The sequence below is a fragment of the Engystomops pustulosus genome, unplaced genomic scaffold (assembly GCF_040894005.1).
Source record: "Engystomops pustulosus unplaced genomic scaffold, aEngPut4.maternal MAT_SCAFFOLD_185, whole genome shotgun sequence".
Taxonomy (NCBI): domain Eukaryota; kingdom Metazoa; phylum Chordata; class Amphibia; order Anura; family Leptodactylidae; genus Engystomops; species Engystomops pustulosus.
The window spans coordinates 93,298-219,842 of NW_027285065.1; the positions used below are offsets into that span (position 1 = coordinate 93,298).

Below are 126,545 nucleotides of genomic sequence, written 5' to 3' on the forward strand. Positions count from 1 at the left end.
TATCCCACCACTGAGGTGTCCAAGACTGTATCCCAACACTGAGGTGTCCTAGACTGTATCCCACCACTGAGGTGTCCTAGACTGTATCCCACCACTGAGGTGTCCTAGACTGTATCCCAACACTGAGGTATCATAGACTGTATCCCACCACTGAGGTGTCCTAGACTGTATCCCACCACTGAGGTGTCGTAGACTGTATCCCACCACTGAGGTCTCCTGGACTTTATCCCACCACTGAGGTGTCCTAGACTGTATCCCACCACTGAGGTGTCCAAGACTGTATCCACCACTGAGGTGTCCTAGACTGTATCCCACCACTGAGTAGTCCTAGACTGTATCCCACCACTGAGGTGTCCTAGACTGTATCCCACCACTGCGGTGTCCTAGACTGTATCCCACCACTGAGGTGTCCTAGACTGTATCCACCACTGAGGAGTCCTAGACTGTATCCACCACTGAGGTGTCCTAGACTGTATCCCACCACTGAGGTGTCCTAGACTGTATCCCACCACTGAGGTGTCCTAGACTGCATCCCACCACTGAAGTGTCCTAGACTGTATCCCACCACTGAGATGTCCTAGACTGTATCCCGCCACTGAGGTGTCCTAGACTGTATCCCACCACTGGGGTGTCCTAGACTGGATCCCACCACTGAGGTGTCCTAGACTGTATCCCACCACTCATGTGGCCTAGACTGTATTCTACCACTGAGGTCTCCTAGACAGTATCCCTCCAATGAGGTGTCCTAGACTGTATCCCACTACTGAGATGTCCTAGACTGTATCCACCACTGAGGTGTCCTATACTGTATCCCCCCACTGAGGTATCCAAGACTATATCCAATCTATAAGTAGTTCTAGACTGTATCCCACCACTGAGATGGCCTTGACTGTATCCCCCACTGAGGTGTCCTAGACTGTAACCCCCACTGAGGTGTCCTAGACTGTATCCCACCACTGAGGTGTCCTAGACTGTATCCCACCACTGAGATGTCCTAGACTGTATCCACCCCTGAGGTGTCCTAGACTGAATCCCACCACTGAGGTGTCCTAGACTGTATCCCACCACTGAGGTTTCCTAGACTGTATCCCACCACTGAGGTGTCCTAGACTGCATCCCAAGACTGAGGTGTCCTAGACTGCATCCCAAGACTGAGGTGTCCTAGACTGTATCCCACTACTGAGGTGTCCTAGACTGTATCCCACCACTGAGGTGTCCTAGACTGTATCCCACCACTGAAGTGTCCTAGATTGTATCCCACCACTGAGGTGTCCTAGACTGTATCCACCCCTGAGGTGTCCTAGACTGTATCCCACCACTGAGGAGTCCTAGACTGTATCCAACCACTGAGATGTCCTAGACTGTATCCGACACTGAGGTGTCCTAGACTGTATCCACCACTGAGGTGTCCTAGTCTGTTTCTCACCACTGAGGTGTTCTAGACTGTATCGCAACATTGAGGTGTCCTAGACTGTATCCCACCACTCAGGTGTCCTAGACTGTATCCCACCACTGAGGTGTCCTAGACTGTATCCTACCACTGAGGTGTCCTAAACTGTTTCCCACCACTGAGGTGTCCTAGACCGCATCCCACCACTGAGGTGTCCTATACTGTATCTTACCACTGAGATGTCCTAGACTGTATCCCAACATTGAGGTGTCCTATACTGGATCCCACCACTGAGGTGTCCTAGACTGTATCCCACCACTGAGGTGTCCTAAACTGTTTCAAACCACTGAGGTGTCCTAGACTGTATCCACCACTGAGGGGTCATGACTGTATCCCACCATTGAGGTGTCCTAGACTGTATCACACCACTGAGGTGTCCTAGACTGTATCCCACCACTGAAGTGTCCTAGACTGTATCCCACCACTGAGATGTCCTAGACTATATCTACCCCTTAGGTGTCCTAGACTGCATCCCACCACAGAGGTGTCCTAGAATATATCCCACCACTGAGATGTCCTAGACTGTATCCACCACTGAGTTGTCCTAGACTATATCCCAACACTGAGATGTCCTAGACCAGTGATGGCGAACCTTTTAGAGACCGAGTGCCCAAACTACAACCAAAATCCACTTATTTACCATGAAGTGCCAACATGACATTTCAAGCAGTAACTTATTGCTGTTCTTCAACATCATTCAATTGTATTGGCTGCCTGAGGCCAAATTCAGACCATCATTGTCCAGGAAGAATGGTGGGTCCAGCAGGAAGACCTCCAAAGACAATGCAGTTCTGTCAACACCTTCTCACTTTACCCGCAGTTTCAAACAACCAATGATGTGTCGCTTTAAAATAGCACTGTTGTTAAGTTGCTTGGGACTGCAGGAAGATTTGGTGGATTTGGTCCTGTTTGGTGAAATTGGGGTGATGGCCTGAGTGCCCACAGAAAGGGCTCCGAGTGCCACCTCTGGCACCAGTGCCATAGGTTCGCCACCACTGTCCTAGACTGTATCCACGACTGAGGTGTCCTAGACTGTATCCACCACTGAGGTGTCCTAAACTATATCCCACCACTGAGATGTCCTAGACTGTATCGACTACTGAGGTGTCCTAGACTGCATCTACCCCTGAGGTGTCCTAGACTGAATCCTACCACTTAGGTTCCCTAGACTGTATCCCACCACTGAGGTGTCCCAGACTGTATCCCACCACTGAAGTGTCCAAGACTGTTTCCCACCACTGTGGTGTCCTAGACTGCATCCCATCACTGAGGTGTCCTATACTGTATCCCACCACTGAGATTTCCTAGACTGTATCCCAACATTGAGGTGTCCTATACTGTATCCCACCACTGAGGTGTCCTTGACTGGATCCCACCACTGAGGTGTCCTAGACTGTTTCTTACCACTGAGGTGTTCTAGACTGTATCGCAACATTGAGGTGTCCTATACTATATCCCACCACTGAGGTGTCCTAGACTGTATCCACCACTGAGGTGTCATGACTGTATCCCAACATTGAGGTGTCCTTGACTGCATCCCACCACTGAGGTGTCCTAGACTGCATCCCACCACTGAGGTGGCCTAGACTGTATTCTACCACTGAGGTGTCCTAGACAGTATCCCACCAAAGAGGTGTCCTAGACTGTATCCCACCACTTAGATGTCCTAGACTGTATCCACCACTGAGGTGTCCTAGACTGTATCCCCACACTGAGGTATCCAAGACTGTATCCAATCAATAAATAGTTATAGACTGTATCCACCACTGAGATGTCCTAGACTGTATCCCCCACTTTGGTGTCCTAGACTGTATCCACCACTGAGGTGTCCAAGTCTGTATCCCCCACTTTGGTGTCCTACACTGTTTCCACCACTGAGGTGTCCTAGACTGTATCCACCACTAAAGTGTCCTAGACTGCATCCCCCACTGAGGTGTCCTTGACTGTATCCCCCACTGAGGTGTCCTAGACTGCATCCCCCACTGAGGTGTCCTAGACTGTATCCCCCCATAGGTGTCCTAGACTGTTTCCCCCCTTTAGGTGTCCTAGACTGTATCCTCCACTGAGGTGTCCTACACTGTATCCACCACTGAGGTGTCCTAGACTGTACCCCCCACTGAGGTATCCTAGACTGCATCCACCACTGAGGTGTCCTAGACTGTATCCACCACTGAGACGTCCTAAACTGTATCCCACCACTGAGGCATGCTAGACTGTATCCACCACTGAGGTTTCCTAGACTGTATCCACCACTGAGGTGTCCTAGACTGTATCCCCAACTGAGGTGTCCTAGAATGTATCCCCCACTGAGGTGTCCTACACTGCATCCGCCACTTAGGTGTCATAGACTGTATCCCCCACTGAGGTGTCCTAGACTGTATCCACCACTGAGGTGTCCTAGACTGTATCCACCACTGAGGCGTCCTAGACTGTATCCCACCACTGAGGTGTCCTAGACTATATCCCTCACTGAGGTGTCCTAGACTGTATCCACCACTGAGGTGTCCTAGACTGTAACCCACCACTGAGGCGTCCTAGACTGTATCCACCACAGAGGTGTCCTAGACTGTATCCACCACTGAGGTGTCCTAGACTGTATCCACCACTGAGGTGTCCTAGACTGTATCCACCACTGAGGTGTCCTAGACTGTACCAATGAGTTGTCCTAGTCTGTATCCCCCACTTGAGGTGTCCTATACTGCATCCACCACTGAGGTGTCCTAGGCTGTATACCCCACTGAGGTGTCCTAGACTGTATCCACCACTGAGGTGTCCTAGACTGTATCCACCACAGAGGCGTCCTAGACTGTAACCCACCACTGAGGTGTCCTAGACTGTAACCCAGCACTGAGATGTCCTAGACTGTATCCACCAATGAGGTGTCCTAGACTGTAACAATGAGTTGTCCTAGTCTGTATCCCCCACTTGAGGTGTCCTATACTGCATCCACCACTGAGGTGTCCTAGGCTGTATACCCCACTGAGGTGTCCTAGACTGTATCCACCACTGAGGTGTCCTAGACTGTAACCCACCACTGAGGCGTCCTAGACTGTATCCACCACAGAGGTGTCCTAGACTGTATCCACCACTGAGGTGTCCTAGACTGTATCCACCACTGAGGTGTCCTAGACTGTATCCACCACTGAGGTGTCCTAGACTGTACCAATGAGTTGTCCTAGTCTGTATCCCCCACTTGAGGTGTCCTATACTGCATCCACCACTGAGGTGTCCTATACTGCATCCACCACTGAGGTGTCCTAGGCTGTATACCCCACTGAGGTGTCCTAGACTGTATCCACCACTGAGGTGTCCTAGACTGTATCCACCACAGAGGCGTCCTAGACTGTAACCCACCACTGAGGTGTCCTAGACTGTAACCCACCACTGAGATGTCCTAGGCTGTATCCACCACAGAGGCGTCCTAGACTGTAACCCACCACTGAGGTGTCCTAGACTGTACCAAGTCTGTATCCCACACTTGAGGTGTCCTAGACTGTATCCACCACAGAGGCGTCCTAGACTGTAACCCACCACTGAGGTGTCCTAGACTGTAACCCACCACTGAGATGTCCTAGACTGTATCCACCACAGAGGCGTCCTAGACTGTAACCCACCACTGAGGTGTCCTAGACTGTAACCCACCACTGAGATGTCCTAGACTGTATCCACCAATGAGGTGTCCTAGACTGTACCAATGAGTTGTCCTAGTCTGTATCCCCCACTTGAGGTGTCCTATACTGTTTCACACCACTGAGGTGTCCTAGACTATATCCCTCACTGAGGTGTCCTAGACTGTATCCACCACTGAGGTGTCCTAGACTGTAACCCACCACTGAGGCGTCCTAGACTGTATCCACCACAGAGGTGTCCTAGACTGTATCCACCACTGAGGTGTCCTAGACTGTATCCACCACTGGGGTGTCCTAGACTGGATCCCACCACTGAGGTGTCCTAGACTGTTTCTCCCCACTGAGGTGTTCTAGACAGTATCGCAACATTGAGGTGTCCTAGACTGAATCCAACCACTGAGGCGTCCTAGACTGTATCCCACCACTCATGTGGCCTAGACTGTATTCTACCACTGAGGTCTCCTAGACAGTATCCCTCCAATGAGGTGTCCTAGACTGTATCCCACTACTGAGATGTCCTAGACTGTATCCACCACTGAGGTGTCCTATACTGTATCCCCCCACTGAGGTATCCAAGACTATATCCAATCTATAAGTAGTTCTAGACTGTATCCCACCACTGAGATGGCCTTGACTATATCCCCCACTGAGGTGTCCTAGACTGTAACCCCCACTGAGGTGTCCTAGACTGTATCCCACCACTGAGGTGTCCTAGACTGTATCCCACCACTGAGATGTCCTAGACTGTATCCACCCCTGAGGTGTCCTAGACTGAATCCCACCACTGAGGTGTCCTAGACTGTATCCCACCACTGAGGTTTCCTAGACTGTATCCCACCACTGAGGTGTCCTAGACTGCATCCCAAGACTGAGGTGTCCTAGACTGCATCCCAAGACTGAGGTGTCCTAGACTGTATCCCACTACTGAGGTGTCCTAGACTGTATCCCACCACTGAGGTGTCCTAGACTGTATCCCACCACTGAAGTGTCCTAGACTGTATCCCACCACTGAGGTGTCCTAGACTGTATCCACCCCTGAGGTGTCCTAGACTGTATCCCACCACTGAGGAGTCCTAGACTGTATCCAACCACTGAGATGTCCTAGACTGTATCCGACACTGAGGTGTCCTAGACTGTATCCACCACTGAGGTGTCCTAGTCTGTTTCTCACCACTGAGGTGTTCTAGACTGTATCGCAACATTAAGGTGTCCTAGACTGTATCCCACCACTCAGGTGTCCTAGACTGTATCCCACCACTGAGGTGTCCTAGACTGTATCCTACCACTGAGGTGTCCTAAACTGTTTCCCACCACTGAGGTGTCCTAGACCGCATCCCACCACTGAGGTGTCCTATACTGTATCTTACCACTGAGATGTCCTAGACTGTATCCCAACATTGAGGTGTCCTATACTGGATCCCACCACTGAGGTGTCCTAGACTGTATCCCACCACTGAGGTGTCCTAAACTGTTTCAAACCACTGAGGTGTCCTAGACTGTATCCACCACTGAGGGGTCATGACTGTATCCCACCATTGAGGTGTCCTAGACTGTATCCCACCACTGAGGTGTCCTAGACTGTATCCCACCACTGAAGTGTCCTAGACTGTATCCACCACTGAGGTGTCCTAGACTGTATCCCACCACTGAGATGTCCTAGACTATATCTACCCCTTAGGTGTCCTAGACTGCATCCCACCACAGAGGTGTCCTAGAATATATCCCACCACTGAGATGTCCTAGACTGTATCCACCACTGAGGTGTCCTAGACTATATCCCAACACTGAGATGTCCTAGACTGTATCCACGACTGAGGTGTCCTAGACTGTATCCACCACTGAGGTGTCCTAAACTATATCCCACCACTGAGATGTCCTAGACTGTATCGACTACTGAGGTGTCCTAGACTGCATCTACCCCTGAGGTGTCCTAGACTGAATCCTACCACTTAGGTTCCCTAGACTGTATCCCACCACTGAGGTGTCCCAGACTGTATCCCACCACTGAAGTGTCCAAGACTGTTTCCCACCACTGAGGTGTCCTTGACTGGATCCCACCACTGAGGTGTCCTAGACTGTTTCTTACCACTGAGGTGTTCTAGACTGTATCGCAACATTGAGGTGTCCTATACTATATCCCACCACTGAGGTGTCCTAGACTGTATCCACCACTGAGGTGTCATGACTGTATCCCAACATTGAGGTGTCCTTGACTGCATCCCACCACTGAGGTGTCCTAGACTGCATCCCACCACTGAGGTGGCCTAGACTGTATTCTACCACTGAGGTGTCCTAGACAGTATCCCACCAAAGAGGTGTCCTAGACTGTATCCCACCACTTAGATGTCCTAGACTGTATCCACCACTGAGGTGTCCTAGACTGTATCCCCACACTGAGGTATCCAAGACTGTATCCAATCAATAAATAGTTATAGACTGTATCCACCACTGAGATGTCCTAGACTGTATCCCCCACTTTGGTGTCCTAGACTGTATCCACCACTGAGGTGTCCAAGTCTGTATCCCCCACTTTGGTGTCCTACACTGTTTCCACCACTGAGGTGTCCTAAACTGTATCCACCACTAAAGTGTCCTAGACTGCATCCCCCACTGAGGTGTCCTTGACTGTATCCCCCACTGAGGTGTCCTAGACTGCATCCCCCACTGAGGTGTCCTAGACTGTATCCCCCCATAGGTGTCCTAGACTGTTTCCCCCCTTTAGGTGTCCTAGACTGTATCCTCCACTGAGGTGTCCTACACTGTATCCACCACTGAGGTGTCCTAGACTGTACCCCCCACTGAGGTATCCTAGACTGCATCCACCACTGAGGTGTCCTAGACTGTATCCACCACTGAGACGTCCTAAACTGTATCCCACCACTGAGGCATGTTAGACTGTATCCACCACTGAGGTTTCCTAGACTGTATCCACCACTGAGGTGTCCTAGACTGTATCCCCAACTGAGGTGTCCTAGAATGTATCCCCCACTGAGGTGTGCTACACTGCATCCGCCACTTAGGTGTCATAGACTGTATCCCCCACTGAGGTGTCCTAGACTGTATCCACCACTGAGGTGTCCTAGACTGTATCCACCACTGAGGCGTCCTAGACTGTATCCCACCACTGAGGTGTCCTAGACTATATCCCTCACTGAGGTGTCCTAGACTGTATCCACCACTGAGGTGTCCTAGACTGTAACCCACCACTGAGGCGTCCTAGACTGTATCCACCACAGAGGTGTCCTAGACTGTATCCACCACTGAGGTGTCCTAGACTGTATCCACCACTGAGGTGTCCTAGACTGTATCCACCACTGAGGTGTCCTAGACTGTATCCCCCAATGAGTTGTCCTAGTCTGTATCCCCCACTTGAGGTGTCCTATACTGCATCCACCACTGAGGTGTCCTAGGCTGTATACCCCACTGAGGTGTCCTAGACTGTATCCACTACTGAGGTGTCCTAGACTGTATCCACCACAGAGGCGTCCTAGACTGTAACCCACCACTGAGGTGTCCTAGACTGTAACCCACCACTGAGATGTCCTAGACTGTATCCACCAATGAGGTGTCCTAGATTGAATCCCACCACTGAGGTGTCCTAGATTGTATCCCACCACTGAGGTGTCCTAGACTGTATCCCACCACTGAGGTGTCCTAGACTGTATCCCACCACTGAGGTGTCCTAGACTGTATCCCACCACTGAGATGTCCTAGATTCTATGCACACCTGAGGTGTCCTAGACTGTATCCCACCAGTTAGATGTCCTAGACTGTATCCACCACTGAGGTGTCCTAGACTGTATCCCACCACTGAGGTGTCCCAGACCGTATCCCACCACTTAGATGTCCTAGACTGTATCCACCACTGAGGTTTCCTAAACTGTATCCCCCACTGAAGTGTCCTACACCCTATCTACGACTGAGGTGTCCTCAACTGTATCCCATGACTGAGGTGTCCAAGACTGTATCTTTCACTGACGTGTCCTAGACGGTATCCCCCACTGAGGTGTCCTAGACTGTATCCGCCACTGAGGTGTCCTAGACCACATGCCACCACTGAGTTGACCTAGACTGTATCCAGCACTGAGGTGTCCTAGACTGTAACCCACCACTGAGATTTCCTAGACTTTATCCCACCACTGAGGTGTCCTAGACTGTATCCCACCACTGAGGTGTCCTAGACTGTATCCCACCACTGAGATGTCCTAGATTCTATGCACACCTGAGGTGTACTAGACTGTATCCCACCAGTTAGATGTCCTAGACTGTATCCACCACTGAGTTGTCCTAGACTGTATCCCCCACTGAGGTGTCCTACACCCTATCTACGACCGAGGTGTCCTAAACTGTATCCCATGACTGAGGTGTCCAAGACTGTATCTTTCACTGACGTGTCCTAGACGGTATCCCCCACTGAGGTGTCCTAGACTGTATCCGCCACTGAGGTGTCCTAGACCACATCCCACCACTGAGTTGTCCTAGACTGTTTCCGCCACTGAGGTGTCCTATACTGTATCCCACCACTGAGTTGTCCTAGACTGTATCCCCCACTGAGGTGTCCTAGACTGTATCTCACCACTGAGGTGTCCTAGACTGTATCCCACCACTGAGGTGTCCTAGACTGTATCCACCACAGAGGTCTCCTAGACTGTATCCAGCACTGAGGTGTCCTAGACTGTTACCCACCACTGAGGTGTCCTAGACTGTAACCCACCACTGAGATTTCCTAGACTGTATCCCACCACTGAGGTGTCCTAGACTGTATCCCACCACTGAGGTGTCCTAGACTGTATCCCACCACTGAGATGTCCTAGATTCTATGCACACCTGAGGTGTCCTAGACTGTATCCCACCAGTTAGATGTCCTAGACTGTATCCACCACTGAGGTGTCCTAGACTGTATCCCACCACTGAGGTGTCCCAGACTGTATCCCACCACTTAGATGTCCTAGACTGTATCCACCACTGAGGTTTCCTAGACTGTATCCACCACTGAGTTGTCCTAGACTGTGTCCACCACTGAGGTGTCCTACACTGTATCCACCACTACGGTGTCCTAGACTGTATCCGCCACTGTGGTGTCCTACACCCTATCTACGACTGAGGTGTCCTCAACTGTATCCCATGACTGAGGTGTCCAAGACTGTATCTTTCACTGACGTGTCGTAGACGGCATCCCCCACTGAGGTGTCCTAGACTGTATCCGCCACTGAGGTGTCCTAGACCACATGCCACCACTAAGTTGTCTTAGACTGTTTCCGGCACTGAGGTGTCCTATACTATATCCCACCACTGAGTTGTCCTAGACTGTATCCCCCACTGAGGTGTCCTAGACTGTATCCCACCACTGAGGTGTCCTAGACTGTATCCCACCACTGAGGTGTAATAAACCGTATCCACCACTGAGGTGTCCTAGACTGTATCCACCACAGAGGTCTGCTAGACTGTATCCAGCACTGAGGCGTCCTAGACTGTAACCCACCACTGAGGTGTCCTAGACTGTAACCCACCACTGAGATGTCCTAGACTGTATCCACCACTGAGGCGTCCTAGACTTTAACCCACCACTGAGGTGTGCTAGACTGTAACCCACCACTGCGATGTCCTAGACTGTATCCACCACTGAGGTGTCCTAAACTGTATCCACAACTGAGGTTTCCTAGACTGTATCCCACCACTGAGGAGTCCTAGACTTTATCCACCACTGAGGAGTCCTAGGCTGTATTCTACCACTGAGATGACCTAGACAGTATCCCACCACTGAGGCGTCCTAGACTGTATCGCCCCAATGAGATGTCCTAGACTTTATCAACCACTGAGGAGTCCTAGGCTGTATTCTACCACTGAGATGACCTAGACAGTATCCCACCACTGAGATGTCCTAGACTGTATCCACCACTGAGGTGTCCCAGACTGGATCCCACCACAGAGGTGTCCTAGACTGTATCCACAACTGACGTGTCCTAGACTGTATCCCACCACTGAGGAGTCCTAGACTGTATCCACCACTGAGGAGTCCTAGGCTGTATCCCACCACTGATGTGTCCTATACTGCATCCACCACGGAGGTGTCCTAGGCTGTATCCCACCACTGGGGTCTCCTAGACTGTATCCCACCACTGAGGTGTCCTAGACTGTATCCACCACTGAGGTGTCCCAGACTGTATAAACCACTGAGTTGTCCTAGACTGTATCCACCACTCAGGTGTCCTAGACTGTATCCCACCACTGTGGAGTCCTAGACTGTATTCACCACTGAGGAGTCCTAGGCTGTTCTCCACCACTGAGGTGTCCCAGACTGTATCCCTTTACTGAGGTATCCAAGAGAGTATCCAACCAATTAGTAGTTCTAGACTGTATCCACCACTGAGATGTCCTAGACTGTATCCCCCACTGAGGTGTCCTACACTGTATCCACCACTGCGGTGTCCTTGACGGTATGCCCCACTGAGGTGTCCTACACTGAATCCAACACTGAGGTGTCCTAGACTGTGTCCCACGACTGAGGTGTCCTAGACTGTATCCCATGACTGAGGTGTCCTATACTGTATCTACCACTGAGATGTCCTAGACTGTATCCCACCACTGAGATGTCCTAGACCAGTGGTGGCGAACCTGTGGCACGGGTGCCAGAGGCGGCACTCAGAGCCCTTTCTTTGGGCACCTGGGCCATCGCCCCAGAACACCAGACAGGACTCAAAGAATCTTCCTGCAGTTCCAAGCAACTTAGAAAATGCTGCTTTCAGTCATATTTTGATACTAACTTCGCTACTTGGGACTGTAGGAAGAGGGAGAATGAATAGACAGGGCCGAATTATCTTTGAAGGACCTTCTGCTGGCCCCTACAGGTCTACAGAGGGGCACTGGAAAGAATCTAAAATTATGCAAATTTTCCATATTTCTACTGTGTTGCTGTCATCAGGAGGCCAATATGATTGTTGAAGAACAGAGAGCAGTTAGTTACTGCTTTAATTTTTTGTTGGCACCTCGCGATAAATAAGAGGGGTTTTAGGTGTCTTTTTGGGCACTCAGCCGCTAAAAGGTTCGCCATCACTGTCCTAGACTGTATCCACCACTGAGGTGTTCTATCCTGTATCCCACCACTGAGGTGTCCTAGACTGTATCCCACCACTGAGGTCTCCTAGACTGTATCCCACCACTGAGGTGTAAAAAACTATATCCCCCACTGAGGTGTCCGAGACTGTATCCACCACAGAAGTGTCCTTTACTGTAACAACCACTGAGGTGTCCTAGACTGTAACCACCACTGAGATGTCCTAGACTGTATCCCACCACTGAGGTGTCCTAGACTGTATCCACAACTGAGGTGTCCTAGACTGTATCCTACCACTGAGGTGCCGTAGACTGTTTCTCACCCCTGAGGTGTCCCAGACTGTATCCACCACTGAGGTGTCCTAGACTGTATCTCACCACTGAGATGTCCTAGACTGTTTTCCATTACTTAGGTGTCCTAGACGGTTTACCACCACTTAGGAGTCCTAGACTGTATCCCACCACTGAGGTGTCCTAGACTGTATCCCACCACTGAGGTGTCCTAGACTGTATCCCACCACTGAGATGTCCTAGACTGTATTCCATTACTTAGGTGTCCTAGACTGTATCCCACCACTGTGGAGTCCTAGGCTGTATTCTACCACTGAGATGACCTAGACAGTATCCCACCACTGAGGTGTCCTAGACTGTATCGCCCCAATGAGATGTCCTAGACTTTATCAACCACTGAGGAGTCCTAGGCTGTATTCTACCACTGAGATGACCTAGACAGTATCCCACCACTGAGATGTCCTAGACTGTATCCACCACTGAGGTGTCCCAGACTGGATCCCACCACAGAGGTGTCCTAGACTGTATCCACAACTGACGTGTCCTAGACTGTATCCCACCACTGAGGAGTCCTAGACTGTATCCACCACTGAGGAGTCCTAGGCTGTATCCCACCACTGATGTGTCCTATACTGCATCCACCACGGAGGTGTCCTAGGCTGTATCCCACCACTGGGGTCTCCTAGACTGTATCCCACCACTGAGGTGACCTAGACTGTATCCACCACTGAGGTGTCCCAGACTGTATAAACCACTGAGTTGTCCTAGACTGTATCCACCACTCAGGTGTCCTAGACTGTATCCCACCACTGTGGATTCCTAGACTGTATTCACCACTGAGGAGTCCTAGGCTGTTCTCCACCACTGAGGTGTCCCAGACTGTATCCCTTTACTGAGGTATCCAAGAGAGTATCCAACCAATTAGTAGTTCTAGACTGTATCCACCACTGAGATGTCCTAGACTGTATCCCCCACTGAGGTGTCCTACACTGTATCCACCACTGCGGTGTCCTTGACGGTATGCCCCACTGAGGTGTCCTACACTGAATCCACCACTGAGGTGTCCTAGACTGTGTCCCACGACTGAGGTGTCCTAGACTGTATCCCATGACTGAGGTGTCCTATACTGTATCTACCACTGAGATGTCCTAGACTGTATCCCACCACTGAGATGTCCTAGACTGTATCCACCACTGAGGTGTTCTATCCTGTATCCCACCACTGAGGTGTCCTAGACTGTATCCCACCACTGAGGTCTCCTAGACTGTATCCCACCACTGAGGTGTAAAAAACTATATCCCCCACTGAGGTGTCCGAGACTGTATCCACCACAGAAGTGTCCTTTACTGTAACCACCACTGAGGTGTCCTAGACTGTAACCCACCACTGAGATGTCCTAGACTGTATCCCACCACTGAGGTGTCCTAGACTGTATCCACAACTGAGGTGTCCTAGACTGTATCCTACCACTGAGGTGCCGTAGACTGTTTCTCACCCCTGAGGTGTCCCAGACTGTATCCACCACTGAGGTGTCCTAGACTGTATCTCACCACTGAGATGTCCTAGACTGTTTTCCATTACTTAGGTGTCCTAGACGGTTTACCACCACTTAGGAGTCCTAGACTGTATCCCACCACTGAGGTGTCCTAGACTGTATCCCACCACTGAGGTGTCCTAGACTGTATCCCACCACTGAGATGTCCTAGACTGTATTCCATTACTTAGGTGTCCTAGACTGTATCCCACCACTGTGGAGTCCTAGACTGTATTCACCACTGAGGAGTCCTAGGCTGTTCTCCACCACTGAGGTGTCCCAGACTGTATCCCTTTACTGAGGTATCAAAGAGAGTATCCAACCAATTAGTAGTTCTAGACTGTATCCACCACTGAGATGTCCTAGACTGTATCCCCCACTGAGGTGTCCTACACTGTATCCACCACTGCGGTGTCCTTGACGGTATGCCCCACTGAGGTGTCCTACACTGAATCCACCACTGAGGTGTCCTAGACTGTGTCCCACGACTGAGGTGTCCTAGACTGTATCCCATGACTGAGGTGTCCTATACTGTATCTACCACTGAGATGTCCTAGACTGTATCCCACCACTGAGATGTCCTAGACTGTATCCACCACTGAGGTGTTCTATCCTGTATCCCACCACTGAGGTGTCCTAGACTGTATCCCACCACTGAGGTCTCCTAGACTGTATCCCACCACTGAGGTGTAAAAAACTATATCCCCCACTGAGGTGTCCGAGACTGTTTCCACCACAGAAGTGTCCTTTACTGTAACCACCACTGAGGTGTCCTAGACTGTAACCCACCACTGAGATGTCCTAGACTGTATCCCACCACTGAGGTGTCCTAGACTGTATCCACAACTGAGGTGTCCTAGACTGTATCCTACCACTGAGGTGTCCTAGACTGTATCCCACCACTGAGGTGCCGTAGACTGTTTCTCACCCCTGAGGTGTCCCAGACTGTATCCACCACTGAGGTGTCCTAGACTGTATCTCACCACTGAGATGTCCTAGACTGTTTTCCATTACTTAGGTGTCCTAGACGGTTTACCACCACTTAGGAGTCCTAGACTGTATCCCACCACTGAGGTGTCCTAGACTGTATCCCACCACTGAGGTGTCCTAGACTGTATCCCACCACTGAGATGTCCTAGACTGTATTCCATTACTTAGGTGTCCTAGACTGTATCCCACCACTGAGATGTCCTAGACTGTATCCCACCACTGAGGTATCCTAGACTGTATCCACCACTGAGGCGTCCTAGACTGTATCGCACCACGGAGGTGTCCTAGACTGTAATCCACGACTGAGATGTCCTAGACTGTATCCACCACTGAGGTGTCCTAGACTTTATCCCACCACTGAGTAGTCCTAGACTGTATCCTACCACTGGGGTGCCCTAGACTATATCCCACCACTGAGTAGTCCAAGACTGTATTCCACCATTGAGATGTCCTAGACTGTATTCCACCACTTAGGTGTCCTAGACTGTTTACCACCACGGAGGAGTCCTATACTGTATCCCACCACTGAGGTGTCCTAGACTGTATCCCACCACTGAGGTCTCCTAGACTGTATCCAACACTGAGGTGTCCTAGACTGTATCCCACCACTGAGGTCTCCTCAGACTGTATCCCACCACTGAGGTGTGCTATACTATATCCCACCACTGGGATGTCCCAGACTGTATCCACCACTGAGTTGTCCTAGACTGTATCCCAACATTGAGGTGTCCTAGACTGTATCCCACCACTGAGGTGTCCTAGACTGTATCTACCACTGAGGTGTCCTAGACTGTATCCCACCACTGAGGTGTCCTAGACTGTATCCACCACAGAGGCGTCCTAGACTGTAACCCACCACTGAGGTGTCCTAGACTGTAACCCACCACTGAGATGTCCTAGACTGTATCCACCAATGAGGTGTCCTAGATTGTATCCCACCACTGAGGTGTCCTAGATTGCATCCCACCACTGAGGTGTCCTAGACTGTATCCCACCACTGAGGTGTCCTAGACTGTATCCCACCACTGAGGTGTCCTAGACTGTATCCCACCACTGAGATGTCCTAGATTCTATGCACACCTGAGGTGTCCTAGACTGTATCCCACCAGTTAGATGTCCTAGACTGTATCCACCACTGAGGTGTCCTAGACTGTATCCCACCACTGAGGTGTCCCAGACTGTATCCCACCACTTAGATGTCCTAGACTGTATCCACCACTGAGGTTTCCTAGACTGTATCCCCCACTGAAGTGTCCTACACCCTATCTACGACTGAGGTGTCCTCAACTGTATCCCATGACTGAGGTGTCCAAGACAGTATCTTTCACTGACGTGTCGTAGACGGCATCCCCCACTGAGGTGTCCTAGACTGTATCCGCCACTGAGGTGTCCTAGACCACATGCCACCACTGAGTTGACCTAGACTGTATCCAGCACTGAGGTGTCCTAGACTGTAACCCACCACTGAGATTTCCTAGACTTTATCTCACCACTGAGGTGTCCTAGACTGTATCCCACCACTGAGGTGTCCTAGACTGTATCCCACCACTGAGATGTCCTAGATTCTATGCACACCTGAGGTGTCCTAGACTGTATCCCACCAGTTAGATGTCCTAGACTGTATCCACCACTGAGTTGTCCTAGACTTTATCCCCCACTGAGGTGTCCTACACCCTATCTACGACTGAGGTGTCCTAAACTGTATCCCATGACTGAGGTGTCCAAGACTGTATCTTTCACTGACGTGTCCTAGACGGTATCCCCCACTGAGGTGTCCTAGACTGTATCCGCCACTGAGGTGTCCTAGACCACATCCCACCACTGAGTTGTCCTAGACTGTTTCCGCCACTGAGGTGTCCTATACTGTATCCCACCACTGAGTTGTCCTAGACTGTATCCCCCACTGAGGTGTCCTAGACTGTATCTTACCACTGAGGTGTCCTAGACTATATCCCAACACTGAGATGTCCTAGACTGTATCCACGACTGAGGTGTCCTAGACTGTATCCACCACTGAGGTGTCCTAAACTATATCCCACCACTGAGATGTCCTAGACTGTATCGACTACTGAGGTGTCCTAGACTGCATCTACCCCTGAGGTGTCCTAGACTAAATCCTACCACTTAGGTTCCCTAGACTGTATCCCACCACTGAGGTGTCCCAGACTGTATCCCACCACTGAAGTGTCCAAGACTGTTTCCCACCACTGTGGTGTCCTAGACTGCATCCCATCACTGAGGTGTCCTATACTGTATCCCACCACTGAGATTTCCTAGACTGTATCCCACCACTGAGGTGTCCTAGACTGTATCCACCACTGAGGTGTCCTAGACTGTATCCCACCACTGAGGTGTCCTTGACTGGATCCCACCACTGAGGTGTCCTAGACTGTTTCTTACCACTGAGGTGTTCTAGACTGTATCGCAACATTGAGGTGTCCTATACTATATCCCACCACTGAGGTGTCCTAGACTGTATCCACCACTGAGGTGTCATGACTGTATCCCAACATTGAGGTGTCCTTGACTGCATCCCACCACTGAGGTGTCCTAGACTGCATCCCACCACTGAGGTGGCCTAGACTGTATTCTACCACTGAGGTGTCCTAGACTGTATCCCACCACTTAGATGTCCTAGACTGTATCCACCACTGAGGTGTCCTAGACAGTATCCCCACACTGAGGTATCCAAGACTGTATCCAATCAATAAATAGTTATAGACTGTATCCACCACTGAGATGTCCTAGACTGTATCCCCCACTTTGGTGTCCTAGACTGTATCCACCACTGAGGTGTCCAAGTCTGTATCCCCCACTTTGGTGTCCTACACTGTTTCCACCACTGAGGTGTCCTAGACTGTATCCACCACTAAAGTGTCCTAGACTGCATCCCCCACTGAGGTGTCCTTGACTGTATCCCCCACTGAGGTGTCCTAGACTGCATCCCCCACTGAGGTGTCCTAGACTGTATCCCCCCATAGGTGTCCTAGACTGTTTCCCCCCTTTAGGTGTCCTAGACTGTATCCTCCACTGAGGTGTCCTACACTGTATCCACCACTGAGGTGTCCTAGACTGTACCCCCCACTGAGGTATCCTAGACTGCATCCACCACTGAGGTGTCCTAGACTGTATCCACCACTGAGACGTCCTAAACTGTATCCCACCACTGAGGCATGCTAGACTGTATCCACCACTGAGGTTTCCTAGACTGTATCCACCACTGAGGTGTCCTAGACTGTATCCCCAACTGAGGTGTCCTAGAATGTATCTCCCACTGAGGTGTCCTACACTGCATCCGCCACTTAGGTGTCATAGACTGTATCCCCCACTGAGGTGTCCTAGACTGTATCCACCACTGAGGTGTCCTAGACTGTATCCACCACTGAGGCGTCCTAGACTGTATCCCACCACTGAGGTGTCCTAGACTATATCCCTCACTGAGGTGTCCTAGACTGTATCCACCACTGAGGTGTCCTAGACTGTAACCCACCACTGAGGCGTCCTAGACTGTATCCACCACAGAGGTGTCCTAGACTGTATCCACCACTGAGGTGTCCTAGACTGTATCCACCACTGAGGTGTCCTAGACTGTATCCACCACTGAGGTGTCCTAGACTGTATCCCCCAATGAGTTGTCCTAGTCTGTATCCCCCACTTGAGGTGTCCTATACTGCATCCACCACTGAGGTGTCCTAGGCTGTATACCCCACTGAGGTGTCCTAGACTGTATCCACCACTGAGGTGTCCTAGACTGTATCCACCACAGAGGCGTCCTAGACTGTAACCCACCACTGAGGTGTCCTAGACTGTAACCCACCACTGAGATGTCCTAGACTGTATCCACCAATGAGGTGTCCTAGATTGTATCCCACCACTGAGGTGTCCTAGATTGTATCCCACCACTGAGGTGTCCTAGACTGTATCCCACCACTGAGGTGTCCTAGACTGTATCCCACCACTGAGGTGTCCTAGACTGTATCCCACCACTAAGATGTCCTAGATTCTATGCACACCTGAGGTGTCCTAGACTGTATCCCACCAGTTAGATGTCCTAGACTGTATCCACCACTGAGGTGTCCTAGACTGTATCCCACCACTGAGGTGTCCCAGACCGTATCCCACCACTTAGATGTCCTAGACTGTATCCACCACTGAGGTTTCCTAAACTGTATCCCCCACTGAAGTGTCCTACACCCTATCTACGACTGAGGTGTCCTCAACTGTATCCCATGACTGAGGTGTCCAAGACTGTATCTTTCACTGACGTGTCCTAGACGGTATCCCCCACTGAGGTGTCCTAGACTGTATCCGCCACTGAGGTGTCCTAGACCACATGACACCACTGAGTTGACCTAGACTGTATCCAGCACTGAGGTGTCCTAGACTGTAACCCTCCACTGAGATTTCCTAGACTTTATCCCACCACTGAGGTGTCCTAGACTGTATCCCACCACTGAGGTGTCCTAGACTGTATCCCACCACTGAGATGTCCTAGATTCTATGCACACCTGAGGTGTCCTAGACTGTATCCCACCAGTTAGATGTCCTAGTCTGTATCCACCACTGAGTTGTCGTAGACTGTATCCCCCACTGAGGTGTCCTACACCCTATCTACGACTGAGGTGTCCTAAACTGTATCCCATGACTGAGGTGTCCAAGACTGTATCTTTCACTGACGTGTCCTAGACGGTATCCCCCACTGAGGTGTCCTAGACTGTATCCGCCACTGAGGTGTCCAAGACCACATCCCACCACTGAGTTGTCCTAGACTGTTTCCGCCACTGAGGTGTCCTATACTGTATCCCACCACTGAGTTGTCCTAGACTGTATCCCCCACTGAGGTGTCCTAGACTGTATCTCACCACTGAGGTGTCCTAGACTGTATCCCACCACTGAGGTGTCCTAGACTGTATCCACCACAGAGGTCTCCTAGACTGTATCCAGCACTGAGGTGTCCTAGACTGTTACCCACCACTGAGGTGTCCTAGACTGTAACCCACCACTGAGATTTCCTAGACTGTATCCCACCACTGAGGTGTCCTAGACTGTATCCCACCACTGAGGTGTCCTAGACTGTATCCCACCACTGAGATTTCCTAGATTCTATGCACACCTGAGGTGTCCTAGACTGTATCCCACCAGTTAGATGTCCTAGACTGTATCCACCACTGAGGTGTCCTAGACTGTATCCCACCACTGAGGTGTCCCAGACTGTATCCCACCACTTAGATGTCCTAGACTGTATCCACCACTGAGGTTTCCTAGACTGTATCCACCACTGAGTTGTCCTAGACTGTGTCCACCACAGAGGTGTCCTACACTGTATCCACCACTACGGTGTCCTAGACTGTATCCCCCACTGAGGTGTCCTACACCCTATCTACGACTGAGGTGTCCTCAACTGTATCCCATGACTGAGGTGTCCAAGACTGTATCTTTCACTGACGTGTCGTAGACGGCATCCCCCACTGAGGTGTCCTAGACTGTATCCGCCACTGAGGTGTCCTAGACCACATGCCACCACTGAGTTGTCTTAGACTGTTTCCGGCACTGAGGTGTCCTATACTATATCCCACCACTGAGTTGTCCTAGACTGTATCCCCCACTGAGGTGTCCTAGACTGTATCCCACCACTGAGGTGTCCTAGACTGTATCCCACCACTGAGGTGTAATAAACCGTATCCACCACTGAGGTGTCCTAGACTGTATCCACCACAGAGGTCTGCTAGACTGTATCCAGCACTGAGGCGTCCTAGACTGTAACCCACCACTGAGGTGTCCTAGACTGTAACCCACCACTGAGATGTCCTAGACTGTATCCACCACTGAGGCGTCCTAGACTTTAACCCACCACTGAGGTGTGCTAGACTGTAACCCACCACTGAGATGTCCTAGACTGTATCCACCACTGAGGTGTCCTAAACTGTATCCACAACTGAGGTTTCCTAGACTGTATCCCACCACTGAGGAGTCCTAGACTTTATCCACCACTGAGGAGTCCTAGGCTGTATTCTACCACTGAGATGACCTAGACAGTATCCCACCACTGAGGTGTCCTAGACTGTATCGCCCCAATGAGATGTCCTAGACTTTATCAACCACTGAGGAGTCCTAGGCTGTATTCTACCACTGAGATGACCTAGACAGTATCCCACCACTGAGATGTCCTAGACTGTATCCACCACTGAGGTGTCCCAGACTGGATCCCACCACAGAGGTGTCCTAGACTGTATCCACAACTGACGTGTCCTAGACTGTATCCCACCACTGAGGAGTCCTAGACTGTATCCACCACTGAGGAGTCCTAGGCTGTATCCCACCACTGATGTGTCCTATTCTGCATCCACCACGGAGGTGTCCTAGGCTGTATCCCACCACTGGGGTCTCCTAGACTGTATCCCACCACTGAGGTGTCCTAGACTGTATCCACCACTGAGGTGTCCCAGACTGTATAAACCACTGAGATGTCCTAGACTGTATCCACCACTCAGGTGTCCTAGACTGTATCCCACCACTGTGGAGTCCTAGACTGTATTCACCACTGAGGAGTCCTAGGCTGTTCTCCACCACTGAGGTGTCCCAGACTGTATCCCTTTACTGAGGTATCCAAGAGAGTATCCAACCAATTAGTAGTTCTAGACTGTATCCACCACTGAGATGTCCTAGACTGTATCCCCCACTGAGGTGTCCTACACTGTATCCACCACTGCGGTGTCCTTGACGGTATGCCCCACTGAGGTGTCCTACACTGAATCCACCACTGAGGTGTCCTAGACTGTGTCCCACGACTGAGGTGTCCTAGACTGTATCCCATGACTGAGGTGTCCTATACTGTATCTACCACTGAGATGTCCTAGACTGTATCCCACCACTGAGATGTCCTAGACTGTATCCACCACTGAGGTGTCCTAGACTGTGTCCCACCACTGAGGTGTAAAAAACTATATCCCCCACTGAGGTGTCCGAGACTGTATCCACCACAGAAGTGTCCTTTACTGTAACCACCACTGAGGTGTCCTAGACTGTAACCCACCACTGAGATGTCCTAGACTGTATCCCATCACTGAGGTGTCCTAGACTGTATCCACAACTGAGGTGTCCTAGACTGTATCCTACCACTGAGGTGCCGTAGACTGTTTCTCACCCCTGAGGTGTCCCAGACTGTATCCACCACTGAGGTGTCCTAGACTGTATCTCACCACTGAGATGTCCTAGACTGTTTTCCATTACTTAGGTGTCCTAGACGGTTTACCACCACTTAGGATTCCTAGACTGTATCCCACCACTGAGGTGTCCTAGACTGTATCCCACCGCTGAGGTGTCCTAGACTGTATCCCACCACTGAGATGTCCTAGACTGTATTCCATTACTTAGGTGTCCTAGACTGTATCCCACCACTGAGATGTCCTAGACTGTATCCCACCACTGAGGTATCCTAGACTGTATCCACCACTGAGGCGTCCTAGACTGTATCGCACCACGGAGGTGTCCTAGACTGTAATCCACGACTGAGATGTCCTAGACTGTATCCACCACTGAGGTGTCCTAGACTTTATCCCACCACTGAGTAGTCCTAGACTGTATCCTACCACTGGGGTGCCCTAGACTATATCCCACCACTGAGTAGTCCAAGACTGTATTCCACCATTGAGATGTCCTAGACTGTATTCCACCACTTAGGTGTCCTAGACTGTTTACCACCACGGAGGAGTCCTAGACTGTATTCCACCATTGAGATGTCCTAGACTGTATCCCACCACTGAGGTCTCCTAGACTGTATCCAACACTGAGGTGTCCTAGACTGTATCCCACCACTGAGGTGTGCTATACTATATCCCATCACTGGGATGTCCCAGACTGTATCCACCACTGAGTTGTCCTAGATTGTATCCCAACATTGAGGTGTCCAAGACTGTATCCCACCACTGAGGTGTCCTAGACTGTATCTACCACTGAGGTGTCCTAGACTGTATCCCACCACTGAGGTGTCCTAGACTGTATCCACCACTGAGGTGTCCTAGACTGTAAAAATCACTGAGGTGTCCTAGACGGTATCCCACCACTGAGGTGTCCTAGACTGTATCCACCACTGAGTTGTCCTAGACTGTATCCCACCACTGAGGTGTCCTAGACTGTATCCACCACTGAGGTGTCCTAGACTGTATAAACCACTGAGTTGTCCTAGACTGTATCCACCACTCATGTTTCCTAGACTGTATCCTTCCACTGTGGAGTCCTTGACTGTATTCACCACTGAGAAGTCCTAGGCTGTATTCCACCACTGAGGTGTCCTAGACGGTATCCCACCACTGAGGTATCCAAGAGAGTATCCAATCAATTAGTAGTTCTATACTGTATCCACCACTGAGATGTCCTAGACTGTATGCCCCACTGAGGTGTCCTACACTGTATCCACCACTGAGGTGTCCTAGACTGTTTCCCACGAATGAGGTGTCCTAGACTGTATCCCATGACTGAGGTGTCCTAGACTGTATCTACCACTGAGGTGTCCTATCCTGTAGACCACCACTGAGGTGTCCTAGACTGTATCCCACCACTGAGGTCTCCTAGATTGTATCCACCACTGAGGTGTCCTAGACTGTATCCCGCCACTGAGGTGTAATAAACTATATCCCCCACTGAGGTGTCCTAGACTGTATCCACCACTGAGGTGTCCTAGACTGTATTCCATTACTTTGGTGTCCTAGACTGTTTACCACCACTGAGGAGTCCTAGACTGTATCCCACCACTGAGGTGTCCTAGACTGTATCCCACCACTGAGGTGTCCTAGACTGTATCCCACCACTGAGATGTCCTAGACTCTATCCACACCTGAGGTGTCCTGGACTGTATCCCACCAGTTAGATGTCCTAGACTGCATCCAGCACTGAGGTGTCCAATAGAGTATCCAATCAATTAGTAGTTTTAGACTGTATCCACCACTGAGATGTCCTAGACAGTATGCCCCACAGAGGTGTCCTACACTGTATCCACCACTGAGGTGTCCTAGACTATTTCGCACGAATGAGGTGTCCTAGACTGTATCCCATGACTGAGGTGTCCTAGACTGTATCTACCACTGAGGTGTCCTATCCTGTAGACCACCACTGAGGTGTCCTAGACTGTATCCCACCACTGAGCTCTCCTAGATTGTATCCACCACTGAGGTGTCCTAGACTGTATCCCACCACTAAGGTGCAATAAACTATATCCCCCACTGAGGTGTCCTAGACTGTATCCACCACTGAGGTGTCCTACACTGTAACCACCACTGAGGTATCCTAGACTGTAACCCACCACTGAGATGTCCTAGACTGTATCCACCACTGAGGTGTCCTAGACTATATCCACAACTGAGGTGTCCTAGACTGTATCCTACCACGGAGGTGCCGTAGACTGTATCCCACCCCTGAGGTGTTCTAGACTGTATCTCACCACTGAGATGTCCTAGACTGTATTCCATTACTTTGGTGTCCTAGACTGTTTACCACCACTGAGGAGTCCTAGACTGTATCCCACCACTGAGGTGTCCTAGACTGTATCCCACCACTGAGGTGTCCTAGACTGTATCCCACCACTGAGATGTCCTAGACTCTATCCACACCTGAGGTGTCCTGGACTGTATCCCACCAGTTAGATGTCCTGGACTGTATCCCACCACTGAGGTGTCCCAGACAGTATCCCACCACTTAGCTGTCCTAGACTGTATCCACCACTGAGGTTTCCTAGACTGTATCCACCACTGAGATGTCCTAGACTGTATCCACCACTGAGGTGTCCTACACTGTATCCACCACTAAGGTGTCCTAGACTGTATCCCCCACTGAGGTGTCCTATACCATATCCACCACTGAGGTGTCCTAAACTGTATCCCATGACTGAGGTGTCCTAGACTGTATCCCCCACTGAGGTGTCCTACACTGTATCCACCACTAAGGTGTCCTAGACTGTATCCCCCACTGAGGTGTCCTATACCCTATCCACCACTGAGGTGTCCTAAACTGTATCCCATGACTGAGGTGTCCTAGACTGTATCCCCCACTGAGGTGTCCTAGACTGTATCCCCCACTGAGGTGTCCTATACTGTATCCCACCACTGAGGTGTCCTAGAGTGTATCCCACCACTGAGGTGTCCTAGACTGTATCGCACCACTGAGGTGTCCTAGACTGTAACCCACCACTGATATGTCCTAGACTGTATCCACCACTGAGGTGTCCTAGACTGTATCCCACCACTGAGTAGTCCTAGACTGTATCGCACCACTGAGGTGTCCTAGACTGTAACCCACCACTGAGATGTCCTAGACTGTATCCACCACTGAGGTGTCCTAGACTGTATCCCACCACTGAGTAGTCCTAGACTCTATCCACACCTGAGGTGTCCTGGACTGTATCCCACATGTTAGATGTCCTAGACTGTATCCACCACTGAGGTGTCCTGGACTGTATCCCACCACTGAGGTGTCCCAGACTGTATCCCACCATTTAGCTGTCCTAGACTGTATCCACCACTGAGGTTTCCTAGACTGTATCCACCTCGGAGTTGTCCTAGACTGTATCCACCACTGAGGTGTCCTACACTGTATCCACCACTAAGGTGTCCTAGACTGTATCCCCCACTGAGGTGTCCTATACCCTATCCACCACTGAGGTGTCCTAAACTGTATCCCATGACTGAGGTGTCCTAGACTGTATCCCCCACTGAGGTGTCCTACACTGTATCCACCACTAAGGTGTCCTAGACTGTATCCCCCACTGAGGTGTCCTATACCCTATCCACCACTGAGATGTCCTAAACTGTATCCCATGACTGAGGTGTCCTAGACTGTATCCCCCACTGAGGTGTCCTAGACTGTATCCCCCACTGAGGTGTCCTAGACTGTATCCACCACTGAGGTGTCCTAGACTGTATCCCACCACTGAGTAGTCCTAGACTTTATCCTACCTCTGAGGTGCCCTAGACTGTATCCCACCACTGAGTAGTCCTAGACTGTATCCCACTACTGAGATGTCTTAGACTGTATCCACCACTGAGTTGTCCTAGACTGTATCCCACCACTGAGTAGTCCCAGACTGTATCATACCACTGAGGTGTCCTAGACTGTTTACCACCACTGAGGTGTCCTAGACTGTATCCCACCACTGAGGTGTCCTATACTGTATCCCACCACTGAGGTGTCCTAGACTGTATCCCACCACTGAGGTGTCCTAGACTGTATCCCACCACTGAGGTGTCCTAAACTGTATCCCACCACTGAGGTGTCCTATACTGTATCCCATCACTGAGGAGTCCTAGACTGTATACAACCACTGAGTTGTCCTAGACCCTTGATGGCAAACCTTTTAGACACAGAGTGCCCAAACTACAACCAAAACCCACATATTTTTTGCAAAGTGCCAAAGCATCAATTTAAGCAGTAACGTTATACTCCCTGCTCACAGGTTTAAAGTATATAGGCACCTGAGGATACCAGTACAGTAGAAAGAAGAAGACGTTTGGATTATCATTGTAGCTACCTTCTAGGGTCCTGGACTCTCTGGGACAGCAAGAGGCCTTGAGTCCTGTCTGACGAACTCTGTGCTTGGGTGATGACTTCGGTGCCCATAGAGAGGGCTCTGAGTGCCACCTCTGGCACCCGTGCCATAGGATCGCCATCATTGTATTCCACCAATGAGGTGTCCTAGATTGTATCCCGCCACTGAGGTGTCCTAGACTGTATCCCACCACTGAGGTGTCCTAGACTGTATCCCCACTGAGGTGTCCCAGACTGTATCCCACCACTGAGGTGTCCCAGACTGTATCCCACCACTGAGGTGTCCTAGACTGTATCCCACCACTGAGGTGTCCTAGACTGTATCCCACCACTGAGGTGTACTATACTGTATCCCACCACTGAGGTGTCCTAGACTGTATCCCACCACTGAGGTGCCCTAGACTGTATCCCACCACTGAGTTGTCCTAGACTGTATCCACCACTGAGGTGTCCTAGACAGTATCCACCACTGAGGTGTCCTAGACTGTATCCCACCACTGAGGTGTCCTAGACTGTATCCCACCACTGAGGTGTACTATACTGTATCCCACCACTGAGGTGTCCTAGACTGTATCCCACCACTGAGGTGCCCTAGACTGTATCCCACCACTGAGTTGTCCTAGACTGTATCCACCACTGAGGTGTCCTAGACTGTATCCACCACTGAGGTTTCCTAGACTGTATCCACCACTGAGGTGTCCTAGACTGTATCCCACCACTGAGGTGTACTATACTGTATCCCACCACTGAGGTGTCCTAGACTGTATCCCACCACTGAGGTGCCCTAGACTGTATCCCACCACTGAGTTGTCCTAGACTGTATCCACCACTGAGGTGTCCTAGACTGTATCCACCACTGAGGTGTCCTAGACTGTATCCACCACTGAGGTGTCCTAGACTGTATCCACCAATGAGGTGTCCTAGATTGTATCCCGCCACTGAGGTGTCCTAGACTGTATCCCACCACTGAGGTGTCCTAGACTGTATCCCCAATGAGGTGTCCCAGACTGTATCCCACCACTGAGGTGTCCCAGACTGTATCCCACCACTGAGGTGTCCTAGACTGTATCCCACCACTGAGGTGTCCTAGACTGTATCCCACCACTGAGGTGTACTATACTGTATCCCACCACTGAGGTGTCCTAGACTGTATCCCACCAATGAGGTGCCCTAGACTGTATCCCACCACTGAGGTGTCCTATACTGTATCCCACCACTGAGGTGTCCTAGACTGTATCCCACCACTGAGGTGTCCTAGACTGTATCCCACCACTGAGGTGTCCTAAACTGTATCCCACCACTGAGGTGTCCTATACTGTATCCCATCACTGAGGAGTCCTAGACTGTATACAACCACTGAGTTGTCCTAGACCCTTGATGGCAAACCTTTTAGACACAGAGTGCCCAAACTACAACCAAAACCCACATATTTTTTGCAAAGTGCCAAAGCATCAATTTAAGCAGTAACGTATTACTCCCTGCTCACAGGTTTAAAGTATATAGCACCTGAGGATACCAGTACAGTAGAAAGAAGAAGACGTTTGGATTATCATTGTAGCTACCTTCTAGGGTCCTGGACTCTCTGGGACAGCAAGAGGCCTTGAGTCCTGTCTGACGAACTCTGTGCTGGGGTGATGACTTCGGTGCCCATAGAGAGGGCTCTGAGTGCCACCTCTGGCACCCGTGCCATAGGATCGCCATCATTGTATTCCACCAATGAGGTGTCCTAGATTGTATCCCGCCACTGAGGTGTCCTAGACTGTATCCCACCACTGAGGTGTCCTAGACTGTATCCCCACTGAGGTGTCCCAGACTGTATCCCACCACTGAGGTGTCCCAGACTGTATCCCACCACTGAGGTGTCCTAGACTGTATCCCACCACTGAGGTGTCCTAGACTGTATCCCACCACTGAGGTGTACTATACTGTATCCCACCACTGAGGTGTCCTAGACTGTATCCCACCACTGAGGTGCCCTAGACTGTATCCCACCACTGAGTTGTCCTAGACTGTATCCACCACTGAGGTGTCCTAGACTGTATCCACCACTGAGGTGTCCTAGACTGTATCCCACCACTGAGGTGTCCTAGACTGTATCCCACCACTGAGGTGTACTATACTGTATCCCACCACTGAGGTGTCCTAGACTGTATCCCACCACTGAGGTGCCCTAGACTGTATCCCACCACTGAGTTGTCCTAGACTGTATCCACCACTGAGGTGTCCTAGACTGTATCCACCACTGAGGTGTCCTAGACTGTATCCACCACTGAGGTGTCCTAGACTGTATCCCACCACTGAGGTGTACTATACTGTATCCCACCACTGAGGTGTCCTAGACTGTATCCCACCACTGAGGTGCCCTAGACTGTATCCCACCACTGAGTTGTCCTAGACTGTATCCACCACTGAGGTGTCCTAGACTGTATCCACCACTGAGGTGTCCTAGACTGTATCCACCACTGAGGTGTCCTAGACTGTATCCACCAATGAGGTGTCCTAGATTGTATCCCGCCACTGAGGTGTCCTAGACTGTATCCCACCACTGAGGTGTCCTAGACTGTATCCCCAATGAGGTGTCCCAGACTGTATCCCACCACTGAGGTGTCCCAGACTGTATCCCACCACTGAGGTGTCCTAGACTGTATCCCACCACTGAGGTGTCCTAGACTGTATCCCACCACTGAGGTGTACTATACTGTATCCCACCACTGAGGTGTCCTAGACTGTATCCCACCACTGAGGTGCCCTAGACTGTATCCCACCACTGAGTTGTCCTAGACTGTATCCACCACTGAGGTGTCCTAGACTGTATCCACCACTGAGGTGTCCTAGACTGTATCCACCACTGAGGTGTCCTAGACTGTATCCACCAATGAGGTGTCCTAGACTGTATCCACCACTGAGGTGTTCTAGACTGTATCCCACCACTGAGGTGTCCTAGACTGTATCCCACCACTGAGGAGTCCTAGACTGTATCCCACCACTGAGGTGTCCTATACTGTATCCCACCACTGATGTGTCCTAGACTGTATCCCACCACTGAGGTGTCCTAGATTGTATCCCACCACTGATGTGTCCTAGACTGTATCCCACCACTGAGGTGTCCTAAACTGTATCCACCACTGAGGTGTCCTTGACTGTATTCACCAATGAGGTGTCCTAGACTGTATCCCACCACTGAGGTGTCCTAGACTGTATCCCACCACTGAGGTGTCCTAGACTGTATCCATCACTGAGGAGTCCTAGATTGTATCCCGCCACTGAGGTGTCCTAGACTGTATCCCACCACTGAGGTGTCCTAGACTGTATGCCCCACTGAGGTGTCCTAGACTGTATCCACTACTGAGGTGTCCTAGACTGTATCCCCCACTGAGTTGTCCTAGACTGTATCCACTACTGAGGTGTCCTAGACTGTATCCCATAACTGAGGTGTCCTAGAACGTATCCCACCATTGAGGTGTCCAAGACTATATCCACCACTGAGGAGTCCTAGACTGTATCCCACCACTGAGTTGTCCTAGACTGTATCCCACCACTGAGGTGTCCTAAACTGTATCCACCACTGAGGTGTCCTAGACTGTATTCACCAATGAGGTGTCCTAGACTGTATCCCACCACTGAGGTGTCCTAGACTGTATCCATCACTGAGGAGTCCTAGATTGTATCCCGCCACTGAGGTGTCCTAGACTGTATCCACTACTGAGGTGTCCTAGACTGTATCCCCCACTGAGGTATCCTAAACTGTATCCCACCATTGAGGTGTCCAAGACTGTATCCATCACTGAGGAGTCCTAGACTGTATCCCAACATTGAGGTGTCCAAGACTATATCCACCACTGAGGAGTCCTAGACTGTATCCCACCACTGAGTTGTCCTAGACTGTATCCCACCACTGAGTTGTCCCAGACTGTATCCAGCACTAAGGTGTCCCAGACTGTATCCCACCACTGAGGTGTCCCAGACTATATCCCACCACTGAGGTGTCCAAGACTGTATCCCACCACTGAGGTGTCCCAGACTGTATCCCACCACGAAGGTGTCCCAGACTGTATCCCACCACTGAGGAGTCCTAGATTTTATCCCACCACTGAGGTGTCCTAAACTGTATCCCACCACTAAGGTGTCCTAGACTGTATCCCACTACTGAGGTGTGCTAGACTGTATCCCACCACTGAGGTGTCATAGACTGTATCCCACCACTGAGGTGTCCTAGACTTTATCCCACCACTGAGGTGTCCCAGACTGTATCCCATCACTGAGGTGTCCTAGACTGTATCCCTTCACTGAGGTGTCCTAAACTGTACCCCACCACTGAGGTGTCCTATACTGTATCCCACCACTGAGGTGTTCTAGACTGTATCCCACCACTGAGGTGTCCTAGACAGTATCCCACCATTGAGGTGTCCAAGACTATCCCACCACTAAGGAGTCCTAGACTGTATCCCACCACTGAGGATTCCTAGACTGTATCCCACCACTGAGGTGTCCTAGATTGTATCCCACCACTGATGTGTCCTAGACTGTATCCCACCACTGAGGTGTCCTAAACTGTATCCACCACTGAGGTGTCCTAGACTGTATCCCACCACTGAGGTGTCCTAGACTGTATCCCACCACTGAGGTGTCCTAGACTGTATCCATCACTGAGGAGTCCTAGATTGTATCCCGCCACTGAGGAGTCCTAGACTGTATCCAACCACTGAGGAGTCCTAGACTGTATCCCACCACTGAGGTGTCCTAGATTGTATCCCACCACTGATGTGTCCTAGACTGTATCCCACCACTGAGATGTCCTAAACTGTATCCACCACTGAGGTGTCCTAGACTGTATCCATCACTGAGGAGTCCTAGATTGTATCCCGCCACTGAGGTGTCCTAGACTGTATCCCACCACTGAGGTGTCCTAGACTGTATCCCCCACTGAGGTGTCCTAGACTGTATCCACTACTGAGGTGTCCTAGACTGTATCCCCCACTGAGGCGTCCTAGACTGTATCCACTACTGAGGTGTCCTAGACTGTATCCCATAACTGAGCTGTCCTAGAATGTATCCCACCATTGAGGTGTCCAAGACTATATCCACCACTGAGGAGTCCTAGACTGTATCCCACCACTGAGTTGTCCTAGACTGTATCCCACCAATGAGGTGTCCTAAACTGTATCCACCACTGAGGTGTCCTAGACTGTATTCACCACTGAGGTGTCCTAGACTGTATCCCACCACTGAGGTGTCCTAGACTGTATCCATCACTGAGGAGTCCTAGATTGTATCCCGCCACTGAGGTGTCCTAGACTGTATCAAACCACTGAGGTGTCCTAGACTGTATCCCCCACTGAGGTGTCCTAGACTGTATCCACTACTGAGGTGTCCTAGACTGTATCCCCCACTGAGGTATCCTAAACTGTATCCCACCATTGAGGTGTCCAAGACTGTATCCATCACTGAGGAGTCCTAGACTGTATCCCACCATTGAGGTGTCCAAGACTGTATTCAACCACTGAGTTGTCCTAGACTGTATCCCATAACTGAGGTGTCCTAGAATGTATCCCACCATTGAGGTGTCCAAGACTATATCCACCACTGAGGAGTCCTAGACTTTATCCCACCACTGAGTTGTCCTAGACTGTATCCCATCACTGAGGTGTCCTAGACTATATCCACCACTGAGGTATCCTAGACTGTATCCACCACTGAGGTATCCTAGACTGTATCCCACCACTGAGGTATCCTAGACTGTATCCCACCACTGAGGTGTCCTAGACTGTATCCACCACTGAGGTGTCCTAGACTGTATCCCACCACTGAGGTGTCCTAGACTGTATCCCACCACTGAGGTGTCCTAGACTGTATCCCACCACTGAGGTGTCCTAGACTGTATCCTCCACTGAGGTGTCCTAGACTGTATCCACCAGTGAGGAGTCCTAGACTGTATCCACCACTGAGGTATCCTAGACTGTATCCCACCACTGAGGTGTCCTAGACTGTATCCCACCACTGAGGTGTCCTAGACTGTATCCCACCACTGAGTTGTCCTAGACTGTATCCCACCACTGAGTTGTCCCAGACTGTATCCCACCACTGAGGTGTCCCAGACTATATCCCACCACTGAGGTGTCCAAAACTGTATCCCACCACTGAGGTGTCCCAGACTGTATCCCACCACTGAGGTGTCCTAGACTTTATCCCACCACTGAGGTGTCCTAAACTGTATCCCACCACTGAGGTGTCCTATACTGTATCCAACTACTGAGGTGTGCTAGACTGTATCCCACCACTGAGGTGTCATAGACTGTATCCCACCACTGAGGTGTCCTTGACTGTATCCCACCACTGAGGTGTCCCAGACTGTATCCCATCACTGAGGTGCCCTAGACTGTATTCCATCACTGAGGTGTCCTAAACTGTATCCCACCACTGAGGTGTCCTATACTGTATCCCACCACTGACGTGTTCTAGACTGTATCCCACCACTGAGGTGTCCTAGACAGTATCCCACCATTGAGGTGTCCAAGACTATCCCACCACTGAGGAGTCCTAGACTGTATCCCACCACTGAGGAGTCCTAGACTGTATCCCACCACTGAGGTGTCCTATACTGTATCCCACCACTGATGTGTCCTAGACTGTATCCCACCACTGAGGTGTCCTAGATTTTATCCCACCACTGATGTGTCCTAGACTGTATGCCACCACTGAGGTGTCCTAAACTGTATCCACCACTGAGGTGTCCTAGACTGTATTCCACCACTGAGGTGTCCTAGACTGTATCCCACCACTGAGGTGTCCTAGACTGTATCCCACCACTGAGGTGTCCTAGGCTGTATCCATCACTGAGGAGTCCTAGATTGTATCCCGCCACTGAGGTGTCCTAGACTGTATCCCACCACTGAGGTGTCCTAGACTGTATCCCCCACTGAGGTGTCCTAGACTGTATCCCCCACTGAGGTGTCCTAGACTGTATCCACTACTGAGGTGTCCTAGACTGTATCCCATAACTGAGATGTCCTAGAATGTATCCACCACTGAGGTGTCCTAGACTGTATCCCACCATTGAGGTGTCCAAGACTATATCCACCACTGAGGAATCCTAGACTGTATCCCACCACTGAGTTGTCCTAGACTGTATCCCACCACTGAGGTGTCCTAAACTGTATCCACCACTGAGGTGTCCCAGACTATATCCCACCACTGAGGTGTCCAAGACTGTCTCCCACCACTGAGGTGTCCCAGACTGTATCCCACCACTGAGGTGTCCCAGACTTTATCCCACCACTGAGGTGTCCTAGACTTTATCCCACCACTGAGGTGTCCTAAACTGTATCCCACCACTGAGGTGTCCTAGACTGTATCCCACCACTGAGGTGTCCTATACTGTATCCCACTACTGAGGTGTCCTAGACTGTATCCCACTACTGAGGTGTCCTAGACTGTATCCCACCACAGAGGTGTCATAGACTGTATCCCACCACTGAGGTATCCTAGATTGTATCCCATCACTGAGGTGTCCCAGACTGTATCCCATCACTGAGGTGTCCCAGACTGTATCCCATCACTGAGGAGTCCTAGACTGTATCCCACCATTGAGGTGTCCTAGACTCTATCCACACCTGAGGTGTCCTGGACTGTATCCCACCAGTTAGATGTCCTAGACTGTATCCACCACTGAGGTGTCCTAGACTGTATCCCACCACTGAGGTGTCCTGGACTGTATCCCACCACTGAGGTGTCCTGGACTGTATCCCACCACTTAGCTGTCCTAGACTGTATCCACCACTGAGGTGTCCTAGACTGTATCCCACCACTGAGGTGTCCTAGACTGTATCCCACCACTGAGGTGTCCTAGACTGTATCCCGCCACTGAGGTGTCCTAGACTGTATCCCACCACTATGCAGTGACTGTGTACAGGAGAGCCGAGCACTATGCAGCGACCGTGTACAAGAGAGCCGGGCACTATGCAGTGACTCTGTACAGGCGACTCTATCCCGGGAGAGCCGGGCACTATGCAGCGACTCTGTATAGGAGAGCCGGGCACTATGCAGCGTCTCTGTACAGGAGAGCCAGGCACTATGCAGAGACTCTGTATAGGAGAGCCGGGCACTATGCAGCGTCTCTGTACAGGAGAGCCAGGCACTATGCAGAGACTCTGTACAGGAGAGCCGGGCACTATGCAGCGACTCTGTACAGGAGAGCAGGGACTCTGTATTATGTGTTAAGTAAAAGTACAGGAGAGAGGTCCTTGTATTAACAACAATACACCAACACCCAGGGGTGTACCTACCCTCTATGCTGCCTGAAGCGATTTATAAAAAGATGCCCCCCATCACCCCACTCCCCAGACAGTCAAAGAGTAATATACTAGGCTTAGTGGTAATAATCAATTGGGGTACCCATGGATCACAGAATTGGTCACACATGCTCCCTGCCATATAATGTGCCATGTCCAGCAGCTCTCAGTCTAAAACGCCCCTTTCCACCAGCTGCCCCCTCTGTAGCCCCCTCCTAGTGTTTCTTTTTCTGTCTGTCTATAAAAGAAGGGGCTACAGAAAAGGGGAAATTATAATACCCATTGTTTATGGCCTTTTCACTTTGAGGAAAAAATATATATATACGGTACATAAGCGAGTATAAGCCAAAAACACTTATTGACTGGAGTGTAAGCCTAGTGGGAAAATACAGCCCCTACTCATTGATGTCCACAGCGGAGCCCCCTGTAATGAAATGTAAACTGCACAACCTCCTTTTACTGAAATGTCGACAGCAATGTCCCCCCCTTTAATGTAATGTCCACTGCAGAGCCCCACTTTAATGTTATGTCCACTGCAGAGCCCCCCTTTAATGTAATGTCCCCTGCAGAGCCCCCCCTTTAATGTAATGTCCACTGCAGAGCCCCACTTTAATGTTATGTCCCCTGCAGAGCCCCACTTTAATGTAATGTCCACTGCAGAGCCCCCCCTTTAATGTAATGTCCCCTGCAGAGCCCCCCCTTTAATGTAATGTCCACTGCAGAGCCCCCCCTTTAATGTAATGTCCCCTGCAGAGCCCCACTTTAATGTAATGTCCACTGACACAATATTAGAACAGGGAAGATGGGATCATTGCAATATTATTTAACACTAGTGTGGATCCATAGATGTTGCACCTAAGAGTGTGGCTAAATGTCTATACATAAAACCAATTGTCCTAAAAGGGAAAATCCCTTTCAGGAAAAGAAAGCCAAACTAGAAAATTATACCAATGTAGAAAACTTTATTCCTCCTCTGCTGTCACCCTGATGTTTTTAATAATTTCTAATGTAATGTCCACTGCAGAGCCTCCCTTTAATGTAATGTCCCCTGCAGAGCCCCACTTTAATGTAATGTCCACTGCAGAGCCCCACTTTAATGTAATGTCCCCTGCAGAGCACCCCTTTAATGTATTGTCCACTGCAGAGCCCCCCTTTAATGCAATGTCTACTGCAGAGCACCCCTTTAATGTAATGTCCACTGCAGAGCCCCCCTTTAATGTATTGTCCACTGCAGAGCCCCCCTTTAATGTATTGTCCACTGCAGAGCCCCACTTTAATGTTATGTCCACTGCAGAGCCCCACTTTATTGTTATGTCCACTGCAGAGTCCCACTTTAATGTTATGTCCACTGCAGAGCCCCACTTTAATGTAATGTCCACTGCAGAGTCCCCCTTTAATGTATTGTCCACTGCAGAGCACCCCTTTAATGTATTGTCCACTGCAGAGCCCCCCTTTAATGTAATGTCTACTGCAGAGCACCCCTTTAATGTAATGTCCACTGCAGAGCCCCCCTTTAATGTAATGTCCACTGCAGAGCACCCCTTTAATGTAATGTCCACTGCAGAGCACCCCTTTAATGTAATGTCCACACCGGAGTCCCCCTTTAATGTATTGTCCACTGCAGAGCACCCCTTTAATGTATTGTCCACTGCAGAGCCCCCCTTTAATGTAATGTCTACTGCAGAGCACCCCTTTAATGTAATGTCCACTGCAGAGCCCCCCTTTAATGTAATGTCCACTGCAGAGCACCCCTTTAATGTAATGTCCACTGCAGAGCACCCCTTTAATGTAATGTCCACACCGGAGCCCCCCTTTAATGTATTGTCCACTACAGAGCCCCACTTTAATGTAATGTCCACTGCAGAGCCTCCCTTTAATGTAATGTCCCCTGCAGAGCCCCACTTTAATGTAATGTCCCCTGCAGAGCACCCCTTTAATGTATTGTCCACTGCAGAGCCCCACTTTAATGTAATGTCCACTGCAGAGTCCCCCCTTTAATGTAATGTCCACTGCAGAGTCCCCCTTTAATGTAATGTCCACTGCAGAGCCCCCCCTTTAATGTAATGCCCACTGCAGAGCACCCCTTTAATGTAATGTCCACTGCAGAGCCCCCCTTTAATTTAATGTCCACTACAGAGCACCCCTATAATGTAATGTCCCCTGCAATGTAATATCCCCTGCAGTATCCCTCCTATAATGTAATCTCCCCTGCGGTATCCCCCCTGTAATGTAATGTCCCCTGCAGAGCACCCCCTATAATGTAATCTCCCCTGCAGTGTCCCCCCTGTAATGTAATGTTCCCTGCAGTATCCCCCTGAAATGTAATGTCCCCTGCAGTATCCCCCTGCAATGTAATGTCCCCTGCAGAGCCCCCCCTATAATGTAATGTCCACTGCCGAGTCCCCCCTATAATGTAATGTCCCTTGCAGTATCCCGCCTGTAATGTAATGTCCCCTGCAGTGTCCCCCTATAATGTAATCTCCCGTGCAGAGTCCCCCCTTTAATGTAATGTCCCCTACAGTGTCCCCCCCTATAATGTAATGTCCCCTGCAGTATCCGCCCCCTGTAATGTAATGTCCCCTGCAGTGTCCCCCCTGTAATGTAATGTCCCCTGCAGTATCCCCCCTGTAATGTAATGTCCCCTGCAAAGTCCCCCCTGTAATGTAATGTCCCCTGCAGTAACCCCCCTGTAATGTAATGTCCCCTGGAGTATCCCCCTGTAATGTAATGTTCCCTGCAGTATCCCCTTTATAATGTAATGTCCCCTGCAGAGTCCCCCCTGTAATGTAATGTCCCCTGCAGTATCTTCCCTATAATGTAATGTCACCTGCAATGTCCCCTTGTAATGTAATGTCCCCTGCAGTATCCGCCCTGTAATGTAATGTCCCCTGCAGTGTCCCCCCTGTAATGTAATGTCCCCTGCAGTGTCCCCCCTGTAATGTAATGTCCCCTGCAGTATCCACCCCTGTAATGTAATGTCCCCTGCCACATCCCCCTGTAAAGTAACCTCCCCTGCGGTATCCCCCCTGTAATGTAATGTCCCCTGCAGTATCCCCCTGTAATGTAATGTCCCCTGCAGTATCCCCTTGTAATGTAGAGTCCCCTGCAATGTCCCCTGCAGTATCCCCCCTGTAATGTGATGTCCCCTGCAGTGTCACCCTGTAATGTAATGTCCCCTGCAGAGTCCCCCCTGTAATGTAATGTCCCCTGCAGTGCCCCCCTGTAATGTAATGTCCCCTGGAGTGTCCCCCCTGTAATGTAATGTCCCCTGGAAAATCCCCCCTGTAATGTAATGTCCCCTACATTGTCCCCCCCTGTAATGTAATGTCTCTTGCAGTATCCCCCCTGTAATGTAATGTCCCCTACAGTGTCCCCCCTGTAATGTAATGTCCTCTACAGTGTCCCCCCTGTAATGTAATGTCCTCTGCAGTATCCCCCTGTAATGTAATGTCCCCTGCAGTGTCCCCCTGTAATGTAATGTCCCCTGCAGTGCCCCCCTGTAATGTAATGTCCCCTGGAGTGTCCCCCCTGTAATGTAATGTCCCCTGGAGTATCCCCCCTGTAATGTAATGTCCCCTACATTGTCCCCCCCTGTAATGTAATGTCTCTTGCAGTATCCCCCCTGTAATGTAATGTCCCCTACAGTGTCCCCCCTGTAATGTAATGTCCTCTACAGTGTCCCCCCTGTAATGTAATGTCCTCTGCAGTATCCCCCTGTAATGTAATGTCCCCTGCAGTGTCCCCCTGTAATGTAATGTCCCCTGCAGTATCCCCCCCTGTAATGTAATGTCCCCTGCAGTATCCCCCCTGTAATGTAATGTCCCCTGCAGTATCCCCCCTGTAATGTAATGTCCCCTGCAGTATCCCCCTGTAATGTAATGTCCCCTGCAGTATCCCCCCTATAATGTAATGTCCCCTGCGGTATCCCCCCTGTAATGTAATGTCCCCTGCGGTGTCCCCCCTGTAATGTAATGTCCCCTGCAGTATCCCCCTATAATGTAATGTCCCCTGCAGTATCCCCCTTTAATGTAATGTCCCCTGCGGTATCCCCCCTGTAATGTAATGTCCCCTACAGTGTCCCCCTTGTAATGTAATGTCCCCTGCAGTGTCCCCCCTGTAATGTAATGTCCCCTGGAGTATCCCCCCTGTAATGTAATGTCCCCTACAGTGTCCCCCCCTGTAATGTAATGTCTCTTGCAGTATCCCCCATGTAATGTAATGTCCCCTACAGTGTCCCCCCTGTAATGTAATGTCCTCTGCAGTATCCCCCTGTAATGTAATGTCCCCTGCAGTGTCCCCCTGTAATGTAATGTCCCCTGCAGTATCTCCCCAGTAATGTAATGTCCCCTGCAGTATCCCCCTGTAAGGTAATGTCCCCTGCAGTATCCCCCATGTATTGTAATGTCCCCTGCACTGTCCCCCCTGTAAGGTAATGTCCCCTGCAGAGTCCCCCCTGTAATGTAATGTCCCCTGCAGTGTCCCCCCTGTAATGTAATGTCCCCTGCGGTATCCCCCCTGTAATGTAATATCCCCTGCGCTGTCCCCCCTGTAATGTAATGTCCCCTGCAGTATCCCCCTGTAATGTAATGTCCCCTTCAGTATCCCCCCTATAATGTAATGTCCCCTGCAGAGTACCCCTTGTAATGTAATGTCCTCTGCAGAGTCCCCCCTGTAATGTAATGTCCCCTGCAGTGCCCCCCCTGTAATGTAATGTCCCCTACAGTGTCCCCCTGTAATGTAATGTCCCCTACAGTGTCCCCCCTGTAATGTAATGTCCCCTACAGTGTCCCCCCTGTAATGTAATCTCGCCTACAGTTTTCCCCCTGTAATGTAATGTCCCCTGCAGTGTCCCCCCTGTAATGTAATGTCCCCTGCAGTGCCCCCCCTGTAATATAATGTCCCCGGCAGTATCCCCCTTTAATGTAATGTCCCCTGCAGTATCCCCCCTGTAATGTAATGTCCCCTGCAGTGCCCCCCCCTGTAATGTAATGTCCCCTGGAGTATCCCCCCTGTAATGTAATGTCCCCTACAGTGTCCCCCTTGTAATGTAATGTACCCTGGAGTATCCCCCATGTAATGTAATGTCCCATACAGTGTCCCCCCCTGTAATGTAATGTCTCTTGCAGTATTCCCCCCTGTAATGTAATGTCCCCTACAGTGTCCCCCCTGTAATGTAATGTCCCCTAGTGTCCCCCCTGTAATGTAATGTCCCCTGCAGTATCCCCCCTGTAATGTAATGTCCCCTGCTGTATCCCCCCTGTAAGGTAATGTCCCCTGCAGTATCCCCCTTTAATGTAATGTCCCCTGCAGTATACCCCCTGTAATGTAAGGTCCCCTGCTGTGCCTCCCCCGTAATGTAATGTCCCCTGGAGTATCCCCCCTGTAATGTAATGTCCCCTACAGTGTCCCCCTGTAATGTAATGTCCCCTGCAGTATCTCCCCAGTAATGTAATGTCATGTCCCCTGCAGTGTCCCCCCTGTAATGTAATGTCCCCTGCAGTATCCCCCTGTAAAGTAATGTCCCCTGCAGTATCCCCCATGTAATGTAATGTCCCCTGCACTGTCCCCCCTGTAAGGTAATGTCCCCTGCAGAGTCCCCCCTGTAATGTAATGTCCCCTGCGGTATCCCCCCTGTAATGTAATGTCCCCTGCGGTGTCCCACCTGTAATGTAATGTCCCCTGCAGTATCCCCCTGTAATGTAATGTCCCCTTCAGTATCCCCCCTATAATATAATGTCCCCTGCAGAGTACCCCCTGTAATGAAATGTCCTCTGCAGAGTCCCCCCTGTAATGTAATGTCCCCTGCAGTGCCCCCCCTGTAATGTAATGTCTCTTGCAGTATCCCCCCTGTAATGTTATGTCCCCTACAGTGTCCCCCCTGTAATGTAATGTCCCATACAGTGTCCCCCCTGTAATGTAATGTCCCCTACAGTGTCCCCCCTGTAATGTAATGTCCCCTACAGTGTCCCCCTGTAATGTAATGTCCCCTGCAGTGCCCCCCCCTGTAATGTAATGTCCCCTGCAGTATCCCCCCTGTAATGTAATGTGCCCTGCATTATCCCCCCTGTAATGTAATGTAATGTCCCCTGCAGTGTCCCCCTGTAATGTAATGTCCCCTGCAGTGTCCCCCCTGTAATGTAATGTCCCCTACAGTGTCCCCCCGTAATGTAATGTCCCCTACAGTGTGCCCCCTGTAATGTAATGTCCACTGGAGTGTCCCCACTGTAATGTAATGTCCCCTGCAGTATCCCCCCTGTAATGTAATCCCCCCTGTAATGTAATGTCCCCTGCAGTATCTCACCAGTAATGTAATGTCATGTCATGTCCCCTGCAGTGTCCCCCCTGTAATGTAATGTCCCCTGCAGTATCCCCCCTGTAAGGTAATGTCCCCTGCAGTATCCCCCCTGTAATGTAATGTCCCCTACAGTGTCCCCCCCTGTAATGTAATGTCTCTTGCAGTATCCCCCCTGTAATGTAATGTCCCCTACAGTGTCCCCCCTGTAATGTAATGTCCCCTACAGTGTCCCCCTGTAATGTAATGTCCCCTGCGGTGTCCCCCCTGTAATGTAATGTCCCCTGCGGTGTCCCCCCTGTAATGTAATGTCCCCTGCGGTATCCCCCCTGTAATGTAATGTCCCCTGCGGTGTCCCCCCTGTAATGTAATGTCCCCTGCAGTATCCCCCTATAATGTAATGTCCCCTGCAGTATCCCCCTTTAATGTCATGTCCCCTGCGGTATCCCCCCTGTAATGTAATGTCCCCTGCGGTGTCCCCCCTGTAATGTAATGTCCCCTGCAGTATCCCCCCTGTAATGTAATGTCCCCTGCAGTGCCCCCCCCTGTAATGTAATGTCCCCTGCAGTGTCCCCCTGTAATGTAATGTCCCCTGCAGTATCCCCCCTGTAATGTAATGTCCCCTACAGTGTCCCCCCTGTAATGTAATGTCCCCTACAGTGTGCCCCCTGTAATGTAATGTCCACTGGAGTGTCCCCCCTGTAATGTAATGTCCCCTGGAGTATCCCCCCTGTAATGTAATCCCCCCTGTAATGTAATGTCCCCTGCAGTATCTCACCAGTAATGTAATGTCATGTCCCCTGCGGTATCCCCCCTGTAATGTAATGTCCCCTGCGGTATCCCCCCTGTAAGGAAACGTCCCCTGCGGTGTCCCCCCTGTAATGTAATGTCCCCTGCAGTATCCCCCCTATAATGTAATGTCCCCTGCAGTGTCCCCCCTGTAATGTAATGTCCCCTGCAGAGTCCCCCCTGTAATGTAATGTCCACTGCAGTGCCCCCCCTGTAATGTAATGTCCTCTGGAGTGTCTGCCCTGTAATGTAATGTCCCCTGGAGTATCCCCCCTGTAATGTAACGTCCCCTACAGTGTCCCCTCTGTAATGTAATGTCTCTTGCAGTATCCCCCATGTAATGTAATGTCCCCTACAGTGTCCCCCCTGTAATGTAATGTCCTCTGCAGTATCCCCCTGTAATGTAATGTCCCCTGCAGTGTCCCCCTGTAATGTAATGTCCCCTGCAGTATCCCCCTGTAATGTAATGTCCCCTGCAGTATCTCCCCAGTAATGTAATGTCATGTCCCCTGCAGTGTCCCCCCTGTAATGTAATGTCCCCTGCAGTATCCCCCTGTAAGGTAATGTCCCCTGCAGTATCCCCCATGTAATTTAATGTCCCCTGCACTGTCCCCCCTGTAAGGTAATGTCCCCTGCAGAGTCCCCCCTGTAATGTAATGTCCCCTGCAGTGTCCCCCCTGTAATGTAATGTCCCCTGCGGTATCCCCCCTGTAATGTAATGTCCCCTGCGGTGTCCCACCTGTAATGTAATGTCCCCTGCAGTATCCCCCTGTAATGTAATGTCCCCTTCAGTATCCCCCCTATAATGTAATGTCCCCTGCAGAGTAACCCCTGTAGTGAAATGTCCTCTGCAGAGTCCCCCCTGTAATGTAATGTCCCCTGCAGTGCCCCCCCTGTAATGTAATGTCTCTTGCAGTATTCCCCCTGTAATGTAATGTCCCCTACAGTGTCCCCCCTGTAATGTAATGTCCCCTACAGTGTCCCCCCTGTAATGTAATGTCCCCTACAGTGTCCCCCCTGTAATGTAATGTCCCCTACAGTGACCCCCTGTAATGTAATGTCCCCTACAGTGTCCCCCCTGTAATGTAATGTCCCCTACAGTGTCCCCCTGTAATGTAATGTCCCCTGCAGTGCCCCCCCCTGTAATGTAATGTCCCCTGCAGTGTCCCCCTGTAATGTAATGTCCCCTGCAGTATCCCCCCTGTAATGTAATGTGCCCTGCAGTATCCCCCCCTGTAATGTCCTTTGCAGTGTCCCCCTGTAATGTAATGTCCCCTGCAGTGTCCCCCTGTAATGTAATGTCCCCTACAGTGTCCCCCCGTAATGTAATGTCCCCTACAGTGTGCCCCCTGTAATGTAATGTCCACTGGAGTGTCCCCCCTGTAATGTAATGTCCCCTGGAGTATCCCCCCTGTAATGTAATCCCCCCTGTAATGTAATGTCCCCTGCAGTATCTCACCAGTAATGTAATGTCATGTCCCCTGCAGTGTCCCCCCTTGTAATGTAATGTCCCCTGCAGTATTCCCCCTGTAAGGTAATGTCCCCTGCAGTGTCCCCCCTGTAATGTAATGTCCCCTGCGGTGTCCCCCCTGTAATGTAATGTTTCCTGCGGTGTCCCCCCTGTAATGTAATGTCCCCTGCGGTATCCCCCCTGTAATGTAATGTCCCCTGCGGTGTCCCCCCTGTAATGTAATGTCCCCTGCAGTATCCCCATATAATGTAATGTCCCCTGCAGTATCCCCCTTTAATGTAATGTCCCCTGCGGTATCCCCCCTGTAATGTAATGTCCCCTGCGGTGTCCCCACTGTAATGTAATGTCCCCTGCAGTATCCCCCCTGTAATGTAATGTCCCCTGCAGTGCCCCCCCCTGTAATGTAATGTCCCCTGCAGTGTCCCCCTGTAATGTAATGTCCCCTGCAATATCCCCCCTGTAATGTAATGTCCCCTACAGTGTCCCCCCTGTAATGTAATGTCCCCTACAGTGTGCCCCCTGTAATGTAATGTCCACTGGAGTGTCCCCCCTGTAATGTAATGTCCCCTGGAGTATCCCCCCTGTAATGTAATCCCCCCTGTAATGTAATGTCCCCTGCAGTATCTCACCAGTAATGTAATGTCATGTCCCCTGCGGTATCCCCCCTGTAAGGAAACGTCCCCTGCGGTGTCCCCCCTGTAAGGAAACGTCCCCTGCGGTGTCCCCCCTGTAATGTAATGTCCCCTGCAGTATCCCCCCTATAATGTAATGTCCCCTGCAGTGTCCCCCCTGTAATGTAATGTCCCCTGCAGAGTCCCCCCTGTAATGTAATGTCCACTGCAGTGCCCCCCCTGTAATGTAATGTCCTCTGGAGTGTCCCCCCTGTAATGTAACGTCCCCTGGAGTATCCCCCCTGTAATGTAACGTCCCCTACAGTGTCCCCCCTGTAATGTAATGTCTCTTGCAGTATCCCCCATGTAATGTAATGTCCCCTACAGTGTCCCCTTTGTAATGTAATGTCCTCTGCAGTATCCCCCTGTAATGTAATGTCCCCTGCAGTGTCCCCCTGTAATGTAATGTCCCCTGCAGTATCCCCCTGTAATGTAATGTCCCCTGCAGTATCTCCCCAGTAATGTAATGTCATGTCCCCTGCAGTGTCCCCCCTGTAAGGTAATGTCCCCTGCAGTATCCCCCCTGTAATGTAATGTCCCCTGCACTGTCCCCCCTGTAAGGTAATGTCCCCTGCATAGTCCCCCCTGTAATGTAATGTCCCCTGCAGTGTCCCCCCTGTAATGTAATGTCCCCTGCGGTATCCCCGCTGTAATGTAATGTCCCCTGCGGTGTCCCCCCTGTAATGTAATGTCCCCTGCAGTATCCCCCTGTAATGTAATGTCCCCTTCAGTATCCCCCCTATAATGTAATGTCCCCTGCAGTGTCCCCCCCTGTAATGTAATGTCCCCTGGAGTGTCCCCCCTGTAATGTAATGTCCCCTGGAGTATCCCCCCTGTAATGTAATGTCCCCTACAGTGTCCCCCTTGTAATGTAATGTCCCCTACAGTGTCCCCCCCTGTAATGTAATGTCTCTTGCAGTATCCCCCCTGTAATGTAATGTCCCCTACAGTGTCCCCCTTGTAATGTAATGTCCCCTACAGTGTCCCCCCTGTAATGTAATGTCCCCTGCAGTATCCCCCCGGTAATGTAATGTCCCCTGCAGTATCCCCCCTGTAATGTAATGTCCCCTGCGGTGTCCCCCCTGTAATGTAATGTCCCCTGCAGTATCCCCCTGTAATGTAATGTCCCCTTCAGTATCCCCCCTATAATGTAATGTCCCCTGCAGTGTCCCCCCCTGTAATGTAATGTCCCCTGGAGTGTTCCCCTGTAATGTAATGTCCCCTGGAGTGTCCCCCCTGTAATGTAATGTCCCCTGGAGTATCCCCCCTGTAATGTAATGTCCCCTACAGTGTCCCCCTTGTAATGTAATGTCCCCTACAGTGTCCCCCCTGTAATGTAATGTCCCCTACAGTGTCCCCCCCTGTAATGTAATGTCTCTTGCAGTATCCCCCCTGTAATGTAATGTCCCCTACAGTGTCCCCCCTGTAATGTAATGTCCCCTAGTGTCCCCCCTGTAATGTAATGTCCCCTGCAGTATCCCCCCGGTAATGTATTGTCCCCTGCAGTATCCCCCCTGTAATGTAATGTCCCCTGCTGTATCCCCCCTGTAAGGTAATGTCCCCTGCAGTGCCCCCCCCCCCGTAATGTAATGTCCTCTGGAGTATCCCCCCTGTAATGTAATGTCCCCTACAGTGTCCCCCCCTGTAATGTAATGTCTCTTGCAGTATCCCCCCTGTAATGTAATGTCCCCTACAGTGTCCCCCCTGTAATGTAATGTCCCCTACAGTGTCCCCCTGTAATGTAATGTCCCCTGCAGTGTCCCCCCTGTAATGTAATGTCCCCTGCAGTGTCCCCCTGTAATGTAATGTCCCCTGCAGTATCCCCCCTGTAATGTAATGTCCCCTGCAGTGCCCCCCCCCCCTTTAATGTAATGTCCCCTGCAGTGCCCCCCCCTGTAATGTAATGTCCCCTGCAGTGCCCCCCCCCTGTAATGTAATGTCCCCTGCAGTGTCCCCCTGTAATGTAATGTCCCCTGCAGTATCCCCCCTGTAATGTAATGTCCCCTACAGTGTGCCCCCTGTAATGTAATGTCCACTGGAGTGTCCCCCCTGTAATGTAATCCCCCCTGTAATGTAATGTCCCCTACAGTGTCCCCCCCTGTAATGTAATGTCTCTTGCAGTATCCCCCCTGTAATGTAATGTCCCCTGCAGGGACCCTAAAAAAAAAAAAGCTATGCTCACTTTTAGCTTATTCTCCCTGTGGCTTCGTCTCCCTCCCGGCCCGCGGGCGCACAAACTATGACGTCACCCGGCCACGGGAAGAAGACGGAGCCACGGGGAGAAGAAGCTGAAGGTGTGTATAGCGTTTTTATTTTTAACATGTAAGTTCCTGGGTTGCGGCCAGGGGGGAGGGGCACTGCCCCAAGATGCCGCCCCCTCCGTAATTCAGGCCCTCATGGGTAATGCCCCCTGCCAACATACCTGCCTAAATACGAGGCACCAGTACAGAAACTCCCAAACTTGACTGCATCCTGGATTATAACAAGTACATGGGAGGGGTGGGCCAAGTGCTCAGAGGGTCCGGTACAAGAAGCTGCCATCATGCAGATAGCGCTGTATAATGCTTACGTGTTACACCCATGTGCCGGCCAGAGGGGAACTGTCCTGGAATATTAAGAGATGGTTATTAACTATTTATCACACATCCCCGGAGCTTTAGATGTAGATGTTACCCTGATGCACATAGCTTATACATCAGGCCGCGCCTTCCCTGCTGAGCCCTGCCGTGTGCCCAGCCTGTAGATTACTGCCCCATATGGGGTATTACCGGACCCAGGAGAACACGCCTTATTATCTTTGGGGTGTTTGTCTCCCGTGGCAGGAGCTGGGCACAAGGTGACCCCAAAATATATTCACTGTACCAAGATAGGGTATTGTAAACCTCTCTAAATTATAACATCACTGAAGAAAGAAGGGGTAGAGAGTATCAAAACTAAAATATAACTTTTATTCAAAATACTTGTTAAAATAGCAAAGAATGTGGTGAAGTGGATAAAACCTAACACCAGTGCAAGGTGTGGATACACACTAGGGTCTGATCACCCAAGCTGGTATATAGTGACCAGTCTATATGGGGATCAGTCCTAGTATAGGGGATGCATACTGGCTAGATCATGATAATGTGAGCACCACTAATGTGCTGTGTGATGCTAGATCAAGGAAGCCAGCCCCATTAAATAGGATACTAAGCCTATTGAAATAAATCTGAACTCGGGCAATTAGCCTAGATGATGGCATGCACCGAGGTCTAACTAACAGAGAGTGGAGGCTACACGTACTACGATACAGGGAAGGGGAGGGCTCATGAGCCGCACTGCAGCCAGGATGGGCTATAAACAGTGGCTCTATTGCGATAGCCACTACCACCCTACTCCTAAACTAGCACTCCATAAATCTAAGATCCGACGCGTTTCCCTATATAGTTCATCAGGGATCAGGTATTCTGTATATAAGTGTAAGGTAGTAGGTCATACTGATGTAAAACACATTCATACAGCGGATTCCCGCATTGATGTAAGCGGCAGCGGCCGCGGGAAAGACGCTGAGTATATGAAGGGTTGGCCCCTCCCACCTGGAAGCAGATGGAGTGGTCCTGTCCAATCGGATGGGCCAAAGCACTCGAGCCTCTCCATTGGACACGTCCCAATACGTCATCAGTTGTCCCGGCCATAGAGCAGATCCGGGGGAAGAATCCCCTGGTCACGTGATCGGCGCGTCACTCAGGACCGCCTTGATCACGGATAAGCCATGGCTATTGGACCGCTATGGAGTGATGGAGATAAACAAAGATGAGGGCCACTCCTGCTATACAAAGATAGCCAGGTGAGGGGTACCAAGTCTCACTCATGATAATAAAGAAAGGGGAACAAAACGGATGCTCGTCACATAACATCCGAGGCAGGTTAGTGAGTGGTACACTCGCATCAAATAAGTAAGATAAAAAATGAGGTCGATCATATGTGCAGTATATCAACTGCACTAAGATTGTACAGATATAAGGCTAGATAAATACAAAACAGGAGTACAGAATACTGAAAAGGCAGAGAATACTTCTGGAGTCAGGGACATTATTGTGTAATGGTGATAGACAGGGTGCACACGGACCTCTTAGAGAACCTTAAAGAAAACTCACAAAAGAAAGCTTGTCATTTAGACCACTCGGTTCCACTGTGTTCAGAGTATAAATCCATCTTGCCTCCTTTTGTTGGATCAGTCTATCCCAATTTCCCCCTCGCTTAGGGGGTCTCACCTTTTCGATCACTTGGAAGTGTAAAAGGTTGGGATTACTGTTATGATATGTGGCAAAATGTCTGGCCACAGTGGTGTCCCTTTGGTTCCTAATGTCCCCTACGTGTTCTTGCACCCGTATCTTAATTTGACGGAGTGTTTTTCCCACATAGTTCTTAGGGCAGGGACAGGACAACATGTAGACCACTCCCTCTGTCCTGCAGTTATTGTAGTCTCTGATGGAGTATGTCACCCCAGTACTGGCTCCCTGGAAATTACTCCCCAGAAGAACCAGTGGGCATACACTGCATTTTCCACACTTGAACGTGCCGGTTCCGGCTGGTAGCCACGTTTGAGAGGAACAAATAGGTTCAAGATGGCTATGCACAAGTCTGTCACAGGTTTTTCCCTCTACGGAAGGTGACTGATGGAGACTGTGCTAAGCAGTTCTCCAGATCATGGTCCTGTCTCAGGATTCGCCAATATTTACTGAGGATATGCCTAATTGCACCAGCCTTCATATCGAAGGTACCTATCAGCCGTATGATGTCTTCATTTTCCCTAGATCATCTCTTTTTGAAGTCAATGCATGCTGAAAGGCCTTCGTTACCGTTCTTTTCGGGAAACCTCGTTGTGCAAATCTATCGCTCAAATCATTGGCTTGCATTAGAAAATCCTCCATATGGCTGCAGTTACGGCGGAGCCTGAGAAACTGTCCCTTAGGTATACCCCTCTTGAGGGGGATAGGGTGACAGCTCTCCCACCGCAACAAGCTGTTCGTAGCCGTCTCCTTTCTATGTACTCTTGTCTGTAGTTGTCCCTCAGGAGTTTTGGATATGTGTAGATCAAGGAATGCTATTGATCTCTCATTGATCTCACTCGTGAATTTTAGGCCCAGGGCATTCACATTGAGTGCCTGAACAAAATCATGAAAGTCATTGGGGGTAGATGACCAGAGGATCAGTATATCATCTATATACCGAAGCCAGATGGATAGATGGGATGTCCATCTGGCATATTCCTCCGAAAAGACCACCCGATCCTCCCACCAGCCGAGGTAGAGATTCGCGTAGCTGGGGGCCATTGGGCTCCCCATAGCGGTCCCCCTCAGCTGGTGGAAGAGTTCATCCCCAAACAGGAAAAAGTTCTTTTCCAACGTAAATCTGAGAAGTTCCACCACAAAGCGGTTGTGGTTGGAACATTGGGTACCCCTCATACTCAAAAAAGCTTCCACCGCCTCTAAACCCTTATTATGGGGGATTGAGGAGTAGAGAGCTTCTACGTCCAAACTGGCGAGGTATACATTTTCCTCCAAAACTAGCCCTTCAAGATGTTTGAGGACGTCCGTAGTATCTCGAACGTATGAGGGCAAGCTCGTAACAAAAGGTCTCAGGATACGGTCCACATAGATACTGATATTTTGTGTGAGGCTATTCACCCCCGAGACGATAGGTCGTCCCTTGAGGGGGGGATAGCCTTTATGGACTTTGGGGAGACCATAGAATGTTGCCGTGGTGGGAAACTTCGGGAGTAAAAAGCTATATTCTTGATCACTGATGAGATGGTCATTCAAAGCCCTATCCAGAAGCTTTTTAAGTTCCTTGGAGAATTTCTCCATAGGGTTTACTGATAGAGGGCGGTAACCAGTCTCATCAGAAAGAAGCTTGCGGCACATGTTAACATAATCCACACGTTCAAGGAGGACGATATTCCCCCCCTTGTCCGAGGGCTTTATGACCACATGCTCATTGCGTTCCAAATTCACTAACGCTGACCTTTCAGCAGAGCTGAGGTTGTTATAAGGATCATGAATATTTCCTTCCAACCGTTTGAACTCCTCAGTCACAAGGTCCACAAAAAGGTCGATATGTGTGGACTCAACGGCCGGAAATTTCATATTTTTCTCCTTGAGCGAAGTGAACGGACCCTTCCCTGGTTCCCTTTCAGATTCCTGTAAAAGGACCATCAAATTGTCAAAATCCCCTATTTCAGATTCATTAATCCCTAGCTCCATGCATCTCTTTCGGTCGTTCAGTTTAAAGAACTTCTTCCATTTTAATTTTCTCGCAAAAAGATGTAAATCCTTGACCCAGTTAAAAGAGTCAAAACGTACTGATGGGACAAAGGAGAGACCTTTGGACAATAGGTTCATCTCCGCATCGTCAAGATGATGTTTAGACAAATTGATGATGCAGTGGTCCATCTCGCCCCCTGATCTTACTTTTTCCCAGATTGGCTGGGATCCCCCCTCAGAAGGTACCCCGTAATCGGGGGGTTGTTGGCTAAAAAAGACCCCCGGGTACCCCTATTATTAATCCCCCGTCCTCTTGGTCTACCTCTCCTACCCCCTCTCTGAATAGCACCGGAGGTGTTTGGAGACTGAGAGCCACTCGGATACTCAGAGTCGGTGGTATCACTCTCAGAGGAGGATGGGACTGGGGGCTTGCCCTGGGGACGGGATTGTTGATGTGGTTGTGACAGAAAATCATATGCCCTTCTATCTTTAAACTCCTGGAGGTCACGCAAGAATTGATAATGTTTACGTTCCTTGATTTGAGAGGTAAATCTCTCAATGGTCTGTTGTAGGGCTTTATCCTTCTTATCAAAATTCACAGTGTCCTTAAGGGTCCTAACTGTGGCTATTTCACCCTGAAGTTGTTCACTAGTTTGCTTAAATAGAATTTTTTCTTCTTCAAGAAGTATGCCCATCAACCTTAAGGAGCTCGCTGTGACTTCTTCTTCCCATCTGTTCTTAATATTGGGTGTTTTAAGACGCGGAGATGGAGTTATAGGGATTCTAAGACCCCTCGGGACAATTTTATTTTTCAGATAATTATCCAAACTCTGGATCTCCCACCAGGATCTTATGTATTCTTTATACGTCCTTGTAAGGGAGTGAAAAGCTGACTTAATGGATAACGAGTGTCAAGAGAGGGGAAGTTCTCCTTCCGAAAAAACACTCTGGGCCTCACTAGTCCAGCTTTCTGTGCAAGGGTCTGCAAACACAAAACCAGCCATTCCCCAATTGAAATGGAAAGTGACGAAAAATTGAAATATATTCACTGTACCAAGATAGGGTATTGTAAACCTCTCTAAATTATAACATCACTGAAGAAAGAAGGGGTAGAGAGTATCAAAACTAAAATATAACTTTTATTCAAAATACTTGTTAAAATAGCAAAGAATGTGGTGAAGTGGATAAAACCTAACACCAGTGCAAGGTGTGGATACACACTAGGGTCTGATCACCCAAGCTGGTATATAGTGACCAGTCTATATGGGGATCAGTCCTAGTATAGGGGATGCATACTGGCTAGATCATGATAATGTGAGCACCACTAATGTGCTGTGTGATGCTAGATCAAGGAAGCCAGCCCCATTAAATAGGATACTAAGCCTATTGAAATAAATCTGAACTCGGGCAATTAGCCTAGATGATGGCATGCACCGAGGTCTAACTAACAGAGAGTGGAGGCTACACGTACTACGATACAGGGAAGGGGAGGGCTCATGAGCCGCACTGCAGCCAGGATGGGCTATAAACAGTGGCTCTATTGCGATAGCCACTACCACCCTACTCCTAAACTAGCACTCCATAAATCTAAGATCCGACGCGTTTCCCTATATAGTTCATCAGGGATCAGGTATTCTGTATATAAGTGTAAGGTAGTAGGTCATACTGATGTAAAACACATTCATACAGCGGATTCCCGCATTGATGTAAGCGGCAGCGGCCGCGGGAAAGACGCTGAGTATATGAAGGGTTGGCCCCTCCCACCTGGAAGCAGATGGAGTGGTCCTGTCCAATCGGATGGGCCAAAGCACTCGAGCCTCTCCATTGGACACGCCCCAATACGTCATCAGTTGTCCCGGCCATAGAGCAGATCCGGGGGAAGAATCCCCTGGTCACGTGATCGGCGCGTCACTCAGGACCGCCTTGATCACGGATAAGCCATGGCTATTGGACCGCTATGGGGTGATGGAGATAAACAAAGATGAGGGCCACTCCTGCTATACAAAGATAGCCAGGTGAGGGGTACCAAGTCTCACTCATGATAATAAAGAAAGGGGAACAAAACGGATGCTCGTCACATAACATCCGAGGCAGGTTAGTGAGTGGTACACTCGCATCAAATAAGTAAGATAAAAAATGAGGTCGATCATATGTGCAGTATATCAACTGCACTAAGAATGTACAAATATAAGGCTAGATAAATACAAAACAGGAGTACAGAATACTGAAAAGGCAGAGAATACTTCTGGAGTCAGGGACATTATTGTGTAATGGTGATAGACAGGGTGCACACGGACCTCTTAGAGAACCTTAAAGAAAACTCACAAAAGAAAGCTTGTCATTTAGACCACTCGGTTCCACTGTGTTCAGAGTATAAATCCATCTTGCCTCCTTTTGTTGGATCAGTCTATCCCAATTTCCCCCTCGCTTAGGGGGTCTCACCTTTTCGATCACTTGGAAGTGTAAAAGGTTGGGATTACTGTTATGATATGTGGCAAAATGTCTGGCCACAGTGGTGTCCCTTTGGTTCCTAATGTCCCCTACGTGTTCTTGCACCCGTATCTTAATTTGACGGAGTGTTTTTCCCACATAGTTCTTAGGGCAGGGACAGGACAACATGTAGACCACTCCCTCTGTCCTGCAGTTATTGTAGTCTCTGATGGAGTATGTCACCCCAGTACTGGCTCCCTGGAAATTACTCCCCAGAAGAACCAGTGGGCATACACTGCATTTTCCACACTTGAACGTGCCGGTTCCGGCTGGTAGCCACGTTTGAGAGGAACAAATAGGTTCAAGATGGCTATGCACAAGTCTGTCACAGGTTTTTCCCTCTACGGAAGGTGACTGATGGAGACTGTGCTAAGCAGTTCTCCAGATCATGGTCCTGTCTCAGGATTCGCCAATATTTACTGAGGATATGCCTAATTGCACCGCTTACATCAATGCGGGAATCCGCTGTATGAATGTGTTTTACATCAGTATGACCTACTACCTTACACTTATATACAGAATACCTGATCCCTGATGAACTATATAGGGAAACGCGTCGGATCTTAGATTTATGGAGTGCTAGTTTAGGAGTAGGGTGGTAGTGGCTATCGCAATAGAGCCACTGTTTATAGCCCATCCTGGCTGCAGTGCGGCTCATGAGCCCTCCCCTTCCCTGTATCGTAGTACGTGTAGCCTCCACTCTCTGTTAGTTAGACCTCGGTGCATGCCATCATCTAGGCTAATTGCCCGAGTTCAGATTTATTTCAATAGGCTTAGTATCCTATTTAATGGGGCTGGCTTCCTTGATCTAGCATCACACAGCACATTAGTGGTGCTCACATTATCATGATCTAGCCAGTATGCATCCCCTATACTAGGACTGATCCCCATATAGACTGGTCACTATATACCAGCTTGGGTGATCAGACCCTAGTGTGTATCCACACCTTGCACTGGTGTTAGGTTTTATCCACTTCACCACATTCTTTGCTATTTTAACAAGTATTTTGAATAAAAGTTATATTTTAGTTTTGATACTCTCTACCCCTTCTTTCTTCAGTGACCCCATTATCCATTATCCTCAGGAGTTTCTAATGTTATGGAATATAAAAAAAGACGAATGGCAAAAGGTTTCTACAAAAAAAAATGTGGCATGACTTTTTGTCTAAAAAGTAGAACATTTGAAATTTTGAAGATAGTAATTTTTTTAAAAAATGTTCCCAAATTGTTGAATTTTTACCCCCCCAACCCCCCCCCCCCCAAAAGTAACTGATCAGAGAAATCATAAAACTAACATAAACTACAATGTCTCAAGAAAAAACAATCTCAAAATCACAGGGAGATGTTATAGTGTTGAAAAGTATTTACCACAGGAAGAGACACATTTGGCCACATTTTTTAACCCCTTAACCCCTTAAGGACGCAGCCATTTTGCAGGTTAAGGCTCAGCCCGATTTTTTGGATTCTGACTTGCTTCGCTTTATATGGTTATAACTTTTGAACACTGTTACTTATCAAAACGATTCTGAGATTGTTTTTTCCCCACATGTTGTACTTCATTTTAGTGGTAAATTTTGGCAGATAAGTTTTGCGTTTATTTACAAAAAAAAGAAAATATGATAAATTTTTTGAAAAATTTGCCATTTTCGAAATTCGAAATCATTGCGTTTTCAGGCAGATAGATTTACCAGCTAAATAAGTTGCTGAATAACATTTCCCATTTGTCTACTTTACATTTTCATAATTTCTGAAATATCTGGATAATTTATTTTGACGTCACGCGGCTTACAAATAGAATATCGCTTTTCCGGATTTTCAGAATTGACTATTTTGGGGATAAATACAGTTTTGAATGAAATTTTACATATTTAGCATCAAAACCCCCTATATAATCTACCCATTTTCAAATCTGCACCCCTCAAGCTATCAGAAACAGCTTTTACGAAGATTGTTAACCCCTTGAGATCTTCATAGTAATTGAATCAAAATGGAGGTGAAATTTAGAATGGTCAAATTGTTCCCTTATACGTTCATTTAGCCCTAAAATTTACACATTTCCAAAATATAAAAAGAGAAAACCCACCATACAATTTGTTCTGCAATTTCTCCTGAGTACAAAGACCCCCCACATGTGGCCGTTACTTGTTTTATGGGGGCACAGCGAGGCGCAGAAGGGAAGGAGGGCGCTGCAGCTGCCAGGATTTTAGTTTCCTCATTGGCCCCTTTTGAAGGCTATAAAATTTTCGCTTTTTCGTTATTGGGGCCATGTGATGCCATTTTTTTTGCGGGATGAGATGCTTTTTCCATTGTTACCATTTTGGGGTTGGTATCACCTATTGTTGAAAATTTAGGAACTTTTTTTGAGGGCAGGAGTAGAAAAGCATCAATTCTGTACTGGATTTTTGACTTTTTTTTTTTTGGTGTTCACCGTATAGCCTAATAATCCTGTTATCTTTATTCTATGGGTTGATACGATTACGGGGATACCAGACATGAATATATTTTCTTACGTTTTACTAAATTTGTCAAACAAAACCCTAATGTGGGGAAAAATCTATAATTTTTGTATTGCCATCTTCCAAGTGGCATAACTTTGTTACGTTTTTGGCTACGGAGCTGGTTGATGGCTTGTTTTTTGCGGGACATGTTGTACTTTGCACCAGTATCATGTCTGAGTACATATGGTTTTTTGGTCGCATTTTATATCATTTTTTGTGGGATTGAAAAGGTAAAAATCATAATTTTTGGAGGGTTTATAACAGTTTTTTTTTACGGCGTTTATCGTGGGGGTTCAATAATGATTTACTTTTATTCTACGGGTTGTTACGGACGCGGTGATACTATATATGTGGGGTTTGTGTTATGATTTAGACTTTTTTTTTGAGTTATATGTCTCTTTATATGTTTTGGGGGTTTGGGGCATTTTTAGTGATTTATGACTTTATTTTTTTATTGAATAACTTTTTTTTTTTACTTTTTCACTTTTATACCATGGGACATGAAGAAGCAATCATCTGATTGCTTCTTCATGATAATATTCTGCAATACTGATGTATTGCAGAGTATTATCAGTGTTAGCCTATGCACTTGCATAGGCTGGCACTGTGCCAGTAAGATGACGTCACAGACGCCATCTTACTGGCAATTCTTGCTAGTAACTCTGGGGTCCAGATCGGACCCCAGAGTTACTATAGCAACGATCGGCGCCCCCCGAAAACGGTTCGGGGGGCCGATCGTGGGGGAAAGACCCCCCAGATACTTGTTAGATGCCGCGGTCGCGCTGACCGCGGCATCTAACGGGTTAAGCACCCGCGATCGGAGACAACTCCGATCGCGGGTGTTACACTGGGGTGCCGGCTATTAGTTACAGCCGGCACCCCGAGTTTCCCGATGCCGGTTCGGCTCTGATCCAGAGCCGAGCCGGCATAAGCGCCGTGGCGGATATATCCGCCACTGAGCGCTAAGTCACTGCGCTCCGTGGCGGATATATCCGCCGCGGAGCGTGAAGGGGTTAAGGATTGTAGCTTAAGGCTCCGCCCCATTTTTTGAATTCTGACCTGCGTGGCTTTATATGGTTATAACTTCTGAACACTGTTACTTATCTAAACAATTCTAAGATAGTTTTTTTCATCACATGTTGTACTTCATTTTAGTGGTAAATTTTGGCAGATAAGTTTTGCGTTTATTTACAAAAAAAAAAGGAAAAATGAAATTTTTTTGAAAGATTTCCCATTTTCGAAATCATTGTGTTTTCAGGCAGAAGATTTACCACCTAAATACATTGCTGAATATCATTTCCCATCGTCTGCTTTACATTTTTTAAATGTCTGGGTAAATTATTTTGACGTCACGCGCTTACAAATCGAATATTGCTTTTCCGGATTTTCAGAATTGACTATTTTGGGGATAAATACAGCTTTGAATGAAATTTTACATATTTAGCATTAAAACCCCTGTATAATCCCCCATTATCAGATCTGCCCCCCTCATACTATCAGAAACAGCTTTTACGAAGATTGTTAACACCTTGAGATCTTCATGGTAATTGAATCAAATGGAAGTGAAATTTAGAATGGTGTCTACCTTCTATCTAGTTGGGTTACATTTGAGCCCAGCAGAATTGTAATACTCACATCCCTTACATTGTTCAGAATGTTTTATTTGCACTGAATGAAGTTTGTCGCCTCACTCTCCTCCATAGTTAGCCGGGATGGGTCTGTATCATGGAGTAGGCGTCTCTCCATTTATGGAAGAGCTGATTTGTCCTACCCTACTGACGAGCCGGTGAAGTGTTCAGAAATCTGAAAGGAAATTCCAATTTTTTTCCTTAAACATCTCCGAGCCGCTATAGTGTCTCTGTGTAAATGTTATGAGCATTGTAATTCAGCAAATCTCCTCCCGTCAGCTGTTGGATTGCGTTTCAAAACACAAAGTAAACTCCACATGTGAACGAAGCCTCTAGAAGTGATGCAACTAGTCAGGGAGGACAGGAATGAGAGGACGTCTTTATTGTACAAACACAGAAACACAGAAGTCACGTGACATGCGAGAGGGCGGCTGCTAACCCCAACTTCTTCTCCTCCAGGACCAAGGATGGACAATTGTTTGCTCCATACGTATCCCAGGCCACCCACAGGGTTAGGAATGGAGGAAGCGGTTGAAAGCGTTATACGCAGACTCCAGATCGAATAACATTTGTCTGACTTGGGAATCATCCAGTTCATCGGAAGCGGACATGCTGCTCAACTTCTGTAACCTGTGGACAAATAGGAGTCAGCGATGAGTGGATACCCCACAAGGCACACTCACACAGCTGATGAGAGGAGATTTGCGACAAAGCGCATGCGGTAACGCCAGCAATGCTAGAGAGGGATAAGACGCACGGCCTGTCTCACCATTGGCTGACTTTCTCTCTTCCCTCAAAGTCTGGGGGCAGGTGGCTCATCCTATTCATGGTCTCCATCAGCTCGCGGAGGTCAGGCTGGATCTGTGGGGACAGAGCAGAGCGAGTGGAGGTCAGTCACGGATGATGGGGGTTAGAAGACGTCATCATTGGGCGGCCTAGAATTATCTCATGGTGCAGGAGTGAAGAGATGCATAACTAGCGGCCATGTTACCTCATCCATTGCCCGGATCTCCAAGCGAAGCTTGTCCATCACAGTGATGAAGAGCTGCAAGAAGAGAAGACATCCAGTGTAACGACATACAGACACCTACGGAGCGCGGATTAACCCTACAAATCATCATCAGCCGCTCACCGATACAATATCTGCAATGCAACGATTCAGGTTTCCCTTGTCATCCTTGATGGTGATTGGTCGATCCTCCTTGATTCGCTCCATTGCCAGAGGACAGTCCAGCTATTTTAGGAAGGAGCAGATCCAGAAATTAGTGCTCAATCATCATTATTATTAGCACTGATCAGTCACAGACAGAGGGGGCGCTACAGTCTCCTGCAATACAAACTATTGCTCCCTTTCCAGCCTCTCCACGGCCTGATCATCAATATGGGCGGTTATAGAGGAGCAGAGACAGATTTTACGTCCATATACAAAAGAATTTCATTTCAATTTACCATGTAGTCTGTTGCCATGTTGTCTCCATGGTAACAGACTACAATCAAACCCTGTGTAGTCAGATTCTGCAGTCTCATACACTTCCATCTGATAAAAGGACAAACCAGCCAGACTTTCTCAGACAACGGGGGTCATTTACTAAGGGCCCCAATCGCTATTTGTAGTCGCGTTGCACGAAAATTACCATTTTGTGGCGAATTGCCCCCGGGTTCTTGATGCACGCAATCGGATTGTGGTGCATCGGCGCCGGCATGCACACGACGGAAATCAGGGGGGGGGGGGGGGGTGGTCCGTCGGAAAACCCGACAGATTCAGAAAAACCGCTGTATTTAAAAAAAAAAAAAATATATATATATGTGTTGCTCGACACGCGCTTACCTGTACCCAACATAAGACGGTGACACCTGATGGACATCGCACTACCTTAGTGAATCGCCGGAAGACCCAAATCCTCCACAGAGAACGCAACGCTGGATCTCGACAGAATCGGCTAAGTAAATCTGCCCCAATGTCTCAGGGGGATCGGCACAGGATTGTAAATTAAAGATTGATTGTGTACAGCGCTGGTGGTGGCAGAATAACCTCAGACTCACCCTGTACTTTCTGCAGAAGTCATCGATGGAACCGACCTCAGCCCCCTGCACCTGCTTAAAGGCGGCTTTATATTGGACCAGGAGGCGGGAGCAGGCAGCGGTGTATCTGCAACACATTATATAGACATATTCACACACAGACAAAGGGGAGGGACATGTACAGAGGAGGAGGAGTACTACAGGGGAGGGACATGTACAGAGGAGGAGGAGGAGGAGGGGTACTATAGGGGAGGGACATGTACAGAGGAGGAGGAGGAGTACTACAGGGGTGGGACATGTACAGAGGAGGAGAGGTATTACAGGGGAGGGTCATATACGGAGGAGGAGGAGAAGGAGGGGTACTACAGGGGAGGGACATGTACAGAGGAGGAGGAGTACTACAGGGGAGGGACATGTACAGAGGAGGAGGAGTACTACAGGGGAGGGACATGTACAGAGGAGGAGAGGTATTACAGGGGAGGGACATGTACAGAGGAGGAGGAGGAGGAGGAGGAAGTACTACAGGGGAGGGACATGTACAGAGGAGGAGAGGTATTACAGGGGTGGGACATGTACAGAGGAGGGGGAGAAGGAGTACTACAGGGGACGATCATGTACAGAGGAGGAGGAGGGGTACTACAGGTGAGGGTCATGTACAGAGAAGGAGGAGGAGAACTACAGGGGAGGGACATGTACAGAGGAGAGGTATTACAGGGGAGGGACATGTACAGAGGAGGAGGAGGAGGAGGAGGGGTACTACAGGGGAGGGACATGTACAGAGGAGGAGAGGTATTACAGGGGAGGGACATGTACAGAGGAGGAGAGGTATTACAGGGGAGGGACATGTACAGAGGAGGAGGAGGAAGTACTACAGGGGTGGGACATGTACAGAGGAGGAGGAAGTACTACAGGGGTGGGACATGTACAGAGGAGGGGGAGAAGGAGTACTACAGGGGAGGGTCATGTACAGAGAAGGAGGAGGAGTACTACAGGGAAGGGACATGTACAGAAGAGGAGACGGAGGGGTACTACAGGGGAGGGACATGTACAGAAGAGGAGGAGGAGGAGGAGGAGTACTACAGGGGAGGGTCATGTACAGAGAAGGAGGAGGAGTACTACAGGGAAGGGACATGTACAGAAGAGGAGACGGAGGGGTACTACAGGGGAGGGACATGTACAGAGGAGGGGGAGAAGGAGTACTACAGGGGAGGGTCATGTACAGAGAAGGAGGAGGAGTACTACAGGGAAGGGACATGTACAGAAGAGGAGACGGAGGGGTACTACAGGGGAGGGACATGTACAGAGGAGGAGGAGGAGGAGGAGGAGGACTACAGGGGAGGGTCATGTACAGAGAAGGAGGAGGAGTACTACAGGGAAGGGACATGTACAGAAGAGGAGACGGAGGGGTACTACAGGGGAGGGACATGTACAGAAGAGGAGGAGTACTACAGGGGACGGTCATGTACAGAGAAGGAGGAGGAGTACTACAGGGAAGGGACATGTACAGAAGAGGAGACGGAGGGGTACTACAGGGGAGGGACATGTACAGAAGAGGAGGAGGAGTACTACAGGGGACGGTCATGTATGGAGGATGAGGAAGAGTATTAAAAGGGAGGGACATGTAGGGAGGAGGAAGGGTACTACAGGGGAGGGACATGTACAGAGGAGGAGGAAGAGGGGTACTACTGGGAAGGGACATGTACAGAGAAGGAGGAGGAGTACTACTGAGAAGGGACATGTACAGAGAAGGAGGAGGAGTACTACTGGGAAGGGACATGTACAGAGAAGGAGGAGGAGTACTACTGGGAAGGGACATGTACAGAAGAAGAAGAGTAATAGAGGGGAGGGGCATGTACAGAGGAGGAGGAGGGGTATTACAGGTAGGGTCATGTAGGGAGGAGGAAGGGTACTACAGGGGAGGGACATGTACAGAGGAGGAGAGGTATTACAGGGGAGGGACATGTACAGAGGAGGAGAGGTATTACAGGGGAGGGACATGTACAGAGGAGGAGAGGTATTACAGGGGAGGGACATGTACAGAGGAGGAGAGGTATTACAGGGGAGGGACATGTACAGAGGAGGAGAGGTATTACAGGGGAGGGACATGTACAGAGGAGGAGAGGTATTACAGGGGAGGGACATGTACAGAGGAGGAGAGGTATTACAGGGGTGGGACATGTACAGAGGAGGGGGAGAAGGAGTACTACAGGGGACGATCATGTACAGAGGAGGAGGAGGGGTACTACAGGGGAGGGACATGTACAGAGGAGGAGGAGGGGTATTACAGGGGATGGACATGTAGGGAGGAGGAGGGGTATTACAGGGGATGGACATGTAGGGAGGAGGAGGGGTATTACAGGGGATGGACATGTAGGGAGGAGGAAGGGTACTACAGCGGAGGGACATGTACAGAGGAGGAGGAGGGGTACTACAGCGGAGGGACATGTACAGAGGAGGAGGAGGGGTATTACAGGGGAGGGACATGTATGGAGGAGGGGGAGAAGGAGTATTACAGGTAGGGTCATGTACGGAGGAGAAGGAGGGGTACTACAGGAGAGGGACATGTAGGGAGGAGAGGTACTTCAGGGGAGGGTCATGTACAGAGGAGGAGAGGTATTACAGGGGAGGGACATGTACAGAGGAGGAGGAGGAGAGGTACTACAGGGGAGGGACATGTACAGAGGAGGAGAAGTACTACAGGGGAGGGACATGTACAGAGGAGGAGAAGTACTACAGGGGAGGGACATCTACAGAGGAGGAGGGGGAGGAGGAAGTACTACAGGGGTGGGACATGTACAGAGGAGGGGGAGAAGGAGTACTACAGGGGACGATCATGTACAGAGGAGGAGGAGGGGTACTACAGGGGAGGGTCATGTACAGAAGAGGAGGAGGAGGAGGAGTAGTAGTACTATAGGGGACGGTCATGTACGGAGGATGAGGAAGAGTATTATAAGGAAGGGACATGTAGGGAGGAGGAAGGGTACTACAGGGAAGGGACATGTACAGAAGAGGAGACGGAGGGGTACTACAGGGGAGGGTCATGTACAGAAGAGGAGAAGGAGGAGGAGGAGGAGTACTACAGGGGAGGGACATGTACAGAGGAAGAGGAGGGGTACTACAGGGGAGGGGCATGTACAGAGGAGGAGGAGGGGTATAACAGGGGAGGGATATGTACAGAGGAGGAGGGGTATTACAGGGGAGGGACATGTACAGAGGAGGATGGGTATTATAGGGGAGGGACATGTACAGAGGAGGATGGGTATTATAGGGGAGGGATGTACAGAGGAGGAGGAGGGGTATTACAGGTAGGGAGGAGGAAGGGTACGACAGGGGAGGGATATGTACAGAGAAGGAGGAGGGGTATTACAGGGGAGGGACATGTAGGGAGGAGGAGGAGGGGTATTACAGGTAGGGTCATGTAGGGAGGAGGAGGAGGGGTACTACAGGGGAGGGACATGTACAGAGGAGGAGGAGGGATATAACAGGGGATGGACATGTAGGGAGGAGGAGGGGTATTACAGGGGATGGACATGTAGGGAGGAGGAAGGGTACTACAGCGGAGGGACATGTACAGAGGAGGAGGAGGGGTATTACAGGGGAGGGACATGTACAGAGGAGGAGGAGGAGGAGGAAGTACTACAGGGGTGGGACATGTACAGAGGAGGGGGAGAAGGAGTACTACAGGGGACGATCATGTACAGAGGAGGAGGAGGGGTACTACAGTGGAGGGTCATGTACAGAGAAGGAGGAGGAGTACTACAGGGAAGGGACATGTACAGAAGAGGAGACGGAGGGGTACTACAGGGGAGGGACATGTACAGAAGAGGAAGAGGAGGAGGAGGAGTACTACAGGGGAGGGTCATGTACAGAGAAGGAGGAGGAGTACTACAGGGGAGTGTCATGTACAGAAGAGGAGACGGAGGGGTACTACAGGGGAGGGACATGTACAGAAGAGGAAGAGGAGGAGGAGGAGTACTACAGGGGAGGGTCATGTACAGAGAAGGAGGAGGAGTACTACAGGGAAGGGACATGTACAGAAGAGGAGACGGAGGGGTACTACAGGGGAGGGACATGTATAGAGGAGGGGGAGGGGTACTACAGGGGAGGGTCATGTACAGAGAAGGAGGAGGAGTACTACAGAGAAGGGACATGTACAGAACAGGAGGAGGAGGAGTACTACAGGGGAGGGACATGTACAGAAGAGGAGGAGGAGGAGTACTACAGGGGACGGTCATGTACAGAAGAGGAGACGGAGGGGTACTACAGGGGAGGGACATGTACAGAAGAGGAAGAGCAGGAGGAGGAGTACTACAGGGGAGGGTCATGTACAGAGAAGGAGGAGGAGTACTACAGGGAAGGGACATGTACAGAAGAGGAGACGGAGGGGTACTACAGGGGAGGGACATGTATAGAGGAGGGGGAGGGGTACTACAGGGGAGGGTCATGTACAGAGAAGGAGGAGGAGTACTACAGAGAAGGGACATGTACAGAACAGGAGGAGGAGGAGTACTACAGGGGAGGGACATGTACAGAAGAGGAGGAGGAGGAGTACTACAGGGGACGGTCATGTACGGAGGATGAGGAAGAGTATTATAAGGGAGGGACATGTAGGGAGGAGGAAGGGTACTACAGGGGAGGGACATGTACAGAGGAGGAGGAAGAGGGGTACTACAGGAGAGGGTCATGTACAGAGGAGGAGGAGGGGTACTACAGGGGAGGGTCATGTACAGAGAAGGAGGAGGGGTACTACAGGGGAGGGTCATGTACAGAGAAGGAGGAGGGGTACTACAGGGGAGGGTCATGTACAGAGAAGGAGGAGGGGTACTACAGGGGAGGGTCATGTACAGAGAAGGAGGAGGAGTACTACTGGGAAGGGACATGTACAGAGAAGGAGGAGAAGTACTACTGAGAAGGGACATGTACAGAGAAGGAGGAGAAATACTACTGAGAAGGGACATGTACAGAGAAGGAGGAGAAATACTACTGAGAAGGGACATGTACAGAGAAGGAGGAGGAGTACTACTGGGAAGGGACATGTACAGAAGAAAAAGAGTACTAGAGGGGAGGGGCATGTACAGAGGAGGAGGAAGGGAATTACAGGGGAGGGATATGTACAGAGGAGGAGGAGGGGTATTACAGGGGAGGGACATGTATGGAGGAGGGGGAGAAGGAGTATTACAGGTAGGGTCATGTACGGAGGAGAAGGAGGGGTACTACAGGAGAGGGACATGTAGGGAGGAGAGGTACTTCAGGGGAGGGTCATGTACAGAGGAGGAGAGGTATTACAGGGGAGGGACATGTACAGAGGAGGAGGAGGAGAGGTACTACAGGGGAGGGACATGTACAGAGGAGGAGAAGTACTACAGGGGAGGGACATGTACAGAGGAGGAGAGGTATTACAGGGGAGGGACATGTACAGAGGAGGAGGAGGAAGTACTACAGGGGTGGGACATGTACAGAGGAGGAGGAAGTACTACAGGGGTGGGACATGTACAGAGGAGGGGGAGAAGGAGTACTACAGGGGAGGGTCATGTACAGAGAAGGAGGAGGAGTACTACAGGGAAGGGACATGTACAGAAGAGGAGACGGAGGGGTACTACAGGGGAGGGACATGTACAGAAGAGGAGGAGGAGGAGGAGGAGGAGTACTACAGGGGAGGGTCATGTACAGAGAAGGAGGAGGAGTACTACAGGGAAGGGACATGTACAGAAGAGGAGACGGAGGGGTACTACAGGGGAGGGACATGTACAGAGGAGGGGGAGAAGGAGTACTACAGGGGAGGGTCATGTACAGAGAAGGAGGAGGAGTACTACAGGGAAGGGACATGTACAGAAGAGGAGACGGAGGGGTACTACAGGGGAGGGACATGTACAGAAGAGGAGGAGGAGGAGGAGGAGGAGGAGGAGGACTACAGGGGAGGGTCATGTACAGAGAAGGAGGAGGAGTACTACAGGGAAGGGACATGTACAGAAGAGGAGACGGAGGGGTACTACAGGGGAGGGACATGTACAGAAGAGGAGGAGTACTACAGGGGACGGTCATGTACAGAGAAGGAGGAGGAGTACTACAGGGAAGGGACATGTACAGAAGAGGAGACGGAGGGGTACTACAGGGGAGGGACATGTACAGAAGAGGAGGAGGAGTACTACAGGGGACGGTCATGTATGGAGGATGAGGAAGAGTATTAAAAGGGAGGGACATGTAGGGAGGAGGAAGGGTACTACAGGGGAGGGACATGTACAGAGGAGGAGGAAGAGGGGTACTACTGGGAAGGGACATGTACAGAGAAGGAGGAGGAGTACTACTGAGAAGGGACATGTACAGAGAAGGAGGAGGAGTACTACTGGGAAGGGACATGTACAGAGAAGGAGGAGGAGTACTACTGGGAAGGGACATGTACAGAAGAAGAAGAGTAATAGAGGGGAGGGGCATGTACAGAGGAGGAGGAGGGGTATTACAGGTAGGGTCATGTAGGGAGGAGGAAGGGTACTACAGGGGAGGGACATGTACAGAGGAGGAGAGGTATTACAGGGGAGGGACATGTACAGAGGAGGAGAGGTATTACAGGGGAGGGACATGTACAGAGGAGGAGAGGTATTACAGGGGAGGGACATGTACAGAGGAGGAGAGGTATTACAGGGGAGGGACATGTACAGAGGAGGAGAGGTATTACAGGGGAGGGACATGTACAGAGGAGGAGAGGTATTACAGGGGAGGGACATGTACAGAGGAGGAGAGGTATTACAGGGGTGGGACATGTACAGAGGAGGGGGAGAAGGAGTACTACAGGGGACGATCATGTACAGAGGAGGAGGAGGGGTACTACAGGGGAGGGACATGTACAGAGGAGGAGGAGGGGTATTACAGGGGATGGACATGTAGGGAGGAGGAGGGGTATTACAGGGGATGGACATGTAGGGAGGAGGAGGGGTATTACAGGGGATGGACATGTAGGGAGGAGGAAGGGTACTACAGCGGAGGGACATGTACAGAGGAGGAGGAGGGGTACTACAGCGGAGGGACATGTACAGAGGAGGAGGAGGGGTATTACAGGGGAGGGACATGTATGGAGGAGGGGGAGAAGGAGTATTACAGGTAGGGTCATGTACGGAGGAGAAGGAGGGGTACTACAGGAGAGGGACATGTAGGGAGGAGAGGTACTTCAGGGGAGGGTCATGTACAGAGGAGGAGAGGTATTACAGGGGAGGGACATGTACAGAGGAGGAGGAGGAGAGGTACTACAGGGGAGGGACATGTACAGAGGAGGAGAAGTACTACAGGGGAGGGACATGTACAGAGGAGGAGAAGTACTACAGGGGAGGGACATCTACAGAGGAGGAGGGGGAGGAGGAAGTACTACAGGGGTGGGACATGTACAGAGGAGGGGGAGAAGGAGTACTACAGGGGACGATCATGTACAGAGGAGGAGGAGGGGTACTACAGGGGAGGGTCATGTACAGAAGAGGAGGAGGAGGAGGAGGAGTAGTACTATAGGGGACGGTCATGTACGGAGGATGAGGAAGAGTATTATAAGGAAGGGACATGTAGGGAGGAGGAAGGGTACTACAGGGAAGGGACATGTACAGAAGAGGAGACGGAGGGGTACTACAGGGGAGGGTCATGTACAGAAGAGGAGAAGGAGGAGGAGGAGGAGTACTACAGGGGAGGGACATGTACAGAGGAAGAGGAGGGGTACTACAGGGGAGGGGCATGTACAGAGGAGGAGGAGGGGTATAACAGGGGAGGGATATGTACAGAGGAGGAGGGGTATTACAGGGGAGGGACATGTACAGAGGAGGATGGGTATTATAGGGGAGGGATGTACAGAGGAGGAGGAGGGGTATTACAGGTAGGGAGGAGGAAGGGTACGACAGGGGAGGGATATGTACAGAGAAGGAGGAGGGGTATTACAGGGGAGGGACATGTAGGGAGGAGGAGGAGGGGTATTACAGGTAGGGTCATGTAGGGAGGAGGAGGAGGGGTACTACAGGGGAGGGACATGTACAGAGGAGGAGGAGGGATATAACAGGGGATGGACATGTAGGGAGGAGGAGGGGTATTACAGGGGATGGACATGTAGGGAGGAGGAAGGGTACTACAGCGGAGGGACATGTACAGAGGAGGAGGAGGGGTATTACAGGGGAGGGACATGTACAGAGGAGGAGGAGGAGGAGGAAGTACTACAGGGGTGGGACATGTACAGAGGAGGGGGAGAAGGAGTACTACAGGGGACGATCATGTACAGAGGAGGAGGAGGGGTACTACAGTGGAGGGTCATGTACAGAGAAGGAGGAGGAGTACTACAGGGAAGGGACATGTACAGAAGAGGAGACGGAGGGGTACTACAGGGGAGGGACATGTACAGAAGAGGAAGAGGAGGAGGAGGAGTACTACAGGGGAGGGTCATGTACAGAGAAGGAGGAGGAGTACTACAGGGGAGTGTCATGTACAGAAGAGGAGACGGAGGGGTACTACAGGGGAGGGACATGTACAGAAGAGGAAGAGGAGGAGGAGGAGTACTACAGGGGAGGGTCATGTACAGAGAAGGAGGAGGAGTACTACAGGGAAGGGACATGTACAGAAGAGGAGACGGAGGGGTACTACAGGGGAGGGACATGTATAGAGGAGGGGGAGGGGTACTACAGGGGAGGGTCATGTACAGAGAAGGAGGAGGAGTACTACAGAGAAGGGACATGTACAGAACAGGAGGAGGAGGAGTACTACAGGGGAGGGACATGTACAGAAGAGGAGGAGGAGGAGTACTACAGGGGACGGTCATGTACAGAAGAGGAGACGGAGGGGTACTACAGGGGAGGGACATGTACAGAAGAGGAAGAGCAGGAGGAGGAGTACTACAGGGGAGGGTCATGTACAGAGAAGGAGGAGGAGTACTACAGGGAAGGGACATGTACAGAAGAGGAGACGGAGGGGTACTACAGGGGAGGGACATGTATAGAGGAGGGGGAGGGGTACTACAGGGGAGGGTCATGTACAGAGAAGGAGGAGGAGTACTACAGAGAAGGGACATGTACAGAACAGGAGGAGGAGGAGTACTACAGGGGAGGGACATGTACAGAAGAGGAGGAGGAGGAGTACTACAGGGGACGGTCATGTACGGAGGATGAGGAAGAGTATTATAAGGGAGGGACATGTAGGGAGGAGGAAGGGTACTACAGGGGAGGGACATGTACAGAGGAGGAGGAAGAGGGGTACTACAGGAGAGGGTCATGTACAGAGGAGGAGGAGGGGTACTACAGGGGAGGGTCATGTACAGAGAAGGAGGAGGGGTACTACAGGGGAGGGTCATGTACAGAGAAGGAGGAGGGGTACTACAGGGGAGGGTCATGTACAGAGAAGGAGGAGGAGTACTACTGGGAAGGGACATGTACAGAGAAGGAGGAGAAGTACTACTGAGAAGGGACATGTACAGAGAAGGAGGAGAAATACTACTGAGAAGGGACATGTACAGAGAAGGAGGAGAAATACTACTGAGAAGGGACATGTACAGAGAAGGAGGAGGAGTACTACTGGGAAGGGACATGTACAGAAGAAAAAGAGTACTAGAGGGGAGGGGCATGTACAGAGGAGGAGGAAGGGAATTACAGGGGAGGGATATGTACAGAGGAGGAGGAGGGGTATTACAGGGGAGGGACATGTAGGGAGGAGGAGGAGGGGTATTACAGGTAGGGTCATGTAGGGAGGAGGAAGGGTACTACAGGGGAGGGACATGTACAGAGGAGGAGTAGGGGTATAACAGGGGAGGGACATGTAGGGAGGAGGAGGGGTATTACAGGGGATGGACATGTAGGGAGGAGGAAGGGTACTACAGCGGAGGGACATGTACAGAGGAGGAGGAGGGGTATTACAGGGGAGGGACATGTATGGAGGAGGGGAAAAGGAGTATTACAGGTAGGGTCATGTACGGAGGAGAAGGAGGGGTACTACAGGAGAGGGACATGTAGGGAGGAGAGGTACTTCAGGGGAGGGTCATGTACAGAGGTGAAGGGGTACTACAGAGGAGGGACATGTAGGGAGGAGGAGGGGCACTACATGTACTTACTCGCTGGGTGAAACACAATCCTTAATATACGCCTTTTCCAGGGCCTGTAGAGTCTTTACCACAGCAAACAGCTCGGCCATGTTGTCGTACCTACAAGATAAGGCAGTACAGGTGATGCACCCTACCCGGGATGTACACAGGAATATAAAAACCTTCCCTTTATCTTTTAATGTGGATCCAGAATCATCCTGGGAAACAGGATGACCAGCGCCTGAGCTCTCTGCCGTCCCCGCCGTGCTCTGCGCCTGAGCTCTCTGCCGTCCCCGCCGTGACCAGCGCCTGAGCTCTCTGCCGTCCCCGCCGTGACCAGCGCCTGAGCTCTCTGCCGTCCCTGCTGTGACCAGCGCCTGAGCTCTCTGCCGTCCCTGCTGTGACCAGCGCCTGAGCTCTCTGCCGTCCCCGCCGTGACCAGCGCCTGAGCTCTCTGCCGTCCCTGCTGTGACCAGCGCCTGAGCTCTCTGCCGTCCCTGCTGTGACCAGCGCCTGAGCTCTCTGCCGTCCCTGCTGTGACCAGCGCCTGAGCTCTCTGCCGTCCCTGCTGTGACCAGCGCCTGAGCTCTCTGCCGTCCCTGCTGTGACCAGCGCCTGAGCTCTCTGCCGTCCCTGCTGTGACCAGCGCCTGAGCTCTCTGCCGTCCCTGCTGTGACCAGCGCCTGAGCTCTCTGCCGTCCCTGCTGTGACCAGCGCCTGAGCTCTCTGCCGTCCCTGCTGTGACCAGCGCCTGAGCTCTCTGCCGTCCCTGCTGTGACCAGCGCCTGAGCTCTCTGCTGTCCCTGCTGTGACCAGCGCCTGAGCTCTCTGCCGTCCCTGCTGTGACCAGCGCCTGAGCTCTCTGCTGTCCCTGCTGTGACCAGCGCCTGAGCTCCCTGCTGTCCCTGCTGTGACCAGCGCCTGAGCTCCCTGCTGTCCCTGCTGTGACCAGCGCCTGAGGCAGGCTATTCCACAGATTGATAGTTCTCATAGTAAAAAAGCTCTGTTGCCTCTAGTGATTAAACCTTGATTTCTCCAGACGGAGACAGTGCCCCCTCGTCTTTTGATTTGGTTTAATCTGAAACAATTTACCACCATACTTTTTTGTATGGATCATTCATATATTTATATAAATTAATCATGTCCCCTCCTAGACGTCTCTTTTCCAGACTAAATAAATCTAGTTGTCAGAAAATCTAATATGACTTTAAATAACTAACAGCTAAAATAATAAGGGTGAAAAAAACCCAAACCGCTGTGGAGGTTACAGAAAATCCGGTACAAGCAATTTTCACCTTTTCTAACACCTCCACAACGGACAGGAGAGGCCAGAGAAATACACAATAAGGGTGGGACTACTGCTGGAAGATCTAATGTCCTATTTATAGTTCGGAAGAAGGTGAAAGGGTTCTTCCAAGCGGCTGCCCTGCAGATCTGCTCTACGGACGCAGGGGCCCTCTATGCCCATGACGTGGAGACCATCCCTGGAGTTGGGAATAGTAGTCTTTAGTCTTGCAGTGGTCGCTTTACCCACAGATGCTCCTTTGTTTTTCCCCAGAAGATGAATGAGCATATGATGTGATTGCAGAAGTCTTCTGTAGCTTTAAGGTATACAGATGATGAAGGAAGAACAATGGATTGTTGCCTATAAAACCCGGATAGCATTTTAGGAAGAAACCATCGATGATCACTACGAATACTATTGGAGGAGAAAAGGCTTGGACCTCACCCATTCTTCCTGCAGTAGTAATTACTTCCAGGAAGGTGATTTTTAGGGAAAGCAGCCTCAGAGGAATGTCTTGTATTGGTTCAAATGGAGACTTGATAGTGACAGAGCCGTTTGTTCTTTGGAAAAGCTTCCTCTGTTTCTTAGACACTTGGGTAGATTTTAGATGTGATCTTCTCCCTGCTCTGGAGCAGAGATGACTGGCTCCCAAATACAAATGTTTATTTCAGCATCCAAGTAGTTTGGTGAATGTTTGGGTGATAGATCAGGGTCTGAGACAGGAGATCTTGCTTTAGTGCAGGATCCACAAGAATTTTTGTTGGAAAGGCCTCAGGTTCGACTTAAACCAGCCAACCCCAAGAGGAAAAGGGTTTTAGATTACAGTCGAGGTTGTGAAGCAAGAGCTCCCGGGTCTGGTGCCATTAGGTCATCTAAGTAAGGGATGATTTGTATGAAGAAAAGCTGACACCTCTGCCATCACGTTAGTCTAGGTAAGCCCCTCTATGTGGACCGCAGACCCGAGAGGATCATAGATATCACTGCTGGAAGCCACAGAGCAAAGCAGCACAGACCTGGAGTCTTTAAATAATTCAAAATTCCTGCCAGGCGGGTGACGTCATCGCGTGTCCTCCTCACTTCTGGTCCGAATCGCTCCACCGTGGAATCCAGGCAACTGCCATAAGACACTGCCCTCGTGCCTCTGTCCACTGCGCTCCTGTAGCAAACCCATTGGACCGTAGCCTGTCCGCGCTGCCCAGGTCCACAGGACCCTGCACCCCGCGGAAACCCACCAGTACCGACCTGAAGTCATAGCACTGATTGCCGCGCTGATGCTGCTCCTCCACACGGCCACAGCAGCAGGACATTACCACAGGCACTGTGTACTTACATGACATTACTTATCCTGTACTGATCCTGTAGTATACCCCAGAGCTGCACTCACTATTCTGCTGCTGGTGCAGTCACTGTGTACATACATGACATTACTTATCCTGTACTGATCCTGAGTCACATCCTGTATTATACCCCAGAGCTGCACTCACTATTCTGCTGCTGGTGCAGTCACTGTGTCCATACATGACATTACTTATCCTGTACTGATCCTGAGTCACATCCTGTAGATCTTTTATTTTATATAAAAGTAAAACAATACAAACAAAACATAATATACAATATATACAAATTCTTACCTGCTGGTCCAGCCCCATTCACACCTAGCAAAAAACAATAACTTACAATACACCGAAATGAATGAACACCAAATACCACAACCCCCACCCAACTGATTATTACATCCTAAACCGAACCAATAAACAATAAGACAAGCCACACCCACAAATAAAACATAAATGACTATAAATATACATAAACCCACCCCACACCCATTTTTTTTTTTTTTTTTTTTTAAATATATAATAACAAATACACACAACACTACACTAAACTAAATCCCTCGCCCGCACCCTCCCCTTCCCCCCAGACACTGGTCTAACATCCAAAGTTTGCGTTAAGTAGTCCAGACCAGTGCCCAGGGTCATAGAGTCCAAGGTCAGTTCGTAAATCCCACCACCACCACCCCCCTCCCAACCTAACACTAATCCCAAACCCAACTATACACAATATATACAATATATACAGTATTTACAACACAACATAAAGAAAACAGAATACAAATAAAATCTCAACAAAATCAATCAAAACCACATAAAGCCCAGGTTCGGCGCCTGCAAGCCGCTACATCACTATAACCTCAGGACACTAAAAAAAAAATCTACAGTGCAGCATCAGCCCAACACCAGGAGAGGAGAGGACAGACTAAGGGACACTAAAGGAGAACCCCCTCCAAAGGAGAGAGGTCCTCCCCGTGCCCAGCCTCTCATACTCCAGAGAGCGCGCCTTCACCAGGAGGGGAGAGGACAGACTAAGGGACACTAAAGGAGAACCCCCTCCAAAGGAGAGAAGCCCTCCCCGTGCCCAGCCTCTCATACTCCAGAGAGCGCACCTTCACCAGGAGGGGAGAGGACAGACTAAGGGATACTAAGGAGAGTGGTCCTCCCCGTGCCCAGCCTCTCATACTCCAGAGAGCGCACCTTCACCAGGTCACCCAGAATGTTCCTAACCACCTCATCCACCGGGAGGATTATACGCTGCGTCGATACTAAACACCGTGCGTTCCACGTGTGGTACCTGACCACTAGACTGACTAGGAATAACGTGCAGCGGTCCCGGCCACCCAGGCCTCTGAATGCTCCATAGGCCCACTCCGCATAGGAGAGACCGGCCAACCCGGGCCAATGGATGGAAGCGCCCACCCGGTTGTACACCTCTGTGTTAAAGGGGCACTGAAGCAGGAAGTGGTCCATGCTCTCCAGCAGGCCACCGCACTCCTCCCGGGGACAACCCCTTTCCTCAGAGCTCCTACACTTCAGATTGTCCCTCACACACAGCTTTCCATGGAAGCAGCGCCAAGTCATGTCCCAAAACTTCAAGGGGATCCTGATGGAATTCAAAAGACCTAAACCCACCCCAAGATCCCGACTTGGGCAATCCCTGAGGGCCAGAGGCTTCTGGAAATGGGTCAACAGAACCCTTTTGTCAAGGATTTTCCTCGACATGGTCCTGATCTCCCACATTCCCAGACCCCACCCGCGAATCACCTTCAGAACCGGGGTAGCGTAAGCCGGAAGATGCCCATGCGGTGTACGGAGATCCTTCACTTGCCCTCCTGTCTCCCATTCCTGGAAGAAAGGCCGAAACCATCCCCTACAGGAGTATACCCACGGAGGAGCCCTCTCTTTCCAGAGGTTTGCTACATTGATCTTAAGAAAGGTATTCACTAGGAACACCACAGGGTTGACCATACACAACCCTCCTTGTCTCCTCGTGCGGTAAGTAACCTCCCTCTTGATTAGGCTCAGCCTATTCCCCCATAACAGCTGGAAGAACAGACTGTAGACCCGAGTCCAGAGGGGTTCTGGCAACATGCACACACTGCCCAGATATATCAGCAACGGGAGCAGGTAAGTTTTAATCAGGTTAACCCTTTCTCTGAGGGTCAAAGAACAACCCTTCCACTGGTCCACCTTCTGAGCGGCGATCTGACGTCCCAGTTTTGCATGGGGTAATCCCCCTGGCCAAATTCGATGCCGAGAACTTTGGCAGAGTCCTGGGGCCCTGGAAGAGTGTCCGGGAGATCAAAGCCTGGACCTCCCTCTCCCAGCCAGAGACTCTCACACTTATCCCGGTTGATCTTGGATCCAGAAGCCTCTGAGTAGCGGTCAACCTCTGACATCACCCATTGCGTCTCCCCTCCCGAGGACACGAAAACGGTGACATCATCGGCATACGCTACCACCCTTAGAGTGGCTTCCGGTGCCGCCTGGTCCATCCCGACTCCCACCAACGGCCCACGATCAACCCTCCTAAAGGAATGGGTCAATCGCGAACACGTATAAAAGTGGGCTCAGAAGACAACCCTGTCGAACACCAGACCCAACCTCAAAAGAGCGGCCAATCCAACCGTTCACAAGCGGGAAACTCTCTGTCCCTGCATACAAAACTTTCAGCCAATTGACAAACTCCCCCGGCAGGCCATACCTCAGAAGGACAGACCAGAGGTACTCGTGGTTAACCCGATCAAACGCTTTTGCCTGATCCAAGGACAGCAAGTACCCCTTCCAGTTACCAGCCCTGCCCTGCTCCACTTCCTCCCGGACACAAAGCACAGCACTAAATGTACTGCGGCCTGGAACAGAGCAGTGCTGGGTCCCCGAAAGGAGCCGGGGCGCAAACTGCACCAGCCGATTAAACAGCACCTTTGCCAAAACCTTTCTGTCCGCACTGAGAAGCGCTATGGGCCGCCAGTTCTCAACACGAGATCGGTCCTTACCCTTTGACAGGATGATCAGGGCTGACCTCCTCATTGACTTCGGCAGAGCGCCCGAGGAAAGACACTCATTGAATACCTCAGTCAAGAGGGGAACCAAGGCATCCTTAAAGGTCTTATAAAACTGTTGTGATGTTAAGCCATCCGGACCCGGAGATTTCTTGAGGGCGAGCCCTTCAATCGCCAGGCTGACTTCCTCTTCCCTGATCATCTCCGTCAAAACATCAAGAGAGGGGTCTACTCCTGGCTCAGGGACAGTTTCAGCCAGGAAAGCCGACATCACATCCCGATCTAGATCCTTCCTGCCCAATAGGTGCGAGTAGAAGGATCTGACGACCTCCAGGATCCCTGATCTGGACCTTTTCAGGGATCCCGTACTGTCAACCAGTCCTGTGACAACTTTACCATTCACTGACATCTTGCAGTTTCTGTAAGGGTCGGGCGAGCGGTATTTCCCGTAATCCCTCTCAAAAACCAAAGATGCGTGTCTATCGTACTGACACCTCTTCAGCAAGGATCTCACTCTGGAGATGTCCTCACGACTACCTCCAGTCGAGACGAGATGCTCGAGTTTCCTCCTCAGGCCCTGATACAGGGGGTACCTGTCCAGGCTCCTGAGGCTCGAGAGCTGGCGGAAGAATCTCACCACCCTTTTCTTGAGCATCTCCCACCACTCTGACTTACTGCTACAAAGGCCCAGCAATGGTACCTGGCTCTGAAGAAAGTCCTCAAAGGATTGTCTGATCTCCGCTTCCTCCAGGAGAGACGAATTGAGCTTCCAGTAGCCTCTTCCCATCCGGGGGGTCTCTGTAACATTCAGAGAAAACAAAATTAAACAGTGGTCGGAGAACTCCACCTCAACAACAGAAACTGGTGAAGAAATGGCTTCCTCCTTTAAATAAAACCTGTCTATTCTAGACCTGCAGCTACCCCTATAATAGGTGAACCCCGCGTGGCCTGGGGTGTGCCGGATGTGGACATCCACCAGGCGAGCCTCACTGGCTATGCTATTAAGAGCGACGCTATCATAAGTCAGCTTGTCTCTGGAACCTCCCCTATCCTGGGACCTCGTGACAGCATTGAAGTCCCCTCCAAAGACCACCTGCCGACTTGTAAAAAGGTAGGGCTTGATCCTCATAAAGAGACACTTCCTGTCCCACTTGGACTGGGGACCATAGATGTTAATTAGGCGAAGTTCTTGTCCCTTCATGAGGACATCCAGGATCAGGCACCTCCCCATTTCTAACTCAATAACTCGTCGGCATTCTACCGGTGCGGTAAAAAGGACCGCCACTCCGCTATACGGCTCGGCCGCAAGAGACCAATAGGAAGGCCCGTGTCTCCATTCCCTCTTAGCTTTAAACACGGCCGCCAAATCTGGCAGCCTGGTCTCCTGCAAAAATAAAATGCCGGCTTCAACACGGCCGAGAAAATTAAAGGCCGCAAATCTAGCCGCATCAGACTTAATGCTGGCGACATTAATGGACGCCAGCGTCAACGGAGTGGGTGCCGCCATCATGAGTGATTGAGTTGGACGGCTTTTTTCTTTCCATTTCCATTTCCCTTCCCCCGACTCTCCTCTGAAGATGATGCCTTTTCCCTTTTACCATCAGAATTGGGGCAACTTCTCTTTAATGAAATCGAGGTGTCCATATTATTATTGCCCCCAAGGACCCACCCGGACCACCCTCTCCTTCGTCCTTGTCTCCTGACTCTGAGTCAGTCTCCCACTCTGAGGACCCAGCATCCCCAGAGGATAGAGACTCGGCGCCCCCTGCAGGCTGCTCCGCCGCCACCTCCAGAACCCCACCCTCAGCCCCTCCTTCCGAGGAGGCGATCTCATCGAGGGTGAGGAACCGGTTGGAAAGCTCAACCAGAGGGGAGGAAGTTTTCCCTTCCTTAGGTACCTTAGATAGGCCGCGTTTTTTCTTTTTCTGCTTGCGCTTATTTTCTAGCCAAATCCTGTTATCCTCATCCTTACTCTCATAATGGGAGGACGTGGAGGACATGGCACCTTTCTCGCGCTCCATCCTCCTGACCTCCTCATCCAACTCATCATCCCTCAGGGCCTCAGTAGCATGACCAGCCTCTGAGGAAGGACCAAGGGTCACCCCAGCAACCTGAGGCTTCCCCAGTTCTCTCCCTTTTTGTCTGGCTTCAAGCCGCCTCAACTGAGAAGGTGACTTATTCTTGCTTTTCTTCACAGGCCCCTCAGCTCCTCCACCTCTGCTTGTACCTTCCCCAGCAGAAGCAACCTCATGGCTCTCCTCCACTGGGGTCACAACCGCATTGGCAAAGGAGCGAGGACAACGGCTGAAAGGGTGTCCGAGCTCACCACACAGGTTACACCTAATGTCCTTACAGGATGCAGCGAGATGACCTAGCCCACCACACAAAGCGCACTTCTGCACTTGGCAGCTGGCGCTAAAGTGTGTGGGGTCACCGCACCTGTGACAGACCTCCGGCTGCCCCTGGTAGAAAATCAGGATTCTGTCCCGCCCAAGAAAGGCTGAAGAAGGAATGTGGGCGACTGTGCCGCCTGAACACTTCAACTTCATCATGAAGGTCCAGGCCCCAGACCAAATGCCAAATTCATCGCGGTTTTTCTGAGGTACCTGTACAACCTCACCATAACGACTGAGCCAAGTCATGATGTCCATGCAAGAAAGTGACTCGTTACGGGTCACCTTCTTGACTGTGTTTTGGCGAGACACTGCTTGCACAGCAAAGTCTTGCCATGCGGGCTCGTTCTTTGCCAGCTCATAATTCGACCAGAAGAGCTCTAAGCCCTCCGGCCGAACAAAGCTGACATCGAACTCCGGAGTACCATAAGGATGTATCAGGGCAAAGATGTCACTAGCCCTGAAGTTCATCTTCAGGAGGAGCTCCACCACCCTTGACCTGGGTGGGCATGCGTCACTGCCCCTCCAGCGAAGACTAACCACATTCCTACGGGAAGCTCCGGGCCCAGTTGTGGGTAAAGACCATACAGTCTCTCCCCCCCTTTTCTCTTGGAAGGCTGCCAAGCCATGCCTGTCTGTCCAGAAGGACAGATCAACATCTCTCCCCTCTACGGTGATTGACTTTTCCCCTCTCCTGAGAGCCTCCAGAAGACGCCTTTGCAAAATGCTGTTCCCAGAGCCAGGAGACAAGGAGTTAACCCCACTTGCCCCGGCGGTGACACTCGCATAGCTCCTTATAGGAGCGGCCACCACTGGGGGTGCAGAAGGTCCAGCACGCACAACAGGATCACCCCCCTCAGCACCATTCACCACTCCCACATTCACCACACTATGTGCATTACTGCCTCGCTTCCTTGCATCACTCACACCAGCTGGGCCAGGAGGACCTGGGGTTGCCTCGGCGTCACTGGGCACTGGGGGTAGAGCCACCTCCATAGCTGATTCAGCCTGAGAAGAGGCAGCTCCAACCCCGATCTTACTTGTGCCCTCTGCCTCATTGGCATTAACCCCTTGTTGTCCAGCTTTTCTTTTAATGTTTGTGCACCGCTGCTCGCTGGATGAAAGAGGCCTCTTATCTTTATTGAGTCCGGACAGTTTCTTATTACCATCTCCAGGGTCTGATGCCCCGATACAAAACAACACTTTTCCTTCGCCCTTTCCCGCAGGCTGCACAGGACGCTTGGGAGGCGCCGCACCACAAGCCCCAGCAGCCCCATCACACTGCCGCTGCTCACCGGAGCTAGATGCAGCCACAGCGCTAGGGGCCACAGGAGCCACCGCCCCTGGCACTGGGCCACCCCCCCCTCCCACTAGGGGGCAGCGCACAGTACCAGGACCTGCTGGATCGCCCTCACTGTCCGGCCTTTCGGACGATGCCTTCCCTGCACCATCCTTGCTACTGCAAACAAGGCTGGTGCTCTGCGCCATGATGGAACGTGCACTCTTTGCACTCTCCCCGCACCCTGGCACCGAGTCCACTGCAGGATTCGTGCTGGGCTGGGTAACGGGGCCTACATGACAGGCTGACACTGCTGCCCGCCCGGAGGGAACAGGGAGGGGACGAAACACCAGATTCACCTCCTGAGACGCCTTGGTCTTCTTGGCTCTCTTCTTTCTCTTTAGGTCGTCATCTGGCATATCATCGCCGAAGGAGAAGTTCTGGAGGTGAACTGGGGACTCAAGCTGACGGATCTGAGCCATTAGCGCCCCCCCCCCTGGCCGCTGTCATCACTTTCCTCCTCCAGGTTGGCAGAGCCGCAGCCTGATGGTAATGGCGCTTGCTCCGCAGGCAGCCTGTCGTGCGAGGCCTGCTGGTGTTGATGCAGGCCACCAGACGGACACGGCAGGTCTTCCTCATCCTCCTCATCATCGCCATCATCCGCCTGGATCTCAAGCCCCTTCTGCTTTCTCAGCTGCTCCTGGCGCATGTCATCAAACCGGGCGTCATTCTCCAACTTTTCCCTGAACGGACCGCTGTGCTCGCGGATAAGATGACGCTTCTCCTGCAGAGCGGTGACCTCGGCTTTTAGTCTGTCTATGGTGGTAAGAAGATCAGACTTCTTCTTCTTAGTGGCCACCCCCGCTAGGGCCAAGGTCTCGCGTATCTCCTCCTGGAGCCTCCTCAGCGCTTTTCCAGCTTCCTCATACTCACGGAGGTGCTCAGCAATCCGGGAGCCATAGATGGTAGCAGACTCCCGGGCCTTTAGATGTCCCCATGCTTTTTCAACACCTCCGTGAGCACCCAGCTTTTCAGCTGAACCACCCAGCTTTCCCGCACAGTCACTCAGCTTTCCAGAAGGAGCACTTAGGCTGATGTTACTTGCCTTGATCTTCTGTGAACCGGAGACCTTGCGGCTTCCCTGGGTCTTGGGGGTGGCAGCCGAGGTCACATCGCTGCGTCCTTGGCTCCGGGCAGATCTTCTTACCCCCTCCGCTTTGGCCGGTAACTGGTTTTTCCTGCCTCCCGCCGGCCTGGTCCGGGAGGCAGAAGCCTGGGATTTTCCTGCAGGATTCATCCCACAGAACCCACTCCCTCCCTGGGGAGGAGAGAGCAGGCCTGGGTGGATTGAGATTGCTCCAGGTGGTGCAGGAGCTCAGTAGCAACAACCACACCCTTCAGTAGCTCACAGCAGAATGGGAATGCACACACTATTCTGCTGCTGGTGCAGTCACTGTGTACATACATGACATTACTTATCCTGTACTGATCCTGAGTTACATCCTGTATTATACTCCAGAGCTGCACTCACTATTCTGCTGCTGGAGCAGTCACTGTACATACATGACATTACTTATCCTGTACTGATCCTGAGTTACAACCTGTATTATACCCCAGAGCTGCACTCACTATTCTGCTGCTGGTGCAGTCACTGTGTACATACATGACATTACTTATCCTGTACTGATCCTGAGTTACATCCTGTATTATACTCCAGAGCTGCACTCACTATTCTGCTGCTGGAGCAGTCACTGTGTACATACATGACATTACTTATCCTGTACTGATCCTGAGTTACATCCTGTATTATACTCCAGAGCTGCACTCACTATTCTGCTGCTGGTGCAGTCACTGTGTACATACATGACATTACTTATCCTGTACTGACCCTGAGTTACATCCTGTATTATACCCCAGAGCTGCACTCACTATTCTGCTGCTGGTGCAGTCACTGTGTACATACATGACATTACTTATCCTGTACTGATCCTGAGTTACATCCTGTATTATACCCCAGAGCTGCACTCACTATTCTGCTGCTGGTGCAGTCACTGTGTACATACATGACATTACTTATCCTGTACTGATCCTGAGTTACATCCTGTATTATATCCCAGAGCTGCACTCACTATTCTGCTGCTGGTGCAGTCACTGTGTACATACATGACATTACTTATCCTGTACTGATCCTGAGTTACAACCTGTATTATACCACAGAGCTGCACTCACTATTCTGCTGCTGGTGCAGTCACTGTACATACATGACATTACTTATCCTGTACTGATCCTGAGTTACAACCTGTATTATACCCCAGAGCTGCACTCACTATTCTGCTGCTGGTGCAGTCACTGTGTACATACATGACATTACTTATCCTGTACTGATCCTGAGTCACATCCTGTATTATACCCCAGAGCTGCACTCACTATTCTGCTTCTGGTGCAGTCACTGTGTACATACATGACATTACTTATCCTGTACTGATCCTGAGTCACATCCTGTATTATACCCCAGAGCTGCACTCACTATTCTGCTGCTGGTGCAGTCACTGTGTATATACATGACATTACTTATCCTGTACTGTTCCTGAGTTACATCATGTATTATACCCCAGAGCTGCACTCACTATTCTGCTGCTGGTGCAGTCACTGTACATACATGACATTACTTATAATGTATTATACCCCAGAGCTGCACTCACTATTCTGCTGCTGGTGCAGTCACTGTGTACATACATGACATTACTTATCCTGTACTGATCCTGAGTCACATCCTGTATTATACCCCAGAGCTGCACTCACTATTCTGCTGCTGGTGCAGTCACTGTGTACATACATGACATTACTTATACTGTACTGATCCTGAGTTACATCCTGTATTATACCCCAGAGCTGCACTCACTATTCTGCTGCTGGTGCAGTCACTGTGTACATACATGACATTACTTATCCTGTACTGATCCTGAGTTACATCCTGTATTATACTCCAGAGCTGCACTCACTATTCTGCTGCTGGTGCAGTCACTGTGTACATACATGACATTACTTATCCTGTACTGATCCGGAGTTACATTCTTTATTATATCCCAGAGTTGCACTCACTATTCTGCTGCTGGTGCAGTCACTGTGTACATACATGACATTACTTATCCTGTACTGATCCTGAGTTACATCCTGTATTATACCCCAGAGCTGCACTCACTATTCTGCTGCTGCTGCAGTCACTGTGTACATACATGACATTACTTATCCTGTACTGATCCTGAGTTACATCCTGTATTATACTCCAGAGCTGCACTCACTATGCTGCTGCTGGAGCAGTCACTGTGTACATACATGACATTACTTATCCTGTACTGATCCTGAGTTACATCCTGTATTATACCCCAGAGCTGCACTCACTATTCTGCTGCTGGTGCAGTCACTGTGTACATACATGACATTACTTATCCTGTACTGATCCGGAGTTACATCCTGTAGATCTTTTATTTTATATAAAAGTAAAAAACATAACACAAACAAAACATAATATACACTATATACAATATCTTACCTGCTGGTCCAGCCCCATTCATACCTAGCAAAAATAATAACTTACAATACACCAAAATGAATAAACACCAATTACCACAACCCCCACCCAACCGATTATTACATCCTAAACCAAACCAATAACAAACACAAGCCACACCCACAAATAAACATAAATGACCATAAATATACATAAACCCACCCCACACCCTCTAATAACAAACCACCCCACACAGATCACATCCCACACCCTTTTTTTTTTTTTTTTTTTTTTTTAAATATACAGAATACACACAACACTACACTAAACTAAATCCCTCGCCCGCACCCTCCCCTTCCCCCCAGACACTGGTCTAACGTCCAAAGTTTGCGTTAAGTAGTCCAGACCAGTGTCCAGGGTCAGTTCATAAGTCCACCACCATCACCCCCCTCCCAACCTAACACTAATCCCAAACCCCACTATATACAATATATACAATATATACAGTAATTACAACATAACATAAAGAAAACAGAATACAAATAAAGTCTAAACAACATCAATCAAAACCACATAAAGCCCAGGTTTGGCGCCTGCAAGCCCCTACATCACTATAACCTCAGATACAAAACAAAAATCTACAGTGTCAGCTTCAGCCCAACACCAGGAGAGGAGATGACAGACTAAGGGACACTAAAGGAGAACCCCCTCCAAAGGAGAGAGGCCCTCCCCGTGCCCAGCCTCTCATACTCCAGAGAGCGCACCTTCACCAGGTCACCCAGAATGTTCCTAACCACCTCATCCACCGGGAGGATTTTACGCTGCGTCGACACTAAACACCGTGCGTTCCACGTGTGGTACCTGACTACTAGGCTAACTAGGAATAACGTGCAGCGGTCCCGGCCACCCAGGCCTCTGAATGCTCCATAGGCCCACTCCGCATAGGAGAGACCGGCCAACCCGGGCCAATGGATGGAAGCGCCCACCCGGTTGTACACCTCTGTGTTAAAGGGGCACTGAAGCAGGAAGTGGTCCATGCTCTCCAGCAGGCCACCGCACTCCTCCCGGGGACAACCCCTTTCCTCAGAGCTCCTACACTTCAGATTGTCCCTCACACACAGCTTTCCATGGAAGCAGCGCCAAGTCAAGTCCCAAAACTTCAAGGGGATCCTGATGGAATTCAAAAGACCTAAACCCCCCGCCAGATCCCGACTTGGGCAATCCCTGAGGGCCAGAGGCTTCTGGAAATGGGTCAACAGAACCCTTTGGTCAAGGATTTTCCTCGACATGGTCCTGATCTCCCACATTCCCAGACCCCACCCGCGAATCACCTTCAGAACCGGGGTAGCGTAAGCCGGAAGATGCCCATGCGGTGTACGAAGATCCTTCACTTGCCCTCCTGTCTCCCATTCCTGGAAGAAAGGCCGAAACCATCCCCTGCAGGAGTATACCCATGGAGGAGCCCTCTCTTTCCAGAGGTTTGCTACATTGATCTTAAGAAAGGTATTCACTAGGAACACCACAGGGTTGACCATACACAACCCTCCTTGTCTCCTCGTGCGGTAAGTAACCTCCCTCTTGATAAGGTTCAGCCTATTCCCCCATAACAGCTGGAAGAACAGACTGTAGACCCGAGTCCAGAGGGGTTCTGGCAACATGCACACACTGCCCAGATAAATCAGTAACGGAAGCAGGTAAGTTTTAATCAGGTTAACCCTTTCTCTGAGGGTCAAAGACCAACCCTTCCACTGGTCCACCCTCTGAGCGGCGATCTTAAGCCTGCCGTCCCAGTTTTGCATGGGGTAATCCCCCTGGCCGAATTCGATGCCGAGAACTTTGGCGGAGTCCTGGGGCCCTGGAAAAGTGTCCGGGAGATCAAAGCCTGGACCTCCCTCTCCCAGCCAGAGACTCTCACACTTATCCCGGTTGATCTTGGACCCAGAAACCTCTGAGTAGCGGTCAACCTCTGACATCACCCATTGCGCCTCCCCTCCCGAGGACACGAAAACGGTGACATCATCAGCATACGCTACCACCCTTAGAGTGGCTTCCGGTGCTGCCCGATCCATCCCGACTCCCACCAACGGCCCACGATCAACCCTCCTAAGGAATGGGTCAATCGCGAACACGTATAAAAGTGGGCTCAGAGGACAACCCTGGCGAACACCAGACCCGACCTCAAAAGAGCGGCCAATCCAACCGTTCACAAGCGGGAAACTCTCTGCCCCTGCGTACAAAACCTTTAGCCAATTGACAAACCCACCCGGCAGGCCATACCTCAGAAGGACAGACCAGAGGTACTCGTGGTTAACCCGATCAAACGCTTTTGCCTGATCCAAGGACAGCAAGTACCCCTTCCAGTTACCAGCCCTGCCCTGCTCCACTGCCTCCCGGACACAAAGCACAGCACTAAATGTACTGCGGCCTGGAACAGAGCAGTGCTGGGTCCCCGAAAGGAGCCGGGGCGCAAACTGCACCAGCCGATTAAACAGCACCTTTGCCAAAACCTTTCTGTCCGTATTGAGAAGCGCTATGGGACGCCAGTTCTCAACACGAGATCGGTCCTTACCCTTTGACAGGATGATCAGGGCAGACCTCCTCATTGACTTCGGCAGAGCGCCCGAGGAAAGACACTCATTGAATACCTCAGTCAAGAGGGGAACCAAGGCGTCCTTAAAGGTCTTATAAAACTCAGATGTTAAGCCATCCGGGCCTGGCGATTTCTTGAGGGCGAGCCCTTCAATCGCCCGGCTGACTTCCTCTTCCCTGATCATCTCTGTCAAAGCATCAAGAGAGGGGTCTACTCCTGGCTCAGGGACAGTTTCAGCCAGGAAACCCGACATCACATCCCGATCTAGATCCTTCCTGCCCAAGAGGTGCGAGTAGAAGGATCTGACGACCTCCAGAATCCCTGATCTGGACCTTTTCAGGGATCCCGTACTGTCAACCAGTCCCGTGACAACTTTACCATTCACTGACATCTTGCAGTTTCTGTAAGGGTCGGGCGAGCGGTATTTCCCGTAATCCCTCTCAAAAACCAAAGATGCGTGTCTATCGTACTGACACCTCTTCAGCAAGGATCTCACTCTGGAGATGTCCTCACGACTACCTCCAGTCGAGACGAGATGCTCGAGTTTCCTCCTCAGGCCCTGATACAGGCGGTACCTGTCCAGGCTCCTGAGGCTCGAGAGCTGGCGGAAGAATCTCGCCACCCTTTTCTTGAGCATCTCCCACCACTCTGACTTACTGCTACAAAGGCCCAACAAAGGTACCTGGCTCTGAAGAAAGTCCTCAAAGGATTGTCTGATCTCCGCTTCCTCCAGGAGAGACGAATTGAGCTTCCAGTAGCCTCTTCCCATCCGGGGGGTCTCTGTAACATTCAGAGAAAACAAAATTAAACAGTGGTCGGAGAACTCCACCTCAACAACGGACACTGCTGAAGAAATGGCTTCCTCCTTTAAATAAAACCTGTCTATTCTAGACCTGCAGCTACCCCTATAATAGGTGAACCCCGCGTGGCCTGGGGTGTGCCGGATGTGGACATCCACCAGGCGAGCCTCACTGGCTATGCTATTAAGAGCGACGCTATCATAAGTCAGCTTGTCTCTGGAACCTCCCCTATCCTGGGACCTCGTGACAGCATTGAAGTCCCCTCCAAAGACCACCTGCCGACTTGTAAAAAGGTAGGGCTTGATCCTCATAAAGAGACACTTCCTGTCCCACTTGGACTGGGGACCATAGATGTTAATAAGACGAAGTTCTTGTCCCTTCATGAGGACATCCAGGATCAGGCACCTCCCCATTTCTAACTCAATAACTCGTCGGCATTCTACCGGTGCGGTAAAAAGTACCGCCACTCCGCTATACGGCTCGGCCGCAAGAGACCAATAGGAAGGCCCGTGTCTCCATTCCCTCTTAGCTTTAAACACGGCCGCCAAATCTGGCAGCCTGGTCTCCTGCAAAAATAAAATGTCGGCTTCAACACGGCCGAGAAAATCAAAGGCCGCAAATCTAGCCGCATCAGACTTAATGCTGGCGACATTAATGGACGCCAGCGTCAACGGAGTGGGTGCCGCCATCATGAGTGATTGAGTTAGACGGCTTTCTTTTTACCCATCTTACCACCACCCTCGGGAAATGAACACCCCCTTTTTAGACATATTGTGGTGTCCATCTCCCGCACCTCTGATGCTTCAGGGGCAGATCCAGGACCTGCCCCCTCATCCTCGTCTCCAGACTCTGGGCCAGTCTCCCCTCCTGAGGACCCTGACTCCCCAGGGGGAGACTCGGCACCTCCTGCAGGCTCCGCCACCTCTGGCCCTTCACCCTCAGCCCCTCCATCGGCAGGAGGCGCTCCATCCAGGGCCAGGAATCGATTTGAAAGTTCGACCAGCGGGGGGTCGGTTGCACCTTCCTTGGGTACCTTAGTCAGGGAGGGAGAAGATCTTACACCTCCCTTCTTTTTACCCTTTTTCTTCTTTTTGGCGCCACGCTTACGCTTTTCCTCTAGCCACGCCCTATTATCCTCGTCCATACTCTCATAATGGGAGGAGTCTGAGGACGTGGCACCTTCCTCTCTCTCGATCCTCCTGACCTCCTCATCCAGTACATCTTCCCCTGGGGCCTCAGCGACAGGTGTGGTCTCTAGGAGAGCGCCAGAGGTTGTCCCAGCAGCCCGAGACTCCCCCCGCTCTCTCTCCTGTTGACGCTTCTCTAGACGCCTTAGCTGGGCAGGCGTCTTTTTCCTGTCTTTCTTCCCTGGCCCCTCCATTCCTCCACCTCTGCTAGTCCCCTCCCCAGCAGATTCAGCCTGATGGCTTTCATCCGCTGAGGCTGAGCCCGCATTAGCGAAGGAAAGAGGACAACGACTGTACGGGTGACCGAGATCACCACACAGGTTACACCTAATCTGCACTGTACAGGATGCAGCGAGATGGCCGACACCCCCACACAACGCACACTTCTGCACGGTGCAGTTTGCGCTGAAATGTGTGGGGTCACCGCACCTGTGACACAGCCTAGGCTGCCCCCGGTAGAAGATCAGGATCCGATCCCTCCCCAGGAAGGCTGATGAAGGGATGTGGGCGACTGAGTTACCTGAACGCCTCAACTTCACCATGAAGGTCCAGGCCCCTGACCAGATACCAAACTCGTCTCGATTTTTCTCGGGTACTCCCAGTACCTCTCCATAACGATTCATCCAGGTCATGATGTCAAAGCAAGATAGTGATTGATTACGGGTAAGAACGGTCACTTTCTTGAGTTCGCTCTGGCGGGACACTGCTTGCACAGCAAAGTCCCGCCACTCGGGCTCGTTGTATCTCAGCTCATAGTTGGACCAGAAGAGCTCAAGCCCCTCCGGCCGAACAAAGCTGATATCAAACTCAGATGTACCATAGGGATGGATCAAGGCAAAGATGTCAGCCGCCTTGAAGTCCATCTTCAGCAGCAGCTCAACTACCCGTGCCCGAGGGGGACACACATCACTGCCACGCCACCGAAGACGGACCACATTCCTACGGTTAGCACCCGGCCCGGTTGTCGGGAGCGACCATGATGTCTCCCTGCCTCTTTGCTCTCGGAAGGCAGACAGGCCGTGCCTCTCTATCCAAAACGACAAATCAACCTCCTGCCCAGCTACATTGATCGTCCTTTCTCCCTTCTGTAAGGCCTGCAGGAGGCGCCGTTGCAAAAAGCCGTCCCCAGAGCCCAGAGACGAGGATGATGGACCCCTACTTCCCCCAGCAGCGACACTGGCATAGCTCTTAATAGGGGCCGCCACTGGGGGAGCAACCGGACCAACCCCTGCACCCACCACATTAACACTACCCACCTGCATGTTACACCCAGCCGCGCCACTCACACCACCAGTCACTCCATCACCCACCCCCAAAGCTGGAAAAGATTCTCCACCACTCACACCATTCACATTATCCACCACAACATTACTGACTCCACTCACACTGGCTGGACCAGCAACAACATTAGCAGACAAGACCACCTCCGCATCTTCAGGCACAAGGGACGGGGGTCCCCCCGCAGCGCATCGCCAAGAGGGAACCCCAACTTGTGTCACACTTGTGCCCTCCGCATCATCGGTAGCAGATGTTATTTTACTTTTCTTAGAGGAAGGTAGGAGTCGCCGCTGATCTTTGGCCGGTGTGAGGCGCCGCTGATCCCCACCTTCCTCAGCACTTCTCTGCAGATTATCTCCAACTCCTACGCAAAACAGGACTTTAGGTTTGGGAGGTCCGGAGCCCTCAGCCTCAGCGACCCCTCCACACTGCCGCCGCTCCATAACCGAGTGATCAGCGGCAACAGCATGAAGAGGCGCCGAGGCACCGGAAGCTGCCACCAGTGCCGGGCTATCCCCCCCTCCCACTGGGGGACGCACCACAGCACTGGATTTGGATGGTATCGCCACTGCCGAGCCGCCCTTACTGTCCGGCCTCGCGGCCGATGCCTCCCCTGCTCCCCCACTGTTACCACAAACAGAGACGGAGCCCATCGCCACATCAGATGTCACACCTGTAATCTCCCCGCTCCCTGGCACTGAGTCCACTGCAGGACCCGTGCTGGGCTGGGTAACGGGGCTCGCACAGTGAGCTGACCCTGCGGCCGACTAGGGTTTTACGGGGAGGGGGCTGTAGACTAGACTCACCACTTCCACGGATTTGGTCTTCTTCTTTCGTGGTTTGCTGCCCCCCGGTGCATCCTCCGGCAGATCGTCTCCAAAAGTAAAGTCCTGGAGGTGCACAGGGGACTCGAGCCGTCGGATCTCCTCCATCAGCGCCCCTCCCTGGTGGCTGTCACTATCCTCACCCGGGCCGGCAGAACCGCAGCTAGATGACATGGCCGCTTGTCCTGCAGGGGGCCCACTGCACGGTACCGGACTTTCCTCCTCCGTCTGACTCTCAGGCTGAAGCCCCATCAGCCGCCTCTGCTTCTCCTCCTCCATCTCCCGGAACCGCTCATCATTAAGGATCTTTTCTTTAAACGGCCCGCTCCTCTCCAGCAGGTAAGCCTTCCTCTCCTCCAAGGCCTGGATGTCAGTCTGGAGCCTGGATATCTCTGCCAGAATCTGCTCCTTCCTCCTCTTCTGGGCAGAGCTTGCCCTGGCATGGGCGCACCTGAGCTCCTCCCGCAGTCTCCTCACCGTCTTGCTGGCTTCTTCGTACTCAGAGAGGTGGCCCAGAGCCCGGGAGGCATAGCTGGAAATAGACTCCCGGGTCCTCAGCATTCCCCAGCCCTCTTCACTGAGGTCAGCCTCACCTCTCTGAGCACTCAGCTTTCCTGCGGTATCCAGCTTTTCCGAAGTACCCAGCTTTCCCGAGGTACCCAGCTTTCCCGAGGTATCCAGCTTTCCTGAGGTATTCATCTTTTCTGAGGTCTTGCTGCTTTTTGAAGCCTTAGCTGGCCTGGGGGTACTTGGAGCAGCATTGCTGCTGTTCCTTGCAGATCTTCTCACCCCCAAGGCTTCCGCAGCGCTGGCCGGTTCCTGGCTACCCCTGCCTCCCGCCGGCCTAGACCGGGAAGCAGGAGCCTGGGACTTGCTGCCCTGGCTCATGCCTGAAAACCCACTCCCTCCCTGGGAGAGGAGAGAGCAGGCCCCAGGTGGAGGTGGTTTTCCCTGGAGCTCAGGAGCAGCAGCAGCACACAGCCTCTCACAGGAACAGACAGCTAACGAGCTGACGAGCAACACCTGAGATGCACTCACTATCTGCTGCTGGTGCAGTCACTGTGTACATACATGACATTACACATCCTGTACTGATCCTGAGTTACATCCTGTATTATACTCCAGAGCTGCACTCACTATTCTTCTGGTATTCTATTTGCAGGCAGCATGTAAAGGACCCTATGCAGTGTAAGCCTGTAGCAATGGGAACACTGATGGGGGTGTGGAGGGTGTGGTCACATGATCATACTTCTCTCTCTCCCGGGCATTCTTATAGAGCTTCACCTCCTGCAGGAGAAACAGAGAACAAAGGTTATAGTGCAGCAGGGATTTTACCCCAGCGGGATAGAAGGGGAGACTCTTACATCCCCCCGGCACCCTCAAGGATAAAGGGTCCCCTCCCCTCATGAAGCCCAACCCCATTAGTGGAGTGAGAAGGCTGAACCCTCCTTACCTCATATAACTCTGGTTTATTCCCTGGTGCTGGAAATTAAAGGAAGAGGTTATTAACACTTCAAACAATGAGCCCCCTAATCCCCCCAGCAATGCGCCCCTTACCACTGACTGCCGGCTGTGAGGGAATCCCGTGGAACATGATGGCAATAGGATAGTCTGAAACCAGAAGAGGGCAAAATGAGGGGGCACTGCATGGCGAGAGTGGGGGGGGGGGGGGGACACACTACAGGACAGGAGGAGAGGAAGGGGGGCGGCACACTACAGGACAGGAGGAGAGGAGGGGGACGGCACACTACAGGACAGGAGGAGAGGAGGGGGGACACACTACAGGACAGGAGGAGAGGAGGACGGACACACTACAGGACAGGAGGAGAGGAAGGGGGGCGGCACACTACAGGACAGGAGGAGAGGAAGGGGGACGGCACACTACAGGACAGGAGGAGAGGAAGGGGGACGGCACACTACAGGACAGGAGGAGAGGAAGGGGGACGGCACACTACAGGACAGGAGGAGAGGAGGACGGACACACTACAGGACAGGAGGAGAGGAGGGGGGACACACTACAGGACAGGAGGAGAGGAGGACGGACACTACAGGACAGGAGGAGAGGAAGGGGGACGGACACTACAGGACAGGACAGGACGAGAGGACGGACACTACAGGACAGGAGGAGAGGACGGACACTACAGGACAGGAGGAGAGGACGGACACTACAGGACAGGAGGAGAGGAGGAGGGACACACTACAGGACAGGAGGAGAGGACGGGACACTACAGGACAGGAGGAGAGGACGGACACTACAGGACAGGAGGAGAGGACGGGACACTACAGGACAGGAGGAGAGGAGGACGGACACTACAGGACAGGACAGGACGAGAGGACGGACACTACAGGACAGGAGGAGAGGACGGACACTACAGGACAGGAGGAGAGGACGGACACTACAGGACAGGAGGAGAGGACGGACACTACAGGACAGGAGGAGAGGACGGGACACTACAGGACAGGAGGAGAGGACGGGACACTACAGGACAGGAGGAGAGGACGGACACTACAGGACAGGAGGAGAGGACGGACACTACAGGACAGGAGGAGAGGAGGGGGGACACACTACAGGACAGGAGGAGAGGAGGGGGGACACACTACAGGACAGGAGGAGAGGGGGGGGGACACACTACAGGACAGGAGGAGAGGGGGGGGACACACTACAGGACAGGAGGAGAGGGGGGGGACACACTACAGGACAGGAGGAGAGGAAGGGGGACGGCACTACAGGAGAGGAGGAGAGGAGGGGGGACACACTACAGGACAGGAGGAGAGGAAGGGGGACACACTACAGGACAGGAGGAGAGGAAGGGGGACGGCACACTACAGGACAGGAGGAGAGGAGGGGGGACGGCACTACAGGACAGGAGGAGAGGAAGGGGGACGGCACACTACAGGACAGGAGGAGAGGGGGGGGACACACTACAGGACAGGAGGAGAGGAAGGGGGACGGCACACTACAGGACAGGAGGAGAGGAAGGGGGACGGCACACTACAGGACAGGAGGAGAGGGGGGGGACACACTACAGGACAGGAGGAGAGGGGGGACACACACTACAGGACAGGAGGAGAGGGGGGACACACACTACAGGACAGGAGGAGAGGGGGGACACACACTACAGGACAGGAGGAGAGGGGGGACACACACTACAGGACAGGAGGAGAGGGGGGACACACACTACAGGACAGGAGGAGAGGGGGGACACACACTACAGGACAGGAGGAGAGGGGGGACACACACTACAGGACAGGAGGAGAGGGGGGACACACACTACAGGACAGGAGGAGAGGGGGGGGACACACTACAGGACAGGAGGAGAGGGGGGGACACACACTACAGGACAGGAGGAGAGGGGGGGGACACACACTACAGGACAGGAGGAGAGGGGGGGGACACACACTACAGGACAGGAGGAGAGGGGGGGGACACACACTACAGGACAGGAGGAGAGGGGGGGGACACACACTACAGGACAGGAGGAGAGGGGGGGGACACACACTACAGGACAGGAGGAGAGGGGGGGGGACACACACTACAGGACAGGAGGAGAGGGGGGGGACACACACTACAGGACAGGAGGAGAGGGGGGGGACACACACTACAGGACAGGAGGAGAGGGGGGGGACACACACTACAGGACAGGAGGAGAGGGGGGGGACACACACTACAGGACAGGAGGAGAGGGGGGGACACACACTACAGGACAGGAGGAGAGGGGGGGACACACACTACAGGACAGGAGGAGAGGGGGGGGACACACACTACAGGACAGGAGGAGAGGAGGGGGGACACACACTACAGGACAGGAGGAGAGGAGGGGGACACACTACAGGACAGGAGGAGAGGAGGGGGACACACTACAGGACAGGAGGAGAGGAGGGGGACACACTACAGGACAGGAGGAGAGGGGGGGGACACACTACAGGACAGGAGGAGAGGGGGGGGACACACTACAGGACAGGAGGAGAGGGGGGGGACACACTACAGGACAGGAGGAGAGGGGGGGGACACACTACAGGACAGGAGGAGAGGGGGGGGACACACTACAGGACAGGAGGAGAGGGGGGGACCACTACAGGACAGGAGGAGAGGGGGGGGACACACACTACAGGACAGGAGGAGAGGGGGGGGACACACACTACAGGACAGGAGGAGAGGGGGGGGACACACACTACAGGACAGGAGGAGAGGGGGGGGACACACACTACAGGACAGGAGGAGAGGGGGGGACACACACTACAGGACAGGAGGAGAGGGGGGGGACACACACTACAGGACAGGAGGAGAGGAGGGGGACACACTACAGGACAGGAGGAGAGGAGGGGGACACACACTACAGGACAGGAGGAGAGGAGGAGGGACACACTACAGGACAGGAGGAGAGGGGGGGGACACACACTACAGGACAGGAGGAGAGGGGGGGGACACACACTACAGGACAGGAGGAGAGGGGGGACACACACTACAGGACAGGAGGAGAGGGGGGGACACACACTACAGGACAGGAGGAGAGGGGGGGGACACACACTACAGGACAGGAGGAGAGGGGGGGACACACACTACAGGACAGGAGGAGAGGGGGGGGACACACACTACAGGACAGGAGGAGAGGAGGGGGGACACACACTACAGGACAGGAGGAGAGGAGGGGGACACACTACAGGACAGGAGGAGAGGAGGGGGACACACTACAGGACAGGAGGAGAGGGGGGGGCACTACAGGACAGGAGGAGAGGGGGGGGGACACACTACAGGACAGGAGGAGAGGGGGGGGACACACTACAGGACAGGAGGAGAGGGGGGGGGACACACTACAGGACAGGAGGAGAGGGGGGGGACACACTACAGGACAGGAGGAGAGGGGGGGGACACACTACAGGACAGGAGGAGAGGGGGGGGACACACTACAGGACAGGAGGAGAGGGGGGGGACACACTACAGGACAGGAGGAGAGGGGGGGGGAATAAACTACAGGACAGGAGGAGAGGGGGGGGGGCACACACTACAGGACAGGAGGAGAGGGGGGGGACACACACTACAGGACAGGAGGAGAGGGGGGGGACACACACTACAGGACAGGAGGAGAGGGGGGGGACACACACTACAGGACAGGAGGAGAGGGGGGGGGCACACACTACAGGACAGGAGGAGAGGGGGGGGACACACACTACAGGACAGGAGGAGAGGGGGGGGACACACACTACAGGACAGGAGGAGAGGGGGGACACACACTACAGGACAGGAGGAGAGGGGGGACACACACTACAGGACAGGAGGAGAGGGGGGGGACACACTACAGGACAGGAGGAGAGGGGGGGGACACACTACAGGACAGGAGGAGAGGGGGGGGACACACTACAGGACAGGAGGAGAGGGGGGGGACACACTACAGGACAGGAGGAGAGGGGGGGGGACACACTACAGGACAGGAGGAGAGGGGGGGGACACACTACAGGACAGGAGGAGAGGGGGGGGACACACACTACAGGACAGGAGGAGAGGGGGGGGACACACTACAGGACAGGAGGAGAGGGGGGGGACACACACTACAGGACAGGAGGAGAGGGGGGGGACACACACTACAGGACAGGAGGAGAGGGGGGGGACACACACTACAGGACAGGAGGAGAGGGGGGGGACACACACTACAGGACAGGAGGAGAGGGGGGGGACACACACTACAGGACAGGAGGAGAGGGGGGGGACACACACTACAGGACAGGAGGAGAGGGGGGGGACACACACTACAGGACAGGAGGAGAGGGGGGGGACACACACTACAGGACAGGAGGAGAGGGGGGGGACACACACTACAGGACAGGAGGAGAGGAGGGGGACACACTACAGGACAGGAGGAGAGGGGGGGGACACACACTACAGGATAGGAGGAGAGGGGGGGGGACACACACTACAGGATAGGAGGAGAGGGGGGGGACACACACTACAGGACAGGAGGAGAGGAGGGGGACACACTACAGGACAGGAGGAGAGGGGGGGGACACACACTACAGGACAGGAGGAGAGGGGGGGGACACACACTACAGGACAGGAGGAGAGGGGGGGGACACACACTACAGGACAGGAGGAGAGGGGGGGGACACACACTACAGGACAGGAGGAGAGGGGGGGACACACTACAGGACAGGAGGAGAGGGGGGGGACACACACTACAGGACAGGAGGAGAGGGGGGGGACACACTACAGGACAGGAGGAGAGGGGGGGGACACACTACAGGAAAGGAGGAGAGGGGGGGGACACACTACAGGACAGGAGGAGAGGGGGGGGACACACTACAGGACAGGAGGAGAGGGGGGGGGACACACTACAGGACAGGAGGAGAGGGGGGGGGACACACTACAGGACAGGAGGAGAGGGGGGGACACACTACAGGACAGGAGGAGAGGGGGGGGACACACACTACAGGACAGGAGGAGAGGAGGGGGACGGCACACTACAGGACAGGAGGAGAGGAGGAGGGACACACTACAGGACAGGAGGAGAGGGGGGGGCACACTACAGGACAGGAGGAGAGGGGGGGGACACACTACAGGACAGGAGGAGAGGGGGGGACACACTACAGGACAGGAGGAGAGGGGGGGACACACTACAGGACAGGAGGAGAGGGGGGGACACACTACAGGACAGGAGGAGAGGGGGGGACACACTACAGGACAGGAGGAGAGGGGGGACACACTACAGGACAGGAGGAGAGGAGGGGGACACACTACAGGACAGGAGGGGGACACACTACAGGACAGGAGGGGGACACACTACAGGACAGGAGGGGGACACACTACAGGACAGGAGGGGGACACACTACAGGACAGGAGGAGAGGGTGGGGGACACACACTAACTACAGGACAGGAGGAGAGGGGGGGACACACACTACAGGACAGGAGGAGAGGGGGGGGACACACACTACAGGACAGGAGGAGAGGGGGGGACACACACTACAGGACAGGAGGAGAGGGGGGGACACACACTACAGGACAGGAGGAGAGGGGGGGACACACACTACAGGACAGGAGGAGAGGGGGGGACACACACTACAGGACAGGAGGAGAGGACACTACAGGACAGGAGGAGAGGACACTACAGGACAGGAGGAGAGGACACTACAGGACAGGAGGAGAGGACACTACAGGACAGGAGGAGAGGACACTACAGGACAGGAGGAGAGGACACTACAGGACAGGAGGAGAGGACACTACAGGACAGGAGGAGAGGACACTACAGGACAGGAGGAGAGGACACTACAGGACAGGAGGAGAGGACACTACAGGACAGGAGGAGAGGACACTACAGGACAGGAGGAGAGGACACTACAGGACAGGAGGAGAGGACACTACAGGACAGGAGGAGAGGACACTACAGGACAGGAGGAGAGGACAGTACAGAACAGGAGGAGAGGACAGTACAGAACAGGAGGAGAGGACAGTACAGAACAGGAGGAGAGGACAGTACAGGACAGGAGGAGAGGACAGTACAGGACAGGAGGAGAGGACAGTACAGGACAGGAGGAGAGGACAGTATAGGACAGGAGGAGAGGACAGTATAGGACAGGAGGAGAGGACACTATAGGACAGGAGGAGAGGACACTATAGGACAGGAGGGATGATACTACAGGAGGAGAGGACACTATAGGACAGGAGGGGTGATACTACAGGAGGAGAGGACACTATAGGAAAGGAGGGGTGATACTACAGGAGGAGAGGACACTACAGGACAGGAGGGGTGATACTACAGGAGGAGAGGACACTACAGGACAGGAGGGGAGATACTACAGGAGGAGAGGACACTACAGGACAGGAGGGGTGATACTACAGGAGGAGAGGACACTACAGGACAGGAGGGGTGATACTACAGGAGGAGAGGACACTACAGGACAGGAGGGGTGATACTACAGAAGGAGAGGACAGTATAGGACAGGAGGAGAGGACACTATAGGAGAGGAGGGGTGATACTACAGGAGGAGAGGACACTAAAGGACAGGAGAGGTGATACTACAGGAGGAGAGGACACTACAGGACAGGAGGGGCGATACTACAGGACAGGAGGAGAGGCCAGTATAGGACAGAAGGGGTGATACTACAGGAGGAGAGGACACTATAGGAGAGGAGGGGTGATACTACAGGAGGAGAGGACACTAAAGGACAGGAGGGGTGATACTACAGGAGGAGAGGACACTACAGGACAGGAGGGGTGATACTACAGGAGGAGAGGACACTACAGGACAGGAGGAAAGGACACTATAGGACAGGAAGAGAGGACACTATAGGACAGGAGGGATGATAGTACAGGAGGAGAGGACAGTATAGGACAGGAGGGGTGATACTACAGGAGGAGAGGACAATACAGGACAGGAGGGGAGATACTACAGGAGGAGAGGACACTACAGGACAGGAGGGATGATACTACAGGAGGAGAGGACACTACAGGACAGGAGGGGTGATACTACTGGAGGAGAGGACACTACAGGACAGGAGGGGTGATACTACAGGAGGAGAGGACACTATAGGACAGGAGGGGTGATACTACAGGAGGAGAGGACACTATAGGACAGGAGGGGTGATACTACAGGAGGAGAGGACACTACTGGACAGGAAGAGAGGACACTATAGGACAGGAGGGATGATAGTACAGGAGGAGAGGACAGTATAGGACAGGAGGGGTGATACTACAGGAGGAGAGGACAATACAGAACAGGAGGGGATATACTACAGGAGGAGAGGACACTACAGGACAGGAGGGATGATACTACAGGAGGAGAGGACACTACAGGACAGGAGGGGTGATACTACAGGAGGAGAGGACACTACAGGACAGGAGGGGTGATACTACAGGAGGAGAGGACACTACAGGACAGGAGGGGTGATACTACAGGAGGAGAGGACACTATAGGACAGGAGGGATGATACTACAGGAGGAGAGGACACTACAGGACAGGAGGGGTGATACTACAGGACAGGAGGAAAGGACACTATAGGACAGGAAGAGAGGACACTATAGGACAGGAGGGATGATAGTACAGGAGGAGAGGACAGTATAGGACAGGAGGGGTGATACTACAGGAGGAGAGGACAATACAGGACAGGAGGGGAGATACTACAGGAGGAGAGGACACTACAGGACAGGAGGGATGATACTACAGGAGGAGAGGACACTACAGGACAGGAGGGGTGATACTACAGGAGGAGAGGACACTATAGGACAGGAGGGGTGATACTACAGGAGGAGAGGACACTATAGGACAGGAGGGGTGATACTACAGGAGGAGAGGACACTATAGGACAGGAGGGGTGATACTACAGGAGGAGAGGACACTACAGGACAGGAGGGGTGATACTACAGGAGGAGAGGACACTATAGGACAGGAGGGGTGATACTACAGGAGGAGAGGACACTACAGGACAGGAGGGGTGATACTACAGGAGGAGAGGACACTATAGGACAGGAGGGGTGATACTACAGGAGGAGAGGACACTATAGGACAGGAGGGGTGATACTACAGGAGGAGAGGACACTACAGGACAGGAGGGGTGATACTACAGGAGGAGAGGACACTACAGGACAGGAGGGGTGATACTACAGGAGGAGAGGACACTATAGGACAGGAGGGGTGATACTACAGGAGGAGAGGACACTACAGGACAGGAGGGGTGATACTACAGGAGGAGAGGACACTATAGGACAGGAGGGGTGATACTACAGGAGGAGAGGACACTACAGGACAGGAGGGGTGATACTACAGGAGACAGGGGTGGAGGTGTATATAGGAGGAGGGGATGTACACTGGGCCAGGGGGTATATACAAGGGTGCAGGGTGTATTTAAATAAAAGGGGATATACTCAGGGCTATGTTGTCTCACCCGCGGGTGTCTGTGCCGGTAGTTGTGGCACCTGTATTTACTTCCTGGTCTTGCTGTTCACTTCCGATCACATGACCTGACGTCATCAGCACGCGCCCTGTATAGTATCTTTAATGGTTATTTGTCAGGCGGAGATGACGTCACCTGCGCGGGAGATTTAGGTGTCGGCGGCCGAGAACTGTACGGGTGAGTGTCGTGTAACCAAAGAGTGTGACGTCACTTCTGTCTCTATCTGCGTCATTACCTCAGTGCAGTGTAACAGTAGTAGTATCAGTGCTTTTACCTCAGTGTAGTGTAACAGTAGTATCAGTGCTATTTCCTCAGTGTAGTGTAACAGTAGTAGTAGTAGTATCAGTGCTATTACCTCAGTGTAGTGTAACAGTAGTAGTAGTAGTATCAGTGCTATTACCTCAGTGTAGTGTAACAGTAGTATCAGTGCTATTACCTCAGTGTAGTGTAACAGTAGTAGTAGTAGTATCAGTGCTATTACCTCAGTGTAGTGTAACAGTAGTAGTAGGATCAGTGCTATTACCTCAGTGTAGTGTAACAGTAGTATCAGTGCTATTTCCTCAGTGTAGTGTAACAGTAGTAGTAGTATCAGTGCTATTACCTCAGTGTAGTGTAATAGTAGTATCAGTGCTATTACCTCAGTGTAGTGTAACAGTAGTAGTAGTATCAGTGCTATTACCTCAGTGTAGTGTAACAGTAGTAGTAGTATCAGTGCTATTACCTCAGTGTAGTGTAACAGTAGTAGTAGTATCAGTGCTATTACCTCAGTGTAGTGTAACAGTAGTAGTAGTATCAGTGCTATTTCCTCAGTGTAGTGTAACAGTAGTAGTAGTATCAGTGCTATTACCTCAGTGTAGTGTAATAGTAGTATCAGTGCTATTACCTCAGTGTAGTGTAACAGTAGTAGTAGTATCAGTGTTATTACCTCAGTGTAGTGTAACAGTAGTAGTAGTATCAGTGCTATTACCTCAGTGTAGTGTAACAGTAGTATCAGTGCTATTACCTCAGTGTAGTGTAACAGTAGTAGTAGTATCAGTGCTATTACCTCAGTGTAGTGTAACAGTAGTAGTAGTATCAGTGTTATTACCTCAGTGTAGTGTAACAGTAGTAGTAGGATCAGTGCTATTACCTCAGTGTAGTGTAACAGTAGTATCAGTGCTATTTCCTCAGTGTAGTGTAACAGTAGTAGTAGTATCAGTGCTATTACCTCAGTGTAGTGTAATAGTAGTATCAGTGCTATTACCTCAGTGTAGTGTAACAGTAGTAGTAGTATCAGTGCTATTACCTCAGTGTAGTGTAACAGTAGTAGTAGTATCAGTGTTATTACCTCAGTGTAGTGTAACAGTAGTAGTAGGATCAGTGCTATTACCTCAGTGTAGTGTAACAGTAGTAGTAGGATCAGTGTTATTACCTCAGTGTACTGTAACAGTAGTATCAGTGCTATTACCTCAGTGTAGTGTAACAGTAGTAGTAGTATCAGTGCTATTACCTCAGTGTAGTGTAACAGTAGTAGTAGGATCAGTGCTATTACCTCAGTGTAGTGTAACAGTAGTAGTAGGATCAGTGCTATTACCTCAGTGTAGTGTAACAGTAGTAGTAGGATCAGTGCTATTACCTCAGTGTAGTGTAACAGTAGTAGTAGGATCAGTGCTATTACCTCAGTGTAGTGTAACAGTAGTAGTAGGATCAGTGCTATTACCTCAGTGTAGTGTAACAGTAGTAGTAGTATCAGTGCTATTACCTAAGTGTAGTGTAACAGTAGTAGTAGTATCAGTGCTATTACCTCAGTGTAGTGTAACAGTAGTATCAGTGCTATTACCTCAGTGTAGTGTAACAGTAGTAGTAGTATCAGTGCTATTACCTCAGTGTAGTGTAACAGTAGTAGTAGTATCAGTGCTATTACCTCAGTGTAGTGTAACAGTAGTAGTAGGATCAGTGCTATTACCTCAGTGTAGTGTAACAGTAGTAGTAGTATCAGTGTTATTACCTCAGTGTACTGTAACAGTAGGATCAGTGCTATTACCTCAGTGTAGTGTAACAGTAGTAGTAGTATCAGTGCTATTACCTCAGTGTAGTGTAACAGTAGTAGTAGGATCAGTGCTATTACCTCAGTGTAGTGTAACAGTAGTAGTAGTATCAGTGCTATTACCTCAGTGTAGTGTAACAGTAGTAGTAGGATCAGTGCTATTACCTCAGTGTAGTGTAACAGTAGTAGTAGGATCAGTGCTATTACCTCAGTGTAGTGTAACAGTAGTAGTAGGATCAGTGCTATTACCTCAGTGTAGTGTAACAGTAGTATCAGTGCTATTACCTCAGTGTAGTGTAACAGTAGTATCAGTGCTATTACCTCAGTGTAGTGTAACAGTAGGATCAGTGCTATTACCTCAGTGTAGTGTAACAGTAGTAGTAGGATCAGTGCTATTACCTCAGTGTAGTGTAACAGTAGTAGTAGGATCAGTGCTATTACCTCAGTGCAGTGTAACAGTAGTAGTAGTATCAGTGCTGTTACCTCAGTGTAGTGTAACAGTAGTAGTAGGATCAGTGCTATTACCTCAGTGCAGTGTAACAGTAGTAGTAGTAGTATCAGTGCTATTACCTCAGTGCAGTGTAACAGTAGTAGTAGGATCAGTGCTATTACCTCAGTGTAGTGTAACAGTAGTAGTAGGATCAGTGCTATTACCTCAGTGCAGTGTAACAGTAGTAGTAGGAGCAGTGCTATTACCTCAGTGTAGTGTAACAGTAGGATCAGTGCTATTACCTCAGTGTAGTGTAACAGTAGTAGTATCAGTGCTATTACCTCAGTGTAGTGTAACAGTAGTAGTAGTATCAGTGCTATTACCTCAGTGTAGTGTAACAGTAGTAGTAGTATCAGTGCTATTACCTCAGTGTAGTGTAACAGTAGTAGTAGGATCAGTGCTGTTACCTCAGTGTAGTGTAACAGTAGTAGTAGGATCAGTGCTATTACCTCAGTGCAGTGTAACAGTAGTAGTAGTAGTATCAGTGCTATTACCTCAGTGCAGTGTAACAGTAGTAGTAGGATCAGTGCTATTACCTCAGTGTAGTGTAACAGTAGTAGTAGGATCAGTGCTATTACCTCAGTGTAGTGTAACAGTAATAGTAGGATCAGTGCTATTACCTCAGTGCAGTGTAACAGTAGTAGTAGGAGCAGTGCTATTACCTCAGTGTAGTGTAACAGTAGGATCAGTGCTATTACCTCAGTGTAGTGTAACAGTAGTAGTATCAGTGCTATTACCTCAGTGTAGTGTAACAGTAGTAGTATCAGTGCTATTACCTCAGTGTAGTGTAACAGTAGTAGTAGTATCAGTGCTATTACCTCAGTGTAGTGTAACAGTAGTAGTAGTATCAGTGCTATTACCTCAGTGTAGTGTAACAGTAGTAGTAGTATCAGTGCTATTACCTCAGTGTAGTGTAACAGTAGTAGTAGTATCAGTGCTATTACCTCAGTGTAGTGTAACAGTAGTAGTAGGATCAGTGCTATTACCTCAGTGTAGTGTAACAGTATTAGTAGTATCAGTGCTATTACCTCAGTGTAGTGTAACAGTAGTAGTAGGATCAGTGCTATTACCTCAGTGTAGTGTAACAGTAATAGTAGTATCAGTGCTATTACCTCAGTGCAGTGTAACAGTAGTAGTAGGAGCAGTGCTATTACCTCAGTGTAGTGTAACAGTAGGATCAGTGCTATTACCTCAGTGTAGTGTAACAGTAGTAGTAGGATCAGTGCTATTACCTCAGTGTAGTGTAACAGTAGTAGTAGTATCAGTGCTATTACCTCAGTGTAGTGTAACAGTAGTAGTAGTATCAGTGCTATTACCTCAGTGCAGTGTAACAGTAGTAGTAGGATCAGTGCTATTACCTCAGTGTAGTGTAACAGTAGTAGTAGTATCAGTGCTATTACCTCAGTGTAGTGTAACAGTAGTAGTAGGATCAGTGCTATTACCTCAGTGCAGTGTAACAGTAGTAGTAGTAGTATCAGTGCTATTACCTCAGTGTAGTGTAACAGTAGTAGTATCAGTGCTATTACCTCAGTGTAGTGTAACAGTAGTAGTATCAGTGCTATTACCTCAGTGTAGTGTAACAGTAGTATCAGTGCTATTACCTCAGTGTAGTGTAACAGTAGTATCAGTGCTATTACCTCAGTGTAGTGTAACAGTAGTATCAGTGCTATTACCTCAGTGTAGTGTAACAGTAGTATCAGTGCTATTACCTCAGTGTAGTGTAACAGTAGTAGTAGTATCAGTGCTTTTACCTCAGTGTAGTGTAACAGTAGTAGTAGGATCAGTGTTATTACCTCAGTGTAGTGTAACAGTAGTAGTAGGATCAGTGCTATTACCTCAGTGTAGTGTAACAGTAGTATCAGTGCTATTACCTCAGTGTAGTGTAACAGTAGTAGTAGTATCAGTGTTATAACCTCAGTGTAGTGAAACAGTAGTAGTAGTATCAGTGCTGTTACCTCAGTGTAGTGTAACAGTAGTAGTAGGATCAGTGCTGTTACCTCAGTGTAGTGTAACAGTAGTAGTAGGATCAGTGCTATTACCTCAGTGTAGTGTAACAGTAGTAGTAGTATCAGTGCTATTACCTCAGTGTAGTGTAACAGTAGTAGTAGTATCAGTGCTATTACCTCAGTGTAGTGTAACAGTAGTAGTAGTATCAGTGCTATTACCTCAGTGTAGTGGAACAGTAGTATCAGTGCTATTACCTTAGTGTAGTGTAACAGTAGTAGTAGGATCAGTGCTGTTACCTCAGTGTAGTGTAACAGTAGTAGTAGTATCAGTGCTATTACCTCAGTGTAGTGTAACAGTAGTAGTAGGATCAGTGCTATTACCTCAGTGTAGTGTAACAGTAGTAGTATCAGTGCTATTACCTCAGTGTAGTGTAACAGTAGTAGTATCAGTGCTTTTACCTCAGTGTACTGTAACAGTAGTAGTAGGATCAGTGCTATTACCTCAGTGTAGTGTAACAGTAGTAGTAGTATCAGTGCTTTTACCTCAGTGTAGTGTAACAGTAGTAGTAGGATCAGTGCTATTACCTCAGTGTAGTGTAACAGTAGTAGTAGTAGTATCAGTGTTATTACCTCAGTGTAGTGTAACAGTAGTAGTAGTATCAGTGCTATTACCTCAGTGTAGTGTAACAGTAGTAGTAGTATCAGTGCTATTACCTCAGTGTAGTGTAACAGTAGTAGTAGTATCAGTGCTATTACCTCAGTGTAGTGTAACAGTAGTAGTAGTATCAGTGCTATTACCTCAGTGTAGTGTAACAGTAGTAGTAGTATCAGTGCTATTACCTCAGTGTAGTGTAACAGTAGTAGTATCAGTGCTATTACCTCAGTGTAGTGTAACAGTAGTAGTAGGATCAGTGCTATTACCTCAGTGTAGTGTAACAGTAGTAGTAGTATCAGTGTTATTACCTCAGTGTACTGTAACAGTAGGATCAGTGCTATTACCTCAGTGTAGTGTAACAGTAGTAGTAGTATCAGTGCTATTACCTCAGTGTAGTGTAACAGTAGTAGTAGGATCAGTGCTATTACCTCAGTGTAGTGTAACAGTAGTAGTAGTATCAGTGCTATTACCTCAGTGTAGTGTAACAGTAGTAGTAGGATCAGTGCTATTACCTCAGTGTAGTGTAACAGTAGTAGTAGGATCAGTGCTATTACCTCAGTGTAGTGTAACAGTAGTAGTAGGATCAGTGCTATTACCTCAGTGTAGTGTAACAGTAGTATCAGTGCTATTACCTCAGTGTAGTGTAACAGTAGGATCAGTGCTATTACCTCAGTGTAGTGTAACAGTAGTAGTAGGATCAGTGCTATTACCTCAGTGTAGTGTAACAGTAGTAGTAGGATCAGTGCTATTACCTCAGTGCAGTGTAACAGTAGTAGTAGTATCAGTGCTGTTACCTCAGTGTAGTGTAACAGTAGTAGTAGGATCAGTGCTATTACCTCAGTGCAGTGTAACAGTAGTAGTAGTAGTATCAGTGCTATTACCTCAGTGCAGTGTAACAGTAGTAGTAGGATCAGTGCTATTACCTCAGTGTAGTGTAACAGTAGTAGTAGGATCAGTGCTATTACCTCAGTGCAGTGTAACAGTAGTAGTAGGAGCAGTGCTATTACCTCAGTGTAGTGTAACAGTAGGATCAGTGCTATTACCTCAGTGTAGTGTAACAGTAGTAGTATCAGTGCTATTACCTCAGTGTAGTGTAACAGTAGTAGTATCAGTGCTATTACCTCAGTGTAGTGTAACAGTAGTAGTAGTATCAGTGCTATTACCTCAGTGTAGTGTAACAGTAGTAGTAGTATCAGTGCTATTACCTCAGTGTAGTGTAACAGTAGTAGTAGTATCAGTGCTATTACCTCAGTGTAGTGTAACAGTAGTAGTAGGATCAGTGCTGTTACCTCAGTGTAGTGTAACAGTAGTAGTAGGATCAGTGCTATTACCTCAGTGCAGTGTAACAGTAGTAGTAGTAGTATCAGTGCTATTACCTCAGTGCAGTGTAACAGTAGTAGTAGGATCAGTGCTATTACCTCAGTGTAGTGTAACAGTAGTAGTAGGATCAGTGCTATTACCTCAGTGTAGTGTAACAGTAATAGTAGGATCAGTGCTATTACCTCAGTGCAGTGTAACAGTAGTAGTAGGAGCAGTGCTATTACCTCAGTGTAGTGTAACAGTAGGATCAGTGCTATTACCTCAGTGTAGTGTAACAGTAGTAGTATCAGTGCTATTACCTCAGTGTAGTGTAACAGTAGTAGTATCAGTGCTATTACCTCAGTGTAGTGTAACAGTAGTAGTAGTATCAGTGCTATTACCTCAGTGTAGTGTAACAGTAGTAGTAGTATCAGTGCTATTACCTCAGTGTAGTGTAACAGTAGTAGTAGGATCAGTGCTATTACCTCAGTGTAGTGTAACAGTAGTAGTAGTATCAGTGCTATTACCTCAGTGTAGTGTAACAGTAGTAGTAGGATCAGTGCTATTACCTCAGTGTAGTGTAACAGTAGTAGTAGTATCAGTGCTATTACCTCAGTGTAGTGTAACAGTAGTAGTAGGATCAGTGCTATTACCTCAGTGTAGTGTAACAGTAATAGTAGTATCAGTGCTATTACCTCAGTGCAGTGTAACAGTAGTAGTAGGAGCAGTGCTATTACCTCAGTGTAGTGTAACAGTAGGATCAGTGCTATTACCTCAGTGTAGTGTAACAGTAGTAGTAGGATCAGTGCTATTACCTCAGTGTAGTGTAACAGTAGTAGTAGTATCAGTGCTATTACCTCAGTGTAGTGTAACAGTAGTAGTAGTATCAGTGCTATTACCTCAGTGCAGTGTAACAGTAGTAGTAGGATCAGTGCTATTACCTCAGTGTAGTGTAACAGTAGTAGTAGTATCAGTGCTATTACCTCAGTGTAGTGTAACAGTAGTAGTAGGATCAGTGCTATTACCTCAGTGCAGTGTAACAGTAGTAGTAGTAGTATCAGTGCTATTACCTCAGTGTAGTGTAACAGTAGTAGTATCAGTGCTATTACCTCAGTGTAGTGTAACAGTAGTAGTATCAGTGCTATTACCTCAGTGTAGTGTAACAGTAGTATCAGTGCTATTACCTCAGTGTAGTGTAACAGTAGTATCAGTGCTATTACCTCAGTGTAGTGTAACAGTAGTATCAGTGCTATTACCTCAGTGTAGTGTAACAGTAGTATCAGTGCTATTACCTCAGTGTAGTGTAACAGTAGTAGTAGTATCAGTGCTTTTACCTCAGTGTAGTGTAACAGTAGTAGTAGGATCAGTGCTATTACCTCAGTGCAGTGTAACAGTAGTAGTAGTAGTATCAGTGCTATTACCTCAGTGCAGTGTAACAGTAGTAGTAGGATCAGTGCTATTACCTCAGTGTAGTGTAACAGTAGTAGTAGGATCAGTGCTATTACCTCAGTGTAGTGTAACAGTAATAGTAGGATCAGTGCTATTACCTCAGTGCAGTGTAACAGTAGTAGTAGGAGCAGTGCTATTACCTCAGTGTAGTGTAACAGTAGGATCAGTGCTATTACCTCAGTGTAGTGTAACAGTAGTAGTATCAGTGCTATTACCTCAGTGTAGTGTAACAGTAGTAGTATCAGTGCTATTACCTCAGTGTAGTGTAACAGTAGTAGTAGTATCAGTGCTATTACCTCAGTGTAGTGTAACAGTAGTAGTAGTATCAGTGCTATTACCTCAGTGTAGTGTAACAGTAGTAGTAGGATCAGTGCTATTACCTCAGTGTAGTGTAACAGTAGTAGTAGTATCAGTGCTATTACCTCAGTGTAGTGTAACAGTAGTAGTAGGATCAGTGCTATTACCTCAGTGTAGTGTAACAGTAGTAGTAGTATCAGTGCTATTACCTCAGTGTAGTGTAACAGTAGTAGTAGGATCAGTGCTATTACCTCAGTGTAGTGTAACAGTAATAGTAGTATCAGTGCTATTACCTCAGTGCAGTGTAACAGTAGTAGTAGGAGCAGTGCTATTACCTCAGTGTAGTGTAACAGTAGGATCAGTGCTATTACCTCAGTGTAGTGTAACAGTAGTAGTAGGATCAGTGCTATTACCTCAGTGTAGTGTAACAGTAGTAGTAGTATCAGTGCTATTACCTCAGTGTAGTGTAACAGTAGTAGTAGTATCAGTGCTATTACCTCAGTGCAGTGTAACAGTAGTAGTAGGATCAGTGCTATTACCTCAGTGTAGTGTAACAGTAGTAGTAGTATCAGTGCTATTACCTCAGTGTAGTGTAACAGTAGTAGTAGGATCAGTGCTATTACCTCAGTGCAGTGTAACAGTAGTAGTAGTAGTATCAGTGCTATTACCTCAGTGTAGTGTAACAGTAGTAGTATCAGTGCTATTACCTCAGTGTAGTGTAACAGTAGTAGTATCAGTGCTATTACCTCAGTGTAGTGTAACAGTAGTATCAGTGCTATTACCTCAGTGTAGTGTAACAGTAGTATCAGTGCTATTACCTCAGTGTAGTGTAACAGTAGTATCAGTGCTATTACCTCAGTGTAGTGTAACAGTAGTATCAGTGCTATTACCTCAGTGTAGTGTAACAGTAGTAGTAGTATCAGTGCTTTTACCTCAGTGTAGTGTAACAGTAGTAGTAGGATCAGTGTTATTACCTCAGTGTAGTGTAACAGTAGTAGTAGGATCAGTGCTATTACCTCAGTGTAGTGTAACAGTAGTATCAGTGCTATTACCTCAGTGTAGTGTAACAGTAGTAGTAGTATCAGTGTTATAACCTCAGTGTAGTGAAACAGTAGTAGTAGTATCAGTGCTGTTACCTCAGTGTAGTGTAACAGTAGTAGTAGGATCAGTGCTGTTACCTCAGTGTAGTGTAACAGTAGTAGTAGGATCAGTGCTATTACCTCAGTGTAGTGTAACAGTAGTAGTAGGATCAGTGCTATTACCTCAGTGTAGTGTAACAGTAGTAGTAGTATCAGTGCTATTACCTCAGTGTAGTGTAACAGTAGTAGTAGTATCAGTGCTATTACCTCAGTGTAGTGGAACAGTAGTATCAGTGCTATTACCTTAGTGTAGTGTAACAGTAGTAGTAGGATCAGTGCTGTTACCTCAGTGTAGTGTAACAGTAGTAGTAGTATCAGTGCTATTACCTCAGTGTAGTGTAACAGTAGTAGTAGGATCAGTGCTATTACCTCAGTGTAGTGTAACAGTAGTAGTATCAGTGCTATTACCTCAGTGTAGTGTAACAGTAGTAGTATCAGTGCTTTTACCTCAGTGTACTGTAACAGTAGTAGTAGGATCAGTGCTATTACCTCAGTGTAGTGTAACAGTAGTAGTAGTATCAGTGCTTTTACCTCAGTGTAGTGTAACAGTAGTAGTAGGATCAGTGCTATTACCTCAGTGTAGTGTAACAGTAGTAGTAGGATCAGTGCTATTACCTCAGTGTAGTGTAACAGTAGTAGTAGTATCAGTGCTATTACCTCAGTGTAGTGTAACAGTAGTAGTAGTATCAGTGCTATTACCTCAGTGTAGTGTAACAGTAGTAGTATCAGTGCTATTACCTCAGTGTAGTGTAACAGTAGTAGTAGGATCAGTGCTATTACCTCAGTGTAGTGTAACAGTAGTAGTAGTATCAGTGTTATTACCTCAGTGTACTGTAACAGTAGGATCAGTGCTATTACCTCAGTGTAGTGTAACAGTAGTAGTAGTATCAGTGCTATTACCTCAGTGTAGTGTAACAGTAGTAGTAGGATCAGTGCTATTACCTCAGTGTAGTGTAACAGTAGTAGTAGTATCAGTGCTATTACCTCAGTGTAGTGTAACAGTAGTAGTAGGATCAGTGCTATTACCTCAGTGTAGTGTAACAGTAGTAGTAGGATCAGTGCTATTACCTCAGTGTAGTGTAACAGTAGTAGTAGGATCAGTGCTATTACCTCAGTGTAGTGTAACAGTAGTATCAGTGCTATTACCTCAGTGTAGTGTAACAGTAGTATCAGTGCTATTACCTCAGTGTAGTGTAACAGTAGGATCAGTGCTATTACCTCAGTGTAGTGTAACAGTAGTAGTAGGATCAGTGCTATTACCTCAGTGCAGTGTAACAGTAGTAGTAGTATCAGTGCTGTTACCTCAGTGTAGTGTAACAGTAGTAGTAGGATCAGTGCTATTACCTCAGTGCAGTGTAACAGTAGTAGTAGTAGTATCAGTGCTATTACCTCAGTGCAGTGTAACAGTAGTAGTAGGATCAGTGCTATTACCTCAGTGTAGTGTAACAGTAGTAGTAGGATCAGTGCTATTACCTCAGTGTAGTGTAACAGTAGTAGTAGTATCAGTGCTATTACATCAGTGTAGTGTAACAGTAGTAGTAGGATCAGTGCTATTACCTCAGTGTAGTGTAACAGTAGTAGTAGGATCAGTGCTATTACCTCAGTGTAGTGTAACAGTAGTAGTATTATCAGTGCTATTACATCAGTGTAGTGTAACAGTAGTAGTATTATCAGTGCTATTACCTCAGTGTAGTGTAACAGTAGTAGTAGTATCAGTGCTGTTACTTCAGTGTAGAGTAACAGTAGTATCAGTGCTATTACCTCAGTGTAGTGTAACAGTAGTATCAGTGCTATTACCTCAGTGTAGTGTAACAGTAGTATCAGTGCTATTACCTCAGTGTAGTGTAACAGTAGTAGTAGGATCAGTGTTATTACCTCAGTGTAGTGTAACAGTAGTATCAGTGCTATTACCTCAGTGTAGTGTAACAGTAGTAGTAGTATCAGTGCTATTACCTCAGTGTAGTGTAACAGTAGTAGTAGTATCAGTGCTATTACCTCAGTGTAGTGTAACAGTAGTAGTAGTATCAGTGCTATCACCTCAGTGTAGTGTAACAGTAGTATCAGTGCTATTACCTCAGTGTAGTGTAACAGTAGGATCAGTGTTATTACCTCAGTGTAGTCTAACAGTAGGATCAGTGCTATTACCTCAGTGTAGTGTAACAGTAGTAGTAGGATCAGTGCTATTACCTCAGTGTAGTGTAACAGTAGTAGTATCAGTGCTATTACCTCAGTGTAGTGTAACAGTAGTATCAGTGCTATTACCTCAGTGTAGTGTAACAGTAGTAGTAGTATCAGTGCTATTACCTCAGTGTAGTGTAACAGTAGTAGTAGTATCAGTGCTATTACCTCAGTGTAGTGTAACAGTAGTAGTAGTATCAGTGCTATTACCTCAGTGTAGTGTAACAGTAGTAGTAGTATCAGTGCTATTACCTCAGTGTAGTGTAACAGTAGTAGTAGTATCAGTGCTATTACCTCAGTGTAGTGTAACAGTAGTAGTAGTATCAGTGCTATTACCTCAGTGTAGTGTAACAGTAGTAGTAGTATCAGTGCTATTACCTCAGTGTAGTGTAACAGTAGTAGTAGTATCAGTGCTATTACCTCAGTGTAGTGTAACAGTAGTAGTAGGATCAGTGCTATTACCTCAATGTAGTGTAACAGTAGTAGTAGTATCAGTGCTATTACCTCAGTGTAGTGTAACAGTAGTAGTAGTATCAGTGCTATTACCTCAGTGTAGTGGAACAGTAGTAGTAGGATCAGTGCTATTACCTCAGTGTAGTGTAACAGTAGTAGTAGGATCAGTGCTATTACCTCAGTGTAGTGTAACAGTAGTAGTAGGATCAGTGCTATTACCTCAGTGTAGTGTAACAGTAGTAGTAGGATCAGTGCTATTACCTCAGTGTAGTGTAACAGTAGTATCAGTGCTATTACCTCAGTGTAGTGTAACAGTAGTATCAGTGCTATTACCTCAGTGTAGTGTAACAGTAGGATCAGTGCTATTACCTCAGTGTAGTGTAACAGTAGTAGTAGGATCAGTGCTATTACCTCAGTGCAGTGTAACAGTAGTAGTAGTAGTATCAGTGCTATTACCTCAGTGTAGTGTAACAGTAGTATCAGTGCTATTACCTCAGTGTAGTGTAACAGTAGTATCAGTGCTATTACCTCAGTGTAGTGTAACAGTAGGATCAGTGCTATTACCTCAGTGTAGTGTAACAGTAGTAGTAGGATCAGTGCTATTACCTCAGTGCAGTGTAACAGTAGTAGTAGTAGTATCAGTGCTATTACCTCAGTGCAGTGTAACAGTAGTAGTAGGATCAGTGCTATTACCTCAGTGTAGTGTAACAGTAGTAGTAGTATCAGTGCTATTACATCAGTGTAGTGTAACAGTAGTAGTAGTATCAGTGCTATTACCTCAGTGTAGTGGAACAGTAGTATCAGTGCTATTACCTCAGTGTAGTGGAACAGTAGTATCAGTGCTATTACCTCAGTGTAGTGTAACAGTAGTAGTAGGATCAGTGCTATTACCTCAGTGTAGTGTAACAGTAGTAGTATCAGTGCTATTACCTCAGTGTAGTGTAACAGTAGTAGTAGTATCAGTGCTATTACCTCAGTGTAGTGTAACAGTAGTAGTAGGATCAGTGCTATTACCTCAGTGTAGTGTAACAGTAGTAGTAGGATCAGTGCTATTACCTCAGTGTAGTGTAACAGTAGTAGTAGTATCAGTGCTATTACCTCAGTGTAGTGTAACAGTAGTAGTAGTATCAGTGCTATTACCTCAGTGTAGTGGAACAGTAGTATCAGTGCTATTACCTCAGTGTAGTGTAACAGTAGTAGTAGTATCAGTGCTATTACCTCAGTGTAGTGTAACAGTAGTAGTAGTATCAGTGCTATTACCTCAGTGTAGTGTAACAGTAGTATCAGTGCTATTACCTCAGTGTAGTGTAACAGTAGTAGTAGGATCAGTGCTATTACCTTAGTGTAGTGTAACAGTAGTAGTAGGATCAGTGCTATTACCTCAGTGTAGTGTAACAGTAGTAGTAGTATCAGTGCTATTACCTCAGTGTAGTGTAACAGTAGTAGTAGGATTAATGCTATTACCTCAGTGTAGTGTAACAGTAGTAGTAGGATCAGTGCTATTACCTCAGTGTAGTGTAACAGTAGTAGTAGGATCAGTGCTATTACCTCAGTGTAGTGTAACAGTAGTAGTAGGATCAGTGCTATTACCTCGGTGTAGTGTAACAGTAGGATCAGTGCTATTACCTCAGTGTAGTGTAACAGTAGGATCAGTTTTATTACCTCAGTGTAGTGTAACAGTAGTAGTAGGATCAGTGCTATTACCTCAGTGTAGTGTAACAGAAGTAGTAGTATCAGTGCTATTACCTCAGTGTAGTGTAACAGTAGTAGTAGTATCAGTGCTATTACCTCAATGTAGTGTAACAGTAGTAGTAGTATCAGTGCTATTACCTCAGTGTAGTGTAACAGTAGTAGTAGGATCAGTGCTATTACCTCAGTGTAGTGTAACAGTAGTATCAGTGCTATTACCTCAGTGTAGTGTAACAGTAGTAGTAGTATCAGTGCTATTACCTCAGTGTAGTGTAACAGTAGTAGTATCAGTGCTATTACCTCAGTGTAGTGTAACAGTAGTAGTAGGATCAGTGCTATTACCTCAGTGTAGTGTAACAGTAGTAGTAGTATCAGTGCTATTACCTCAGTGTAGTGTAACAGTAGTAGTATCAGTGCTATTACCTCAGTGTAGTGTAACAGAAGTAGTAGTATCAGTGCTATTACCTCAGTGTAGTGTAACAGTAGTAGTAGGATCAGTGCTATTACCTCAGTGTAGTGTAACAGTAGTAGTAGTATCAGTGCTATTACCTCAGTGTAGTGTAACAGAAGTAGTAGTATCAGTGCTATTACCTCAGTGTAGTGTAACAGTAGTAGTAGGATCAGTGCTATTACCTCAGTGTAGTGTAACAGTAGTAGTAGTATCAGTGCTATTACCTCAGTGTAGTGTAACAGTAGTAGTAGTATCAGTGCTATTACCTCAGTGTAGTGTAACAGTAGTAGTAGGATCAGTGCTATTACCTCAGTGTAGTGTAACAGTAGTAGTAGGATCAGTGCTATTACCTCAGTGTAGTGTAACAGTAGTAGTATCAGTGCTATTACCTCAGTGTAGTGTAACAGAAGTAGTAGTATCAGTGCTATTACCTCAGTGTAGTGTAACAGTAGTAGTAGGATCAGTGCTATTACCTCAGTGTAGTGTAACAGTAGTAGTAGTATCAGTGCTATTACCTCAGTGTAGTGTAACAGTAGTAGTAGTATCAGTGCTATTACCTCAGTGTAGTGTAACAGAAGTAGTAGTATCAGTGCTATTACCTCAGTGTAGTGTAACAGTAGTAGTAGTATCAGTGCTATTACCTCAATGTAGTGTAACAGTAGTAATAGTATCAGTGCTATTACCTCAGTGTAGTGTAACAGTAGTAGTAGGATCAGTGCTATTACCTCAGTGTAGTGTAACAGTAGTATCAGTGCTATTACCTCAGTGTAGTGTAACAGTAGTATCAGTGCTATTACCTCAGTGTAGTAGGATCAGTGCTATTACCTCAGTGTAGTGTAACAGTAGTAGTAGGATCAGTGTTATTACCTCAGTGTAGTGTAACAGTAGTAGTAGGATCAGTGCTATCACCTCAGTGTAGTGTAACAGTAGTAGTAGGATCAGTGCTATTACCTCATTGTAGTGTAACAGTAGTAGTAGTATCAGTGCTATTACCTCAGTGTAGTGTAACAGTAGTAGTAGTATCAGTGTTATTACCTCAGTGTAGTGTAACAGTAGTAGTAGGATCAGTGCTATTACCTCAGTGTAGTGTAACAGTAGGATCAGTGCTATTACCTCAGTGTAGTGTAACAGTAGGATCAGTGTTATTACCTCAGTGTAGTGTAACAGTAGTAGTAGTATCAGTGCTATTACCTCAGTGTAGTGTAACAGTAGTAGTAGTATCAGTGCTATTACCTCAGTGTAGTGTAACAGTAGTATCAGTGCTATTACCTCAGTGTAGTGTAACAGTAGTAGTAGTATCAGTGCTATTACCTCAGTGTAGTGTAACAGTAGTAGTAGTATCAGTGCTATTACCTCAGTGTAGTGTAACAGTAGTAGTAGGATCAGTGCTATTACCTCAGTGTAGTGTAACAGTAGGATCAGTGCTATTACCTCAGTGTAGTGTAACAGTAGTAGTAGTATCAGTGCTATTACCTCAGTGTAGTGTAACAGTAGTAGTAGGATCAGTGCTATTACCTCAGTGTAGTGTAACAGTAGTAGTAGGATCAGTGCTGTTACCTCAGTGTAGTGTAACAGTAGTAGTTGTATCAGTGCTATTACCTCAGTGTAGTGTAACAGTAGTATCAGTGCTATTACCTCAGTGTAGTGTAACAGTAGTAGTAGTATCAGTGCTATTACCTCAGTGTAGTGTAACAGTAGTAGTAGTATCAGTGCTATTACCTCAGTGTAGTGTAACAGTAGTAGTAGTATCAGTGCTATTACCTCAGTGTAGTGTAACAGTAGTAGTAGTATCAGTGCTATTACCTCAGTGTAGTGTAACAGTAGTAGTAGTAGTATCAGTGTTATTACCTCAGTGTAGTGTAACAGTAGTAGTAGTATCAGTGCTATTACCTCAGTGTAGTGTAACAGTAGTATCAGTGCTATTACCTCAGTGTAGTGTAACAGTAGTAGTAGTATCAGTGCTATTACCTCAGTGTAGTGTAACAGTAGTAGTAGTATCAGTGCTATTACCTCAGTGTAGTGTAACAGTAGTAGTAGTATCAGTGCTATTACCTCAGTGTAGTGTAACAGTAGTAGTAGTATCAGTGCTATTACCTCAGTGTAGAGTAACAGTAGTAGTAGTATCAGTGTTATTACCTCAGTGTAGTGTAACAGTAGGATCAGTGCTATTACCTCAGTGTAGTGTAACAGTAGGATCAGTGCTAATACCTCAGTGTAGTGTAACAGTAGTAGTAGTATCAGTGCTATTACCTCAGTGTAGTGTAACAGTAGTAGTATCAGTGCTATTACCTCAGTGTAGTGTAACAGTAGTAGTAGTATCAGTGCTATTACCTCAGTGTAGTGTAACAGTAGTAGTATCAGTGCTATTACCTCAGTGTAGTGTAACAGTAGTAGTAGGATCAATGCTATTACCTCAGTGTAGTGTAACAGTAGTAGTAGTAGTATCAGTGTTATTACCTCAGTGTAGTGTAACAGTAGTAGTAGTATCAGTGCTATTACCTCAGTGTAGTGTAACAGTAGTAGTAGTATCAGTGCTATTACCTCAGTGTAGTGTAACAGTAGTAGTAGTATCAGTGCTATTACCTCAGTGTAGTGTAAAAGTAGTAGTAGGATCAGTGCTATTACCTCAGTGTAGTGTAACAGTAGTATCAGTGCTATTACCTCAGTGTAGTGTAACAGTAGTATCAGTGCTATTACCTCAGTGTAGTGTAACAGTAGTAGTAGGATCAGTGTTATTACCTCAGTGTAGTGTAACAGTAGTAGTAGGATCAGTGCTATTACCTCAGTGTAGTGTAACAGTAGTAGTAGGATCAGTGTTATTACCTCAGTGTAGTGTAACAGTAGTAGTAGTATCAGTGCTATTACCTCAGTGTAGTGTAACAGTAGTAGTAGGATCAGTGCTATCACCTCAGTGTAGTGTAACAGTAGCATCAGTGCTATTACCTCAGTGTAGTGTAACAGTAGTAGTAGGATCAGTGCTATTACCTCAGTGTAGTATAACAGTAGTAGTAGGATCAGTGCTATTACATCAGTGTAGTGTAACAGTAGTGGTAGGATCAGTGCTATTACCTCAGTGTAGTGTAACAGTAGTAGTAGGATCAGTGCTATCACCTCAGTGTAGTGTAACAGTAGTATCAGTGCTATTACCTCAGTGTAGTGTAACAGTATTAGTAGGATCAGTGCTATTACCTCAGTGTAGTGTAACAGTAGTAGTAGTATCAGTGCTATTACCTCAGTGTAGTGTAACAGTAGTAGTAGGATCAGTGCTATTACCTCAGTGTAGTGTAACAGTAGTAGTAGGATCAGTGCTATTACCTCAGTGTAGTGTAACAGTAGTAGTAGGATCAGTGCTATTACCTCAGTGTAGTGTAACAGTAGTATCAGTGTTATTACCTCAGTGTAGTGTAACAGTAGTAGTAGGATCAGTGTTATTACCTCAGTGTAGTGTAACAGTAGTAGTAGGATCAGTGTTATTACCTCAGTGTAGTGTAACAGTAGTAGTAGGATCAGTGTTATTACCTCAGTGTAGTGTAACAGTAGTAGTAGGATCAGTGTTATTACCTCAGTGTAGTGTAACAGTAGTAGTAGGATCAGTGTTATTACCTCAGTGTAGTGTAACAGTAGTAGTAGGATCAGTGCTATTACCTTCAGTGTAGTGTAACAGTAGTATCAGTGCTATTACCTCAGTGTAGTGTAACAGTAGTAGTAGGATCAGTGTTATTACCTCAGTGTAGTGTAACAGTAGTAGTATCAGTGTTATTACCTCAGTGTAGTGTAGTAGGATCAGTGCTATTACCTCAGTGTAGTGTAACAGTAGTAGTAGGATCAGTGCTATTACCTTCAGTGTAGTGTAACAGTAGTATCAGTGCTATTACCTCAGTGTAGTGTAACAGTAGTAGTATCAGTGCTATTACCTTCAGTGTAGTGTAACAGTAGTATCAGTGTTATTACCTCAGTGTAGTGTAACAGTAGTAGTAGTATCAGTGCTATTACCTCAGTGTAGTGTAACAGTAGTAGTAGGATCAGTGCTATTACCTTCAGTGTAGTGTAACAGTAGTATCAGTGCTATTACCTCAGTGTAGTGTAACAGTAGTATCAGTGCTATTACCTCAGTGTAGTGTAACAGTAGTAGTAGTATCAGTGCTATCACCTCAGTGTAGTGTAACAGTAGTAGTAGGATCAGTGCTATTACCTCAGTGTAGTGTAACAGTAGTAGTAGTATCAGTGCTATTACCTCAGTGTAGTGTAACAGTAGTAGTAGTATCAGTGCTATTACCTCAGTGTAGTGTAACAGTAGTAGTAGTATCAGTGCTATTACCTCCGTGTAGTGTAACAGTAGTATCAGTGCTATTACCTCAGTGTAGTGTAACAGTAGTATCAGTGCTATTACCTCAGTGTAGTGTAACAGTAGTATCAGTGTTATTACCTCAGTGTAGTGTAACAGTAGTAGCAGTATCAGTGCTATTACCTCAGTGTAGTGTAACAGTAGTAGCAGTATCAGTGCTATTACCTCAGTGTAGTGTAACAGTAGTAGTAGTAGTATCAGTGCTATTACCTCAGTGTAGTGTAACAGTAGTAGTAGTAGTATCAGTGCTATTACCTCAGTGTAGTGTAACAGTAGTATCAGTGCTATTACCTCAGTGTAGTGTAACAGTAGTAGTAGGATCAGTGCTATTACCTCAGTGTAGTGTAACAGTAGTATCAGTGCTATTACCTCAGTGTAGTGTAACAGTAATAGCATAGCTGCCATCTGTCCTGGATTTGGCGGCACAGTTCCAGTTTTTAACGCTTTCACGGTCAGCTGGGAGATTGTCCCGGATATTCCTTCCAGGTCCTGCACTTCCTGGGGTTGTCCCGGCTCTGATACTAATGGTACTAGTGTTGTACTACCCTGAGGTAATACCACTGATGGGCCAGGCAGTTGGTAATTTTCTTACTCTTTTGAGCTGATCTCCAAGCTGGAGATACATCACTGTGTGCTCCCGCATGTGTTACTCCACATCCTCCCCCACAGGTGGCAGCATGGACCGATATAATGAGCTGAAACATCTCCTGAAGAGCTGGGAGGCAGAGTTCCTGCAGCAGCACAAACGGAAACCCAGCAAGGTACTGATCAAAGGAGCTTACACTGTACATGGAGGTGGTGGGGGCGGAGTCCTGTTCATTGGATCTTACACTCTACATGGAGGTGGTGGGGGCGGAGTCCTGTTCATTGGATCTTACACTCTACATGGAGGTGGTGGGGGCGGAGTCCTGTTCATCGGATCTTACACTCTACATGGAGGTGGTGGGGGCGGAGTCCTGTTCATCGGATCTTACACTCTACGTGGAGGTGGTGGGGGCGGAGTCCTGTTCATCGGATCTTACACTCTACGTGGAGGTGGTGGGGGCGGAGTCCTGTTCATTGGATCTTACACTCTACGTGGAGGTGGTGGGGGCGGAGTCCTGTTCATTGGATCTTACACTCTACGTGGAGGTGGTGGGGGCGGAGTCCTGTTCATCGGATCTTACACTCTACGTGGAGGTGGTGGGGGCGGAGTCCTGTTCCTCGGATCTTACACTCTACATGGAGGTGGTGGGGGCGGAGTCCTGTTCATTGGATCTTACACTCTACATGGAGGTGGTGGGGGCGGAGTCCTGTTCATTGGATCTTACACTCTACGTGGAGGTGGTGGGGGCGGAGTCCTGTTCATTGGATCTTACACTCTACGTGGAGGTGGTGGGGGCGGAGTCCTGTTCATTGGATCTTACACTCTACATGGAGGTGGTGGGGGCGGAGTCCTGTTCATTGGATCTTACACTCTACGTGGAGGTGGTGGGGGCGGAGTCCTGTTCATTGGATCTTACACTCTACATGGAGGTGGTGGGGGCGGAGTCCTGTTCATTGGATCTTACACTCTACGTGGAGGTGGTGGGGGCGGAGTCCTGTTCATTGGATCTTACACTCTACGTGGAGGTGGTGGGGGCGGAGTCCTGTTCATCGGATCTTACACTCTACGTGGAGGTGGTGGGGGCGGAGTCCTGTTCATCGGATCTTACACTCTACGTGGAGGTGGTGGGGGCGGAGTCCTGTTCCTCGGATCTTACACTCTACATGGAGGTGGTGGGGGCGGAGTCCTGTTCATTGGATCTTACACTCTACATGGAGGTGGTGGGGGCGGAGTCCTGTTCATTGGATCTTACACTCTACATGGAGGTGGTGGGGGCGGAGTCCTGTTCATTGGATCTTACACTCTACATGGAGGTGGTGGGGGCGGAGTCCTGTTCATTGGATCTTACACTCTACGTGGAGGTGGTGGGGGCGGAGTCCTGTTCATTGGAACCGGTGTACCTGAGTAAAGTCGCCCCCCCCCCCCCCCTCACCTTGTTCAAATTAATCAAAATTGGTGTCAAATGTTTGTGCCATCATTTTTTATGTAACACTTTCCTTCCAAAGTGTTTTCTGGCTCCCTGCTCAGACTGTCTCTAGGTTTGTTTTTTACCAGTTCATCCTAATCACCTGACCCTGTGTGATCACCTGACCCTGTGTGATCACCTGACCCTGTGTGATCACCTGACCCTGTGTGATCACCTGACCCTGTGTGATCACCTGACCCTGTGTGATCACCTGACCCTGTGTGATCACCTGACCCTGTGTGATCACCTGACCCTGTGTGATCACCTGACCCTGTGTGATCACCTGACCCTGTGTGATCCCCTAACCCTAAGCCTATGTGATCACCTAACCCTATGTGATCCCCTGACCCTATGTGATCCCATGACCCTATGTGATCCCCTGACCCTATGTGATCCCCTGACCCTATGTGATCCCCTGACCCTATGTGATCCCCTGACCCTATGTGATCCCCTGACCCTATGTGATCCCCTAACCCTGTGTGATCCCCTAACCCTGTGTGATCACCTAACCCTAACCCTGTGTGATCACCTAACCCTAACCCTGTGTGATCACCTAACCCTAACCCTGTGTGATCACCTAACCCTAACCCTGTGTGATCACCTAACCCTAACCCTGTGTGATCACCTAACCCTAACCCTGTGTGATCACCTAACCCTAACCCTGTGTGATCACCTAACCCTAACCCTGTGTGATCACCTAACCCTAACCCTGTGTGATCACCTAACCCTAACCCTGTGTGATCACCTAACCCTAACCCTGTGTGATCACCTAACCCTAACCCTGTGTGATCACCTAACCCTAACCCTGTGTGATCACCTAACCCTAACCCTGTGTGATCACCTAACCCTAACCCTGTGTGATCACCTAACCCTAACCCTGTGTGATCACCTAACCCTAACCCTGTGTGATCCACTAACCTTAAGCCTATGTGATCACCTAACCCTATGTGATCACCTGACCCTGTGTGATCACCTAACCCTAAGCCTATGTGATCACCTGACACTGTGTGATCACCTAACCCTAAGCCTATATGATCCCCTGACCCTGTGTGATCCCCTGACCCTGTGTGAACCCCTGACCCTGTGTGATCCCCTGACCCTGTGTGATCCCCTGACCCTGTGTGATCCCCTGACCCTGTGTGATCCCCTGACCCTATGTGATCCCCTGACCCTGTGTGATCCCCTGACCCTGTGTGATCCCCTGACCCTGTGTGATCCCCTGACCCTGTGTGATCCCCTGACCCTGTGTGATCCCCTGACCCTGTGTGATCCCCTGACCCTGTGTGATCCCCTGACCCTGTGTGATCCCCTGACCCTGTGTGATCCCCTAACCCTAACCCTATGTGATCCCCTAACCCTATGTGATCCCCTAACCCTAACCCTATGTGATCCCCTAACCCTAACCCTATGTGATCCCCTAACCCTAACCCTATGTGATCACCTAAAAAATGATCGCAGCACAAACAAAAAATGTTGTTGCACTAACGCTTGACACCTGTTTTCTCTGACTCGGATAGGTTTGATGGGAGGGGGTTGGCCTTTTGACCTTTACAATTTTGTACATTCAAAACAAAAACAGCACAAAGGGGGGGGGGGCTGGTTGACCTCTGCTGACCTCAGGAAACTTTTAATAATATCTTAAAAACTATAGCTGCACAAACCAGTACAAACGTTCAAGACCAATTTTGTTAGATTTCAACAAGGTGGGTGCAACCTGGCTGAGGTAAGTGGTGGTGGTCTGCAACCTGGCTCAGGTAAGTGGTGGTGGTCTGCAACCTAGCTCAGGTAAGTGGTGGTGGTCTGCAACCTGGCTGAGGTAAGTGGTGGTGGTCTGCAACCTGGCTGAGGTAAGTGGTGGTGGTCTGCAACCTGGCTGAGGTAAGTGGTGCTGGTGGATGTGGGGTCTGTGGCTCTTGTGGTAATCGTGCTGTTTCTTGTCTCTCAGGCTGATGTGGAGGCGTCTTCTGAGGAGACAAAGGGTAAGTGTCCTGGACAGCCCCTGCTCCTACATACCCCGGCAGCAGAATAGGGGGTGGACCTGGGTAATGAGGACCACCTCTTGTTGCCTCCTGGATCTCCAGGTGACTGTGGTTTGTCTCCATCATGCCCACCACCTGTAGAAAATTCTAGAAGAAGTTCTGTCTTCCTGTATCCAAGCAGCAGACAGAGTAAGGGGCATCCTCCATAGCTTCAGGGCTGTCCTCCATTACTAGGGGCAGGGGGTGACCGTGTACTGATCAGACGCTTTACTTCATCTCACTTTGTGTCTCCAGATCTTTACAGGGAGTTTCTGAGCCTGAAACAAGAAAAGCGGAGTGTGCAGAGTGATGGTGAGCGGCGGGCTGATACTCAGGTAAGTGAGCGTCCTCATACACTGCCCACCATCCGCAGAAACCTACCACATGAGATGCAAATACTCAGCACCAGCTCAGGGGGAGCCGCTGCCAGAGATTATATTCATTAGACCTACCCTATGTTAGCGCGCGGTCTGCTTAGGGTACTAACGAAGGTTACCACCTCCCCTCCTATTACATATGTATACACATACACCACTCCCCTCCTATTAGTATATATACACATCACCACCTCCCCTCCTATTACATATATATACATACACCACCTCCCTCCTATTACATATATACAAGAGCCTCCCCTCCTATTACATATATACACATACACCACCTCCCTCCTATTACATATATATACACATACACCACATACATATTACAACATACACCACCTCCCCCCTATTACATATATATACACATACACCACCTCCCCCCTATTACATATATACACATACACCACCTCCCTCCTATTACATATATATATACATACACCACCTCTCTTCCTATTACATATATACACATACACCACCTCCTCTCCTATACATATATACACATACACCACCTCCCCTCCTATTACATATATACACATACACCACCTCCCCTCCTATTACATTATATATACACATACACCACCTCCTCTCCTATTACATATATACACATACACACCTCCTCTCCTATTACATATATATACACATACACCACCTCCCCTCCTATTACATATATACACAATCACCACCCCCTCCCTATTACATATATACACATACACACCTCCCCTCTATTACATATATATACACTACACCACCTCTCTCCTATTAATATCCTATTACATATATATACACATACACCACCTCCCCTCCTATTACATATATATATATACACCACCTCCCCTCCTATTACATATATACACATACACACCTCCCTCCTATTACATATATATACACATACACCACCTCCCCTCCTATTTACATATATACACATACACCACCTCCTCTCCTATTATACATATATACACATACACCACCTCCCCTCCTATTACATATATATACATACACCACCTCCTCTCCTATTACATATATATACACATACACCACCTCCCTCCTATTACATATATACACATACACCACCTCCCCTCCTATTACATATATACACATACACCACCTCCCTCCTATTACATATACACATACACCACCTCCTCTCCTATTACATATATATACATACACCACCTCTCTCTCTATTACATATATATACACATACACCACCTCCCCTCCTATGACAATATATACACATACACCACCTCCCCTCCTATTTACATATATACACATACACCACCTCCCCTCCTATTACATATATACACTTACACACCTCCCCTCCTATTACATATATATACACATACACCACCTCCACTCCTATTACATATATACACATACACCACCTCCTCCCTATTACATATATACACATACACCACCTCCCCTCCTATTACATATATACACATACACCACCTCCTCTCCTATTACATATATATACACATACACCACCTCCCTCTCCTATTACATATATATACACATACACCACCTCCCTCCTATTACATATATACACATACACCACCTCCCCTCCTATTACATATATATACACATACACTCACCTACCCTCCTATACATATATATACACATACTCCACCTCCTCTCCTATTACATATATATACACATACACCACCTCCCCTCCTATTACATATATATACACATACACCACCTCCCCTCCTATTACATATATACACATACACCACCTCCCCTCCTATTACATCTATATATACATACACCACCTCCTCTCCTATTACATGTATATAAAAGCCTATTACATATATATATACATACACCACCTCCCTCCTATTACATATATACACATACACACCTCCCCTCCTATTACATATATATATACATACACCACCTCCCTCCTATTACATATATACACATACACCACCTCCCCTCCTATACATAATACACACACCACCTCCCCTCCTATTACATATATATACACATACACCACCTCCCTCCTATTACATATATACACATACACCACCTCCCCTCCTATTACATATATACACATACACCACCTCCCTCCTATTACATATATATACACACACCACCTCCCCTCCTATTACTATATATATACACATACAACCTCCCCTCCTATTACATATATATACACATACCCACCTCCCCTCCTATTACATATATACACATACACACCTCTCCCTCCTATTACATATATATATATATATACACATACACCACCTCCCCTCCTATTACATATATACACATACACCACCTCCTCTCCTATTACATATATATACATACACCACCTCCCCTCCTATACATATATATATATATATACACATACACCACCTCCCTCCTATTACATATATACACATACACCACCTCCCTCCTATTACATATATACACATACACCACCTCCCCTCCTATTACATATTATACACACACCACCTCCCCTCCTATTACATATAGATACACATACACCACCTCCCCTCCTATTACATATATATACACATACACCACCTCCCTCTCCTATTACATATATACACATACACCACCTCCCTCCTATTACATATATATATATATATACACATAACACCACCTCCCCTCCTATTACATATATTTATACACATACACCACCTCCCTCCTATTACATATATACACATACACCACCTCCTCTCCTATTACATATATACACATACACCACCTCCCCTCCTATTACATATATACACATACACCACCTCCCTCTCCTATTACATATATATACACATACACCACCTCCCCTCCTATTACATATATATACACATACACCACCTCCTCTCCTATTACATATATACACATACACCACCTCCTCTCCTATTTACATATATATACACATACACCACCTCCCCTCCTATTACATATATACACATACACCACCTCCTCTCCTATTACATATATACACATACACCACCTCCCTCCTATTACATATATAATACACATACACCACCTCCCCTCCTATTACATATATATACACATACACCACCTCCTCTCCTATTACATATATATACACATACACCACCTCCCCTCCTATACATATATACACATACACCACCCCCCTCCTATTACATATATATACATACACCACCTCCCCTCTATTACATATATACACATACACCACCTCCCCTCCTATTACATATATACACATACACCACCTCCCTCCTATTACATATATACACATACACCACCTCCCTCCTATTACATATATACACATACACCACCTCCCCTCCTATTACATATATACACATACACCACCTCACCCTCCTATTACATATATATACACATACACCACCTCCCCCTCCTATTACATATATACACATACACCACCTCCCTCCTATTACATATATATACACATACACCACCTCCCCTCCTATTACATATATACACATACACCACCTCCTCTCCTATTACATATATATACACATACACCACCTCCTCTCCTATTTACATATATATACACATACCCACCTCCCCTCCTATTACATATATATACACACACCACCTCCCTCCTATTACATATATATACACATACACCACCTCCCCTCCTATTACATATATATACACATACACCACCTCCCTCCTATTACATATATATACACATACACCACCTCCCTCCTATTACATATATATACATACACCACCTCCCTCCTATTACATATATACACATACACCACCTTCCCTCCTATTACATATATACACATACACCACCTCCCCTCCTATTACATATATATACACATACACACCTCCCTCCTATTACATATATACACATACACCACCTCCCCTCCTATTACATATATACACATACACCACCTCCCCCTCCTATTACATATATACACATACACCACCTCCTCTCCTATACATATATATACACATACACACCTCCCCTCCTATTACACATATATACACATACACCACCTCCCCTCCTATTACATATATATACACATACACCACCTCCTCTCCTATTACATATATACACATACACCACCTCCCCTCCTATTACATATATATACATACACCACCTCCCCCTCCTATTACATATATACACATACACCACCTCCTCTCCTATTACATATATACACATACACCACCTCCCCTCCTATTACATATATATACACATACACCACCTCCCCTCCTATTACATATATACACATACACCACCTCCCCTCCTATTACATATATACACATACACCACCTCCCCTCCTATTACATATATACACATACACCACCTCCCCTCCTATTACATATATATACACATACACCACCTCCCCTCCTATTACATATATACACATACACCACCTCCCCTCCTATTACATATATACACATACACCACCTCCTCTCCTATTACATATATACACATACACCACCTCCTCTCCTATTACATTATATATATACACATACACCACCTCCCCTCCTATTACATATATATACACATACACCACTCCTCTCCTATTACATATATATACATACACACCTCCCCTCCTATTATCATATATACACATACACCACCTCCCTCCTATTACATATATATACACATACACCACCTCCTCTCCTATTACATATATACACATACACCACTCCCCTCCTATTACATATATACACATACACCACCTCCCCTCCTATTACATATATATATACATACACCACCTCCCCTCCTATTACATATATATACACATACCCACCTCCCCTCCTATTACATATATATACACATACACCACCTCCCCTCCTATTACATATATATACACATACACCACCTCCCCTCCTATTACATATATATACACATACACACCTCCCTCCTATTACATAGATATACACATACACCACCTCCCCTCCTATTACATATATATACACATACACACCTCCCCTCCTATTACATATATACACATACACCTCCTCCTCTCCTATTACGTATATATACACATACACCACCTCCTCTCCTATTACATATATATACACATACCCTCCTCCTCTACTATTACATATATATACACATACACCACCTCCTCTCCTATTACATATATATACATACACCACCTCCCTCCTATTAATACACCTCCTCCTCCTCCTATACATATATACACATACACCACCTCCCTCCTATTACATATATATACACATACACCACCTCCTCTCCTATTACATATATACACATACACCACCTCCCCTCCTATTACATATATATACAACATACACCACCTCCCCTCCTATTACATATATACACAGACTACCACCTCCCATCCCTATTACATATATATACACATAAGATCACACGGAGGCTCTCTCTCTCCTATTACTTAGATATACAAATACACCACCTCCCCCTATTACATATATACACATACACCACCTCCCCTCTATTACATATATATAAACATA

At 49.1% G+C, this 126,545-nt stretch overlaps 1 protein-coding gene and 1 long non-coding RNA gene across 4 annotated transcripts; one reads left to right on the top strand and one right to left on the bottom strand.

Annotated features, from left to right (window-relative positions):
• Positions 1-57,210: 57,210 nt before the first annotated feature.
• Positions 57,211-98,415, bottom strand: VPS28 (VPS28 subunit of ESCRT-I). 3 transcript variants are annotated; one of them, XM_072131965.1, is made up of 10 exons: positions 98,259-98,415; positions 89,944-89,997; positions 89,840-89,868; positions 89,636-89,673; positions 68,934-69,023; positions 58,895-59,000; positions 57,984-58,085; positions 57,843-57,896; positions 57,621-57,712; positions 57,211-57,481 (listed from the first exon to the last, which is right to left on the bottom strand). In XM_072131965.1, the coding sequence occupies exons 2-10, from the start codon at positions 89,978-89,980 to the stop codon at positions 57,364-57,366; spliced, it is 666 nt and encodes a 221-aa protein (XP_071988066.1). In that variant the 5' UTR covers positions 89,981-89,997; positions 98,259-98,415; the 3' UTR covers positions 57,211-57,363. The 3 variants fall into 3 exon arrangements, with proteins under 3 accessions (XP_071988066.1, XP_071988067.1, XP_071988068.1); XM_072131966.1 differs by having other exon boundaries at positions 98,239-98,362; XM_072131967.1 differs by lacking the exons at positions 89,636-89,673; positions 89,840-89,868; positions 89,944-89,997; positions 98,259-98,415 and adding an exon at positions 89,524-89,614.
• On the top strand, positions 98,291-121,096 carry LOC140108809 (uncharacterized). Its single transcript, XR_011851272.1, has 4 exons — positions 98,291-98,444; positions 117,354-117,445; positions 120,681-120,714; positions 121,009-121,096. It is a non-coding gene; the product is annotated as an uncharacterized lncRNA (long non-coding RNA).
• The last annotated feature ends 5,449 nt before the right edge of the window (positions 121,097-126,545 follow it).

Bases quoted from the DNA above. Each gene is read 5' to 3' on its own strand.
- VPS28 (XM_072131965.1), bottom strand. From the start codon at position 89,980: ATGTTCCACGGGATTCCCTCACAGCCGGCAGTCAGTG. The intron at 57,897-57,983 runs GTGAGCGGCTGA...CTCTTCTTGCAG, and splicing joins GCATTGCAGATATTGTATCG to CTCTTCATCACTGTGATGGA. The intron at 57,482-57,620 runs GTGAGACAGGCC...ATTTGTCCACAG, and splicing joins AGAGAGAAAGTCAGCCAATG to GTTACAGAAGTTGAGCAGCA.